The 121896-nt window shown below is 37.1% G+C and overlaps 2 protein-coding genes across 9 annotated transcripts; one reads left to right on the forward strand and one right to left on the reverse strand.

The window, feature by feature from the left end:
• The first annotated feature begins 42040 nt into the window (after window positions 1-42040).
• LOC114646433 (coiled-coil domain-containing protein 39-like) lies at window positions 42041-79800 on the forward strand. Its single transcript, XM_028794615.2, has 20 exons — window positions 42041-42308; window positions 49924-50043; window positions 50351-50497; window positions 52239-52397; window positions 52487-52579; window positions 56391-56519; window positions 56964-57155; window positions 60032-60135; window positions 60310-60442; window positions 60586-60780; window positions 66494-66658; window positions 66760-66897; window positions 69246-69454; window positions 69654-69777; window positions 72681-72840; window positions 73168-73274; window positions 74335-74475; window positions 76822-77001; window positions 77329-77420; window positions 79452-79800. The coding sequence occupies exons 1-20, from the start codon at window positions 42219-42221 to the stop codon at window positions 79618-79620; spliced, it is 2847 nt and encodes a 948-aa protein (XP_028650448.2). The 5' UTR covers window positions 42041-42218; the 3' UTR covers window positions 79621-79800.
• A 361-nt stretch (window positions 79801-80161) lies between these two features.
• Window positions 80162-120160, reverse strand: ttc14 (tetratricopeptide repeat domain 14). Of its 8 annotated transcripts, none has more exons than XM_028794617.2 (13): window positions 120021-120160; window positions 116625-116806; window positions 116010-116128; window positions 112842-113041; window positions 112625-112709; window positions 100153-100282; window positions 94592-94747; window positions 94420-94491; window positions 94132-94251; window positions 90631-90753; window positions 84908-85025; window positions 81724-81833; window positions 80162-81118 (listed from the first exon to the last, which is right to left on the reverse strand). In XM_028794617.2, the coding sequence occupies exons 2-13, from the start codon at window positions 116756-116758 to the stop codon at window positions 80179-80181; spliced, it is 2307 nt and encodes a 768-aa protein (XP_028650450.2). In that variant the 5' UTR covers window positions 116759-116806; window positions 120021-120160; the 3' UTR covers window positions 80162-80178. The 8 variants fall into 8 exon arrangements, with proteins under 8 accessions (XP_028650450.2, XP_028650451.2, XP_051779990.1 ...); XM_028794618.2 differs by having other exon boundaries at window positions 116625-116801; window positions 120021-120159; XM_051924030.1 differs by having other exon boundaries at window positions 120071-120085.
• Window positions 120161-121896: the final 1736 nt, after the last annotated feature.

Raw genomic sequence — 121896 nt, forward strand, 5'->3', positions numbered from 1 at the left:
CACCAGATGGAATAGAGTAATGGGGTGAACAGTTTAAGTGGATTATGGAAAGCAGCATGAATGTTAGCGGAGAATGGTATAAAAGCCAGTAGGAAACTAGAGCACAAAAAAAAATCATATTCCAAAAAATAGTTTCTGGTAAGAAAAAAGGCACACACAAGTAAAGTTGGAAAAAATATTTTATAAATGACAAAACAATTAAATAATTTTATCATATTTGTATGAATGGATGTCACATACTTGATCCGTCTTATAATAATTTCAAGATATGGGGCGCTATACCCTTTGAAGCCTGCTTATTATTAAAATGAATGTTAGCACTTCAAACCAAAGTGATGAGGTCCTAATTCTCTGAATTAATAAATAAATAGGGAAAAAAATGTCACACTTCAAATACCATGCATGAAATGTTGTCACATCATATCATGCTGCTTATGGGCATTTAAAAAATGATAAATTAATATAGTTATTATAATTGGTTAAACAGATATACAGAACCTTCTTAAAGTTGATTTATGACATGTCAATTTTAATATTTAAAAGCTGGATTTATCTAATCAAATTAATGAAAAACTTAGCCTTAACATAAAAAATGTACGAGTAAGTGATTTGGAGTAATGTGTGATCCTGGAAGTAAAAAACTCAAAGACAGGCAACAGATGCAAAGTCCTAGCAAATCTTGGATTGGGAAGGGTGAGCTTTGGTTCAAACATTATAAAAATGTAAATATTCCTTCAGTCATTTTCCGAAACCCAGAGGGCTATCAAGGCAGTGTATAAGTCCATTAGTGAGCACTGTAAATATTATTACCTTAATTATTATTCTTTTGCAATTTCTATAATTGCCAGGGAACTCCTGTCTCCTAGAGGACAGATGTCTGCCTTTATCGTGTTGTCTCTACATTTATTAATTTCTCTGACATCTTTATCCAAAGCGACTTACAGCATTTGAGATACAATTGGTTAAATTTCTTTTCTTTTTCCAATTGGAGTACAGGCAGGTAAAGTGACTTGCTTAGGGTCACACAGTGGCAGTGGCAGGATTTGAACTCCCAACCTTAAAGTTAGAAGTGCAAAGCCTTAATCACTGTGCCACACTGCTTGCAGTGCAAACAGCAGCTGGATATTGAAAAGAACAGATGGATGGAGCATCTGCACTGGGAGCCATTGACAGGACAAACTGTGAAGATTTAATGTCTCCCAGTCTCATTCCACTGAAGAGCTACACTTCCTGTAGCCTGAGGTGACAATGGGGTTTTTCTATTACAAAGCAAACTATAAATTCCTGAGGAAGGATAGAGCTGTTTTAAATTTTGTAAGCATGGTTGGTGAACTTCGGTTTCTAATGCATATATGACTTCTAACCCACTGAAACACGTAGTTCTCAATGGAATGGGCATGATGGGCCAGTAATAGAAATGTGCCTGGGAGAAAAGGTATTCTTAATACTTCTCCAGATACACCCACCTGAGCAACGCTGTAACACAACTGGTCTTGAAATGGCATTTGGGGGTGTGCAAACATTAAAAATACATATAGCCTCCTAAAATAATTACTGTGCCACACTTCTGTACTTGAGGATGCTGTTCACTTAATCAATACAGAATGGTTTAAGGTAGTGGGGATTTACAGCTGCTATATGTTTTATAAAGATACCTTAAATGATTTAGTAGTAAGCACAACAGAGTAGACTTTTATGCCTGTTTGTGAAAACATGCACCACATAAAACTCCATCCATCCATCCATTATCCAACCCGCTATATCCCAACTACAGGGTCACGGGGCTCTGCTGGAACCAATCCCAGCCAACACAGGACACAAGGCAGGAAACAAACCCCGGGCAGGGTGCCAGCCCACCGCAGGGCACACACCCACACACCAAGCACACACTAGAGCCAATTTAGAATCACCAATCCACCTAACCTGCATGTCTTTGGACTGTGGGTGGAAACTGGAGCGCCCAGAGGAAACCCATGCAGACACGGGGAGAACATGCAAACTCCACACAGGGAGGACCCGGGAAGCGAAGCCGGGTCTCCTAACTGCAAGGCAGCAGTGCTACCCACTGCGCCACCGTGCCACCACATTAAACTCACTCTCTCTAAGTGATGATTTATTTTATTAACATGTCATCATGTTTATGATTTTATGAGACATCTTGGATACAAGTACATTGCAGTAATCAATTGAACATAAAGTGTTGACTTTGGTTAGAATAATATAGCAGTTAGTTGTGCTGAATAAATTAGTCACACTTTTCATATAAGTGAACCCAACATTTTCTATGCTTTGGTTTTTACACATGCAACGTAATCAGTAACATGCTATTGACATCTACAGTAAATACGAAATGGAAATTCTAGCACAAGAATGCTTCCTGTTCCACTGTGTGTGTATTCAATAAAGCCCGGAGTTCCAGTGTTTGAGAGTAAATTGAACCAGAGTCAATTTCAGTAAGTGAACCCCTTAGGAACTCCTGGCCAACTCTGTGTGTCAATTAAAGGTCTGTAAACACCAGTTTACTTGTACTTTTAGGATATTTTGTCTAGCATCCTGGGTAGTAAGACCATTCTTGGTCATTGCTTGTGTGGAGTTTGCACATTATTCCCATGTCTGTGTGGATTTTCCTGTGAGTATTCCAGTCTTCCTCCCATAACCCAAAGATACATGCGTTAGGTTAAATAGCAATTCGAAACTGACCCAGTGTGAGTGTGATTTTGTGTGTGAGGGGGCCTTGCACGGTGTTGGTTCAGGCCTTGCGACCAGTTCTACCTGAATAGGCTCCAGCCTCCCATGACAATAAACTGGATTAAGAGATTTCAGGAGTACTGTGTTATGTAAATGTACAAGTGCTGCAATTTATCAAACATCTAAAACTGCAATGGAACCTAATTTTGTTAGCACAGATTATTAATAATTGTTGTTATGTTAATTGAAAAGCATTGTTTTGAGCATAAACATTAAAGTACTTTGAATTTCTCATTGTCTACATTAATACAGATAGTCAGAGTTACATGGGGGCAAAAAAGAAATAAATAACTAATAAAAAAAAACTCCAGTCAAATCATGTCAGCCAACGTGGAGGAGAAATTAATTTACTTTTAATAGTACTTTAATCGTGGGACAGGGAATCTTTAACTGCGTTACATTTTTTCAGGGGATTCACTAATGATATTACTGAATACACCACATCTCATCAAATCTGTTTGAAAAATCCTAATGTCACTTATGTCAGTCTTTAATGCAAACCAAATGAGCCTTTCTAGTAATAAGAAGCTTCCCAGAATTAGTTTCCGTTTGCAGAAAATTGCAATAGGCTGGCACTTTTATCTAAAAATTTCACTCGTGCATAAGCAAAAAACTCATATATTATTTGGTTACATTCCATCAGTACGAGAAATAACATTGTGCAAATTCTATGCATGCTAATGATATATAGAAATCCACCTGCTTTCAGATAAAATGAGTTTAATTTTCTGTTGCCTACTGCCTGGTTGGCCTTTCATAAATTACTTATGCACAGCTATTATTAAAATAGGGGAAAAGCAAATTAGAAAGTCCTCATATCTCTCAACTGGATTTAGCCAAGGCAGGGCTGTAGAGCCAGAGTCAGCGTTTTTAAAAATTCTGCTCTCTTGAATATTTTTTGCATCTTTATATATTTCTATACCTCTGTTGTAAATGTTGTGACCCCTGTTCTTGCAAAATTAACCTAAATATTTCCTATTTTACAGGCTTAACAGAATTTGTCAAGTTCTTTCTGATTTATACTGTATGAACAGATACACAAGCACAAACACACAAGTATATATAAAATGCTTGCACTTCTCCACATATAAATCTTGGTTGAAATGGTTTATCAATGGAAAGTTTCAAAGCCATCATGAAAAATTGTCTGACTTTAGTGTCATATTGAAAATGGAATTTCTGAACAAGCCTAAAATTGCAGTGGCTCACTAAAAACAATGTGCTATTGAAAATAAAAGTAGCCTTTTCCAAATAATTTCATTTACTAATACCCAGATTAAAGTGTTTTATTTAACCACTTTATGAAACAAGTTACGTAAAACATAAAACATAACAGTCTTTAAATTTTCATTTAATAAGACCTTTCACAGCACATGTTATAATCAAACTTATATAAACCAATTGATTATTTCATTTTAGAACAAGACAAGAAAAATGAAAGGAGACCTTTGAGTCCATCAATTCATAGCAGGCTGTTTAGCCCTGCACTTAAAGGACTAGATTTTATACCTCTGGTTCAAGTTCTACCTCTTGCTTGGTTTGGATCCCATGTAAATTGTTTCCCTTGCCTTTTTCTTATTTTAAGAATGCTCCTGTTAAAATGAAATTGTAAAGTATTCTGGTTTTGGTATTTAGCAGATACCTCATTCATTTTTTAAATCCACTTAGCACAGGTCTAAGTCATAGAGACCAAAACCTAGAGTTGCCATGAAATGCACTATGAAGTGAAAATTGATTGATTGAGCTAATCTGATGATCTAGTATTTAAATGATACTCCATATTCAACCACCATCAACTAATACACAAATAATGTTAAGTATGTTTATCAGCATGTGTATGTACACAGTAACAGAACATTCTCAAACCCGCTTAAACCAAAACCTCAGGGTCACTGAGTGCCAGAGTCTATCCCAGCGGCACAGAGTATAAGGCAGGAACTGTCATCTACGTACCAGAGCATTGCAGTGCTCTGAACACAGTATTCATTTTTGCTACCTAATACAACTTGAGCTTCTTCATTTTCTCTTTAAAGATTAGTATAGCCCCAGTGATCAAGTATGTTATGTGAACATTTCTACTTTTTGACTTTTCCAACCATGGAAGAAATCCCCTCTTTATCTCAGATGGATAACACACTGGCAAATTAAGACATCTGCAATGGACTGGTGCTCCGGGGAGGTTAGTTATTGTCTTATCAATGATGTTGAAATAATCTCCAGCCCCAACCTAACTGGACATGGAAAATGATAGAATAAATCTATATTTATAATTATATAACCTATCTAAGGTTAGATATATGAACTATTTATATACTTTTATCTCTTTTAGTTTTTTTGTGCTTGTGAATATAAGTAGTGTATTCAAAACAATGATTAAAATGACAGAATTATTAGAAGACATCTATACTCATCAAAAATAGAAAAATTAGAAAAATGAAAAGCTAATTGAAATAATAACGTAAAATTAGGAATACAAAGGTGTCACGCTTGTGCGCATAGAGGACAATTTAAGGGCTCTCATGATGGTAATCCTCCTGTGCTCCAGGGGTTGGCGCTTCGTGATAACACCTTTGGTTTTCCTTCTTCTGCAAACAAGTAGATTGGCATTTTTTTCCTTCACTGTCATTACTGCCAATGTCTGTCTGCCTGGACCTGCCTATTCCTGAAGGAAACTATTATAAAACAAGAAACCACCACCATTTTGAGTTGTCAGAACTAGACACTTCTCTGAAAAGACATTCTCTTCAGCACTGTTAAGTCTCGTTTTATCAGCAAGACCCATATTTGTTAAGGTTACAAAAAGAATTATCCAAAAAAATAAATAATAAATTAAACTTAAGGCCATAAAGTTTACAAATATATACTTACATATAAGGAGACACATATATATATATGCATATTGAAGCAAAGGGACACAGTAACACACACACACACACACACACGCACACGCATGCACGCACGCACACACACACACACACACACGCACACACACATACATATATATATATATATATACAATATATATATATTCTTGGGCGGCACGGTGGCGCAGTGGGTAGCGCTGCTGCCTCGCAGTTGGGAGATCTGGGGACCTGGGTTCGCTTCCCGGGTCTTCCCTGCGTGGAGTTTGCATGTTCTCCCCGTGTCTGCGTGGGTTTCCTCCGGGCGCTCCGGTTTCCTCCCACAGTCCAAAGACATGCAGGTTAGGTGGATTGGCGATTCTAAATTGGCCCTAGTGTGTGCTTGGTGTGTGGGTGTGTTTGTGTGTGTCCTGCGGTGGGTTGGCACCCTGCCCGGGAGTGGTTCTTGCCTTGTGCCCTGTGTTGGCTAGGATTGGCTCCAGCAGACCCCCGTGACCCTGTGTTTGGATTCAGCGGGTTGGAAAATGGATGGATGGATGGATGGATATATATTCTTATTCTTATAGATACAGTATATGTATTCATATCAAAAAGTTACAAATAATACATAGAAAAGACAAAAATATATATATGCTGTGTCATTACCTACCCCGCTTAACCCTTTCGGCCCTGGATTTTGTGTTTTTATAGGAAAAATTATTTTGTGAGATATTCTACCTTTGGGGTGTCTAGGAAGCTCAAAAATGAAAAAACAAAAACATCACTATTATTATACAATAGCTGCCAAATACTTCAATCTTCTTGAGGAAATAAAATTGAAAGTGGAGCTACTTACTATGTGGTGCGTATAGTCCATAAGCATCCAATTTCACTTCCGTGTTTCACAGACTATATGTCAGTCTCTCCAGTCTATGCTAATAACAGCACGCCCTGTTCCAACGGCTGCAAATGTACCTGTACTTTACAAAAATGGTTGCATATTTATGTACTAGTAATAGAATGTCAGGGCTGAAAGGATTAATCCAGACCAGGGTCGCTGGGGAGCTGGAGCCTCTCCCAGCTAGCATAGCGTACAAGGAAGGTACAAACTCTGGACAGGGTGCCAGTTCACAAATATATATATATATTAACAAATGAAGATTAAGTTCACACTCAGGTGATATTTCTTTTCGGTTCAAGGCTCAATTTCAAAGCAGAAGTATCAACACAAAATTTGCAGGACTGATGGAAACTTTGTATATGTTTGTCTGCAATGGGGATCTAAAATATGGCAATGTTCTAAACACAATGATTCTGTACCAGCGTTGTCTGCCAAAATGTTTCAAGGTATGAAAACCTCTTCAGAACATTACTGTTATGCAAAATAAAAATAAAATAAGGAAGAAGAAGACATTGTATCTATTAGGTACAATTTTTTTAATCTTACAAGAATGAAGAAGTAGTGCTTGATTATTAAAAGTAAGTTACCTTATGCTGAAGATAGATAATTATTCTGAAATAAGTGGTTCTTATAAGATCAGGCTCTGATGAAATAAAGGAGACTACATTATTTTTAGAAAGAAAATACAGTTTAAAAAATATGATATTTAATCCAGTAATATAGAGGTAGATCAGAACATAAATGAGGCTCTTACTCATAAGACAAACATTTAAACATAACTGATTTTTGTCTAGTCCTTACCAAGTCATAACAATAAATAACACTAACCTGTTCTGACACACTGTACTTCAGTTTATTATGTTGCATTGTCCCATCTTCAGCAAGTAACTGTGAAAACAATGCACAGCACGGCAAGTGAAATAAATTGCTGCAATGGAATCTGACAGAGTGCTTGGTTTCTCTTTTCATGGAAAATTAGTATAGCTAAAGCATTCCAGACATGGGGTTTCAACCTGTTGGTTTCACATCCCACTGCCTTTATAGACAGTCTCTTGTGTGCTAGTATGGAAGACCTCTTCCTTCTCACTTGCAACTCATTACTGAAAGTCTCTGGAGAGTCTTCCTGTTGTTGTTGTTCACAAATATTCAATGACTTGTCCTCGACATGATATTCCATAGCTGCACTTCACAATGAGTTTGTTAAAGTTCATCCACTTGTATTGTGGAGTGAATTATGTTGTTGTCTGTTTGTGGTATTATTTTTCTACAAAGTATTTCCATATTGCATTTCTTGGTTTGTGTTTTATTAATTGTTTGTACTGATGAAATGTCATTTATTCATTATTGAACCTGCCTAATCCAGTTTCAGGGTCAAGTGATTAGAGCTTCTCTGCGGCAACAATAGACCCAGAGCAGGAACCAACACAGGATGGAGTGCCAACCCAGACCAGAGTCAATTTATGGCTGCTAATTAACTTAATACACATATTTGTGGCATCAGGGTGGAAAACTGGACTAAAAGAAGAATAACACATGTAGGCAAAGAAAGAATATACAACCCAATGACTTTAGATCTCTAAGGCAGCAGTCTTAACAACTGCATCCCCTTCTAATTTTACTCTGCTGTTATTATTTCTTTTTCACTGATGTTTTTTTCTTCTATAGAAGGAACAAGCATGAATAGAAATTATACCTTTACATTTGCATACATTTACATTTACATATTCAGGGTTTGTGGCGACCTTGGTTCAAATCCCATACCCGGTTGTATTCTGTGTGCGGTTTGCTCAATTTCCCTTTGTCTGCTTCGGTTTCCTCACCAGCTTCACAAAAATGGCAAAGCTAACAAAGCTGTTTGTCAGGTAATTGCTGATTCTAAATTTTCCCTTTTGGCTGTGTGCATGACTGACGAACTGCTATTCTGTCTGAGACGGTTTCCTGCCTTGTGCCCAGTGCTTCCATGATAGTCTTACCCACAACCCTGAATTGGATTACACAGGTGAGAAAATATTATTTGGCTAGCCATTCAAAGGAAATATCTTTGTTCAATTCCTCCATTATATACATTGCTGTTTAATTCTGCACATACTAATCATCAGTTTATCAGTAATTTAGTTGTGCAATATTAGATTAGAATATAGTGCTAATGTAAGTTTAAAGCTAAAATGCTACTGTCAATTACTCCTATGCACAATAATAATTTCAAACATCCTTAACCTACATACAATGCTTAACTCATGGAAGGCCCCTAGTATCCAAAGAGACCTCTATATTGACAATATGTTGGCATCCTTTCAACAATTATGCTTTCCTCCATCCATCCAGTTTCCAACCCACTGAATCCGAACACAGGGTCATGGGGGTCTGCTGGAGCCAATCCCAGCCAACACAGGGCACAAGGCAGGAAACAATCCCGGGCAGGGTGCCAACCCACTGCAGTATGTTTTCCTTCAATAGCAAAATAATTTTACTATATTATTGACAGGCAGTATGGCATGTTTTAAGTGCTGGACTTCAAACCCTGAGGTTGTGGGTATAAATCCCACTACTAACACTGTGTGACCATGAGCAAGTCACTTCACCTGCCTGTGCTCCAACTGGAAAACCAAAAGATATGTAACAACCATTTGTATCATAAATTTTGTAAGTCACCATGGACAAAGGTGTCAGCCAAATAAATAAACTGTAAACTATTTTGAAGTTAGTTTAAAATGAACCTGCCCAACTCTTTCAATCTTTCAGCAATATCCATTCCATTTTCCAACCTGCTGAATCCGAACACAGGGTCGTGGGGGTCTGCTGGAGCCAATCCCAGCCAACACAGGGCGCAAGGCAGGAAATAAACCCCAGACAGGGCTCCAGCCCACCACAGGGCACACCCACCCACACAGCAAGCACACACTAGAGACAATTTAGGATCGTCAATGCACCTAACCTGCTTTGGACTGTGGGAGGAAACCGGAGCACCTGGAGGAAAACCCACGCAGACACGTAGAGAACATGCAAACTCCATGCAAGGAAGACCTGGGAAGTGAACCGGGGTCTCCTTACTGCAAGGCAACAGTGCTGCCACTGCGCCACTGTGCCGCCCTCTTTCAGCAATATCCATTTTTTAAAACCATACCATCTAGTGATGATGAAGATATACAGTATATAGCATTTACAGACTTTAACAATCTCAGGCAATATTGAAAATGACACATTTTTAATTAAAATCTCATAGAAAATAGAAATCAGTCATGGAAAAGATACACCATTTGTTAAGTTTGTGCAAGACATAGAATAATTAATTTACAATGACATTGTAAGCATCTATTTTGACTAATATTATCCAAAATACATCCAGGACAAGATCCAAATTATTAAAGATGTCATCAATCCCCTGTCTCTCTAGGAGATACTGAATATTTTGGGAATGCCCCCAACTAAAACCACATATGGGAAATAATTTTTGTGTATTTGTCAGATAAGCATACATTTACTGTTACTCCAAATCCTTTGATGACAACTTTATTTGGAGTATCTCACTGGATAACACTCACTGCTTATTCAATTAGAAAATTTTATTCCAACCTTCAGTAACTCAGAGGAAAAACAATGTCTTATTTGACATAAAATTAGAAAAGATCAAATACTCTGCGTGACAAATGGTCCAAAGTTTTTTTTTTTTATGACTTGGTACGAATTCATTAATATTGCATTAAAATAAACAATAATTCTGATGTTTTGTCATCATATGGGTGAAATTACTGTGCATTAGGCTTTTTGTTCACTTTGGGCGCCAACATTCATTTGAGCTAATATTTAAATATTGAATAAGGAAATATCATTGACTGAATTTTTGTATTTTTATGCACATCATGAAATTAATTTAAAAAAAACTAGGGGGCTCCTCCCCCTGCTCGCTTTGCTCTCCCACCCCCGTGTTCGGTTTACTGGATATACAATACAATACAATTTATTTTTTGTATAGCCCAAAATCACACAAGAAGTGCCGCAATGGGTTTTAACAGGCCCTGCCTCTTGACAGCCCCCCAGCCTTGACCCTCTAAGAAGACCAGAAAAAACTCCCAAACAAAAAACCCTTGTAGGGAAAAAATGGAAGAAACCTTGGGAAAGGCAGTTCATAGAGAGACCCGTTTCCAGGTAGGTGTGCGTGCAGTGGATGTCAAAAAGAAGGGGGTCAATACAATACAATACAATACAATACACAGAACAGAATAAATCCTCAATACAGTATACAAATAAAAATTCTAGAAGTACGGAGTAGAATTTCACATTAGATGATATTACATAATATGATTTGGTTTTGTTTTAAGTCCTGGAGTCCTCATTCATCAAGCTGCCTCTACCATTTTGCCACTCCACATCAGAAATAGCGCTAATCCGATGAAAGAACCCCTCATTCCCACGTCCCCATTCATCAGGAATGACTTTACCTTAGGCAGGCAATCTACAATTTAAAGAGATTGTTATTTTCTTGGGAACTGTTACATATGCATTATTTTCACTTTTACTTTAAAAACTTTTGTAAAAACAATACTTGTCCTTTATTTTCAGCCAAGTGCGTGATTACATCTCTTTCTTGCCAGTCGTATAATGCTGCTCGTGTTGTGAAGGGGAGGGGGGGTGCGTCTGAACACACGCTAAGGATATGCCTTTGGATCATCTGCTGTTTTTCTGCTGCTTGCGGGCTGTCTCTTCTGTCTGTCGCATGTCGTTGTTTTAAGAGCTGGGAACACATGATACTTGTCTGCCAAAAGCAATCCAACAACTGCTAGCTTAGAGGTCTGTGGACTCCTTTTAAATGATGGCTCACTGCCTGGTCTCGCGTGACGTTGTAAAAACAATACTTGTCTTTTATTTCTGGCCCCGGGCGTGGTTAAATTCTTTCTTGCAGGACGTATAACGCTGCTCGCATTGTCGGGCGGGGGGGGAGGGGGGGGGGGTGCTGTCGCACTGCCCTTCGATCTTTTTAAAGCCTGTACAGCCGCTGTCCTTATTGCTACGGCCCTGGGACAATCTCTTGGCACAATGTCTCATGTTTACGGTCCCCGTGAGACGCACCATGGCAAGTCTCTTTGGTCTCGCGGGTCTTTTAAATGTCTTCGGAGAAAATCACGTATTAGCTTTGCTTTTGCTTTCCAGGACAGGATTTCTTTTTATAATAGAGATAAATATATATGCTTATAAATAAGAAGCATGTGAGCCTAAACAAAAAAAATTGGGATTTTAGTAGACTAGTAGACTATGGCAAGACCAATGGAAATCTTTAACAGTATCAGAAAAAAAGTTGCTAATTAGTTTCGAGGCCTATATTATTATTTGGAAATAACTTTGGGAAAAGTTACAAAGCCATTTCCAAATGTAATTTGTGATTCTGCAGTAAAGTACTGCATAAATGGAGGAAATTCTAGATCACATACAGGAGAGGCCACCTGGACAAATTTTGAAACAACATGAGAAAAAAAAACCCTTCCAAACATCACGGAGAACCTTAAAATCGCATTCAAGGATCTATAGACTTCTATACCAATGGCAAATGCCAAGGTTGATGGATCAGGAAAAAATTAATGGTAATGGATATTCAAACTGCACACAAGTGCGTATAATCATGTTTGCACTTGATCCTGCATGTAAATTCATGTTAGTCAATTTTCACACTCATTACTGGCAAATTAATATACTCTGAGGGAATTCTTTCTAATTAGAATTTTTACCACACATGTCAGTTATTAATAATTTACTACAAAATTTGCTGTGCATTTTCTGTTTCTATGAAGATATTGATCAGGATGCAGTGTTTGCTTTAATTACTGTATTTGTTAAACCAAGGAGAAAAAAATAAAAGCACTTGGCCTTTGAAAAAAATTGCATTTTTTGCTTCTGTGAGTTAAAAACATTCACATTCTTGTTATTCTTTCTATTATTATTTTTACCACAATCCCTCCTCTTAATTGCTATTTTCCTCTGGGAGCAATGGTCTAATGAGAATTTAAACTGCAGTTTTGAGATGTGTGACTCTCAAGTACTCAAGACTTCCTGAAAATCTGGCATTAAGTTCACAAAGCCTTAAAAACAGAAGAATTAATAGGGACATTGGCTGGGGTCAGGTTTGAAGCAGCCAGGCCTTGAAGGTAAAATGGCCATTTTAATAATGAAACCTCTTTGTGATTCTTTGGGCTCAAAGGAGGAAAAACTCAATCAGATTATCCCTGCATAAATACGTCCTCTGCTTGATGCAATCACCAATAGGCTCTGACCTGCTGACCTCCACAGTCGGCCTACTTGAGCCTTTCTTAATGTTACAGGGAATCTGAGAACTAAAGTTTTCACAATGCCGAATGTAGATCCCTTATGTTTGAAACAGAGTATGTACCATTTGGAATCCCATTAACTTATGGGCACCATTCCAGTTAATTAATATAACTGAGCTGCCCCTGTCTCTCAGCAGTATTATGAACGCATTACAGGACCGATCATTCTAATTAGTAAATTTTAATTAAACCTCTTTATAAACTTGTAATTCTCACATTTTTAACTAATCAGTTAAGTGAGCATAAAATGAAAAGGAAATGCAATACATTTATGGCATTAGTTTTGCAAAAAAAAACAACAAAACAAAAAAAAACACAAAAAGCCTTAATGGGTTTTCTCACTCAATTACAATGATTCAATTAGTTAAAAATGTGGGACCAATGTCAAAATGATTGGAATGTGCATACTCCTAGCAGAAGGCAAACCAGATGGGTCAAATCTCAAAGATGTGGGAACATTACTGCATGTACCTTGCATTAGTTGCAACAGAGTTGTAAAGCCATATAAACACACAGAAGGAAAACACTTAGGCTGCACATACTGCAAACAAATCACAATGTCATCATACTGGGCTTACATTCCACTGGCTGAATTACTGAATTATTTACTGTAGCTATCACAAACAAAAGTCTGAGGAAACCATTCAGTTAATCAGCCTGGTTTTGTTAGCTAATTGACACAAGCATATAATATAGCTATTCAGTGAAAAAACATGAGCATCTCTTTTTACTAGCCAGTCTGATTTTTGACTTGTATCTGGGAGGTAAAGAAAAATTTCCTGCTTGTTTTATGCCTGTCTCTATTAAAATGTGTTGAATTTATTTTGTAGCTTTCTCCAATTTGCAGATCTGAATTAAATCCATGGAAAGAAATTCTGTGACTTAAACAAAAAATTAAGCTTTCTGAAATCTGGATAAGACATTGGCATAAAGAAAGTTCCTTGGTGCTCATTTGTTATTACTTCTTGATGTTTCTTCATGTGAATACTTAATTCTGAGTGGAATGAACAATCAATTTTTATTTTATGCATTTTAACTTAATTCCTTTGCCAAATCTGACAAGGTCATGGAAACCAGGAGTTTCTGCCAGGGGCATCGGGTGCAGCCCATATTTGTGCACCCACTCTCACTCATAAGTGGCTAATGCCGAATCTCTCATCAACCTAACCTGCAAGCAACTGAGTACCAAGAAACATGTGGAAAACGTTTCACCTTCAAACAAACAGTGCGCAGGGCTGAGATGTGAAATGCATTCTGTGGATATTATGTTATGGAGGCATTTACAGGAGTTGTTATTGTTCTCTGGGAAGCATAGAATCAGGCTAGCCAAGTTTGCCAACAGTTTTGCAGTAGGCAAAAGGATCTGTTAGTTTGACTAGGGAGGTTAAACAATGCATGCTATATGAAAAAGAAGCCTCTCGACCCTAAGAGCACCATTGCTGACTGGCTGGCAGATGATCCACATTTCAATTACAATTCTGACATCAGGGTTTTGTGCCATCTGGAATGCCACATGATGACAGGCTGTTTTTACAAAGAAATGTTGGGGTGATGCTGATTAAAAATAAGAATTTGGACAAAAGAACTTGCCAGTGTTCGCAGCTGTTTGTGTATTAATAATAGTGGTTTTCCTATCTTGTACAAAGTGAGTGTTTTATCTATACAGCAAACAATTTCTGATCATTTCTGACTTTATAATCACTAAATAAGTGGTGCGTTTAAACACATTGACTGATATTTTAGTGTGAGTGTCCAGTACTTATTTAAAGACTAATGCTTTTTAAAGGTGGTGACAGAGTAGTTTGTCCTGCTACCTCATGAATTCAACATTCTATGTTTGAATACCGTGCTTGGTTGTTGTCTTTGTGAAGACTACAAGTTCTCCTCTTCTCTGTGGAGGTTTTTCCCCCACAACCCCAAAGATGTACAGTATATGTTAGGTTAATTCCAAACTGGCCATGGTGAGAATCTGAGTGTGCATGTGAGTTGGTCCTGTGACAGACTGATTCTCCATTCATTGATTCTATATGGCCCCCATGACTCTGAATGGACTTAAGCAGGTTTAGGAATGGTATGTTTGTTTCTTTAGAAGTCTGTTTTATTTTACATTTTGCTTTGGATCTTAAATTTTTAAATTTTGAAAACATTCCCAAAATGTTAAAATTCATCATGGTATTTTTTAAAAATTGGATAACATAACTCAGACCTGCCTAATCCAGGTGAGGGTTTGTGAGCTGCTGGAGCCTTTGCCAGCAGTATCAAGTGCACACCAGGAAAATACCACATTATGTAAATTAATTCAACTTGAGGAACAACTCAAAAGTATGGTGGGTTGTTATTACCGAGCCAGTCATAAACTAGCACTCCTTTAAGTAATAATATTCCACATATAAATTACTACAAACGTTTGTGCATGTCAAACATATAGTTGAATGCTCAGCATAACCACACAACATGTCCTTCATGATAATAATAATAATAATTCTTTACATTTATATAGCGCTTTTCTCACTACTCATGATACAAAAGCTGAATCACATAGGCGGCAGTGAGAGCAAAAGTCCTTTGTATTTCAGTTCTGATGTTCGTGTGCAAAACAAAATATTTTTTCTTAAGCTGTAAGCTAAAAAAAATGATCACTAAATAAACAGTGCACTATGCTAAAGCAGAATGCAAAGAGCAGGCAAAGATTAAAAACACTAGAAACACTTAACTGTAAGGACCTTCATAGAGGCTGCTACAAGCACAATGGTGGAGTAATGAGTAAAAACTTAGAATTTCTTTTGATTTTCCTTGCCCCTCCCATCATGTGATCAATGTAGTTAGGCCACTGTTTCTGATGACAGCAGCTAAAGGCAAATTACAGGCAAAAGGAGGGGCCTGGGATGCAGCCATTTCCAGAATTTTTGACTACCCACTTTGTTTTATGTACTGTATATTATACTTTCTGGGCGGCATGGTGGCATAGTGGTAGCGCTGCTGCCTCGCAGTAAGGAGACCCGGGTTCACTTTCCAGGTCCTACCTGCGTGGAGTTTGCATGTTCTCCCCGTGTCTGCCTGGGTTTCCTCCCATGGTCCAAAGACATGCAGGTTAGGTGGATTGGCGATTCTAAATTGGCCCTGGTGTGTGTGTGTGTCCTGCGGTGGGCAGGATTGGTTCCTGCCTTTCACCCTGTGTTGGCTGGGATTGGCTCCAGAAGTCCCCCGTGACCCTGTGTTCGGATTCAGCGGGTTGGAAAATGGATGGATATTATATTTTCTTTTGTCTTTTCCTTTTTTCTGCTTTATACTTTTCCCCCCACCCCCCCCACCCCTCTGTTTTGATGGCATAGTTTTCAGTGCTGCCACCTGACAGATCCAGCATCCTAGGCTTGAATCCCATGCTTACTCTTCCCCTGTGTTTAGTTTTGTATATTTTTTCATGAGTCAGTGTAGGTCTTTTTCTGGGTATTGTAATTTTTCACCCACGTCCCATGACATGTGTTAACTAGATGGGTCCTGCAATGACCTGGCCTCGACAAGTTCCTGCTGAAACAGACCTCATTTTCCTGGTAAACAACATCTACATTAAGCGGTCATGAGAGTGTCATGTTATTTATTTTTTTCCTCATTTCTTTTGGTGAACAAGTCTGACTTTATTTAGAATATACAGTGGTACCTACTTGGAGTACCCACAATGCATTGTAACAAACTGCACTCATTGCTTTGGCTACAGTTATTACATAATAATGATGCATCATTTCAAGTAATAAAGGCCTTCATAAAAAAGCAGCAAGAAAGAAGCACTAGACTTAAAAAAAACAGATCATTGTCTGCAAACTGCAAAATGTCAGGTAGGTGGCAAATGACTGAAAAGACAAAACACTATGGCCTAAATGCTAAATGGTGTATGGGGCGCTGTATACTGGTCAGGTCACACCATTCACACTTTAAAGTATAGTGGTGAAAGCATCAGTTAAGAAAGATGCTTTCTAGCTTGAAAATCTTGTCCAAACAGATATGAGGATAAATGTGGCACAGTACTAACAGTATTGGAAGAAAAAGCATAAGTCACTCTGCCAGGTCATAGAAACTGGAGAAACTGTTTGTGTTCCAGTAATGACACAACACACAATTCCAGAAAAATGAGACCTCCTTGTGTGGTCCTTAATGTCATCAAAAATCTGTGGAAAGGCCTCGAAATCTTTTCATTTCAGGTAACCCAACACAGCTACAGCAATTTAGAGAGCATAATTAGCACATACTACCTCATCACAATGATGGCAAAGTTTTAAGACCCTGAAAAAGGTGGCTAATATTGCACGATTCTAAATGAGATTGCTTATCTTGTTTCAGTATGTTTTTTATTAATATTTCACATGCTAAAGGCAGAGTTGTTTATTTTGCATTATATAATATGCTGCTTTTATAACTATTCAGACAGTACACTGTATTTTGGTTCAGCTACCTTTTCGTCAGTAACAGCTTTACATAAGAGCTATGAGCTTTGCACAATGCCAAAAATTCTTTTTTGACAAATTCTATTCTCAAATGTTTCAAAGACAGTAAACGTAGACTGCCATTTTCAAGTTGTGCCACAGATTCAGACATTTGACTTGACCGCTCAATGGCATTCACAATTTTTAACTCTTAGGACACTGGTCATGTGCTTGGAATCATTGTCATACCATGAAGTTAATCTTCTACTAAGCTCTATGTTTCAGCAGACACAACCAAGCTACCTTATAACATTTTTCCAGACGTGCTCACACCATTAATTTTTTTTTCAGTTCTAACAAGTTGGCTACTTCCTAGACTCTTCTCCACAGCATGACGCTGTTGCCACCCTACTTCACTCTAGAGCAGGGTTTCCCAGCTCCGGTCCTGAGGACCACAGTGGCTGCAGGTTTTCATTCTAACACTTTTCTAAATTAGTGACCTGTTTTTGCTGCTAATTAACTTCATTTTGAATTAATTTTATTTGACTCGCTCTTGAAGACTCAGACCCCTTAATTGTTTCTTTTTCCTTAATTAGCTGCCAAACAATAATGAGATACAAAATGAGCCAAAACATGTCCAGCAAACCGTGTCCATCGTACAATATCTGAAAATAAAGAAAGGTGAAAGTCTCAGGAATGTTGATCTGTTTAGGTCCTAAAACATTTTAACAGTACACATAGAAAAGTGATAATCAACAATTTTGGAAATATATACTATTGCACAATGAGAGCAGCAACAAGCCATGGAATTAAAGAACGGGTTTAATTAACAACAGGACTCATCATCTAATTAAGCAACCGGTTGGAGTGAAATTGGTTGAAGTTTGAGGGCCTGACTTAGTTGGTCTTTTGTTGGCTCACTCAGTTCACATTTAATTTCTGTCTGGGTGCCATTTAAGGAAAGAAATGAAGCAGTTCAGAGGAACAATGAAAAAAATCAGGGTCTATTAACATTAATTCAAAAGAAGTTAATTAGCAGCAAAAACAGGTCACTAATTACGAAAAGGGTTAAAATAAAAATCTGCAGCCACTGTTGTCCTCCAGGACCAGAGTTGTGGACCCCTGCTCTACAGCTGATATTTGGACTTCAAATAGACTGTAAGATGAACATGTTTTCTTTCTTGCTTTCCCCTATCAGCCTTGGTTATGCAGGGCTCGCTAGTTATTTCTAAACCTTTGCTAAACCTATTTTGACAATCAGTCTAGATAGGGAAAATCTTTAAAGAATAGCAAGTTGCAAATATGAATTACATTCAGAAGAAGGAAGACAGTATGAATTCTACGAATTATCAATCAATCAGGTTTACTGTTATCCCATGTAAAAGTACAGAAACCATAATAAGAAAAAAATTAGAAAGCTTATTATATGAAAACTAGCCAACCTGCGGCGTAGCATACGCTGCATAATTATGTATTGATGGGTGAACACTTCCTGAACGACACAGTTGTCCAAATGGGGTGGGTTTGTGGATACCACTGTGAGTGAATGAAAAGATAGACCTCTGGAGAGAGCAACATATAATTGTCCGTGACTGAAAGCGGGATCATCTGTGACGAAGAAGGCCACGCTGGTGAAAGTTACTTCATCGGTAGGGATAAGTGTCAGTACTTGTAGATTAAGGTGTAGCGAGTCTTCGTTGTTGACGCTTAATATAGCTTGTGTACTGAGATATTCCGGAGTCACAGTCGAGAAACACTTTGTTAATGTCTTTTAAGCACAGGGGAAAAAATGAACATGTGAAACATCCGTAATGTAATAAGCCACCAAGAAAAGTAACATTGCAACAATGCTATCTACGACCTGATCTCTGTAAACAGAAGTGAAAACAAAATAGAGCCCGGTGTATTCTTTAACTGCCTTGTGGCGCTGTAGTAGTGCTGCTGCTTTGCAGTAAGGAGACTGTGGAAGATTGTGGTTTCGCTTCCCGGTTCCTCCCTGTGTGGATAGCGCTTTGAATACTGAGAACACCGCTATATCAATGTAACGAAGTATTAACAGGAAATTGTCTTCGTGTAATCGTAAAAGGCAAATTATCCGCGACAAACAAACTGTTTTACATGCTGCATACCAACCCGCGGCATAATATACGCTGCATAATTTTTAAATGTTTTTTAAGCAGAGGGAAAAAAATGAACATTTGCAAAATCCGTAACGCTGCTTTCAGTATGTACAATGCACACGCATTTAATTTGTCGGCCACTTTTTGCCAGCCATCTTTTCTGGTTTGGGCTGCTTTTGCAGTGTTACCGCTTGTGCATATTAAATCTTGAAATCCTTCAAGTAACTAATTAACTAACTAACACCAACCCACCCACACACACAGCTTCTGTGAAAAAAATGCGCCCATACTTTCATAATTTTGTTGCAGCCTATAGTGGAGTCAGGCACAGAGAAGGTCAGCTGCTGAGAGAGCGTCTCGACTGTTGCAGGGCCTGCATCGGTGAAGCAGGTGAGATGCTAATGAAACAGAGGCACAGGGCTTATTGGTTTTTAAAGACTGCTTCCTTCATTGTGTTTTAAACTCAGTTTTAAAGGATTGTTTTAAGGATTCCATGGGATACCCCTCGCAAACTGTTTTAGACGCTGCATTCAGCAATTCACATCCGCGACAAACATGCCTCTTCTTACATGGTCCTGCTGCGTCCACCCTCGTTCTCAAAGCATACACACCACCTGGTCATGTGCCCGCTCGCAAGAGCAACTCACGGAGACCCACCCACCAACTCTAAGACCATGGCGTGTAAAACAGTTTGCGATGGTGGTGCGTGCGTCATAACCGAAAAGAATAATGAAAAGTTAACGTGGCTCAGAGGTGCATGTGGACTCCTAGCACAGACGAAAGCGACTTCCGGAGTGTTGGTGGGCAGGGAAACGTTTTCTGTGTTCCTGCCGGACCATCTATGAAGACGCATGTTTGTCGCGGATGTGGTGGACGCGGGCAGGGGAATAAAGAGTGTTGGTGGGCGGGGAAACGTTTTCCGTGTTCCTGCAGGACCATCTAAGATGATGCATGTTTGTCGCAGATGCGAATTGCTGTATGAAGCGTGTAAAACAGTTTGCGATGTTGCACGTGGTCGTGCGTCGTAACCGAAAAGTCAACGTGGCTCAGAGCTGCATGTGGACTGTAGCACAGACAAACAGAAATGACGGCGTGTTTTCCGAGGCGTTGCGTCCGAGTTGGTGGGCGTGGCTCTGCAAGTTTTTGTCGTTTCCAATGGTCTTAGAGTTGGTGGGCGTGGCTCCTTCCTGCGTGCTTTCATGGGTGTCTTGCCTGCTCTGGCGGCGGCTTAGAGAATTATATATATATAGAAAGTATAGTAAATAATCAATAGCACAAGTTTATGAGAGGCAGATTCCAATACAGTATTAAACCTATTTCAACACACACTGTATGTACTAAACAGCATCCAACAGAACTTATGTAAGAATCTAAAAAACCTTTCACATAGTTCCTCTCCAATGATGATCTAACGATGGAAGTCAAGGGCATCACACATAATTTACCAAACTGGATTTCAGCCTTGTTAACAGAGATGAGATTAATATTACAGATAAAAAGAAAACAAAAAAATGCTCCATGTGCAGTAAGATCATCAGAGGTCCCTCAGGAATCCATGTTTCAACTGTTACTCTTTCTAATGTTTATCAAAATCATCGATTTTAATATGCATACTACACATATTGTAAACTATGGAATACCAGATACTGAGTGGGCAGTAAAAAAATAAAAAACAAAAAAAGATCTGGACGAACTGAACATTACAATTTAACATACAAAGTGCTACATGCTGGCAAAAGAACTGTAAATCAATGATGGGTGACAATGATCTATAAAAGCAATGTCTAAATTGAATTTAGAGGTTTATGTTAGCAGAACATATTCATTACCCAGGCAATATACAGAAATAATTATAAAAAAAAAATTAAGTTATGTTATAAAAAACTGCAGAATATAAGAAGCATTACTGTCATACATTAAAATGCACTTGTAAGACTGCATCTGCACCACTGTATGAATTTTTGTTCTCAAGTCTGTATAAGGGACATATATTGTACAAAAATAGCATAGAATAATGGATACGTCTTACTCTAATAAGGTGACGGAAAAGGCTTTTTTATTCATATTTGTGTGGGTCTTCAATACATACTGTTGACAGGATTTATATGATTTATACTTTATGCATAGGTGAACACTGATTTGTCTGTGTGCACAAGTGGACTTGACAGTGAAAATGGAGATGCTTATTCTTCATTCAACTGGTCATGTTTGTTACATCTAATAAATAAGCAAGAAAGTATGTCTGTTTGTCACAACATAACCACCATGTAATAAGAGTAAATATCCAAAAGCTACAGTTTCAGTGATTAATAAAAAAATTAAATACATGAACATGATTTGAAAAATTAAGGAAAACCCTTAAACAGTAAATTCTAATTTAATTCAGAAAAAAGGTTGTGAGAAATGTGGCAACAATGTCACATCATCCACATGTAATCGAGGCTACTATTCTAACTGGAAGCAGAAAGGGAGAGGAAATTTTCATTCCGTGTATAGCTATAATTTCAATTAACTCCCTTATGAATTCATACAATTCATACAACCTAAATTTCCTGTATGTTTGCATTTGCAATGTCCATAAATAAAGTGCCCTTAAAGTTACATCAAACAACCATGCTTTTACATGGCTATATGTCACCAGTTCCAGAGTAGGATTAGGGAAGAATTTATACGTTCTTACTCCTAATGGAATGAACAAAAAAGTCATGTATCATAAGGCACTCTAAATGATTTCTAGAAACTATAATCCGTTATTCGTTAATAATGGCAGTTTGACTTTTGAACAATATTCATATAATAAATTAATTGCCAAGTAATAAATGGAAACTGTTTCACTTTTTTCCAACCTGAGTGACAGCCGGGCATCCCTGCTAGTATAATTTATACACCCTTGGTGCTGCCAGAACAATTTCAACACCAATACGTCCATTTGTTATCTGGGGGCTGCTCTCTCTGTTTTACACAAAATGGAGCATTTTGAGTCTTTCTGTTTTAAATAAAAAATACATCAATATACTGTTGTAGTATGATTAATGAGTAGTTCAAGATTATTATTTAGACCATGTGTTTATCCAAAGACACTTACTAAATCAGTAGATATTTGAGAAATTAGTAGAAAGATACAACGCTAACAAATTCAGTAGAAAAAAAATTTAAGGTTGATGTCAAGAAGTCTTGTACGACATGTACTTCACAAGTCAGATGAAAACTAGCACTGTAACAAAAAAACAAATGACTGCTAATGATGTCAGTATAACTGTATACTGTATATCCCAGATGGGGGTAGACAGCAATGTTGCCACTTGGCACTTTTATTTAGAGAACTGCAGAACTCACATGCCTCATGCCACAGCAGAGAAGGCTGTGTGGGACTTTCCATTACAAGGTGAATCACGTACGTGGGGACATGATTACAAATTGAAGGGATGTAATTTCAAGATGGAAACAGGAAGCACTTCTTTATGCAGTGGATCAGAGATATCAGGAAAAATCTATCTGAGACATACAGATGAAACGGAGACTTTGGCAAATATTAGAAGGACATAACCTCTACCTAACCAAAAAGTCTTGATGAACTATGCTTCTATACTTAGACTTCTTATGTCATTATAATTTATTGCTGATGCTCTTTTACTCCCTAGTTCACCACTAAAAACTCTGTAGGTTTATAAAAATTGTTGTTATCCTGCCATTTTGTCTTCCCTCTCAAGTCAACTTGATATTCAAATATCGTTTTTAGGCAGTGTCTGCATATGATGCCTGTTCCATTTCTAATAATTTAGTCTAGGGTTCCCAAGACTCCAAACATTTTTATATAGTTAAATATGCTTTTCTTAGAGAATATTCTAAAAACATCAACAGGGACTTCAGTGGTGCATAGTCACAGATCAAATGGAAGGCAATACTGTTCTTACTAGGACATTTCCCAGGCTTTATTAGATCCATTTCAGTTTGCTTATGAGTCCAGCAGATAGACAGAGGGCACCATTGTCACTTTGCTTCATCTGTTGTAGCTTTTCATGTCCATCCTTGAGGCAGGCACCTCTATATTGTTTAAACTTAAAAATTTGAATACATCCCAAATATTTAGCCCTTTTAAGAGTTGCAACTTTAATTTTAGTCATACATTAGTTTCTCCTCTTATTAATATTTTAGTCTTCTATTATTATACATTTTTGAACTTACTGATTCAGGTTGGAGTAGGCAGTATGCACTATATTTATAAAAAGTTTCATTCATACCTGTAACCAAGATTGGTTATTATCCAGCATACAGACTGAAAGACACCTCCTAATATTACTCCATATACTATCTCTAGTCACTGCATGGTCATGCTTCAAAAATCCAATATATTACTTTATTTTAAGCAGTAAGATATGTTATTCTCTACCTGCTGTCTAAATTATATATCTTTTTCACGTCTTATTCTTTAATATATCCAATCAAAATGACTTTATGAATCAAAATCATTCACTTCAAATGGAATAATTTTAATGCATCGCATTTAAATATAATATAACAAAAGACACAATTTGGCTTTCCAAAAATCGGCTATTTTATCAAATATAGTCAGATTTACTTAGGACTGTTGCCTAAGCATAATCTAAATGGTTGTTTAAAAAGCAGTTTTTTCAGAGAAAATTGTACAGTCACCTTGCCAAGTGAGTGTGTTTTAAGGGATCTTACTGCAATGACAATAGACTAATAAATATCGATAATATGGCAGACATCTGCAGAAAATTTTGCTGGGGATACAATTTTTTTTTTGCAATCCACAAAATGAAAGAATGTTCATAGAGACCAATATAACAAGACAGAGAAGTAAACAATATATTTGCTTGATATTAAACTGGAATATTATAGAAAATAACTCCAAATCACTTCTAATTTCTTGATTTTAAAGGCAGTTATACATTAAGCATTTCTGTTAGTGATATTATATTCCAATAAACAGGTAAAGTCTAAGATTGTGAGGTTGAAAAGAGAAGGCAATAATATGCATGGCTTGATCTACCATCAGGTTGACTTGACTGTGCACCCTATGGCCCTGTTCGCAAAGGAGAATTAACTTATGTTAGAGAAAATAAAAAGCCTCGTATTAAGAAAAGTCCACATTTTCGTGTACAGTACAAGTGCTCACAGCAATCGCACACCTCTGACCTACTGCGATCCTCACAATTATAAACCTGTCCATCAGAATTCTACAACCAACAATGTGGCAGACAATGAGGCAACTGCATTAGATGGAAGTGTATTATACGCTTCTGTAAAAGTCCTCTTTCTGATCTTTTACTTTATTTTGCCCTAAAACACTCAGTTACATTTCACCTTTTTACAAAAAAGTGGAATACATCTTTAAAAATGTGTGTAATTGATGTTTGTTAATTGCGACATCAAAACAAAACATGAATTCAAGCAAAGGTGACGTTGCACTCAACATTGTAATTCGTAAACAAAATAGAATGTAGTGTGTCGTTGACCTGGTATATTATTTTTTCTGAACTTAATTAAAACTTTACAAGTTCATTCTTATGCTCCAGAATATTATTTAGGTTAACACATAGTGCATGTTCAAATAACCAACCATTTAACATGCTTGACTTTTTCACTTTGTATGTAATGATAGAGCAATAAGAATGGCTCATCATAATCCAAGAAAAATCAATGCACTTTTGCAAGTCTAAAGTCTGATATTTACAGTGCATCCGGAAAGTATTCACAGCGCAGCACTTTTTCCACATTTTATTATGTTACACCCTTATTCCAAAATGGATTAAATTCATTTTTTCCCTCAGAATTCCACACACAACACCCCATAATGACAACATGAAAAAAGTTTACTTGAGGTTTTTGCAAATTTATTAAAAATAAAAAAACTGAGAAATCCCATGTACATAAGTATTCACAGCCTTTGCTCAATACTTTGTCGATGCACCTTTGGCAGCAATTACAGCCTCAAGTCTTTTTGAATATGATGCCACAAGCTTGGCACACCTATCCTTGGCCAGTTTCACCCTTTCCTCTTTGCAGCACCTCTCAAGCTCCATAAGGTTGGGCGGGAAGCATCGGTGCACAGCCATTTTAAGATCTCTCCAGAGATGTTCAATCGGATTCAAGTCTGGGCTCTGGCTGGGCCACTCAAGGACATTCACAGAGTTGTCCTGAAGCCACTCCTTTGATTTCTTGGCTGTGTGCTTAGGGTTGTTGTCCTGCTGAAAGATGAACCGTCGCCCCAGTCTGAGGTCAAGAGCGCTCTGGAGCAGGTTTTCATCCAGGATGTCTCTGTACATTGCTGCAGTCATCTTTCCCTTTATCCTGACTAGTCTCCCAGTTCCTGCCGCTGAAAAGCATCCCCACAGCATGATGCTGCCACCACCATGCTTCACTGTAGGGATGGTATTGGCCTGGTGATGAGCGGTGCCTGGTGTCCTCCAAACGTGACGCCTGGCATTCACACCAAAGAGTTCAATCTCTGTCTCATCAGACCAGAGAATTTTCTTTCTCATGGTCTGAGAGTCTTTCAGGTGCCTTTTGGCAAACTCCAGGCGGGCTGCCATGTGCCTTTTACTAAGGAGTGGCTTCTGTCTGGCCACTCTACCATACAGGCCTGATTGGTGGATTGCTGCAGAGATGGTTGTCTTTCTTGAAGGGTCTCCTGTCTCCACAGAGGACTTCTGGAGCTCTGACAAAGTGACTATCGGGTTCTTGGTCACCTCCTTGACTAAGGCCCTTCTCCCCCGATCGCTCAGTTTAGATGGCCGGCCAGCACTAGGAAAAGTCCTGGTGGTTTCGAACTTCTTCCACTTACGAATGATGGAGGCCACTGTGCTCATTGGGATCTTCAAAGCAGCAGAAATTTTTCTGTAACCTTCCTCAGATTTGTGCCTCGAGACAATCCTGTCTCGGAGGTCTACAGACAATTCCTTTGACTTCATGCTTGGTTTGTGCTCTGACATGAACTGTCAACTGTGGGACCTTATATAGACAGGTGTGTGCCTTTCCAAATCATGTCCAGTCAACTGAATTTACCACAGGTGGACTCCAATTAAGTTGCAGAAACATCTCAAGGATGATCAGAGGAAACAGGATGCACCTGAGCTCAATTTTGAGCTTCATGGCAAAGGCTGTGAATACTTATGTACATGTGCTTTCTCAATTTTTTTTATTTTTAATAAATTTGCAAAAATCTCAAGTAAACTTTTTTCACGTTGTCATTATGGGGTGTTGTGTGTATAATTCTGAGGAAAAAAATGGAATAAGGCTGTAATATAACAAAATGTGAAAAAAGTGATGCTCTGTGAATACTTTCCTGATGCACTGTACATGCAGTAAGTAAATAAACTAGGTTATTTTGCGCCCTTGGCCAAGCTTATTAGTGCTCCAACCAACTGTTCGGCAGCTAACCCGTGCGACTGGGTCCAAGCTTATGATTTGCGCCCTAGTCGAATACCCAATTCACCTTAATGGTGGTGCCGGCCCTGTTTACATGTCGAAATGTGGTTGAAACCAATTGAAGGCTGTTGTCGTGCTTTCATTTTGCCTGCATTAACTTCAGGAAAGTTCACTGCTCTCGAAAGCCAGTTATTGACAAGGTTAATAAAATCTGCAAACAGAAACACATGTATTGAAGCCCACCAAGGATTTCTTCATTACATAAGCCATTCAAAACATTTCTGACCTATTTGTTTAACAATTCATAGACTCAATAATGTGTCTGTTTAGTTGAAGTACAAACATAATGATTTTAATAACTTTCAGAAACAAGGTACGTTCTCCTCTATACTGGAATGGAAATGTATTGCGATAATAATGAACATTTTCAGATACATAATGAATGAATATAATGCTTAGAAAACAAATTTTAAAAGAGTGGCTACTTACCAACTGAGAAACTGAAGTGCATTTGGGTGGAGGGGATGGAGGAGGTGTAGTTATACTCTTCTAGTCCACTTTCTTAGTAAATGTTTTTCATTTAATAATGGATCAAAAATAATGGAAAAAATCAAAAACTTTTAAATGGTGACAGCATCAAATGCAGACCTGTGGCCAGACATTGGTGTACTCTTCATCTTTTCTGGATTTAAACTTCTCGCCAGCAGTGTTACCATTACAAGGATTAAGTGACCTGTACTCACATTTTCCCCTTGATTGTCTCTCTTCATTGGCAGTTATCTACATACAAGCACCAACATTCACATATTTATCTTACACTGGAATGGAGGTCATAAATTCTTTACCAAGGTTGTAATATACACTTACAGGAGGCATATTACCACTCACTTTGTCCTTTTGTTCAGTGTTTTCTCTCCTGTGCCTGGTTTCTTTCCATCCCAAAATTCAAAATTTCAGGTTACAGTAACTATCTATAGGCTTTCTGGTCTGTCCTTTCTATCTGTTCTCAGTTATCATACCACAGACCCCATTAAATTTTCCCTGTTGTTTTGTGTTATCTGGAAGCCTCTTTCTGATTTCTCTGACCAACATCAGCATGTATTTCCTACAATGGCCTTTCACATCCAGCAGCATTTCGTCATTTATACTCCTTGATGCATGTAAAGCAAGATGGAATTGCACCACCAAAATCTACAGCATCAACAGGTAGAAGATGCTTATCAGTAATTTCCATGATGTCATGTCAGCTTTGAGATGGCTGTGGCAGTGCTATGCGCTCAAGAAGAGACTGATGATAGAATGTTATGATTTCTTCAAGAAGTTTGGCAGGGTTGGGCATCTCAAGCTGCAAAAATGTTTTAATCCTGTTTAACTCTGACACAATGGGTTGGAGAAAATTGAGGTAGATTAGATTTATGTTGTCACTGTATGTTAGATAGAGCAATTCAGCTGCATGGTTTCTTTCACTGTCTTTTCTCACCTGGAAATGCAGCTTTAACTCCTCATACCGTGCAAGGATATGGTTTATGCATTCACTGACTGCAAGCCACCTAGTGGTAGGCAACTGCAGTATCTTCGGGGGGATTTTCACCTATATTTATGGTCTTGTATAACTCTGCATATTTTTGAAGATACTGAGTAGCATTTGAAAACCAACTGTAGGTCTGAGAAGCCATATACTCCACATTTCGGGGTAGTGCATTCACTGCTTTAGATGCACATAGCTGAAGAGAATGGCATACACACTTGATATACATAACATGAAGATTCTATTTGTGAAATTTCTGTAGCACTGAATTATGTGGCTAACAGCCCTCATTGTGTTACAGCCCTCAGCACTGGTCTTGCAATGTGTATCACTCCAGCAAAACTGCTGATGATTTGTGAGAGTTTCTTACTGTAATATCTGATGACTACACAAAGCTGCTTTTTGGTGGTCAATATCAGTGGTTTCGTCTATGATATAGGAATATGATCCATTCCCTATGCCCTATGTATAAGATCTTTATGTGCCAGATGCCATAATACTGTATTCATTAATTCTGTGCATTTCATTCTGTGTAAACATATCCCTTTCCTGGAAATTTTTTCCACTACACCTCCCAAATGATCAACACTTAAGATGGCTGAATGACAAACAATATTAGCAGCCAGCTGCAACTCTGTCTCCTTCATGGGAACATTCATTTTAATAAATGAGCAGCTTGTTTCAAATAGTGTTCTGGCATTTGAAAATGGTGCAGCATTCTTTTTATGCTTCTATGTTGCAGCATGGGAAACCAGATCACTGTGATGTACCCGTATTCCTGAATTGCAGTACTTGCAGTATGCTTTGCTGTCATCATGTGGAATACTTCTAATCCACTCCATGAAACCCCTTTCTTTTTCCCAGTCCTTGCAGTAGTTTTCCCATATTTTCCCAATTTACCTGGCATTGTTAGGCTAGCCTACTGTCAATTAACATTAAATAGCAAACCAATCTCACTCTAGCAATACTAAAAAAAATATATTGTGACAACTCCAGGGGGTGTAGCTGCCACCCAACCCGACACAGACAGATGCAGGAGGCACACTTATAAAAGCACAAGCATTTTATTTTCTTCCCTGTTCCCAAAAGTACACAACACAGTCCAAGAACAATCACAACCGCAATTCCTTAACTTTTTCTTTCTTTTTCTTTCTCCTCCACTCCTCTCCGGCAAGCTTTGTCTCCCTCCTTCCAATTCTGGCTCCTTTTATAACACACCCGGAAGAACTCCAGGTGCTCGTTGACCTAATTCTGGTAGCACTTCCGAGTGTGGCAAAAGAGCTGCTCTCCAAGGCTCAGCAGCAGCTGCAGCACCCCCTGGCTGTGCCCCCGGATCCCAATAGGGCTGTATCCACCTCCATCTCCAATGAAGCTCTGGAGGAGTCCAAGGCACTACTGCAACCCATGGGGGCTGCCATCTGGCGTCCTGGGGGAGGAACTGTTCTGGCCACGCTTGCTCCCCCGGTCTACTCAGTGAAGAGGCGTCCCAGCCGGACAAGAACCCCGGCCCTCTGCAACAATTTATATGTATATTTTTTTCATATATTTTTACATATATTTCACATATATATATATATAGCGTCTACACCCAAAACTCTGAATCATACCACACAGACAGCCATTGTGGCAGAATCTCTGCTTTTAAAAAAATATAATACAAATTTCATTCACTGTCTGTTATAGGTCAGTTCAGTTCACATCCTGGATGCATAACTGTATTCTTTCTAGTCCACTCATTAAACGGAAAGACAAGCAGGTTGGAGAGTCTGCTGCGAAACAGCAGCATTTCATTTCTGTAGATGGCTAAGTTGCAGTCATTCTTACTCAGTGCCTGGATAGCAAAGTTACTGCCCCGCTTTTATAACAAGTTTCTTTTGGAATGTTATTGAATAAACTGCTTAAAATGTTCATACATGTCAAAAGGGTGCCATACTTCGGACATCATTGGGACAGGAGTGCAATTTGCTCATTCCATGTGGTCCCCTCCAAGACTGTGATTTATGACCTTTTCCTTCCTCAGTCCTGTCACCATGCAAATTTGTAACAGTGAAAATGGGTTATAAAAAATGGGCTAATATATCAATATCAATATATTTGTTCTTGTTGAATTATCTTTTTATAGTTCTTATTTTCTTCTTTTAGCATCCTAGTGTTAAATAGTTTTCTAGACTTACAATTGTAATATTTGTGAAAACAAGTAAGAGAATTATTCTTAAAAAGAATGGTTATTAATTTAAATGAACATGTTGAAATTATTATGAAGTGATATACTGTGAATTAATAGGTTTCAGTATTATCATGTTTTCTTACGTTTGCAAATACTAAAAAGTTAGCAAGCATCAAATGTATTCAACACATAACCCAAGTACTGGCTCTAAAGCACTGCCTTACCTACATTCCATTTTGGAATCCTCTATGTGCCTCTGATACACAAACTCCTGAGTATTTCTGTACATGATTACACCACGTGGATCTATACATTAACTGTATAAACTGTTTCTCTAATATTTGTAGAGGTTCACTGGACTCATCTTGGAGTACTTGTTAAACTCTTGTTGAAAGGCCAACAGAAAGGCAAAACCAGACAGAGGCACAGTTACAAAACCCTCACATTCTTCTTTGTTATTATTCACAAATCAGAGGCTTGATTAGTTAAAAAGCCCTTGAATGTTTTTGTCCTTCCAAGGACACAGTCATGTGAAATTCTAACATTTTATCAAGTCCCTCCTCAAAGAAGAATTAGTAAATTCTACAACAGTGTATGTTAGTCACAAACTTAATGTTCTTTGCCTGTTTGTTAATACATTTCACATCAAATGATCAATTATATTATTAGGTTGGGTCTGTAAAGTGTTAACATTTTGACCAATGTACATTATATTAAGAGACTGTATTTTTCACTTGGTATCTACTAATAACATAAGTGAAATGAATGACCTACTGTCCTACAGGAAAGAACACCTCCTTCCCTAAAAGTAGGGTGGTCAATTGCGTCTCCTTCTCAAACGATAAAGCAGTTGGGTTCATAGGTCTTGAGCATAGTTTCTGAATGTAAAATTAAACCAGCATTAGTCGTGATCCCCAGTTTGCTGGCCTGCAAAGAGGAGTGTGAAAAAGCAGTGTTTCATGTTTTAAGTCAAGATTAATTTGTCCTAGCATGGTGGACAAATGAGGACAAAGTGCTGGGAATAACTGTACCAGGCAGTATATAATGATGAAGGATAGTGAGGATTGTGGGCAAAGGGACCACATAGTCCTCATTCATATTACTTGGGGGCAGAAGGAGATTGTTGCCTGTATTAAGACTCTTTCAGGATTATCTGTCCCTTTTATTATGAATCGTACAAGGGGTTAAACACTGTGGTCTCCCTTAGCGGTTCTCTAGAGAGGTAGCCCAAGGAGTTTTATATAGTGAGCCATGACACAGAGATTTTTTAAGTGGGACCAGGACAAAGTACTGTGTGGACTAGACTTAAAAAACAATCAAGAGGCCAGGTAAAATTAGGAGTTAGGGAGATAAATGAACAAGGGATTACTTGCTGGGCATACAGGGAGCAATTAGGGAAAGATTAAGTATTGGAAATGAAAAGTTAGTGCAGGCTTGGAGGGCCAGAAGATGTATTTGTTTTTTATCTTTTGTTAATATGTGTTCTCTTTTAACTTCACTTCTTGTACATATTATTTCCATCCCTCTATCCATTATCCAACCCGCTATATCCTAACCACAGGGTCATGGGGGTCTGCTGGAGCCAATCCCAGCCAACATAGGGCGCAAGGCAGGAAACAAACCCTGGGCAGGGCTCCAGCCCACTGCAGGGCGCGCACACACACACACACACCCACACCCACCCACTAAGCACACACCAGGGACAATTTAGAATTACCAATGCATCTAACTTGCATGTCTTTGAACTGTGGGAGGAAACCGGAGCACCCGGCACAGACACAGGGAGAACATGCCAACTCCACGCAGGGAGGACCCGGGAAGCGAACCCAGGTCTCCTTACTGCAAGGCAGCAGAGCTACCACTGTTCCACTGTGCTGCCCCACATATTATTTCTTTATTAAAATATCTTTGTCTTGACATATCTAGATTTCTTCTCAGTCAGTTTAGCAATGTTCTTTTGGTTCACATAGATAGATAGATAGATAGATAGATAGATAGATAGATAGATAGATAGATAGATAGATAGATAGATAGATAGATAGATAGATAGATAGATAGATAGATAGATAGATAGATAGATAGATAGATAGATAGATAGATAGATAGATAGATAGATACCTGCGGTTGTCTCTAACAAATGTTCATAGTGTAAGAGTAGGGGTCCTGAATGGTATGCCTCTACATGCAGAAATAAGCCAAGGTCCAAAAATATTTCATCATCATTAAAACTTTTGCATCAGCATTTTAACAACAATACTATTAGGAAGGATGCAAAAGAGAGAGAGTTTAAAGTGGACCTGCCAAATGGGCCTTTTATCTGGTGGGGTGACTTAACCACTTCTTTTTACAAGAGGGATCATCTCTCTACCTAGACTCAGGTCTCTTCTCCTTCTTCTTATCCTGCCAAGTCAAAGTTCATCCCAGTTTACTCTCAAACCTGCACTCATATTCTACAGACATTGATCATGAGGAAGTTTTGAGCTATCTCCTGAGTTCACATCCTACAAAACACAGAAACATACATTTGCTCCAAGGCTAGAAATCACTCTAGTGGCCCTGGTATCTCTGTACCTCAAAGAATCTAGTTACCCTTAAAGAAACCAGATCTCCCATGCATCCCCTCTGTTGTCTGCCTCTGGAAAACATGTGGTCGCCAGCAGACAGGAGAAGCTGTCACCTCTGATATCTCTTAATTTGGCTTACTATTTCAGAACCAATGATCAATAATCCTTGTCCATATTTGGGTCTCTTCTCTCCTAGAGCCTTGGGAGAGAATTTCATACTTCTTTGCAATCCCTCTCTCTCTCTCTCACAATCATTCTGGTGGCTCTGCCTGATGTTAGTCCATGTCATGCAACATACATACAGGGCACAATGCTCCCTTGTGGCATTTGTGTTCCCACAAGACTGTTCTTGCTATCAGTATGGCTCATTCTTTTCCTCCTTTCCTATGACATCTTAGTGGTACCATTTGGACACCCCCTCACAAGACATAGATAGATAGATAGATAGATAGATAGATAGATAGATAGATAGATAGATAGATAGATAGATAGATAGATAGATAGATAGATAGATAGATAGATAGATAGATAGATAGATAGATAGCATTAATACAGTATACAGTAATACATTCATGCATACTACTATATTTGACCAAATACCTAATTTTTAAATCATAAGAAAATAGGTTTTAAGGCCCTAAATAAAACACTGCCTGTTTATGAAAGCTGAATGCTTTCTTAAAAACAGATTTGGTTTTATTGCCATGGACTCAGGCATTCTACAGCTGAAGTACTTTACCTTTCAGAGACAGCTTTCCCCCACTGCCATGAAGAAGTCGGCATAAAAATAGTGGGTGAAATGCCATTTGTGTTTGTGAAAATAATGCTGCCTGGCACCATGCCAGCACACAGCACGCTGCGAGTCCTTTTCAAGGCAGACTTGTCATTGTGAGCCAAGGTAAACCAGATGTAAGTCGGCCTGTAAATTCAAGGATGCCAGCCTCAGAAAGCTCATTGAATTAGATTAAATCCCAGGTCGCACTCTGCTTTTTTAATTACAGGAAAACACTTCATGCTATTCATTTTTGGTAAATGTTAAAATTCCAGATAAGTTAAGAAAAAAGTATTGCTTGCCACTTGGCATTTTACATTTTCATAAGGCTAATCCCCAAGCTGTTTTATGTCTGGGATCAGTAACCAGAGTGTTGCTTTAGAATGCTACCAGAATTTTGCATTCAGAACACAACGTCTCCCTGCTCCATAATCTTCAGGGTGGTTCAACCAATTCCTTGAAAATGCTCTACCGGCATAAAAAAAAAGTGTTTCTTTGCCACACACCAGTGAATTTCAACACTTGCTTTTTCTTTTCAGAGAGTCATAAAGCATTACTGATCTGTATTTTTTTTTCTAATTCATAGTAAGAAATGAAGACATTAAAAAATAAGAGATAGCAAAAAGTAATAATCTCTGTGTATTTATTCTTAGTGACATACAGTAAATAAACATGAATCCTATGTAAATCCAAGATGAATTTACAAACTTGAACTTATTTGAATGCAGTGCATTTTATTATGTATTATATAAAATTAAAACTAAGCAAGCCTTTGCTTAAGTCACGGGTGATGGAACTGCATTCATTTAAAAGTGCATGTGCCACAGTAGAAATATGAAATCTTTTCTACATCTGGATGGCACCTTGGTTAGTGTGGAGTCTTATGTACAAATTCCGGCCTGGGCATAATGCCCCTTTGTGGCATTTGTGTTCCCACAAGTCCTTTCCTGGTCATTGTCTCTGTGAAGTTTACATGTTCTCCCCCTGGCTAAAATAGACTTTTTTTTCCCAGGTACCTATTTCAATCCGCATCTCAAGCTGGTTCATGTTGCTTAATAGTCTAAACCGGTTTGATGTGTCTGTAGGTGTGCCCTGTAAACATAATTGGCACTCCATCTCAAGCTGCTCTACTAGAATAATCTCCAGCCCCCTAAATGACCCTGCTTTGGAACAGGTAGCTTCAGGTCTGCTTTTTTTGAGTTTTGTGCTTTAAAAACAAAGCAACAGTTAACAGGTGAACATACTGCACATGAACAGCTTGATTAGCACCATATGGTATTGCTATGAAATATAAATAATTAAATGAAAATAAATAAATAATTAGTCACATGGCTCAGTTTGTGAAAGATATGTTATTATACGAAATAGATATATGAACAGCACTATATGAAAAAGATAGATAGATAGATAGATAGATAGATAGATAGATAGATAGATAGATAGATAGATAGATAGATAGATAGATAGATAGATCTGGCACCTTATGACCCTGAACAGTCTACTGAAATGAATGGATGGATAAACAGAAACTGCTTGCCGTCTCGGATAATAATTGTCTGGTATGCATTCTGAATAATATAGCTTTTCCCCTCCATGCAACATATAATTTACAATAAGTGAAAACTCTTTCTCAAGATAGATATAAAATTTCATATTTATCATAAAAATTTCAATACACGTTAGTAATTTTACATTTTTACTAAGATCCACTTCAAAAAGACGTACGTGTTTTCTCGAACCTAGACTTCGTTCTACATAAAATTCATGTAACAACTTAAGACAACAATCAAGGGCTTTTACTCGTTATGTCAAGAAACTCAATCTGCTGACAACCTGGGTCCGACGGTGCGGCGAATTATTACCAAACAAAGTTCACAACTCTCTAGTAAATTAACAATTCCGTTCAGTTTTACTTTCTTTAGACGGATTAGAGTAAATAGAAATGTAGATATCCCCAAGATTTTTTACGCGATAGTCAAAAAAAAAAGTTGTATTTGCAGTATAAAAATGTAGATGCCCCCGACATTTTCATTTGATAGTGAAATAACGTCACGTGTTGAGTTTGTAGTATGAAGAAAAATGTAGATATCCCCGACATTTTTCATGTGATTGTGAATAACGTTACATGTTGTATTTGTTTTCTTTTAAAGGGCTTATTGCACTGATTCTATAATAATCTGTTTAATGCGGTGGTTTGCACAATATTTTACCCACACTTCATTGTGTTTACTTCAACATAAGGAAAAGAAAAATATTTCCGTTTCTTTCATAATGTATTTTTAAAAATCGCTTTTTTATCTTTAATTTTTCGATTGCTGTTTTTTTTTCCAATGCTTTTGTAAATGGACCCCTAAGACTTGCATATGTAATAATGCAGCGCCACCTAGTGTTCAACGCAACTTCCTACCTGAATTCTTAGCGTTAGCTAATTTAACTGAGAATCGTATTTTATTTCCTTTACAATAAAAGATAAACAGTCCAATAGGTAACTGTTCTTTTGTAGTACTATACTCTCGATTTAATTGCCACGTTTATTTCTGTGTTCAAATTATTCGAGCCCACTAGACAGTGTGACCTAAAGGATAAGAGCTCGTTGAAAAACACAAGAACGTTAATTTAAATCATAAGCAGCACCGAGGGGGTCAATTAACTATCTTTGACATGTTTACATTCTGTTATCTCATCAATACTACGATTTATTAATACGTCATTTCACAAGGTGTTATATAAAAACAGAAGGTGATTTAAAATTCTAAAACGCCTCACCTTATATGTGAAGTTTCTCCTATGTATATTATGGTTCGTATGGAAATCTGGTTGACTTTAAATGAGTAATTCATGAATTGGTCTTTTGAACTCTTTCAGCCCAGTCCATCGGAAGACCAGTCCAGTACAGAATGACCTATCAATCTGACGGCATGAAGGTTTAAATTGAATGGAATTGAAGAACGGGGATATTAATTTCTCAAGATATAGAATTGCCCTTTTGAGTGCCTCTTAAGTAAAGTTGTGGCCATTCCATTGGAAGGCTGTTACCGTGCTGACCCAAAAGGTAGAGGATGATCGGAGGCTCAGGAAGACGCGGTCGTGACGTCATTACACGTTTCTTTAAATGTGGGCGCTTCAGTGACACAGGAGGACTGCGGAAACCTGACATTAACCATACCGACCTCCCTTTGCTAATCAACAAAAATTCAAATATTTGTTTTTAACACATGTATATACATTTTGTATCTGTTTTACATAATAACAATAATACAGTAACTTTGGCAAAAAAATGTCAGGAATGCACTGTCATTGTAGGTGTAAGGAGCAGGACAAAAGAGTCTCGACAAATGTACTCACATTCAAGGTACCAGCTTGTTTTTTCTGCCAGGTATTTCCAGTTAATTCACATCTGCCAGATTGTCCCAATGGCGCAGCTAGTGGTCTGCTTTCCGCATCTTGTACAGTCACTTCGAAGGAAAAAGAGTACGAATCTTACTTATGCCACAGCGGATCATCGTTTTCCATATGATAGACACTTACCAAAATGATGAAAAGCCTGGCCTGCGTTTTGTGCCTTGTGACGACAAAGCCAAACCAAGATATGTCCAGCTGAATGGCCGCCTTCGGCAGTTAGCAATGAATGCCGCTTCCAGACTTTTTCGCAACAAATTGTTTATAATGTGGTACTATATTTGCATAGGACAGTTAACCATTAATTCACATAGTTTTGTGTTTTTCTCCAGTTGTTCATATTTGTTTGGTCTATGTTGTATTTTCTTTTTCACATTTTATTTTAAAACATATTTTCAGGCAATAATCTAGTGGTAAACTCACAATTCATGAGAGGCTAATATAACTAACATTATTTTGACATGAACTATGTATACCATTGAAGATTATTACCTTTAGTTACATTTTATGTGATTACTGAGCACCTTGGCACTGCACGTGTGTTTTGTGTCCTGTACACTTTTCTTGGAGTGACACCATTTCAATTACATACAGTAACTTCTGCCCAGATTCAGTTTTCAGACATGTCAAGTTCTCTTCTAATGGTGAGTTCAGTGGGCTAATATCTGTCTTTTGTTTATGTGTGTGTTAATGTAGCAATATTACCCAGCTGTATTAGTGAAGGTTAACTTTATCTACGATGAAGTGTTTTGATAACTTAATACTATGTTAACAGTGTATTATTTTGGTAGCCTTGTTAGCTGCATACATTGAGCTAAGTATCATTAGATGGGCCATTCATTAATTTATAGGTCTACATTTAATTTTTCATCATGTTTATGACATTCCATTGCATTAAACAGTATATTTAGTGCTCTATGTTTTCTGTATGCGTGAGTCTGTGCTCATAGTGGTGCCATCTTATTTGGAGTTTGAGAGATAGAGGAAAGGACTTAGCACTTTGACAACACTTGCAGTAATTGGCCCTTAAAATGATCCTTGGTGACTTCAAAGTGAAACCCACTGTTACCTTCTTCGGCCGCTCAGATGTTTTGCAGCTTTTACACACACAATGGCTGCCTTGCTCCATACCTGCAACTTCACCCCGCCAGGCTCTGAGACGATGCACACCAGTCATATTGCAATGTGTTGGATGAAGTTCTCCTTGTTCTCCAGTCATGTACTCACACACAGGCATATCTGTTGTAAATTGAAAATACTGTAGGTTTTATTTGTATTGTAATTATGCATCAACCCACACCATGAAAACACATTACCCGCTGCTAAATTTGTTCAACTGCCAACGGGCCTGCATTGGAGAAATACATTTGGACATCGTTGATTCTGTAGCACATACGGTTCAGGCAAATCATGTGCCTGGATTCTTGGGTCATGTTTTATGCAAACTTCTCAAAAAGATAATTCACCAAAATTTGCAACTCTATTGCAAAGTTACATATAAAGAAATATCCAATTTTTTAAAAAATTGGAGTCTGGTTATTTTTTTTCCATATCAGTTCAGTTTGTTTCCTGGAGAACAGATTGACAACATTAACATACTGCTTTATAGATGTGGGCATTGGATATGACTTTAAGAGCACTGGATTGTGAAACATAAACAAAAAAAAGAACTGTACAGTTTTGATATATTCATGGGAAATTGTATAAGATAGGTAATAAATAAATAAAACCCAAACTGCCTTAGCATCCCGCCCTTTCACCTAAACTACATGCCATGCTGTTAATTCATTTCTGCCCACTAGCTGTTTGTGCAGGTCCAGTACCTAATGCAGCTGCTCCACTTTCCTGTTCTGCTACTTATTGAATACAAGGATTGGCAGCCATTCTGACACCCAGGTAAACCTATTCAGGGTCTGGGTAATGGACACCATGTGGGGTAGCAGGGTGGTAATCGACACAATGAAGGTATTGACCCTGGATGGGTACCATCACTCACACAGGGATAATTTAGTAATGAATTGAACTTGAATTGAATTCAAGTATTATTTTTTTTAATAGGACTGAACTTTATTTGTATGCAACATAAGTTCCATGAATTTATCTTGCTGTAACCACAGTAAAATAAAATTGATGAAATAATATCTCTCTGTTATAAAAAAAAACTTGGGATGAGACTTTTTTCCTGCAACAAGACGTGATCTTTTGAAGAGAGACAGAGAGACACTTTCATGTCCCATGAGACGGGCAAGTCCCTTCATACTTACAACCTTTGGAAGCAAGTTCTGTGATATACATGCAGAGCAGGTTAGAGATATTGGAAGTAGGAAAATTGGAAAGTCTCAAGAAAATGTGAGTAAAGTTCAAACAACATTAGTGCAAACAAATGGAAAATATGACTGTGAAATAACAGAACAGTGAAACAAGATTGAATAGTGTTTGAGGATGTTTGGGGGAGAAGAGAGACAAGGCAGTGACTTTAAAATGTTTGAAGGACAGCACAAAATGCAGATCACGCGGCATGGGAGCAGCAGCAAGCCAGCAGCTGATCAAGCAAAGAGGAGGTAAAAAAAAAAACAACTGATAATTGTTTCCCATTGTATCACTGTTTAAGAAGGGTTTTGGAGGAGCGAGCGCATCTCCTTGGGGTGCGTTCACCCCCCCTATTCACAATGGCGTGCAGCGGTTGGGGGCTGGGGGGAGGGGTTTGTGAGCAAAGCAAGCAGGGAGTGAAGACCCCTAGTACAGTATAATACAAAATTATATGAAACAGAATAATAACTTAACAAATACACAAAGTAACATGACAATAGACAGACCTGCAATCATGCTGTGGTCAATGTTAAGTTTTTGACAGTAAAAATAATTTAGGTGAGGTGGATGTGTTTGGAGGTTGTGGGAATGCAGAGGTAGATTAAATGCAATTGTATTTGTTGCACTGCCCAACCGGACCACTACAGAGGAAATGAGGATACTTTCAATGACTACTCTGTAAAACTGGACCAGCACTGATGGTGCCAGTTAAATGTTATATGTTGTTGGCCAAAAAAAAAACATATAGCAGTAAATTTTTGATAAGTTACATTTTCACTCCAACTCAGAATAATAGTGATAGTAAGAAATGTAAATGATTTGACAGTGACAGTATTTATAGCCACAAGTGTAGGATGCAAGGATTGTCTTTTAAAATCCACAGCCATTCCCACCATTTTTAATACATCCAGATTGCCAAGGTCAGCTGAATCACCTCTTATAAATATGGCAACTCATCCCTATCTACGATCAGGTTGATCTTATGCAGATGCAGCTGCCCATCTTCAGATTGCTGGTGGAGAAGAGAGAGAATAAATATGAGGGGTAGTAGTATTTAGGTTCACAGCATCAGGGCATTTAACTAACCTTCACCCAGCTTCACCATCTTTAATGTTTATGATTCCACAAATAAAATCCTCACATAAGCACCTGGGGGTGTAAATGCCCCAAAGTTTAGTGGGTAGCCATGTTCACTGCATATTTGACTGAGATGTTGACAGGCTAAGGATCTGCGCTGGTATCCAAAAGGTTGCCGGTTCGAATCCCTGCCACTGCCAAAAGAGATCCTACTCTGCTGGGCCCTTGAGCAAGGCCCTTAACCTGTAATTGCTCCAGGGGCGCTGTACAATGGCTGACCCTGCGCTCTGACCCCAAGGGGTATGTGAAAACTAACAAATTCCTAATACAAGAAATTGTATAAGGTGAAATAAAGAACAAAAACAAAAAAAACAAAAAAAACTGAAGGGGGTCAAAAAGGAAGTTAGTGCTGGACTTGAGTTAGCAATCAATTAGCCATTCAAATGTTTTCATTATCACTAAGGTCAGTGCTACTGTGTTTTTAAACGTTAAGAAAAAATGTTTTGCTTGTTGGGAAGGGGATAATTGTGGATACTTTGAAACTTAGACAAAGACTTTTTAAAAATGTCTGCAAACACTTATGCTAACTCATCAGCCTGGTGTTTGGTTGTGGAGTGCGAGACTTGTTCAGACTGTCTTCAGAAGACCACAGTGATATAGATGGGAATGAAATTAATAGAAAATAACTTGCAAAACAATGATGACGCAGAGAAAATAAGCAAAATCCACACAACTACCAAAGCAGTACTTGAACCTAGGATGCTAGATCCAACATATCTTATAGGTTGAAAAGGAGCATTAAGTGTTAATTTAGTAGTAATACTGATGATTGTGCTCTGTGCTACTCCTAATACATGAGGCTGCAGCATTAAACTTAACGTGTCAGGTGCTACAAGTATGAGGGTGTTGTTGCACTCTCAGAAAACCCTGTTCCCAAATCTATTAGGACAATTGGCAGGGTTGAAGTGTAGAGCATACAAATATAGATTGTTGGTACTGACATTGGGCTACACAGTTGAGAGCTACCTCGTAGCTCCATGGATTTTGGCTCAGTTTTGTTTGTGTGTTTTTGGAATATTCTGCATGTATGGGGTTCTCCAAGTACTCATATTTCATGTCCAGTATCAAGTCTGTATGAATTATGTAGATTATGAACTCTAAATTGACCCTCTGTGCATGTGGCATCCCTTCCAGGTTTGCTTTCTGCCTGACAAGTGATTGATTTTGGTTCCCTGGCAAACTATAATAGTTATATTTGTTTCAGGAAATCGACATCTGGATTTGTTTTTTTGTTTTTTGCATCTTAAAAGCTTCTCACCACTAGAGCTTTTGGAGACATAATATTAACCGTTAAACCAAGACTTTCAACAGAAGGAAAGCAAGATGCTCTGAAGAATTCGCGGCGTGACAAGGCTCCCCTCTAGTGGCTGACTGGAGAATCGTTGTTCGCTCTCCTTCCGTAAACTTGCCGGTAGTTTTGGTTACCAAGGCGATCACGAGCAGCAGACAACACAACAGTGCATGGGGAAGGCTGTATGCACACAAAGCGGTGTCAGCTATAATGTGTTTTCTGTTTTGATTTCCTTTAAAGCAAAATCAAAGGCATCCATCAACTGGAGGCAAATATAGAAAAAGAAGCACCACTTTTTAAAATATATAATAAAAATGGCCAGCACGATTCTCTCACAGCTGGGCTGGGACGAAGGTTTCGCCATTCCGGTCGCAAACACAGAGAATAAAACTCTGGAAGAAGAGGTTAGTAAACAAAGCCACTGGAAATTGGTCATTTAGTTTGGTTGCTATTGAGTTGTTTAATAATACCGGGTATGGTTGAACAGAGTATCCTATCTCATATAAATGTCTCTTTTTGCATACATTTGCTTTTTAGAACAAACTTGAATTATACAATCTAAGAATCACTCATATGACCGAAGCTCCAATATGCCGTTTGGGGTGAATCATAGGTCAATTATCTTCTAAGTAAAAAAAGTCACAATGGTACAATATACGTTCTGTGTTCGTGTCTTTAGTCCAATAGTACACAGGGAAGTTCACCCTTACGTGATTTGGCTGGCGCCCTGTTCACGGATTGTTCCTGCTTTGTACCCGATGCTAGCTGGACTTGGCTCCAGCTTCCAGTGACCCTGCTCTGGATAAGCGGGTTTGGAAAATCGATGGATAGATATTTAATGGCCGACGGCCCGTTCAGCGCTGTTTCGATGTCTTGCTCCCGTCACTGATACTATACATTCAAACTGGCAAGTGTAGAAATTAATGAATGAAACACTAAGGGTGAATGACAGTGGAGTCGGGGTAGTTACAAATGAATAAGAAGCGATTTTATTTACCGTTATGTGCGAAGGTCAAGGTTCAGTCTGCTCCAAGATTTGTAGCAGTTATAACTTTAATCACGCGGGTGCGGAATAAGTGAATCTTCTGGATTCACTGATTACAGTGGTAACGTCGTGTAACGTTAATTCTTGTCCTCAGGAGTTACAGCTGCTTGTATATTTTCCACTATAAAAGCATATTTAACCACCCAAGGTGCTAGACACATTTTTCTCTTAAGTATTTAATGGGACTAAAATAGGCTTCAAAAATCTTCAGCCTTACAGTTTCTGTGAAATGTTGTGGATAAATCTTAAATGTATAAAACAAGGATGTATTATTATTATTAGTTATAGTAGTAATTGTAGTAGTAGTATTCTTATTAGTATGCATTCAACAAACAAGTACACAAAACACCAGAAAAGAAAAAGGGAATGAAAGGTACTTAAAAGTTCATATTAGAATTTAAGAGTTCAATAAACCCGGCTTAGAACATTACTGACAAATACTGTACTAATACAGATATAAAAACCCAGCACTAATAAAATGTACCAAAGATAGAGACTTTCGTGCATTACCAGCAGACAATGGCAGTGCCTTGGAAATCAAGAGTGAAGAGCACACATGGAAACAGAAAAATTAGTTTCAACCATAAAGCACACATTCGAAACCGACTATGTAAATGTTTGTGAAAGTAAGAATGAGGAAGGGCATTAGCCTTGGCTTCAGTGTTGACATGGATGGAGCCTCATGAACTTATTTTGGCCAGGGATACATTAAAACCATCATAGACCTCTAGGCTATAATTCCATTAAGGCTCCAACACCCACATTTTGCTTGTTACACACTCCTAAATACATCAGTGTACAGTACCGGCATTCCTTTACCAAGAATATGTTAGATACAGCTAATCTTTCAGCACATGCCTGCTTAGAATTGTCCTTATGGCTTTTGCTCTGCGGCAATGTGCCATCAGCATATGCTCCCAATCTCCCTCTTGCACTGAGGAAAGCTCTTTCTTTCTTTCTTTCTTTCTTTCTTTCTTTCTTTCTTTCTTTCTTTCTTTCTTTCTTTCTTTCTTTCTTTCTTTCTTTCTTTCTTTCTTTCTTTCTTTCTTTCTTTCTTTCTTTCTTTCTTTGTCTAGGGACCTCAGGATGTCACCTTATGTAGATGAACAAGTAAAGTGATAAATGCTGCCAGGACAGAGTGAGGGTGACACTCTGGCACAGGCATTTTTTATATTAGTTCTTTTAGCTGCTTTCTACTTCACTTAGTTGACATTTTTGACACTATGATTATTTTGGTTTGTTTTATTGAAGAAACATCAAAAATAAAATTTTAGCCTGTTTGGTATTTACTTGCTTTTGGCTACATATTCAAATGCACACCCCAAGTTGATATCCTATGCACACCACTTTTATTATAGTACAAAAAAACAAACAACAAAAGAAAACATAACATGGCAAGCAGAAGTTCAAGATTAAGCTTTTTATTTGCTTGATGGCACAAGCTGAATCCAGTGACTGTGTCATTGCTATGTGTTTGTTGTGTGCAGGTTGGCACAGGGTCCATATCCAGAGCAGGAAAAAACTGAACTGTTAAATACTAGTTAACTCAAAAGAGAACATCTGAAGAGAACATGAACTAGGGTTAATGTGGTTCCTATAGTATGTGTAAAAATGACATACTGTAGTAGTTTCTCTAGTTTTTACATAGTTTTTCAAGTAAATATATACAGTAGACTGCCAATTAACCAGACCCTGATTTGCTGAGGTTCTGCATTATCTGAGGCAAACATGTAAGTGTAATACACTACTGTTCTTCTAATTCATTAAAGTTTTGTCATGAATAGTGCTGGGAGGTATACCGTTTCATACCAAAAAACGTTTATTATTTTTGTTATGATATGGATTTTTCTTATACCGCAATACCGGTTTAAATAGCCTAAACAACGTTCGGAACATGGCGCAGCGGGAAACTGTTTAAGGGGGGGACCTTTTTCACTGCTACAACGCTAAACACGTATGCAATGGAGAACATGCCTTAGTAGAGGTATTGCGTGGTGAAAATGGACAGAGAACATTCTGAAACTGAAGCTGTAGCAGATAATAAAGTTGAACATGATGACACAGAAGAACTTTTGCCGAAAAAAGGAACTGTGTCTGTTGTCTGGACATACTTTGGCTTTAAAAGGTCGGACGTGAACCAAACAACTATTTACTGCAAATGCTGTCGAGCTAAAGTTGTCACCAGAGGCAGTATCACGAGCAATTTGCTGCACCACCTTAGCCGCAAACATGCTTTGGAGTACCATGAATGTATGGAACTAAGATTGGCACCCTCCACGTCCTCTGTAAAACTGAAACAGGTAGAGGACACTTGAGTCAGACATCACTTGTAGATGTGTTTGCTAGTTGACTGCCTACGACAAAAAAAGCAAGCGGTGGATTGACATAACCAATGCCATTACAATCCATATAGCTAACGTGTCAGTGGACAGAGATTGTTAACATTAACAGAAAGTGTAGTTGGTTTACAAAAAACATTTACTCTTTATTCCTTTTCTAAGATATGTTCAGTGCAATACAACTTTTGACAATCACCTCTGAATATTTTACTAAGTCTAAATGCCTCTTTAGATGGTTGAAAATATGTTGTCAAAATTATAGTTTAAGTTGTTTGCAAAATTTGTTCAATAAAAAAGGGTATATAATTTGACTGCAACTGTCATGCAATGTGATTCCTTCTCTTCATTAGTGCCACCCCTTTGAAAACTATCACTTTATGGGGTCATGCAAATCTGTATTAATACTTGTGTGAACATTAAAATGTTTTTTTTGTACAATTCTCATGACAGTGGAATAGGTTATTCTTAGCCAGTCTACTGCAGTAATTGAAGTGGAAAATGTGGTTAACATCCACTCATGGATGGGAAAAAAATACCGTTGAATACCGTGAGACTGGTATAATTTTGAAAAATACCGTGATATAGAATTTTAGTCATGAATAGGTCAAACTGCGTAAATACCATGCTTTGAACCTCAGCTGTATTGAGCGAGTGGTCAAGGAACTGGTTAACTGTGGGAATATGGGGGGGCCTTAATCATCTTCTTCCAAACTGCACCACTCGGCTGCTGTCAGTGTGTCACATGCTCTACTGTTTCATTCACCTGGTATCATTTTATTTTTAACTTCAATGTGACACAATCCATTAATATTAAAATGTAACTACAATATATTTTTATTTTTAAAACTATTGTACATATTAGCTGTATAATAAATGTAACATACAAATAAGAGTGAATGCATATTTTTCTTTGTTTTTATATAAAATTAAATTCACTAAGGTATGAAAAGATGTTTAAAAGTAATACTGTACCGTATAGATTGGCAAAATCTTTTATATCCATAATTTTTATTCTGAAATGGCCACAGCCATCTACTTTATCTGAGATTTCAGTTATTTGAGGTAGCATCAGTCCACGGCTAATCAGAATTCTACTGTACATACATTTTCTCGCCTGCCTATCCAGGTCAGAGGTGCTGGTGCCTGTCCGGGCAACATTTGGCACAAGTGGGGGGAGCCAACCCTGAATTGGGTGCCTGTACATACTTATATATACATTCTGACTCACCCATGGCATGCCAACTTATAGTTGCCAGTTAAAACTCTGAAGAATTTAAACAGCAAAGTCCTTTCCAAGTAACTGTTTTATTTCGTTGTTGGAAGACAGCTGAGCAGCGGTGTATTTCAAGAACGAGTTCATCAGTCTTATTTAGAAATTGAAGCTGCAATTTAAATCCATGTCTTAATCATATATCTTCCTGATCTACGACAATCAGTAATAACTGTTAAAATAGAAACTTCAATATCAAATGTCGGGCAGCATGGTGGCGCAGTGGGTAGCGCTGCTGCCATGCAGTAAGGAGACCTGGGTTTGCTTCCTGCGTGGAGTTTTCATGTTCTCCCTGTGTCTGCGTGGGCTTCCTCTGGGTGCTCCGGTTTCCTCCCACAGTCCAAAGACATGCACGTTAGGTGGATTGGCGATTCTAAATTGGCCCTAGTGTGTGCTTGGTGTGTGTGTGTGTGTATGTGTGTCCTGTGGTGGGTTGGCGCCCTGCCCAGGATTGGTTCCTGTCTTGTGCCCTGTGTTGGCTGGGATTGGCTCCAGCAGACCCCCTTGACCCTGTATTAGGATATAGTGGGTTGGATAATGGATGGATGGATGACAAATGTCTGTCCAAAGTATCCAATCGGATTTGGAACTTGTTTTAACATATATGAGTCTGAAATCTCTATATGTACTGAGGCTGAAGTAACATCAGCCTGTTTGAAAATCAGCACTTGTAGTCACAACCTCAAATGTCATTGCAGTGAACAGCAATTTTTGCCTCGGGTGGCTATGAAATCTACTTTCATGCTGTGAGCAGACGGCAGAACCCGATATGATGATGCTGTGAGAATGATATATGAAATGAACCATTTGTCTTTACATTTTTTTTAGATTTATTTCCGTATTTCTCTGACACTTTATTTCTGAAAAGATCTGAAACTTCTGCATGTTTGAAAATAGACATTTTGAAGTATAATGTAACTCAAAGCCCAGTCTTCGGCCAGTTTTTCAGTGTATTTTAAAAGATGGTAATACTAAATTTGTTTTATTAGATAATACAAAAATGTTACAGGTCATAGCTTTACCGATTCTCCTTTTTGGTGCACAAATAAATTTAGCTCTAATTGAGTTCTTGAGGTAAAAAAACAAATCTGAACAAAAGCTTCAGTGAGTAACCTCTGTCCATTAGAAGGGATGAGGCTGGTCCCTTAGGTGAAACTTTAGGGGCCCTCCCCCCTTAGGTTTCAGATACACAGTGGAAGGAACATGTAAAAAATGATAAATTAATAATTAACCTAATAAATAAATAATAAATAATAAAATCTAAACAAAAAGAAAAAATGTATGCAATAGCAGTAGTTATGAAATAATATTCAAAGAGCTCAAAAACAATAAAAAAAAAAACATATGCCATAACAGCATGTGCTCCGCTTGAAGATCTGCAGGTGAGTAAACCATTAAATTTCACAAGAGATTCCAGGAAAATTTAGTTGTTTCAGTTGCTAATGGAGGAGTGGTACAGGAATTATGCATTAGAGCTTTAAACAGCAAAAACACCAGTGCACGAAGATGTTATGGGCAAGATTTTGGTTTTAATTTTTATATTTTCTGATGTTTTAAGTTTTGTTTATAATGTGTTTTTTTTATTTATTGTTTGTTCGGTTTCCTTGAGTGCTTAGAAAGGCACCTTGTATAAATAAAATGTATTATTATTATTATTATTATTATTATTAATAGTAACTGCTATTAACATGAAAAAAGGTAATTCCATGTTTAAAGGTAATTCCAAGTTAGTATAATTTATTTTAAATGCCAGTTAACAGAAAATCTGAGCTAACATTTACAGATGTTTTCATCTTTCAGTGTGGCTGATTTTTCATCTTTAGTTGTAAGTATTTGTGCAGTATATTAAATTTATTTTTAATAATCTGATGACTCCAAAAGAAAAAACAAAACAACTTTCTAACACATTTTACAATGAGAGTTACATTTACAGAAGTAACATTTACAGAAGTAAGCACAACATTGGACACCCCTGCAGTGTTTGTTTAGGGCAGGAATCTCCAACCTTTTTTCCACTGAGAGCTACTTTTACAAAATGAAAATGGCTGAGAGCTACTCATGTTTTCTAACGTTTATTCTCATAACTTATTTCAACACAAACAAATTGAATAAGCTTGTTTTGCCTGAACATTTACAAAATGTTGGTGTCCACAACTCACATTTTGCATGAAAACATCACAAAAAATATTTTGTTCACCTGCAAGTGCATTTTGTATGTCTGTATGTATCTCATACTATTGAATTAAACATGAATGCTGTCAGAACAAAACAATGCAATTACAAATACACAGATATTACTTATTCATTTGTCATTTTGTGACATCTCACTGTTTCACTTCACAAGAGTATTCACACGTCCAGTTGCATGTATGATGTGTTTTTTAGTTAGTCAGATGACTGTCAGTGCATGGAGTCAACAAGAGAGGTGTCTGGTGGAGTGGAGCCACTTAGGTTCACTTTTATGGAGTCATTTAAATGTTCATCTGTCAGTCTTGTTCTGAACTTTGATTTCATGACATTCATGTCAGAAAAGGCAGACTCACAGACGTATGTAGACCCAAACAAAGCAGACATTTTCAGAGCTGCTTGGTGAAGATTCTTATAGTTATCTGGCTCTACTAAGCTCCAGAAATGCTGAGAATGCTGTTGAGACTTTAACTGCACATAATTTTGAAGGTTTACTAATATATAACATAAAAAAATCCAATGTCTGTCTGTCTGTCTGCTTTTCACGAGAGAACTACTAAACAGATTTAGATCGTTTTTTTTTCTATAATTTGCTTGAACATTCCGGTTGGTTTTTTGACTTCTCTCATTTTGCTATGTATCATAGTTTGCTTGTGGTACTGATTTATTTGCACAAATCCGAGATCCACGCAATGGGCCGAGGGGAGGGGCCTTCCTCACTGACTCGCCAGCTTCGGGGCATGTACCTTAACAAATGAGCAAACAAGAGAACAATTGAATTCAACTTTGTTTTATATTTAAAATACAGTAAAGTGTTACTTAGGTCTTGATGAGTTTGAGTCCGTGTATGCCACATTGAAAAGATAGATTGCAATTCAGATTGTGGATCATGATTTTGTGCGAAAAGGATCATGATATGATTTTTTGGAAAGATCGCCCACCCCTAATTTGACTAATCAAGTTTTCAAATTTATGTAGGATTCATTAACCCTTTGGCGAGCTACTTAGAAACGGGTTGCGAGGTACCGATAGCTCGCGAGCGACGTGTTGGAGACCCCTGGTCTAGAGCTTTATTCACTTGTTTGTTCTTTCAGTGGGTCCTTGTTTCAGACTTTAGTTTGTAGCTATCTCCTTTAATATTTTTTTAATTCTTTTTGTGTTGCTTTTTTCATTTACAGCTAAAAAAGAAACAAGCTGAGAATGCTCAATTGGAGAATAAAATTAGTGAATTTGAAGACCGTATCAGTGCAATGTCTGAACACTTGAAAAATGTTAGACAAGAGCTGAATCACACACAGGTATATATTTATTTTCTTTTAAATAGGTTTGTCTATAAGATCATCATGGTGCCTTATTATTATTATTATTATTATTAAGAAAGTTATTTTAGCTGAATAGAACCAATGTCTTGACTGATTAACAGAGGAGGGTCTAGGACTATCCTAGGTCAAACTCTAGTGTAATCCTGATTGCATTATCCAAACCTGTACTGATGTTAATATTGAAGCGAACTTATCAGCTTTTCCCATCTCCATTCATAATTTTTAATTAGCCTTGCTGTTAATACTATCAGTTTATTTAAAGAGTGTTTTTGTTTCTGTGTAGGCTGTTTGCAGAGCTAGAGAGAAAGAGGTGGAGTCTGAGATGCACTTCAAGGCCCTAGCTGAAAGAGAGATGGGACGTCTTCGGCAGGAGATTCAGAGACTTGAAAATGAGCTGATAGCCATGAGAGAAAAGAGGAACGTGCAGGAGGTAGTGCTTTGCCGTTTTCAAATTCTGGGTGTTTGTAACACTGTCAAGTATTTAGTTTTACTGTTTAAAGCTTTCTTGATAGCATTCCAAGTCTTGATCATTTATATGGCCAAATGAACGTCACAAAGTGTCTTTTTTCACAATGAATCAAGTATTTTTTGTCTAAAAGGTTCATTCATTTAATACATTACTTTCAGCTTTTACACTTGCCTTTTAATGTATTTACTTTCAAGTGATTACAGTCTCACTCAATCCATATTTATGTACAAACAACGCATTTTACATTTTTTCTGGTACTCTTATAATGTGCCTGGGATTGTTCCCAAATTAAAACATTGTGAAAAGGTTAACATACTGTAAAATAAAACAATGCTCTCTATGTTGCTTTGTCCAATTTAGGATATTAGGGAGCCTTTCCTGGCAGCATGAGGTGCACGGCAGTAAAAAACTCAGGAAGGGGAAGCCAATCTATCACACTTCCCCCCAGATGTACAGTCGATTTTAAATTGTACAGTATATTTAGGATGTGGAAGGAAAACCAGTGTACCTCGAGGGAAAACTAAGTGACTGCATTGTTAAATAAAAATGAAAAATGGTACACTTTTATTATACCTGTACACTATGTGTGGCAAATGGAGGTTAATTTGTAACATTTTAAATTATTTTCATCATATTTTCTTCATAAATATCATCATGTTAATTTACAATTATTAAGTGCAAATTGTAGTAATACTAGAGGAGTATAACAGATAACTCCATGATAAATAGAAGACAAATATTAAGTACTTTTGGATAATAATATCTGTTTAACTGAAGTACTATAAAGCACTGTAAATGTTCTCAGCCTGGAGGACTGTTATCATATTAAAAACGACCTGATCAATTACTGATCACATAACTATTTTCTGTATCTTTTTTGTCCATTAGAGGACAGTGGGAGAGCCCAAGCCCATTCTACATCAGGTGTAAGGTAAACTAGCCCAGACTCACGTTCACATCCATACCCACACTTACTCTTAGTGGGCTAATTTAGAGTGACCAGTCAGCCTATCTTGCATATTTTGGGCTCTATGAGGAGACCTGATCTTGTGGAGAAAATCCAGCTGAAATTGGGGAAAACTTGATGGAGACAATAACTGGCCAGGACAAGTTCCTGGAGTTGTGACACAGTATCGCTGTACCTTCATACACCCTATCTGATTAGTCATGATTCCTTCTTAACTCAAATGATTGCATTTCAGGGATAAGAGTTTGTACCAATTGCACTAGAGAATCCCTTGTGATGTCTCCATGTATTTTTTTAATTAATCAGAAAAAAGCTTAAGTAATAATAACTCTGATCAAAAGCATGCTATAAGGTTTAATGTTCAGTCAGTACTGAGTGAGTGTGTGATGGACTCCCCTCTTGTCTCATGCTGGTCTTTAGTGTGCATAATTTACTACCAGGATAGGCTCTTGGAAGAAGCAGGTCTCTTACATGTATGACTGGGTGAACATATTGTTGGCTCACAGTCTTTGTGTCATTTATATGCCATAGATCATGCAATCAGTGAAAAAGTGTTGTAATTCTGTGGTCATATGGAAATAAACAAATGCTTTTGCCCATTAAGCACATTCAGGACACGTTGTACAGAATATGCTGACTTTGCACATGAAACCATTTTCTTAAAAATTGCTGCTGTATTTCATTATTCAAAACTAAGATTTCTTCTTGATCTTACCTTAATATTTTACTTTTAAGAACAATATTTTCAAAGTAAACCAAAAACTGGAAAAGCTGAAAAACCAGCTGAACTGGGATCACCAAGCCCTGGAGGCCTGGCTAGAGGAGTCTGCCCGAAAAGATGAAGATGCAATGACAATCATCAAGTATGCTAAGCAGGATGAAGGAAAAATAAGAGTGAGTGCACCAGGATACTTTTTGTGACCAGACATTCTCTTCATGTAGGAATAATCTTGAATACACATTTGCTCTCATTTAATTTCTAGGAGCTGACACTGCAGATAGAGAAAATGACAAGTGATGCAAACCAGAAACGAAAACTTCTTGATAATGAGCTCACTGAGACAATTACAGCTCAGGTAAGCATCATTTTATTTTTACAGAAGTCAAAATGTGCACATTTTTATGTTTTGTTGGATTATTTAATTATTCTTTGAATGATTACCTTGATTCTTTTATATATTTTTCACGTATGTGTAATCGGTTGTATTACAAGCGATGCTGAAAGCGGTTTCCTTTTTCTGTCAAAACACATTTCAACACGACGCTCCATGTTCCTAAGCATATTGGAAAGAGTCTCGGGGGGAATAGCAGCAATTTCACGTTGGATGTTTTCCTTCAACTCTTCCACAGTGCAAGGCTTGCTCCGTGTTGGCCATAGCCCCTTTGAAATTACCCTGTTGCTGAAGAAGGACTCAGTTTCTGCCATGCTCCTTGCCGATGTGTGACACGTTGCTCCATCTTGCTGGAAATAACCTTCCGTTAACTCATGATCATCCAGTTGATTCTGACGCTGCTTAAACGAATTGGTGACCCAATAGGTTAGCACCATGAAGATGCCCTGCTCAATACTGTACACGACCATCATGATGAGAAGTCGAGTGACTAAATGAAGGGGTACGGGTGATATGCATCCAGAAGTTGCAAACGGAGATTAAACGTTGCGATGGCTGTCTGGTGCCTACCTTATCACTCTGACGTAGGGATGGCATGTTGTTTTGCTCAGATTGCTTTGTCCTAGCGAGAGTTATTACAGAATTTTTGGGACCTCTTTTGAGTGAATCTCCCTGTACATAAGTACATGTTTTTCCAAAAGATTTCTAGATTTTTTTCTTGCTACTGTACACTCATTATTACCAATTAAGTAAGAATTTGATATTGTAAGGGGAACAAAATTGAAATATTTAAAGGAAAAATCACACAAACACAGATGTAGCATGAAAATTTCACACACACAACAATGGATATGTGATTCAAGCTCAAAAACCTGTATCTGTGAGGTAGCAACACCCAATGCCGTGCTGCTTTACTGCCAACTCAGGAATATTTATGATAAAAATAAATTTTGAGCTGCTTTTCAACAACATCAAACACAACAATTAATTTAACAAGCGATTATTGCTCTTGAAAGGAAAGTGGCATTGCTCCTTTCACTTCATTATTGTTTGTAAAAACTGTTATGATGACCCTGGCTTAGTTAAACTGTTTACTCTGGGCACATACAAAAAGACCTGTAGTGAATCCCAATTTATTTTGTAAATACTGACACAACCAGTACACTTAGTGATTACAGATCTGCCAACATGACGCCATTTTTCCAAAGTGCTTTCTTGGAGTGGAGTAGCAGTGTTACTGTATGTACTAGTGTAATGTAATTTGAAATCTGAACACAGATGGTTGGTCAGAAGTACCAGAATTGTCAAATTTTTAAAGAAAATGAGAGATTCTTATAGTTTTACATAGTGAGATTTCGCTATACTGATGACACATTATCTTGGCAGTTAGCTCTGTTGCTTCAAATGTCCAGAAGATGGAGTTTGAATCCTGGCCTAGTCACTGTGCCTGTGTAGTTTGGATATTTTCTTTCTGTGTCTCTGCAGATTCATAATAAATATTCATAATACAGATGTGGCTCTGTATTAGCATGTTTGTCCTGTGACAAACTGATCCCTCATTCAGGGTTAGTTCCTTATCATGTGCCCAAGGCTTATACAATATACCTAGTGACCATGAATTTGGAATAAATAGGTTGATGAATGGATGGAAGGATGACGTCATTATTTATTGATAAGCTGTCATATATGGGGTTGTGGTAGGCACAAGAATTTCTAGATCATTTTAAAATATGAGCCCAAATATGAGCCCTTTTGACATCTGCTTTTTAAGCAGAAATACAAATGCAGTGAAGTCATGAATCACAAAGCCCATCTTTTAAAGTGACTGGAGGCAAAGATGAATAAAGAACAAAATAAATATTGCAGTGGTCCAGCTATAATGAAACCAAATGAACTGGGTATACATCAAAGAAGAAAAAGTATGAAACAAGAGAAGAAAAGAAAACTTTATAGTTAAAAGACTACAGCGTAGTATGCAAGTTAGCAAATACATTTTTCATAACTACAGTACAAGGTCGTAGCGAGCAAGCCTTTCTTTGGTAAAACAGCTAACTCTCATAAGAAACATTTAGGTTCCTATTTGGTAAGGATTTTGATATAGAGGTGCTGAACTTTAAACCACAAAGTCGCTGGTGCAGCTCCAGCCTGTGCCTTCAAATGTACCCATTAACCAATTTTGTATATCCTGTCTTGTACATGACTTTGGATAACAGGGCATTCTTAACTTAATACCTTATGTAATTATTTGAAGTTTTTAAAAATTTGTGTTAATGAAATTTCTTATGCTGGCTTCCACAAGCCACTTAATATTTTCATTTGGATATGCTGAAATGAACTGTTAAGTGTTTTGCGAAAGATCCTTGCTTCTTTTGCAAAGTTAAATTACTGTACTATTCGCATGATGACTATATATTTACTTGTACTTGCAAGTAATGAATAATCATGTATATTCCTCCATTTTTACCTATTTGACTGATTTATGTAATTTAAAATATCAGGAAAGACAAGTTCATTTTTTCTTATTATTTAGTAATAATAGTTATGGGTGGAGTTGATTGTATTATTTATTTAAACTTACCAAATTGATAAGAAAGCTACTGGTGTTTTTAAATTATCACTTCATGTAAGACCTCTAAAACATGTTCACACACATCAACATAAATGTATACAAAAAACATACATACAAACACTGGAGCTCAACTGGCAAACTGTTGATAGTGGCAGCAGTCTGTATTTTACCATCACAATAGGCCCTGTTCCTACTCCTTGAGGACAGAGCTGATAGGTGATTGCTGTCTCTCTATTATAAAAGGAAATCCTGGGACGAGACCTTCTCTGAGATCATTTCAATTCCTGCGAGTGATAATTTCTGGTCCCGCAAGACGAGACTTTTTGCCATGAGATTTTGACAAGTCCAAACATTTACAACCACGCCCACGGTCCAATCACTTCTCATTCATGTGAATTCTATTGTCAGACACAGTTCCTGCGCTCTCAGCTCCAAGCCGGGTTGGAAATAAAATGTCATAAAGAGGTTCAACAACATTGGTGCAATACACTTGCAGAGCAGGTTAGAGATTATGAAAGTACTAAAATTCGAAAGTCTCAAAAAACTGATCGTAAAGATTGCATTGGTGCTAACAAACGGAAATTATTACTTGGTGAAATAACGGAATAGCAAAAAGAGATGAAATATATGGACATTGGTGATATGACAGAAGTATGTAGATATTGTTTGGCTTTAAACTTTAAGTCAGAGACTTGTAGATTATCTAATTTGTGTTGCTATCAGGGAAAGGTAGTGTTTCTTCCCAATGAAAAGGCGTATCCACAAGAATGAAAAGATTTGTTTGGTGTAAGTGAAATCCACATACGCGAGCGGCAGAGACATGAAGTGGCTGGCGTGTACTGCAGACCGGGGGGTTGGCGAGCGAAGCGAGCAGGGGGCAAAGCCCCCTAGTTCATTATAAATTTAATTAATACACTGAACAGAATGCAGACTGCTCCATTTCGAAATCCATGTGTGTTGATGTATTGTTATGAAATGCATAAGGATATTTTTGGTGAAAAGTGCAACAATTAACTTAACCAGCATATTTGGGGGATGTGTGAAGAAGCCCATAGTTATGTGACAAAATGTAAAAATATTACACAAGCAGCAACTAGGAGGGGAACTGAACTCTAGGTCTATAGCAGTTACTGAAATATGCTCTAGTACAATTATTCAAAAGACATTTTTAATTACATTGTACTGACTCTTGCCTTTTGGACCCAGATTGAGCTGGATAAAACCGCCGAAGATTTTCGTCGAGCCCATACAGAAAGAGAGAATCTTATTCAGCAGTGGGAGAGCACTATTGAACAGATGAGGAAGAGAGATCAGCAGATGGATCAGTGCTCACTGGTGAGAACCATTGTTCTGTGACAGACAGGAACTGACCTTATTCATAATATATACTTATTTAATTTGTAAAACATGAATTGTTGCATTTATGTTTTCATCATCATCATTAACAAACTCTATAGACAAATATAATCCAAGATATCCTGTAACTTTAAATATCAAGGGACTCCTTTTATAAACTGTAAGGGAACAACTGGAAAATAATGAGGGAGACATTTATTTAAAAGAAGCAGAACAGCATTGAAGTTAAGTCTGGGATGACCTGTGACTAGAATTCTGCTTGTGCTTAGATCCATGTTGAATGACTTGTCATGTCACACTGGGCCAGTGCAAGAGTGTAATTGTGGCATCCTGTTCTTTCATGCTATCACAAGGCTTTGGCTACCCTGCCTCCCTAAAATGTTTATTGAGACCATACCTTTTTTTTTTAATTTCCATATTCAGTGGCTTGCTGAAGTGAAGCAAGAAATCAGACAGAAAGAGGTGGTGATAAATGAAAAGCTTCAGTTCCTTGAAAATGAGGTGCAAAACAATAAGGAGTACGAAAAGAAAATTTCTACAGCAGAGAGACAGGCTGCTAAGCTGAGACTTGACTTCAAAGATCAGGAGAGAAACCGTTCACAGCTCCAGAGTGAGGTGGGTGTCGATAGCCAAATCAGACGTTTTCTTTCTTTTTAATTTTCTTGCTTTTTAGTCATTCTGGTGTGTGTTCAGACCCTAGTGTGTGTATTCTTAAAATAAGTACATAAATAGATAGATAAATAAATATATATATTATTCTACCTTTTTAAGTATTTATTTAAAGAATTTAAAGATCGATCGATCGATCTATCTATCTATCTATCTATCTATCTATCTATCTATCTATCTATCTATCTATCTATCTATCTATCTATCTATCTATCTATCTATCTATCTATCTATCTATCTATCTATCTATCTATCTATCTATGTGAAGAAGGATCAATGTTTTGAATTAAAATAAATATAATTATTTTACAAACAAAAAGAATCTTAATGGCATTGCAAGAATTACACGTCCTTCTCTATAAAATAGAAAAAAATTTATTGACAAAGAAAAAGGCAACAGTAATGAGGTTATAATGGAAAAGTGTGACAAAAATGCATTCAAAATAGATAAAAAGTTCATTTTTTTCAACATTTTCAAAGTGAATCTTGTTTTTAGAATGTTATTATAGAAATTGGAGTGAATATTTTTTATAAAAAATAATTATTTAATGAAAACAGTTTTACATTATCATTCTGTTGTTTTTATTCATCCATCCATATACTGAAATTTCTTGTCCAGTTCATAGTCTTAGGAAAGATACCAAAATGGACAAAACATCCATTCTCTACATGGCAGATTTTCATTACGTGTTGCTGTTAGCAATATAGAAAGTAATCTCTCTATTATAATAAAAAACATCTTGGGAAACGAGACGCAACTTTCAGAGAGACTTTCTGGAATAAAGTCCTGTGAGATGGAGACTTTTAACATGAGATTCTTTCAAGTCACACCATACTTACAACCTTTGGAAGCAAGACCACGGTCATCTAACCTTAGTCGTGTGAATGCTTTTGGCAGACACACTTCCTATGCTCTCAGCTCTTAGAACTTTTATCAGGACAATAATTGTATGCATTCTAGATGACACGTCAATGATTAAGCGAAGAAGAAAGAGCATGGACAAACATTCAAAAAAGTCGGTTTATTTATTAGAGAGGAAGAAACGATATTCAGTCACGGGCAGTTATATGTTGCGTTATCACGATGTAAGTCCAAACATGGAATCAAAATTCAATGCGATCTTGAAGAAATGTTACTTCCAAATATTATTTTTACTGAAGTTTTAAAGTAAAAGTGAAAATAATGCATATGTAACAATTCCCATGCAAATAACAATCTCTATAAATTGTATATCCGGTTAACCAAACCCAGGGGTGTACGAGCAAAGCGAGCAGGGGGCAGAGCCCCCTAGTACTTTGTAATTTTAAAAATAACTCAAAATTAGAAAATAGAAAACATAAAAAAAATCTAGACATTTGTATAATATGTTTTCTTTAACAAAAAAAGATTTTAAGCTAACAAAGTGGTGATATTGTGAAAGAGCAAAACAAGAGATGCTATAATTGCATGAACACACATAACAGGTGAGTGTTCTAGTTCCACATACATGGTTTAAATTTTAATAAATAATTCTGAAGCCCGGATATATATACATTTATATAGCTATGGTTTGGCTTATCACCTATAATCACAGAATTTCAAAATGGTAATCTCAGAGTGCATACTATATGCATGAAACTGCATTCCATGCAACTACAAGAGTGTTTTCATAATTCTTATATTATTTATTTAGATATCACACAGTCTTTATTTTATATGATGCTTAAGTAATCTACTATTAATCAAATTAATCTTTATCTTTTAATATAGGTCCATAAGTGTACTAAGCTGTAAATATTATGCACTGTATTATTGGAAGTGTGCCTGTCAGACTTTATTATATAGCCCATTTCATTACAGTTGCTTGCTTCAGTAATCATCTCGGTAATCATGGCGCAGCGATTATTACAGCAGCCCCACAATTTCAGGAGACTGGGATCAAATACCAGCCCAGTGACTGGCTACGTGGAATTTGTACAATCTTCCCAAGCTTGACTGGGCTTTCTCCGAGTTCTCAAATTTCATTACAAAGATGTACAGGTCAGGTTAAATGACATTTCAAAATTGAGCCAGTATGAATGCGCCCAGTGATAATTTTGACTTCTTCCCAGTCTTTCTAGAATATGTGGTATACAACCCAGATATTCAAAAAGTGGGTTTACAATTGAGACTTAAATAGAATAAATTTGAGCTCAATTTAACCAAAGTATTCCTATATTCTAATCAACATTCTTATAGTACCTTAAAAAATAAAGTATTGTGTTGCTTGACGTGAATTTTTAGATGCCAATCAGTTCTTCTTCAACTGCACTACAGCATCATTAATAAATGATTATCCATCCATCCATCCATTTTCCAACCCGCTGAATCCGAACACAGGGTCGGGGGTCTGCTGGAGCCAATCCCAGCCAACACAGGGCACAAGGCAGGAAACAATCCTGGGCAGGGTGCCAACCCACCGCAGGACACACACAAACACACCCACACACCAAACACACACTAGGGCCAATTTAGAATCGCCAATCCACCTAACCTGCATGTCTTTGGAATGTGGGAGGAAACCGGAGCGCCCGGAGGAAACCCACGCAGACACGGGGAGAACATGCAAACTCCACGCAGGGAGGACCCGGGAATCGAACCCAGGTCCCCAGATCTCCCAACTGCGAGGCAGCAGCGCTACCCACTGCGCCACCGTGCCGCCCATAAATGATTATTTATACTGTAAATCTTTTTTTTACTTTATTTACATTACTGAATTTCATTTACTTTTCTTTAAATAAAAAGGCAATTTAAAAGGAATTGATGTCACTTAATGTAAAACTTTAGTATCTTGTTTTTTCAGTTAGAAAGCTTAAAAGGAACTGTGGATAGGACTGCTACTGATCTAGAAACCATGAGAGCCCAAGTGACAAATCTGAAAAAGGACATTGTGGACAAAAACAAACAGTAAGCATTTAGTAAATCATATGAATGTATTTACTGTGTTAATTTATTTGTTTATCCATCCATCTGTCTATTTTAAATTACTGAAATTTAAAAAAGTAGGTTTAGGGCAATTACTGATGACATCATTTACACTTTGGGATAGTCATGTTACTAACACATTTATATTCTTAAAAGTCTGGAAACAGCTAAAGAAAATAACTCTGCTCTCCTTCACAAACTGAAAACTGTGAATGAGTCAACATTAAGTGCTGAGGAGAGATCAATCAGAATGGAAGAAGCGCTGAAAGAAATGGAGCAAAGTATCAAGGTGCCTGTTTTCATCTACAATCATCAACCCTTAATTTTGTTTTTAAAACCTTTTACTTCACAGTTTATGTGTATTCAGATTTGTACGCTTACATGAATGAAATTACATTAGGTCTGACTGATTTCTTTTATGCATTATCATAGGACATTGAAAACCAGTTCAAACATCTGAAGGAACTGCAGTTCAAGAGAGCACAAGAGCTACAAAGCCAAAAAGTCAAAGAGAAAAACATTTTGTCAGAAATAGCTGGCGGCAGAGCTGCTCTGCAAAATCTCAACAGCCGCCTGAATAAACTGGATCGAGATTCTATCCAACAGCAGCAACTTATTTATAGTCAGGTAGTGCATTTTCTGTAGTCATTATTTACTTTGTTAATTTCTAGCAAAACTTTAAATTGCATGCATTTAAAAGATATTCACTCATCCATTGGTGAATCCAGTTAATCCCATTTATTGGTTGTGGGCGCCTGGTCTTATCACATCATCGGCAGCCACAAGGCAGAATTCAGTCCATGACAGGGTGTCAGTCCATTTCCAGTACATGCTTAGATACACAGTCAGTTTATAGTTGACTGTATCCAATTATTAATCATTATTTCAATATAAATATGGGGGGGGGGGGGGCAACATATGGTAAACATGACAATGTTATATTGTTTAAGATGCAATATATATTTAAACTTTCAATAATTTTAATAAATTCTGTTTCAAAATGTATGGGCACCAAGGTAGCGTGGAGATTGGTGCTTTTTCCAGCTCCAGCATTCATGTGCATTGTCATTATCCACGTCAAGTTTGCAGTTCTCCTCCTATTTGTATGGATTTCCCTCAGTGTTTGGTCCCACGTCCCTAGAGACATGCAAATTGGGTTGATCAGTGACTGTACACCAGGGGTGTCAAAATGTGTGGCTGCAGGTTTTCGTGTCTAGGACTTTCTTAATTTGTAGCAATAACTGCTGGTACCTCAGCAGACTTTATTTTAATTGACTTTAATTGGGCTCATCATTGCTTCTTTTTTCCTTAACCAGTGGCCAACAGATTACCATTTTATTCAGGAGCTTCAAGCTTTGTTCCTATAAGTCCACTGCTTTGACTCTAGCCAGTTGTTTATTAGAAGTTAATTCTTGCTGATAATAAAATGTATTTATTTTTGTGACATCTTCATGCTCTATAGCGTTGATCCACGAAATTTGCCAAGGCATTTGCTTCTGCTGTTTTTCCACTGAAATTTTTACTTAAAAATTCACTATGCGGAATGCTTACAGAAAATATTTTTTTCCCCCTATGATTTTTTTGAGAGGCTAGTGTGATATCACAAACTGTGATACCTTCCTGATTTGTGTTGTGTATACACAGATATTTCATGCATGCATACTGTAAGCATACTCCACCTCATCCTTTATGGAGTATAGTAATTTTTAATTTACAGAGTACACATGCATGTGTGTCTTATTGGTACTCCAGCCAGATTTGCACCTTGCATGCATTTTATTAATAAAAAAAAACTTGCACTGTTTTCATTTGAGGGGTACAATAGCTGCCCATAATGAGAATATTACGAAAATACTTAATTGTTCTGTATAGATTCATTGTATATTGTGTTCTAACTACTGTATTAAGCATGCTATGTTCCAGGCTATGTAGTGCAGTAGTGACAGGAACAGCCCTCTATATATATATATATATATATATATATATATATATATATATATATATAATGCTGACCCCTTGCATCACATGCTCTATAGGTGTTAACTAGTTGTAGTCATAGGTGCTCAGGAGACACAGAGATAGCAAGAGATAAAAGATTCAAAGTATAATTTTATCTCAGGGAGGCACAGTGGTTAGCATTGCTGCCTTTCAGCTCAGATCACATTTTAGGCCACAATAATCATTCCAGTATAGATAGGGGACACTTGAAAGACCATTGTACCATTATAGTTGTCTTTATAGTTCAGTCCCTCCTACCCTATTGACTTCAATGCATGTCACAGAATTCTGCAAATTTCCCAAACATTTCCATGATTTCACTCCACTCTGGAGAAAGAGAATTCGACAGAGTTTGTTCACCACTAGTGTCCCCATCCAGATTTTTTTATGAACCATGGCAGTCAATATTTCTCATGTCTTCACTTTCTTTTTCATTCAAAAGCCAAACAATTAAGGATTCTTAATCTAAAAAGCAAGCCTTCAAAATGAAGGTAAAGTATGTTCCATTATAGCAGTAATTCAGTACATATTAAAAAAGTAATTGAAACAAAAACCTACAACTACTGTGGCCCAACAGGACTTGTGCTTGACACCTCAGCTCCAAATTGTCCTTTTTAAGTATGTATTTGTGCGAGTAGGCCCTGTGGTTGACTGCCACTCCACCTAAGGCTGGTTGCTGCCTTGTGTCCGATATGGATGGGATGTACTTCAGGCCCCATGGAATAAGCAGATTTAAAAATGTTCAGATTCGTACATGTATTATATTTTAAATGTGCTTGTTAGGTTAGTTGGCCTTGTTTTTTGATGGATGGGTGTCTTTCTCAGTGTTTGTTTTTTTTTAACCTTATGCCCACTGATGCAGAGCCACTTTGCAATGCAATCCAGGTATCAAAAAATGTATAGATGGATTATTTATCATGGGTAGCATAATGGCACATTGGTTAACACTGAGGACTCACAGCTCCAGGGACCAAGGTTATTATAGTTTTGCCTTTTTATATTAGTTGTTTTTGTATAGTTTTTCTGACCTTACTTGGAAATTCAGTTTAGATTTAGTTTTCCTTCATCGTGTATTTTTAGTTTTAGTTTAGTTTTTATTTCACAAAGACATTTCTATTTTATTTTTATATCTATTAGTTTCAGTTTTAGTAATTATAGCATGGAGTTTAGTTTTGTGTCACAATCAGACAGAATTGTACACTTAATGGATTTGGATATAATAGGAATTTAATGTTAGTAAACCAAGTAGTGTAGTAAGCTTCCACTACCTGGTTTTTATTTTTGTCTGATAAAAACAAGCAGAATCAAAACCAGATACTGAATATGAAAAATTTCACACAATTTTATAATTTTTAAAATATTTTCTATGTCATTTGTGCAGAACAAATCTGTGCTGACTGTTGGCACTTTTTATCTTTTTCTTTTATTGCACAACATGGGCCAATTTGTAATGAAATGTAGGTGAATTTTAAGGTTTGAGGGTTTTTTACTCTAAATGTCTACAGCACACAACATTTCCTGCTCCAAGACAATGTGCTTACAATTAATGCCTTCAATATTGTTTTTAAAAATCTGTCACACTGGGCTTTGTTATTTTCTACCAGCCATACTGATCTCTGATTCCATCTCAGGCACATACAATTTATAGACAGAATTTTGCCACCTGCAGGCCTGAAAAGATATCAAAAATCAGAAAACAGAATCTACTATGTTCTGACAGGTGTGATCATGAAAATCATGGGGGCTTAGGAAGAACAGGGCTCTTAGACTTGAATCAGTGTGTAGACCCCACCTAGCTGTATTGTGGGAAACAAAGAAAAACAAGCATGTAGTGTGATGGTCAGAGGTGGTAAGATTTGAATAGCCCACCATAAGAACAGTAAACCCTTAATGAGCAGGGCAAGAGTAGGTAATAAGAGTATGGACAGGCACAAAATGACGGAGACAGCATCTGCGATTAAGAACATATACATTATCTAAACGAGGGCGGCACGGTGGCGCAGTGGGTAGCGCTGCTGCCTCGCAGTTGGGAGATCTGGGGACCTGGGTTCGATTCCCGGGTCCTCCCTGCGTGGAGTTTGCATGTTCTCCCCGTGTCTGCGTGGGTTTCCTCCGGGCACTCCGGTTTCCTCCCACATTCCAAAGACATGCAGGTTAGGTGGATTGCCGATTCTAAATTGGCCCTAGTGTGTGCTTGGTGTGTGGGTGTGTTTGTGTGTGTCCTGCGGTGGGTTGGCACCCTGCCCAGGATTGTTTCCTGCCTTGTGCCCTGTGTTGGCTGGGATTGGCTCCAGCAGACCCCCGTGACCCTGTGTTCGGATTCAGCGGGTTGGACAATGGATGGATGGATGGACATTATCTAAACCTTTCACAATATCAGGTATTTTGAGTTATGAATATGAACTAAAAATGATAAATTAATAAGTATAGAATAAATACAAAAACCCATTAGTATGTTTTTTATCATTTGGCAGACTCTCTTCGCCTTCCTACCTTTGTTTGTATCGCCTCATTATTAAATGAAGTTTTTAAAGCAAAAGTGATTGGTCAGTAACAATATGCTGATCTTGTATGATGACCTTGTCAGTATCTCGATCAGTGTCGTTTTACTTTCAAAAATCGGGAGTGGTTTCCCATAGACTTTCTCATATACTTAGATATGCGGATGGATATTTGAGGAGTAAACTGCAAGACAATGATTATATTTTTATCTTATGTACATTAAAGAACCATGAACAAAAAATCAAATCAAATTAATATATTGAACAATTATAAAAGTAAAATTGAATAAATTGGACTCTGCAGCTGCATGAATAAAAAAAAAACAAAAAAAACTGAGTACGTGTTCAGGTAAAGTACTACTTCCGGGTGATGGATTTTTAAAGTTTTTTTTAACAATAGTTTCAGTTTTGATTTTAGTTTTCATTAACTATAATAACCTTGCCAGGGACTCTATGGAGTTTATGTGCTACACTGGTTTTCTTCAGATACTCAGCTTTCCTCTATTATTCCAGACGAATGCAGGTTCGCTTACTTAGTAACACTGAACGGGTCCCATATGGGTTTGTGCAGGAAAGTGTGCTACAATAAACTGGTGGTCTCTACTTACACCAGATGCAGCTCAGCTACAGTCCTTTTCCCTAAAAAAAAAAATCATAAAACCTTTGAATAATTAAATTAGTGTACATTTTTTTATAGTTATGTGAAAGCATTTATACACCTACATTAATAACCTCTCTCTCTCTCTCTCTCTCTCTCTCTCTCTCTATATATATATATATATATATATATATATATATATTATATATATATATATATATTAGGGGGCTCTGCCCCCTGCTCGCCAAACCCCGAGTTTGGTCCAGTGGAAATAAAAATTATTTATGTTGTTTTCATGGGAATTGTTACATATGCATTATGTTCACTTTGTATTTTAAAACTTCCGTAAAATTTCTTTAAACACTTGTGTTCTTTTGCGTTTCAACATACTTAATCTTTTAAATGTGGTCTGTGAGACATGTGTTTAATGACTTTGTACCATAATTCAGGACAGGTTTCTGTTTGGAATCTCAGCACAGACAAAACGATCTACATCATCAGCAGTTAATAATTTATTTTGCAAAGTAACCAATAAATGCATGTGAAGCAAACCTCGTTTTTGAAATTCGATGGTGTAAATGTATGCTCTGATTTGCTCGAACACCGTTTCTAGTTCATTCAATAAAAATAACACTTTCTGATAAAACAATCTACTTACGAAAGTGGGAATATCCAGAGCCAATGTAGCCGGTGGCATTGTTCTCAAGAATCTACGCATTTCTGGCCATTGTGGATTGCACATCATTGTAATAAATAAATCTGGCCGACCGATAGTTCAGGATATTGCCATTGCATTATGATATAACTGTTGCCATGCTCTTGGACTGCCTTGATATGATGATGGGTATATTACTGCTTTACCTTTTTTGAATTTTCTGAACTATTGATATTTGAATTTTGAATGTGATCAATGAGACCTTGCATATGTTCCATCCATCCATTATCCAACCCACTATATCCTAACTACAGGGTCACGGGGGTCTGCTGGAGCCAATCCCTGCCAACACAGGGCGCAAGACAGGAAACAAACCCCGGGCAGGGCGCCAGCCCACTGTAGTGCATATGTTCCGTTCTAAGTTTATATATATAATATATAATGATATATATATGTACTGTATATAAATGAAACTCAGGACGTTTATGCCATCAGAGCATAGTCCCATACAATTAGAAGGTTGTACAACTTGCCACTAATATAAAAAGATGAGATTTTACAAGGGGGAATCCCCACTTCTGTTAACAGGATTTCAAGATTCAACAACTGGAGAGAAAGTTGGGCAGGCTGAAAGGTGATGTGAACACTGAGGAGAGACAGGCCATAGAAGCCAAGGTGACTGAGCTCACCAACACACTGGAAGAGAAGAAAGCAACTAGTAACTTGCTGACAACACAACTTAAGAAGCTGCAGGTTTGAAGCATTTTGTAACTTTATTATTATTCTAATGACAAATGAAGCTAAAAATAAAGTGCATTTATTTAATATCTTAATAGCTATCTTTCCTATTCTAGGATGATGTCCGTTTTGTTAAAAAAGAACTGGAAAAAACAGGATCTGAGAAGAATGATCTTGACACAAAAAACCAGGAGCTGAACCTTTTCATTGAAATCTCAGGGAAAGAACTGAAGAAGATTAAGCAAAATAAACAGGTAATGGCAGAGGTTTTGGATTTTTGGATTCATCCATATGTTTAAATTATGTGTTATGGAAAGCCTGACTTTATTTTTGCAGTTTTGGAAAGATTCACTGGTAGGTCATTCCCACAATGTACTGGTTTCTGTTTCAACTCATTTTCATCGTACTTTATTAAAATATACTATTAATGAACTCTTTTTTCTGACCCTGCTTATGCTGACTTAGGATCTTGGAGAGGCAGTGCACAGCAGCATCAAGAACAAGGCAACTACCAGCTCTGGACAGAACATAAGTCATTCTTAGGGCACACTCACCCACACATCCTTAAATTGTGCATTTAATGGAATACTAAAGCAATGGAAATTTAAGCAACATATGTGACTTAATGGAGGAATGTGGTGATCACATCCTGTAATATGTATCTTTGTACAATACTGGTTTGAATGGTAACGCAATGTGAGGTCTGCTGCTTCACAGCTGTGTTCTGGGCTCAAGTGGCAAACCTAGTCATTGTGACTGTGGTGTTTGCACATTCTCCTTGTGTCTGCATTGATCTTCTTCCTACATCCTCAAAGATGGGCAGCTTACTCAAAGCTGGCCACATGCTGTTAATGGGCCCTATAATGGACTGGTCCCTAGTCCTGGGCTGTTTCCTGCTGTGTGCCAAGTGTTGCTGGGATAGACTCTGGCTCCCCTCAACCCAGAATTAAGCAGGTTTGAGAATGATACAGTATAGCCCTAAACTAAATTCATTTGATTCATTACACTATTTTAGGCACGTCTCCCGTGTATGGTGAAATCTGATTGGAGTAAATATCCTGGACCAAGACTAGGAAGTCATATTTTAGATTTTGCCTTTCTGAAAACAGGAAGCATATAATGGCACTGAATACTGCAACCATGCTCTGTCCACTGTCCACATGTAATAAAAAAATAAGTTTGTTTTTTAAAGATAATCAAGTTAGTGGGTCTCAAGGGTTTTACATAAACACAATTCCCTGGCTGCCCTGCAGGTTTCCACTCCCTACTGACTGTGTATGTGTAGTTAAGTCTTCATGCTGGGGTCCTCAGTCACACAATTTCAGATTTCTGTTCAGCCAATTCAGTGGTGCAGTATACTTCATTTTAATTTTATTTCATTTGCTTTTTAATATTCAGAACCATTAAATGCTTCATATTTTCAGAAAAGCAAAATCTACCATAGAAGTTTCTAATCTTGCTCCAACAGATTTACTCCAACCAATTTATTAATTAAAAGCCAAAGAAATTTTAATAAAACTGCTAATGCTGACATTCTTCCATGTTCTAATATTTTAGATTTACACTTTTCTTGGGATGGAATTCAAATGCTTTCAGGGTTAAACCAGATGCATACTTCTCAACCTCCTATTTTTTTTCTCTAACTTCTTTCAAACTCATTTATTGAAAAAGATAGTTTATGATAATAAGCACAGATGTAAACAGGACCAACACAGCTGGCAAACTGTTAGTTCACCGGCTAGCTGCTTCCTTGTTGTTAACTTGGAACTGAAAAACATAAGTTATAACTGAATACAGCCATGTAAGAGTTAAAGAGGCAATTCAACATTTCTAATCTGAAGAAATAAGAGAATGAGAATTGTGCCCAAAAAAGTATGCAACATTAGCAGGAATAACTGGCATCTAATTAAGAAACTGGAATAAAAAAATGCAGACACTAACACTGAGAACTCTTATCAGATAACCAAAAAAAAAAACAACTGAGTGACTAGTAGTATAAAGGCATTGTTTAATTTTTTAATATGTTTTATTTCCTATAAAGATTTTAACATGATGCCTAAACTGCTAATCAGACATATGGTATATCTCCACTACTGAGAGTAAAGAAAGAAAAAAAAATAACCTGAAATATCCAAAAGGTTCAGTGTTTAATCAAAATATATTACAAAATATATTACTAAAAACAATCTTTCACTAAAGTCTAAAAAAGCAAGAAACAAGTGGGTACCATGCTCTGTCCACAGGAGGGCAAGTAGTAGTTACCTTCCGATTTCTTAAGTCGGAGTTCTGACAAATTTAGTGCCATGCTCATGGTCACAGAATATCGGTGGTTGTATAAGCAGTCCCATGAGTCATTTTCTTTTATCAGTTTGTGTAAACTGTGCTGTTAAACAATACATACAGAGGCAAATGGAAAAAACATATCAAAGCATGCAAAATCCACAAGGTTGGGCATGTCTCACCTAGAATCCAAAGGCAAACCCTTTCCCTGAAGCATGGTATCCCATCAGCCACCTCCTCCACCAGTGCCATCTGAACACAGAAGAAAGATGATTGCATTAATCATCTGTAATAATCCTGTCATTTTGGAATTTTGTTTTAGGACTCAATGGTTGACATCAACATTGTGAAACTGCACATTAAGCGTCTACGGGACCTACTGTATAGTAAGGCAGACCATGTTCTTTCCTTGGAAAAAAGAAAACTTCAGTTACAGAATGCTATGAAAGAACGAGCAGAAGATATAAAGGTGCATCAGGAAATGCTGCAAACTCAGCTCAGGCTAGTAGACCAGGAGCGCCAAGGGCTCAGGTGAGATTCACAAGTAACAAAAGTCAATTTTTCAGTTGTCCAAAGAAGAATCTTTAAATAGATTATATCAGGCCTGTGTGTGATCCATGTTTACTTGTGCTAAGTAAATAATCAGCCATAAACATAATTAACATCAAAAGATCAAGTGAACAGTAGGATTCCCTTAAACAAAATTAATTCCTCATTTACTTTTTTTTAGTGCAGAACTGCACGACAGACTTTCCAAAATTGATAAATTAAGGAAAAGATATGAGATTATTATGGTTTCCATGGCACCCCCTGAGGGAGAAGAGGATAAATCGCAAGCTTTTTATGTTATTAAGGTATAGAATCATCTCATCATACTATGTTTACCTGTATCTGTGTGTATACTAAATATACAATATATATCAGTTATATGTGATATATGGATGCATGAAAAAATATTCCGGTGCATGGGGAGGACTACTGCTCTGGTTTTAGCAACAACAGCAAATGTAGTCAGGAGAAGCTAATGAGAAGTCTCAATTCACAATTGTTTTTGTGTAAGTGGTTCTATAACATGTGTGCTTGATGTAAAGAAGATATGGTCTTCATTGAAGCTGTATGCCCATACATTCTCCCTCAAGTTGACCTGTGAGGGATTCATGGAACAATATCCCTTTGCAAGTACTCATCCAAAACATTCAATCCAGTAGTTCATGAAAAAGTAGAGTACAGTACTATTTGTGTGAGTAATGCACTGGAACCAAGAAACCCTTCCATCTGTAAACCAGTAGTTGTCCCCGACATCATGGATGATAAATGGAAAGATGCTCTTAAAAGTCAATGTGGTAGATATTTGCACGTATTCTGATGATTTGTAGGCTTCTTTTTCATATGTCACCTGTTAAGTGTATGTGTAAATATGTATATATATCACAGTATATATACACACACACACAAGTGCATCTCAATAAACTAGAATATCATCAAAAAGTTAATTTATTTCAGTAATTCAATTGAATAAGTGAAACTCATATATTATATAGATTCATTACACAGAGTGATATATTTCATTGCTTTATTTCTTTTCATTTTGCTGATTACGGCCTACAGGTAGTGAAAACTCAAAATTCAGTATCTCAGAAAATTAGAATATTACATAAGACCAAAAAAAAAATGATTTTAAATATAGAAATATTGGCTTACTGGAAATATGTCCACGAATGCACTCAATACTTGGTCGAGCTCTTTTTGCATGAATTACTGCATCATGGAAGCGATCAGCCTGTGGCACTGCTGAGGTGTTGTGGAAGCCCAGGGTGCTTCGATAGCGGCTTTCAGCTCGTCTGCATTGTTGGGTCTGATGTCTCTCTCTCTCTCATTACACTATATATTACTAAATTAATATATACACATTATGTATGTGTATCTATATACAGTATATTACATAACTATATATATATATCTATATATATACAAATTCAGCATATGTTTGTATGTATGTATGTATCTCCTTTAGAATTTTAATGTACGCTATTCCATTAAAAGTGGCCTGTTGAATAAATTAGAGAATTTATTATGCGATAGGTTTTGTGGACACTTTTTTTTTTTTTTTTTAATTCGTTCTAGTTTTGTTTTCTTTCACAAAAGAGATATAATGACCAACAAGATACTTCCAGGACTGTGGAGTATGAGAGGTGACTGAAGAGAAGATACATATTTTTTAATTTAAACAAATAGAAATTAAGAGAGGACATGATAGAACTGGTATGACAGATGCCAGATGTTACTTTAAAAGTTCAACAAGGAAATGGGGTACAGGTGGATGCTGGTAAAGGGTACATTTCACACAAAAATGGGAAAGATCACAGAATGCATGGAATAAGTTAACAAGCAGTATGGCAATGAGTAGTATTTAGGGCCATTCAAATTTTGTGTTGGTGACATTTTTGAAGCAGTTAAATAAATGGCCTGTTCAGGTCTAAACATTTTTAAAATGTTATTAATTTTATACGTTGTTTTATAACAAATGAGACAAAAATCAATCAAGGATGCAATCAATACTTCTTCCCATAAACCTCTATCACCCAATGAACTGAGCATTTCTATTTCATGAAAAAAATCTGTTGTTGTTTGTTAACACTCTTGACGTGTTTACATTCTTAGTCTAGTCCTTAAATATGTTAGTTTTTTGTTTGTGTTTACTAATCTTAGACCCAACTGTACTACTCATTTTGTAATTTCATATTGAACTTCCTTCTAAAGTATTTGCTGATCTAAAATCTGAATATCCTTTTCTTTTGGTCTTTGCGAGAACAGCATGACTTTCAAGCTGAAGTTATTTCTTTACAATCATGGTATATATTAGTTTGCCACATTAAAAAGCATTCTAAAGTGAAGCATATTTTATAAATTTTAAAAAACTCACCTGCTTTTGTGTCATAACTCCAACTATAACAGCCACTGCAAGCAAATAACCAAGCAAGATGCAGTATGTAGCCTTACCTTGGAAGAACCACAGCAAGAATGTGTGATAAAATGTATTATTGCCAGTTTACTGTTGTTGTCCCAAGCATGCCTCAGAAATACAGAAGGCACATTTTCTTAAGTCGAAACCTTTGTTCCTTCAAAGTGGAAATATTCAGTAAGTTTTAAGGCTACTTTTCACACGGTGACCTCGGTACCCTTTAGCTCCATTATAAAATGGAAGAGTAGCCCAGGGAATTTTTAAAACATTTATAAAATATGATTTCACTGTAGAACAGTTTTATGTAGCAAATTAGTATAAATCAAGATACTGAATAACTTGGAAAAATACCAAACTTATCTTTTAAGAACAATTTGTTGTTTCCCATGTGGTCAAGTATCACAGAATGGCCTTTCACATTCACAATCAATTTTAGGGATCAGTTATTAATTCTAATGTTCTTTTACTTTGCCATTTATTTTTATGTGAAACAAATTATTTGTCCCCTCAAAACATTCTGTATTTCTGAGGTTATTTCTGCAGTTATTTTTTCAGACAGACAGACAGAAAGAACTTTTATTCATTCCATGGGGTGAATTTGGCTGAGCCAATTTTAGATATGTCAAGTGTCTATATAAGTGTGATCAAAATTTTTTTCTTACATTTGTAATGCAATAATTCCTATACCCTTATTTTTTGTTTACTGTAAACAGCAATGTTTGCACATTTTTCCATAAACAGTTTGATAAATGTAATGTTTATTAAGGCCTTAGTTCTATAACCTGTATATTGTAGGCTGCACAAGAGAAAGAGGAGCTTCAGCGTGAAGGGGATGAACTGGATGCTAAAATCCGCAAGGCAGAAAAAGAAATAAGAGCCTTAGAAAATACACTGCATGTCATCAATAGCCGGAATTCGACCTACAGAAAATCTTTTAATAAAGTCACAGAAACAAGTGGGTATGATGTAGCATTTCTACAGTAAGTGCTCGCCGTTGGTCACACTGCAGAATTCCACCACCTCTCATGCTGAGAGTTTATATTCGTATTAACATATCAGTCTGCACTATACTGGTCTTCACTATATTGTTGAGAAGACAAATACTGCTGAAAAACACATCTATAAGCCAGCCTTAACCTTCATCCATTATTTTTATAACTAGTCTTACTTGCTTGTAAACAGTCACTAGTCAAGGAAAATCCAAAATGTATTGAAACAGCAACTTTCATTCCTAATAAACACATACACATTTTTTTTGATATTTTTTTTGGTTAAATAATAGGTGAAGAATATGAAGAAAAACTGAAACTCGAGGAACAAAAGAGAGCAGTGGAAGAGAAATACAAATACAAAAAAAGACAAATCCGTGAGCTACAAGAAGATACAAAGGTAGTTTTTTTTTTTAACAATGCGTAACATATTATATATACATTACCCATACTGTAAGTGCACTGGTGTGAAAAAAGGGAATACATATAGGTGGCATGACAATGGAATCCATTGTGTAATAGAATTATCTTTAAATCATTTTATATTCTTCTTTTTCCTCTTGCATCAATTTTTATTTTACAGATGCATGTCATTGCAGGATGCTTTCCATAGCAAACAAGAGTACTTTCAAAAATAAAGAATAAATACAACAGCTTTCAAAAATATTACATGTAAAGTATACATAATTGCTTCAGGATTAGTACAGTTGTTACTGAAGAATTGAATAGGAAGACGCAATTTGGAAAACTTTGAGATTTACAAACAAGTTCAGGGAGCACCTTCTGGAGAACAAGGGCTGCAAAGCATTTGGAATTTTGAAAAGGCCACCATTGAATGATTTTAGGGGACTTTCAGGTTGATACGATAAGAGTAACACTGAACAGCAATCTGCACAGTTTAGTAAATCAGGAGAATGGTTTTGAATATAACAGAATGGGTGAATGTGTGCTTGGCGAGTGAGCACATTGACAGCAGTGATTCATACTTGTTACAGGTCATTGATATTTCAAACAGGGAGACCAATAAAAGAAAGAAATGGAATAATCCAGGTGAGATTTCATGAAGGCATAGTAGAATGATTCTGTATCAGATAAGGAGAACAACATTTATGTATATAATTTTTGATTTTCATACAAAAGTGTAGCTTAGAGCATTTTACATCAAGTAAAATAAGAATTACAATTACACAAAAAAACCCAGATAGGACAGTATAAATGAATAAACTACAAATGGAAGAGTTCCTAATGGAATTGAGCATAACTTAAGTTACACAAAAGCAGACAGCAGTCTAAATTTTAAGAGGAAAGGAGAGGTTGGGAGCATGCGCTGATGGCACATTGATCGACCCACCTGGATTGGAACCCAAGTGAAGTGGGTGACACCTTTAAAAGGAAAATACCTAAATTCTGCCTGTATATTCCAGAAACTGTCAACTTGTACAATGTTACTTTTATTACAGGCAATGACCACCACACTCGAATCTCTAATCAGTGATGAAAGGACACAGCTTGAAGGAAATAAGGAGATGGAAAGTAAGATTCTGAACTTGACTAAGGAGCTGGAGTCTCAAAAGGAAAAGCTAGAGAGAGTAAAGAAACAGGTAGGTGAGAAGACAGACTTCTAATACAAAATTTACTATCATTTTAAATTTCCTGATACTCTGCTGTGATGCTGAGCAAAGTTCACTACTTGACCTTTTTTCCAGTTTATTTTTTGTTATCAAATTTATATTCAGTATCCAAATACAAATTAGAGTAAAACACACACAACAAAGAAAATGTCAGCATACTGTACAGTATGTAACAACATACAACACCACAGTTTGTTAGTGGGTAAAGTGGCGAGAAATATGTTGGTGATCCCTGGAGAAGTTTGTGTAGCATAACTTGCCTTGGTTATGGAGGATCTTTTAGTGAAAGGCATGAAGAAGTAGCAGCAAGTATGTACCAAGACTGAAGGTCTATAAGTTGGAGGATGAGTGCAAGAAGTAAATTTGTTTAAAAATATTGGTAGCAAGTGTGAAATAAATTTCAGAATCATCTGGTTTAAATGGCAAAAGGGAAGTGATGAAAAATGTCTAATTCAAAACAGCAAAAGAAATCTCCAGTTGGATAAAGGGACCACCACCCAGACAAAAAGGAAACGTGGTGGTAATAAGTTGAGGTAGAAATGGCTATAGGGTGAATGATTAGAAGCTATAAGGAGTGACAGGGTAAAAAACAGGCAAAAAGTAACAAGGCAACCTATTAGGAAAGCCAAACAAAATGGTAGAAGGGCAGTTGCAACAATGCATTCCAGAATACAAAGGAAAGGGTGATCTACTGAAATGAGAGTCTTAACAAGTGTTCAGGATGTGATACAAAAGATGATGTGGGCATTGAGGAGGTTAATTATGGATTAATGGTGTTTGTGGTTGATGTCAATGCACCAAGTAGTAAGGACAGTATATGGTGATAGCGCGAGTTCTGAGACAAAAGTGAGACTGCACCTCAGATCTGTTCGGAGTCTGTTCCTTTTTGTTATAGTGATAGAGGTGGTGACCAGACAAGTGTATGAAGGATTGTTGTGGAAGATTTGGTATGGTGATGACAAAAAATGTTGTGGATTAAAAAAAATACTGAAATGATAAGATGGTTTGAATAGGAAAGACCAAGGTGATTATTGCAGACATTTGGGCAAGAGGTGTGGAAGAGATGGGCATATGGCTATGGCTTGTTCAGTATATGGTGAGTGCATAATGGACGCAGTGGTGTAAAGGGTAGTCTACAGGCAGGAAAAGTGACCTTTGTTGGTATAAAGTGTGTGAGAGGGGTGCAGAATGCTGATGTAGTTAGTGTAAATTTAGATATCGGTAATGGAGCTGTATTGAAAATTGCTCATTTTGGTAGCTGATATTTTGAATGCAGAAATAAAAATGCAGGCAAAGTAGTGATAGCCAGGTGTGAGAGGTGCATGTAAGAAAATCTGGAAATTGTCTTTCATTCTGACTCCTAAAGGTGTCTTGCTCTAAGGGAAATGTTTATGAAATCTGAGAGATAAGTAGTATCCTCTATGGGAGTGAGACATGGGACAGATGTGTGGAGTGTCAGAGTTGACAGGAAGGTGAATGCTGAGTTATGATAAAAACTTTGTGTGGAGTTGGAAGGTGTTGCACTGGATAGAAACAGATTAAGATGGTTTAAAAATGTGAAGCAAAAGGTGGTTGTTGGCTGAAGAGGTGCATCAAGATAGAGAGGGGATATAACACCCTAGACTGGAGGGCAAAGAGGACATGGTTCAAAATGGTATTACATGATATGAAAAGATTGGGTGTCACTCCAAAAGATGCCAAGGAGTGAGGAGAAAAAAATATGTGCAGGGCAAGTAACCAATTTGGGTAAACCTTTGAAATGGCTGTTACAGAATAACCATTTACATAAACCCTGTTCCTGTAATAATTATACATATCCATATGTTATCAGACACTGCACACTGTGTGATAATAATTTTTATACTGGATTATTTTTCATGTGCTATCAATGCTTGTTTTGAATATTTATTTCTAATTATTTTTATTATCATGTTATTTAATAGATGCATTTTCTTGTATGGAGCAATAATGAATACATGAATGTTCAGTGCTGCTTTAAAAGCGGACTTAAGTTTCTTCTCTATATGTAGCATTAAACCATTCCTATTTCTATTACAAGTTTTGACTCTTTTCCTGTTTTACTTATTATCCACTGTAAACTGATTTCTAATTTTTTTTTTAAATAAGAAATTTTTAAACACAGATAAAGCTGTATGCATATAATACAAGAGTGTGTATGCCAAAAAGCACACATCAGTTATAAAAAATCTATAGACATTCTGCTTTAATGTGAAAACTATGGGTCTACATACAGTAAAAGCAAAATGTTTAAAATGTATCAAAAGACTTTTAACACCACTGTCCTTCTGCAATCAGTGTGCAAAACTGGCCAGAGAAATTCAATCTGCAAAACACAGTGGAACTGAAATTCCAGCAGAACAAGATATACGCCTGCGTGAATTAAGAGATTTTAACAAGTCCATTAACAAGTTATTGGTTGAAGCGATGACTGACCACTCTGACCTGTCGTCTATACTTCAGATATATTTTCAACAGGTTTGTCAATTATTTTTTCTTTGGAGAGTTATAACAGGCCAATTCTATTTGATTTAAAATCAATGTATTAAACATTTTCAATTGTGTTTTTCCTAAAGGTTTAGTCCTATATAATTAGTACTGTAATCAGCCAAAATAAAATTAAGAACATTTATATGGAAAAAAAAAACTTTAGAAAAAACAAAACAGATAAATAATTATCCTGAACTTAGACCAAGATATCTCAAGAGCTTCTGTTAGTATTGGGTGTATTCATGGGCAATATTTAAAGATACGCACCTAGATCTTTTGTTCACTATTTATTCCTACATTTTCTTCACATCTAAGGCTCAGCTACCACTACCAACATCAATTTCAACCCCTGGTAGTAGGCAGAGTTCACGGCTTTCATCATCCAGGAGCTCCATATCCTCCGGCAGGTTAGTACAGGACCCTCAAATTGCATTAACTAGATAAGTAGAAATCTAGGTTACCAGATGTACTTGTAAAATTTGGACATGGGAAATTCAATATTCTGATTTGTAAATTGTAAATTGACAACGTGACTACATGACTTGGATGAACCCCAATATGGTTTCTGTAGGAGGGTACATCAGTGTGATGCTGGCACAATCTCAGTATGTACAGGTGCTGGTCATAAAATTAGAATATCATGACAAAGTTGATTTATTTCAGTAATTCCATTCAAAAAGTGAAACTTGTATATTAGATTCATTCATTACACACAGACTGATGTATTTCAAATGTTTATTTCTTTTAATGTTGATGATTATAACTGACAACTAATGAAAGTCACAAATTCAGAATCTCGGAAAATTAGAATATCAATTAAGACCAATGCAAAAAAAGGATTTTTAGAAATGTTGGCCAACTGAAAGGTATGAACATGCAAGGTATGAGCATGTACAGCACTCAATATTTAGTTGGGGCTCCTTTGGCCTGGATTACTGCAGCAATGCGGCGTGGCATGGAGTCAATCAGTCTGTGGCACTGCTCAAGTGTTATGAGAGCCCATGTTGCTCTGATAGTGGCCTTCAGCTTTTCTGAATTGTTAGGTCTGGTGTATTGCATCTTCCTCTTCACAATACCCCATAGATTTTCTATGGGGTTAAGGTCAGGCGAGTTTGCTGGCCAATCAAGAACAGGGATACCATGGTCCTTAAACCAGGTACTGGTAGCTTTGGCACTGTGTGCAGGTGCCAGGTCCTGTTGGAAAATGAAATCTGCATCTCCATAAAGTTCGTCAGCAGCAAGAAGCATGAAGTGCTCTAAAACTTCCTGGTAGATGGCTGCGTTGACCTTGGACCTCAGAAAACACAATGGACCAACACCAGCAGATGACATAGCACCCCAAACCATCACTGACTGTGGAAACTTTACACTGGACCTCATGCAACGTGGATTCTGTGCCTCTCCTCTCTTCCTCCAGACTCTGGGGCCTTGATTTCCAAAGCAAATGCAAAATTTACTTTCATCAGAGAACATAACTTTGGACCACTCAGCAGCAGTCCAAAGGCGAGACGCTTCTGACGCTGTCTCTTGTTCAAGAGTGGCTTGACACAAGGAATGCGACAGCTGAAACCCGTGTCTTGCATACGTCTGTGCGTGGTGGTTCTTGAAGCACTGACTCCAGCTGCAGTCCACTCTTTGTGAATCTCCCCCACATTTTTGAAAGGGTTTTGTTTCACAATCCTCTCCAGGGTGCGGTTATCCCTATTGATTGTACACTTTTTTCTACCACATCTTGTCCTTCCCTTCGCCTCTCTATTAATGTGCTTGGACACACAGCTCTGTGAACAGCCAGCCTCTTTAGCAATGACCTTTTGTGTCTTGCCCTCCTTGTGCAAGGTGTCAATGGTCGTCTTTTGGACAACTGTCAAGTCAGCAGTCTTCCCCATGATTGTGTAGCCTACAGAACTAGACCGCTTTTGAAGGTGTTTTGAGTTAATTAGCTGATTAGAGTGTGGCACCAGGTGTCTTCAATATTGAACCTTTTCACAATATTCTAATTTTCCGAGATACTGAATTTGGGACTTTCATTAGTTGTCAGTTATAATCATCAACATTAAAAGAAATAAACATTTGAAATACATCAGTCTGTGTGTAATGAATGAATATAATATACAAGTTTCACTTTTTGAATGGAATTACTGAAATAAATCAACTTTGTCATGATATTCTAATTTTATGACCAGCACCTGTATACAGAGAGTTTCTGCTATTGGAGTCCTTAGACATGCAGATGCTCAACCCCCACCTGAATTTTCTGCCAAGATAAGCTCTGACTCCACATTATCACAAGAACAGAGCTATGGGATAAACCCCATTCAGAACGTTTTGCAAGTTAAAAATAAGTATAATAGTTCTATACTGATTTGTTTCAGATAAAATTGGAACTGCTATGTTCTGAACAATATATTAAAATTGTTTAAACTGTTTGTTTTTTTTAGTGGATCCGTCTCTTTAAGAAGCAGCCCCAGGACGGCAGCAGCGAAGTCACCCATGAAGACTGTTAATTTAGGACTAGGGCTGTCTGTGTCATCCCCACCTCTTATGACTACCACACCTCGAGAATCTCGTCCTGGCAGTGCAGCTAGTAGCAACAGCAGTTTAAAGTAGTACTAACATAATTATACATTGTGGTTTTTAAAAATGCAGAATACTGTACACAGTACATGAACTGGACTAGTTTTTAATTGTATTACATTATAGATGTAAATTTTACATGAAATTACACAGAAAAAAAAATGTGATTTTGAATTTTGATACCAAACTGAATTCATTAAAATACCGAACACAGCTTGCAATACCTGTTTTCACCTGTATTTCTGTAAACATAAATAAAACCAGCACTCACCGAGTTTTTAGAAATACCCCTGTATTTCACTTTTACATTTCTGACTGTTTAAAGCACAATATATGGAAAATAACAGAATCCTTGTCATATTCTTTTATGTCATCTTAAGAAAGTCTGTATTTTAAGGAACAGAAAGGGTTTATGTATTTATAAATTAAAAAAGGCACATCCTGATTAAATGAAATAACTGGCTACAACTGATTTAGCCAAAGTTGCACAAGACAGTGAATTTTACAAAAGTAATAAAAATAAATTTCAAAAACAACAGTATGAGCAATAAAAAAAGTGACAAAAGAAAATCAATGACATTTAAAGAAGTTTTATTTTTTTATACATTTCTCTTTTTCAAACTGTGCAATCTGGCTAAATATATCTAACAAATTTGATGGAAGGCTCCTTTTTGAACTTGTTTCTGGAACACTGGTACTATTCTTTTTTCTGTCCACTGGCAGCATACTTTCTTCATTATGCAATTTCGCCCCACTGACAGAATTTCTTTTATTGCCTTGGTTTGAATTATCTTTGTCTTCAAGGTTATGCTTTCCAGTATAGGATTTACTACTGTTATTGTCCTGAGAATAAGAATCTCGTTGTTTGTTTCCATATCTATCAGATGTGTGAGAGTATTCAGAACCTACTGAAGAGGAAGAATACTTCCGAGATCGGCTTTTATCAAAATTTCTGGACAAATCATAATTAGTGCTCAAATCTTGGGAATGATGCTTCGAAATGATGCTCAGCTCCTCTTTGTCCTTTTCTCTTCTTTTATCATGCAAGGGGTTTGGTGGATTATACTTATAATCTGGGTATTTTCCATCTAAACTATATCTTGTTTTTCCTTTACTGGTAAAAGCATATACTTTGCTACTATGAAAAGAATCTATAGAGTCATCTGACCTACCTCGTCCATCCTCAAGGATCTCTACAGATGACGACGACATTGAGCGAGAATAGCCTTTTCCCTTGAATACATCCATCTGCAAGACAGATTTTTCTTGCCACTTTATTTCATCAGTTATTTCCCGATTCATGAAAGATGCAGATGTGTTTGTTGGAAGTGGATACAATTCCTCTTTACCATCAACAGATCTTCCTTCTAGTGAATCTGCCTTGCAAATGTGCTTTTTATCACGGACTGATGAATCAGAATGCTTTCTCTTTCTTTTTTTGCCCTTTTTGTGAGAAGAGGAAGAGGAGTCAGCTGAACTACTAGTTGAAGAAGATGTTGATGAAGAAGATCTTTTTCTTTTTTTCTTTAATCTAGCATAAAATGTAAATCATAAAACATATGAGACATAAAAACTGAAATAAGGGTTGTATTAAAATATTATTGCTTGTACTCACTGTGTAACTAAACTGAAAAATCAATCATTTTAAGGCAATTTAATTTCTCCAGAAAGCAATACTGAAATTAAATTATTTACTCTCCCTCTTGCCTAAAGGTAATTTCTGACCTTTCTTATCACTTTACTTAATGCTTCCAAACCTTCGATGCATATACTACAAACCAACACAGCGCTAAAATGAGAAAACGATCTAAAAATTATGCTGAGATACTCCGTCTCCAATGTTTGATACACAACATACATGAAAAAAGTCAATACTTAACTGATATTTTCACTTTAGTAACATTATATAAATAAGATGGTGATTAAATATAATTTAATGTTATTACGGCTTTTAATCCTATTACGGTAATTTTCTTGCTGTATAATACAATATACACAAAACTCTCCATATGCTTCAAAAATAATTTCACTGCAAGGCACAAAAATCTAAAGATTTGAATTCAAAACATGGCTAAAATGATTACTGCAGGAGGCCAATGTATTACCTGAATTGAATAAAAAATTGTTTTCTTTTACCTTTTTTCTTCTTTTAATAGCTTACGCAATTTTTCTGCAGCACTTGTTTTCACAGTTTTATGCTTTTCTTTTTCTTTTGCTGCCTCCTCTTCTTTTAACTGCAGGGATTTCTTTATTGGAGTCCATTAGCACAGTAAGACAGCAAATATACATAGCAGCATTGAAAATTTCAAATCAACAGAGATGAAGAACAGCATGTTTTTTTAAGGTATTGAAATTCATTGCCATTTTCAATTTGTAAATTAAATGTAAACAAAACATAGTATATAATCATCATTTTGTCATGCACAAATGAAAAAATTGAGCCAAAAAACAAAACCACAATATTTAAAATTCCACCACAATTATAGGCAACAATTTATAAATATAGATAAAAAATGAAGAAATACAGAAATTAATTTTGCACATATTAAATGCAATTGCATTATATGTAGTTTCAGAAATGTAAAATATAAAGGAGTTTTTATTACCCACAGTGGAAGACATCCAAATATACAAACCAGGATGTAATCCAGAGTTCCAGTTTGTTTCAATCAGATGTAGCGACATTAACCGCAGCAATCCAGTAAAGTCATGAAGCAAAGTCCCGGACCAGAGACATGTACATGAGAAAACACTCCATCAGTAATTCATGAAATATAGGAGATAAAGACATTGTACTCTGGCTTTGTTAAATTTCTTTTTTGAGTTCTTCACAACATTCATCTTAAAATATCTCTATTCAAAGTAAAATAAAAGATGCATGATAAAGTTCACACAAATATACACCAAATGGATAGATGGACAAATTGCACAAACAATACCATTAAATACCAAAATTCATGGCATAATTCCATACAGACTAAACATTGTTTTTTTCCAATAGTAAGGTAGAAAGTTAGAATACAATAGAAATGAATTGTCATACTGATAAAATGAAACATTTCATAATAGGACATTACATTCACTTTATAAAGTAATTACTGAGAAGTCAAGCCTTATAAAAGTAACAATGCTATGGATACTGTGTTAAGTTCCTAATCCTAAATGAGAACCATTTTAAAACGAAAAATGTCAGTGACCAATGATAGCAGAGTTCTGTTTTTATTTGTGTAATTCTTTCTTCAAGAACCTGAATCATGGGATGCATTCAAGATACAAACAGAACTATGAAGGAAAACTTGAAAATAGCAAAGGAAAATTGAAACAGTAAGGATTCGCATACTTTTGCTGCTACATTTCTAAATTTATTAAAGGCTACACAAAACTCAGATACACTGCTGTATCTGTTAGTAACCAGGCTCAACAATGTTTCCTCCTTGATTTACATGAAAATTAGTTAACTTATTTTGGATTTTGTTCAATTTCCACACATTTTTTTTAAATGGTTAGCATTAGAAAACAAACTGCTGCAAAACAGGGGCTAGGCCAGGGGTGGGCAATGTCGGTCCTGGAGAGCCGCAGTGGATGCAGGTTTTTGTTCCAGCCAAGTTTCTTAATGAGAAGTCAATTATTGCTGATGAAGACGCACTTACTGCTCAAGTGACATTTTGATGCTTCATTTTAGTGGTCTCGCTTGTTAAGGTTCCCCACTCTTAATTGCTTATTTCAATCTTAAACCGCTGCATTCATTGTTTTAATGGCTCTTTATTAGCAATAAGATGTAAATGACAAAGCAGCCAGCAGTTTTCCTTTCTTTTTGTCCCATTTACATCCATGTGTGTTCATCATGAACTGTTTGATTTAATAAAACACTTAAAAGAAAAATGTAACAGACTGAAGATTATATGTTTTAGGCTTCAAATCATTTGGAGGATATCATTGGAAAGGAATAAAATCTATGACAGAAGAATTTAACATTGCAGACTAACATGCCATAAAATTAAATAAGGTCTGAGATTTGCAAGGATTGGTTTCTAATTAAGCAATTGGGTTGGAATGAAAACCTGTAGCCACTGCGGCTCTCCAGGACCGACATTGCCCACCCCTGGGCTAGGCTAAACACCCTCATTTGTCTTAACCAGTATCTCTTTGGGATTGTTTCACTGGACTCAACTCCTATGCACATTATATATGGCCATAGTGAAATGTTGCAAGGTTACAAAATTGTATTTATTTGCAAATACATTGACCTTGGAAATTCCCAAAATTATGCTAAATTGTGATTTCTGGGATGTGTTTCCTGGATTTCTTGACTCAGCTTTGTTGATTAGTAAATCCCTAGCTCAAGGTTAATTAATTCCCGGGATAATCTGCAAGTGTGAAAAAGGCTAATATCTCATAACACAGCGAAATCATGGAACATATTCTATTGAAGTTATCAGAAATTCACATTAAATTTATGTAACAGCATAAATTACATTATACAAAATAATAGGCTGGTGTAGAAATTAGGCAGTTAAAAAGGAAATTTCTATATGTACATTTTTCACCATTTCAAGATCACACCACAAAAAAAGTCTGAATGCCTTGCCTTGTATTGTAATGTCAAACTCTTTAAGAAAAAACAGTCTACATTGAGTTCCAGTGAAGACATTTAACCATTTTTCTTGCAACACATATTGCTTCTATCATGTGAACATATCATATGAAATAATGTTAATCCATTCTTTATGAATATGATAGAATAAGTGCCTGAATGCAGAGAATATTAAAAACATAAATGGATCATTGTCATCATAATGCATAAATAACCTGCAACCACTGGACATTAGTAGTAATGGAACCAAACAATATTGTGTTGTAGGACATATCTTAATGCTTAATTTCAACATTAACATACCACAGATATATACAGAATTTATAATAAATTAAAATGTTTATGCAGTAATTGCAGAAAACTTTTTTTTTTTAATATATTGACCGATTTTAAATATGCTACTTGTCAGCTATGTTGTATACTTTCTATCAAAAATAAAGTGATCCATTCTACTATTCTAAACAGAAGACTAGGCATTTTACATAATAAGCTAACCATAAAAATTCTCACCTATAAATTACAGCAATTTTATGTACCAGTGTTACTTCAAATATAACACTCTATCAATGTTAATTATATTTACCAATATCTTCTTGAAATTTGTGATGGCCCTTGTAAATAAATAATCAAACACAGTTATAAAATACATTCCTAAGTGAATAACTTCATATTAAAAAAATTGCTTTGTAAAAATATATGTGAATACAGAAATGTAAACAGTCTCACCTGGATATGTTTCTGTAATTTCCTTAATGCTTCTTCTGCTTCCTGAAAGGTCTCATCCAAAGCCAGTGCCTTCCTGTATAGTCCCTCTGCAGTTACAAGCTTTTCTTCATCTTCTAGCCTATTATAAACAATCCATTAATTCTTTTAGCTGCATAACTAGAAGCAATTCACTACTTTTACTGCTAATGTACTCTGCATTTTAAAAATGATAAAACACACAATATATATATATATATATATCATCACATTCTAGTACTAGATATATTACTGCAGTGCATAAATATTTGAATAGTGAGATGATTGTTAGCAGCGTATCCATGTATCCTGGCAGAATGGCAGCTCGCTGGGTAAAGGATCTGTGCTGGTAACTAGAATGTTGCCAATATGAATCCCAGCAGTGCCAGAACGAATACTATTCTGTTAGGCCTGTGAGCAAGGTCCTTAACCTGCAAGTGCTCCTGGGGTGCAGCATTGATAGCTCTCCCTGTGCTCTGACACCAAACTTCTCTCTCCCTCTCTTTGAGTCTCTGGAGAGTAAGTGGGGGTATGGAAAAAATGACAAATTCTTCATGTAAAAAATTGTATATGGCAAATAAATTGAATAATTATTATTATAAGAATACTGTTATACAAATGACACAAATTATCCCAGCTTTTAGTGTTGAGTACTACTTATTTAAATAAACAAACACACTTGGATGAATTAATTTTCAGGAACCAAAACTAACTGGATATTATTTAGAGAAAAGCCAAGCAAAATACAACTGTAATATGACATCACAAGGCACTGGATTTTCTTCCCTGGTGTTGCTCTGTCCAGGACTGCACTGTAGTTCCAACTTATATCAGGGGCTTGTTGTCTTTTGCCTTGTCTTTGGCAAAAGAAATGTATTGGTGACTGTCTAGACCATTCAAGAACATTCCATTTGTTGGCCCTAATAGCAGTATGCTTTGATGCATTGTCCAGCTGCAGTATAAAGCACCATCCAATGAGTTCTGACATATTCTACTGAATGTAAGCAAATACATCTATACACCTTAGAATTAATCTTGTTGCTTTTATCAGCAGTCACATCATTAATAAGTGCAAATGAACCAATTCCAGTTGAAGGCTCTCTTTCATAAGAAAGGTGACATTCTTAGTATCATGAGCTGTTCCTCCTTTCTCCACAACTTTCCCTTTCCTTAACCCTAATACAGGTGAGTGTTCATCTCTTCAGTCCATAAAATGTTAAAAAAATGTACAGATTTTTTGATACACTTCCTAGCAAACTATAATCTGCCATTTCTGTTTTTAAGTTTTACCAGTGGTAAACGCTCTGAATGTATCCTTGTGCAATCTTAACTGTATGGTTGTCTTGGACACGGCTATACCTATATCCTGTAGAGTATTTTTAATCTGGTCAACAACCGTTAAGTATTCTTCTGACATTCTCTGCATTATGTACTCTTCCTTGGTTTACCAGGCCATTTGGTGCTCCAGAGCACACCAGTACAATCTTTCTTACCAAACAGTTTACTATGGCAAACCTAAAGTTTTGATTGTTTCAGGTAGTTTCTTTTCAGTCTCCTGATTCTCTTCTTATCTGGCACTGACACCTTTTTGATCCTCATGTTGAGTTAAAACAGTAATAGATTCCAAAAGAAAATATCAGACCTGTAGGCCTTTTATAAGATTAACTGTGCATGACTTTACAATGTAATAACACACACATGGCCAGGGAACAGCCAACTGTCCAATTACTTTTCGTTCAAAAGTAACTGAAGGGACTACATATGAAAAGTGATGCAATTCCCATTCACGCATTTTTACTGTAGATACCATCAATTTAATTTTGAACATCTATGCTAAAAGGTCATTTTTTTTGTTACATTTTACTATCAGTATGGTTGGTAGAAAGCTACACTAACAGCAATCGTGCAACTGTCCAAATACTTATGAAATGCACTGTATACATACCCTGTATGTACAGTGGGTACGGAAAGTATTCAGACCCCCTTCAATTTTTCACTCTTTGTCATATTGCAGCCATTTGCTAAAATCATTTAAATTAATTTTTTAACAACCAGGCACTGCTCATCACTTGTCCAATACAGTCCCCACAGTGAAGCATGGCGGTGGTAGCATCATGCTGTGGGGGTTTTTTTCAGCTGCAGGGACAGGACGACTGGTTGCAATCGAAGGAAAGATGAATGCGGCCAAGTACAGGGATATCCTGGACAAAAACCTTCTCCAGAGTGCTAAGGACCTCAGACTGGGCTGAAGGTTTACCTTCCAACAAGACAATGACCCTAAGCACAGAGCTAAAATAGCGAAGGAGTGGCTTCACAACAACTCTGTGACTGCTCTTGAATGGCCCAGCCAGAGCCCTGACTTAAACCCAATTGAGCATCTCTGGAGAGACCTAAAAATGGCTGTCCACCAACGTTTACCATCCAACCTGACAGAACTGGAGAGGATCTGCAAGGAGGAATGGCAGAGGATCCCCAAATCCAGGTGTGAAAAACTTGTTGCATCTTTCCCAAGAAGACTCATGGCTGTATTAGCTCAAAAGGGTGCTTCTACTAAATACTGAGCAAAGGGTCTGAATACTTAGGACCATGTGATATTTCAGTTTTTCTTTTTTAATAAATCTGCAACAATTTCAAAAATTCTTTTTTTTGTCTGTCAATATGGGGTGCTGTGTGTACATTAATGAGGGAAAAAATTAATTTAAATGATTTCAGCAAATGGCTGCAATATGACAAAGAGTGAAAAATTGAAGGGGGTCTGAATACTTTCCGTACCCACTGTATATATTAGTACTGTGCAAAAGTTTTAGGCAGGTGTGAAAAAATGCTGTAAACAAAGAATGCTTTCAAAAACTGAAGTGTTAATCATTTATTTTCATCAATCAACAAAATGCAGTGAATGAACAAAAGAGAAATCTAAAAATCAATATTTGGTGTGACCACCCTTTGCCTTCAAAACAGCATCAGTTCTTCTAGGTACACTTGCACACAGTTTTTGAAGGAACTCGGCTGGTAGGTTGTTCCAAACATCTTGGAGAACTAACCACAGATCTTCTGTGGATGTAATCCCGGACACACTCGACGATGTTGAGATCAGGGCTCTGTGGGGGCCATACCATCACTTCCAGGACTTCTTGTTCTTCTTTACGCTGAAGATAGTTCTTAATGACTTTGGCTGTATGTTTGGGGTCATTCTCCTGCCGCATAATAAATTTGGGGCCAATCATACGCCTCCCTGATGGTATTGCATGATGGATAAGTATCTGCCGGTATTTCTCAGTATTGTGAACACCACTAATCCTGACCAAATCTCCAACTCCATTTGCAGAAATGCAGCCCCAAACGCTCAAGGAACCTCCACCATGCTTCACTGTTGCTTGCAGACACTCATTATTGTACCACTCTCCAGCCCTTCGACGAACAAACTGCCTTCTGCTACAGCCAAATATTTCAAATTTTGACTCATCAGTCCAGAGCTCCTGCTGCCATTTTTCTGCACACCAGTTCCTATGTTTTCGTGCATACTTGAGTCGCTTGGCCTTGTTTCCACGTCGGAGGTATGGCTTTTTGGCTGCAACTCTTCCATGACGACCACTTCTGGCCAGACTTCTCCGGACAGTAGATGGGTGTACCTGGGTCTCACTGGTTTCTGCCAGTTCTGAGCTGATGGCACTGCTGGACATCTTCCAATTTTGAAGGGTAATAAGCTTGATGTGTCTTTCATCTGCTGCACTAAGTTTCCTTGGCCTACCACTGTGTCTACGATCCTCAACGTTGCCCGTTTCTTTGTGCTTCTTCAAAAAAGTTTGAACAGCACATCTTGAAACCCCAGTCTGCTTTGAAATCTTTGTCTGGGAGAGACCTTGCTGATGCAGTATAACTACCTTGTGTCTTGTTGCTGTGCTCAATCTTGCCATGACATGAAACTGTCTTCCACAACCTCACCTTGGTAGCAGAGTTTGGCTGTTCCTCACCAAGTTTTAAGCCTCCTACACAGCTGTTTCTGTTTCAGTTAATGACTGTGTTTCAACCTACATGCGACACTGATGATCATTAGCACCTGTTTGGTATAATTGGTTGATCATACACCTGTGACTATAATCCTACAAAATCCCTGACTTTGTGCAAGTGTACCTATAAGAATTGATGCTGGTTTGAAGGCAAAAGGTAGTAACACCAAATATTGATTTCATTTAGATTTTTCTTTTGTTCGCTCACTTTGCATTTTGTAAATTGATAACAATAAACAATCATTATTTATATTTCTGAAAGCATTCTTTGTTTACAGCATTTTTTCACACCTGCCTAAAACTTTTGCATAGTACTGTATATATATAAAATATATAAAATAAACTCACAAGGTGGACTTTTCTTGCATTGCTTAACTGGACTACTTAGCCTGAATCCCTAAGAAGAAGACTCTTCGTTATGAAGCAACACTACTATGTCTGCTGTGCTGATATAAAATTAAGTTTTCTCCACTTCTCCCTTCCCTGCTTTAAGTTCAAACATCGATGGAAGTGTATCAAAATGTGTCCCATTATTTATTTATATTTACACTAGCTGTGCTATCTGTCTAAGACAGGTTGATATCCAAGTAGCTAATGGAGATCTTAGCATTAACATTTGTAGTGCATCATGCAATGTCTCTGCATATGTCTTTGTTATAGGATGTGTAAAAGAAGTGCTTGTGTAGCACCATCTATTGGAATAATAAATGCCATACATTTTATTACTACAAAGGTTTGTGACATGCCATCTTTTGGAATAACAGGGACATAGCAACCAGATGGACATACAGACACTTATCCTTTTTATTAAGTTGGATACATATTATACATATTACATGAATAAAAACACCTCTCTCTCTCTCATAGGCAGGCGCTCAGATTGTATTTGATTACTGTCTATTATGCAATTTTGGAACTTTGATAGGAAAAGGAAGCTCCAGCTTTCAAATTCAGTTAATGAATTAATATACACAAATATATATACATATATTTAGATTCAGAAAGGGTATCAAAGAATGTTTATTTTTAAAGCTTTACAAGCACAAGTCAAAATATTTTAATCTAAGAAAAGCTACATTCAAACTAACAATTTTTTTCTAACCTCAACCTAAAAAAATAAAGTTACAAACTACTGCACAAATATACATTTGTAAAATCATACAATAGTGTAAAAAGAAACAAAAAGCATGGTTCACAATTATTAGTATTAATAATGCCTTTCCTTTGGAAATGTTTTGAAAGAAAAACAGAAAAAAAAAATTAAAACTCACAAACTCCTCATGGTTTTTATAGTGACGCCTGAAGTCTACTGTTTGTCAGTGATTAATCAAATTGATCATTGTTAACCTTAACTAGGTATAACAAAACCTCTGTTGCAGGTTAAAATATAATCCTGTAAATTTTACAATGAATCTCCTTGTCTAGTGCTGTTTAGCTGTGCTTCTAAAAGATTAAAATTGGTATCTGAAAAAAACAAACTGATCTTTGCACAAGTTTTCAGATATTAATAAAGGGATATGTATTGAATTAAACCCTAGCCTACACTCTTACGCAACGGTATAAACTAAATATTCAACTTAAAACATAGTAGTCAGCTCACTTGACATGTGTGTTTAACCAAAATTGTTTTCACTTATACCTGAAATGTATTTACTGGAAAAAAAGACATCAAAATTAAAATGAGAAAATGGAAACACTTACTGTCTTCCTCTTTCCACTAATGTCTGGCAGAGGTATTTTTTTGCATTTCTATGTGTTGAACAGTTCTCTAATGCAAGCTCAAAGTCTTCAATAGCTTTACTTAAGCTGCCCTTTGTAGCATACCTGCTCAACAATATTAAATTACAAAGACAATATCAATCTACAAAATACAAAAAGTGTCAATTAATTTGTTCTGAAATACACACAGTTGAACATGAAAGTCTTATTTACATGATACTGAAGTCAAATTAAAAATCATCCTAACATAAGCATTCACTAGACCATCTGTAAAAACCTTTAAAATACATGCTTAAAAACATACACACCTTAAATCGTTTTCTTTACTAGATACAAGGTAAATATAAAATGAGTGGGGCAACAAAATTCATCCATCTGTATCCTGAATCTGCTTATACCAGAGGAAATGCCAACACATACTTACAAATGTACCTTATTTTCCCGGCTGTTAGTTGGATATACCAACAGCTGTCAACTCAAAATCTATGTCCACTTATGTTAGAAATTCCATTCAAGATTTTGGAGAGATAAAGTTGTTCGAATTTAACACAATTTTTTTTCTACTACATGAAAGTTTTAAAATTGCTGCATTCTTATCATTCTCAAGGGAACCTTACAAAATATATTAAGCACAGGCTATTCTTAAATCATATGCAAACATGAATGAAAGATTTGGTCAGAGATTATGAGTCATTAACCAGTGCAGCATAGAGTCATTAGGGGAATGAACCTACCCTGGGAGTAAGCATAATTGAACATGCCTACAATAGCAACTAAAAAAATAAGTGGAGAAACAAAACCAAGGTCTTCATATGAAACCCATGTAAATCAAGGAGAGAACATACAGCTCCACACAAAGGGTCTGGGATAAATAACACAGGTCTACAAAAAAAAAAAAATTTTCAGGTGCCAAGGTTTTTTGAATGGATTTAGGGTATTTGGAGGGTGCTGAATTAAAAAATCCCGTTACTTTGGCTGAATTGGTTTTAGTTTTTGAGATAATAGACATCCATGAAAATTCCACATGGCAATGACGTTCCCATACCAGGGTTTACCAGACTACCAAACCAGCCACTGTCAGACTCTGAAGAGAGGCAGGGATTGGAGTGTATGGCAGATAGTAGCAGTGGAAGTGAATTTGAGGGAAGCTCTTTGACGCCTCAACCATTAAGCCAAAAAGAACTCAATGACCTGATTCGAGACTTACATCTGTCCAAGCAAGCATCTTAACTTTTAGCGTCCAGACTTAATGAACAAAATCTTATAAAGGCAGAAGTTAAAATTACAGCCTATCGGACAAGAGAAGAGAGGCTTCTCCCATATTTCAACCAAGAGGAAGAACTTGTATACTGCAATGATATCCCAGGAATTGAACTTCAAATGGGACTAACAGAATATCAACCAGAAGACTGGAGGCTTTTTATAGACAGCTCCATTAGTAGCTTGGAATGTGTTCTCTTGCACAATGGTAACCGTTATGCGTCTCTTCCCATTACTCACTCAACAAAATTAAAGAAGAATATGAAAATGTAAAAATCGTATTACAGAAAATCCATTATCGTGAACATCAGTGGTTGATCTGAAGATGGTGAACTTCTTGCTTGGACAGCAATCTGGATACACAAAATACCCATGCTTTATCTGCTTCTGGGATAGCAGGGCAAAGCAAGATCATTGGACAAAAGTGTCATGGCCTACAAGGGAAGAAATGATTGTTGGCGCTGCAAATATCATCAACAAGCCGCTGGTGGACAAGAACAAAATCATTCTCCCACTGCTTCATATTAAGCTAAGATTGATGAAGCAATTTGTTAGGGCTTTGGACAAAACGGGTAATTGCTTCAAGTACATTTGTAGATTATTCCCTGGACTGAGCATGGAAAAACTAAAAGCTGGAATCTTTGACGGTCCTCAGATTCGTAAACTCATGAACGATTCCAATTTTACCAAATGCATGAAAGACACTGAGACTTCGGCCTGGAAGAGTTTTGTCTCTGTTGTGAAGAACTACTTGGGTAACCATAGAGCAGACAATTATGAAGAATTGGTGCAAGATATGCTTGCTAACTTCAGAAATTTGGGAGTTAATATGAGCATAAAGATGCACTATCTCCATAGCCATTTAAACAGATTTCCAGATAACCTTGGAGACTTCAGCGAGGAACAAGGCGAGAGGTTCCACCAGGTTATGACGGTGATGGAGGAGAAATATCAAGGCAGATGGGACATACACATGATGGCAGACTACTGTTGAAGACTCCAACGTGATTGTCCTGATGACACACATAAAAGGAAATCGCATAAACAGTGTTTTTTGAAGCATTGACATTAATAACTAATTAATACTGTATTAATTAATGAAATCATACATAACTTTGTTCCTGTCACTGTTAGATATTTTTAATTTCTTTTTTGTATGATGTTAGACTGTTTACTTACTAGTTGTAACTAAAATAAAAATATTCTTGCAATTCTGAATGTTTTTCAAACGTGTTGCATTAATTAATTAATTAATTAATTAACTATTACATATCTCAGAAACTAGAGCCAATCTGGCAAAACCAAAGTCATATTCTTAATCAGCACCATAAACTTAATATAAAACCGCTCAGACATTGTTGGCATCAAAATCACTGTATACCAGTGAATCATATTCAACCGCTGAAAGGTGGCAACGTTACCCACATTACCATGGTCTTACCCAGCATAACAAAATGTGCTGTGTCTATCTCTATCATGAGCTACAGCTTAATTTCAAATTACAATATATAATTTTTTTTTATACTTTAATTGGAATTCATAGTAAACAGAATAATATCTGCAGATGCAGCACTGGCAAGTTATTTTCTGCTACGTTTCATTTGGTCTTATTAATTCTAAATGCTACCCCTATATTACCTATGTTAGGGTATTTCAGTTTATATATGCACATAGACAATTACACAACTACATACAAAATTATGTAAAGATTTAAAAACAAAAATTACTATATGTACACACACTATTTTAATTTGATTTTTAAACACTTTTTAATTAGATTGTATGTACTGCAAGTGTAAAGGCATGTCATTTTACCACATTCTGCTTACTATCAACGGTACAGAAAGTGAATATAAATGTCTTTTCATTCACTAGGTAGTAATTGTTAACATTACTCATAAAATGATCATATTGGTGTAAAGAAAAAAAATACAATTCATAAAAGATATGGGGAAGTAGGGTGGTGTTATTTTTGTTACCTGACAACTATTGAGACATAGGTGAAATCACTAGGTCAAGTTGTAACTTGTGAGGAGTTTCCACATTCACTCTGTTAATGTGGGTTCTTTCTGGGTACACTGACTATTTAAATGGCCCAGTATAACAGAGTGTGGGAACTCTGATTAGGGCCCAATCCTGCTGGAATATGTTCTGGTTTCCGCTGACCTTACAATGGGAAAAGCATGTTCAGAATATTGATAAATGAAACTAAAAAGTACTTACAAAGCACCACGTGCCACCAGTGCTTCTACATTGCATGTATCTATCTCCAAAGCTTTGTTATATTCATTCATTGCTTCCACATGCCGACCGGATTTAAAATGATCCACTCCAATTTTCACACTAAAATTTTTAAGAACACTGAGTTAGGAAAATATATTTATGTGACCATCTTGTATAATTAGGCAATTTTACTATTGATTTATTTGATGAACATTAAGACAGATAAATACAAATAATTCTAAACTCATTCACTTCATTTTAACTATATATAATAAGCATATACTGTACCATTTTAGTGCCCAAGATGCAGATTGCTTCTTTCTGATTGACTTCCAATAATCATCTTCTAAAAAATTTTTGCTGGGAATGAAAATTCTAACAGTTAATTAATATTTATGCAAAACAGGTTGCTTCTAAAATTAATGATTTGAAACAAACAAAAAAAATATTCTGTACATACCTTTGCAACCCTCTCATAAGAGAAGGAGGCTCTGTTTCACTAAGGCCTAGTTTTCCCAATAAAAATTCAACAACTGATGGATTTGCAAAGCCTGTTGTATTCTGTAAAACATTTTCATAAGTCTCTGTGGTACTGCTGGAAACATCAACACTTAGTCTAAAGAGCAAGAGGGGAAAAAAAAGTTAATGTACATTATGATAACAGTAAACACATAAAGAATAAGTCTAAACCAGGATTTACATATACCATGCCTTCAAATTATTTATACTGTGGAAACCAGGGGTGAGTACAGCTGCCCTAACCCGACACAGAGAGGCAGAGATACAAGTGCAGCAAACAACACCCTTTATTTCAGAGCTGGGGAAGTGCTTTTTCCACACTCCCCTGAGCAGAGCACAGTACAGCACCAAAATATACAAACGCAGGGGTGTGGTGCAACAGGGTTCAACCATTCCTGCAGCACCTCCTGTCAGTGCCCACGGAACCCAGTAGGGCTGCTCCAAACTCCAATTCCCAATTATCCCTGTGGGAGTCTGAGGCACTGCTGGCACCCAGCACTAGAGGGGAGGTAATGCCTTGAAGCTCTCTCCTGTGGTCCTTCCAGTGTTGAGGTGTCTCTGCCAGGTAAAAGCCCTGGCCGTCCACCACAATACAGTACATAGTAACTTGTTTCAATTTTAAGAGTCGTTACAGTTAGAGAGTTTGATAGATTAAATTGGGCAAATCTTAAGTGGCCACAAATTGCTTGCTCTTAGCAGCTGATCCCAAATAGGGCAGTTCAAGTATAATGTTTATGATGTCCAGACCATGTTGCAACCAGGATGCTCACCAAGGAAAATGGACTGAAATTGAATTTTAAGTGTTCAAATGTTTTATACAGTATCACAGTATTTCCCTCGTATTATTCAAAATATATCCATGACAGCACTAAATAAACATTTTCTTTCATAAAAATTCACTATGAGCTCTGTTCACAAACTTAATTCAAGGTTACTCCCTTTTGGGCATACATTACTGGTAAAAAGTTTTAGAACACCTTAGTTTTTCCAGTTTATCATCAAATTTAATCAGATGAAATGAAACAAATAACCTACAATGGTGAAAAGGTAAGCAGTAAACTGCCAGAGATTTAAATGTAAAGTTTAGGTTAGCAAATACTGAAAAAAGGGAAACATCAAAATATTACAAATCGCTATTCTTTAGGGAACAACTAATAGGTTAACACTTACAAATGTCCTCAGGCAATTAAAGTAAATTAAGCTTTGATGTTGAAACAAACAATTTGCAGAGGTGTCTCAATTTCTGCTGATTACTTAAAAACTCTCCATCTATCTTAACCTCCTCAGCACTAGACTTGAGTGTCACTTGGGCTGTGAAAACAGTGTTAAAAAGGTTAGTCCTGAGTATCACTCGGGCAACTGTATAGACATGTCTCGTGTAAGTGTTAGACCTAAGGATTATTCAGGCTGTAAAAGCGCTAACAGCATTAGTCCCGCATGTTACTCAGGCATATGTATAGCCATGTCTTACGCAAGCGCCAGACCTGAGCTTTACCCGGGCAATGGTGTTGACGCATCTTCTCCTAGCCTCATAATGGTGTGTCATAAACGTTTTTCAGCAGCCTAGGTGTTGCACACTCTTGACAGTTATATGAGAAGGGATGTTGAGGAACCTCTCATCAGCCATAATTGACAAAGTGAACCTGTCTTCAGGCAGTGAAAACCGAAAGTGATTCAGATGAATCTGAAAGTGACACTCGAGTTTGGATTTCTGTTCACCTTGCTTCAAATAAACCAGCACCACCTCATTTTGATTTTGTGGGGCAGCCAGAAATAAAAGTGAATGTTGACAGTCAAGACAAACTTACTTACTTGAATTATTTAATAATAATAATAATAATAATAATAATAATTCATTACATTTATATAGCGCTTTTCTCAGTACTCAAAGCACTATCCACACAGGGAGGAACCGGGAAGCAAACCCACAATCTTCCACAGTCTCCTTACTGCAAAGCAGAAGCACTACCACTGCGCCACCTGTGATGGCATGATTGAAAGAATAGTTGTTGAAACAAATTGTTATGCCGAACATTGTCAGGTATATTATCATTCACCAAAGCAGTTTTCCCATTCAAAAATATATCACAGTATATACAGTATTAGCATCACTATTATTAATTTCACATCATTATTATTATTCATTATTATACTTTTTACACTTCTGACTTAAAAATGTCATTTTTCAATTCATGCTAAAATTGAGACCCGCTGGGGTGGCTACTTTGAGTAGCTGTTTAAAGCTGATCCTCCGGCTAGGACACTGGACATCTCTGGGCCCATGGTTCTTGACGCTGATCCTCCAATTAGCTGTGAACCACCAAGTCTCACTGAGATTGCAAACGTGGCTGCCGGGATCTGTGGTATCCAGGGTGAACTTCTCCAGGCTGGTGGTAAGGCTGTCCTCCTTGCATTGCAAATAATCGTTGCTTCCATTTGGAGACGGGCTGAGTGGAAAATGGGACTTGTCATCCCTATCTGGAAAGGGAATGGTGATCGCCTGGATTGAGGCAAATACAGGGAGATAACACTGCTCTTGGTGCTAGATAAGGTCCTTGCTAGGGTCATCATCAATAGAATCTGTGATCACTTGTTCATATACACAGACAGCAGCAGTCTGGTTTTATGCCTAAGAAGTCTACCATTGACCGCTTCCTGGCACTGAGGGTTCTCATGGAGCAGCCTTTGTTAATTTTTGTAAAACATTCAACTCAAGTGATTGAGCTGCCCTGTGGGACATCCTGAGACTCCGCGGGACCCTCCCAAAGTTGCTGGATATCATGGCTGGCCTGTACACTGGTACTATAAATGCTGCACAGAGAGGAGGCAGAACCTCTGTGTTTTCCCCAGATGAATCTGGGATTCATCAAGGGCGTGTTCTTGCTCCTACTGTCTTCAATGATTGCATGGAATGGGTTTTGGTCAGGGTTGTGGGGTCCAGTGGGCATCTGAAAGATTCACTGATCTTGACTTTGCCGATGATCTTCGTGGAGTCAATGCAGGCTGTCGAGAGACTGCTCAAGAAATCTGAGCGTCTGGGCTTGCAAATGCTCTGGATAAAAACTGAAATCCAGCCCTTTAATGACATCTTTGGCACAACAAATTACACGAGAGAGCATCATTACCCTTAGAAGTGTAGGGCTTTAATTTAAAGAAATTGCAAAAAAATCAAAGTGTCAGTGAGTACGGTATCCTACACAACCCAAAGGTTGATACTCCCTATACCTAACGTGAGAACAAAGCTAAGCAGCAGCCCTACAAGTTAAATAAAACGAAACATGTCTGAATGTCTCAAGACCGTTATCAGAGGATGGACACAAGCCAAAGGTTTTAAAAAGCATGGATACTTTTTCTTTCTTTATGTCCATTATGATGTTAGATGCTATCTAAAGGAAATAAGTAAAAGTATGCATTTTTTATATTACTAAGTAACCTTGTTTTGTTGCAGCTTGGTTAGCACTAATTAATAAAAAACTAAAAAGTTAAGAATCAAACTAAAAAATAAGTTAAAATTAAAATAAACATTTATTAAGAAAACCACACCAAAGTATTAATCACAAAAATACTACAGTCATTTTCCCAGTCACTTTCTGAACAGTTTATCGTACTGTACTTTTATATTAAAAGGATAAATTTGCCATATACAGTATGCCAATCAACCTGCATCAAAATTAAAGTTTGCAGAAAGAATAAGGGTCTGAATACTTTAGGAATCTATTGTGTGTGTATGTACACTGCTCAAAAAAATTTAAGGGCACACATAAATCACACATCGGATCTCGAACAAAATATTCAAGTGAAAAATCTTTACTGAGTAATACTGTGCAATTTTTTGAGAACAAAATGATGTAACAATGGTCAATGGAAACCAAAATCACCAACCCACTGAGGGCTGCATTCAACAACACACCCAATATCAAAGTCAAAAAATTGAAATTACAGAGTGATCCAACTTGTGTGAATTTAATAACAGCAACTCATAATGTAACTCGGTAGTGTGTATGACCACCGCATGCCTGTATGCACTCCCGACAACATTTGGGTATGCTCACAATGAGATGGAGGATGGTGTCATGTCCTTCCTGACTTTGATCAGTGCATCATTGAGCTCCTGGACAGTCTGTGGTACTACTTGGCAACATCAGATGCACCAATACATAATGTCTCAACTGAGCTTGCGAGATTATCAGCTGGATTCAGGTCTGGGGAACATATAGGCCAGTCAATAGTATCAATGCCTTTGTCAACCAGGAACTGCCTACACACTCTAGCCACATAAGGCTGGGCATTGTCCTGCACCAGGAGGAACCCAGGGCCTATTGCACCAGAGTAAGGTCTGACAATGGCTCGGAGGATTTCATCCCTGTACCTAACAGCAGTTAGGGCACCACTGCCTAACACGTAGAGGTGTGTGCGACCCTCCAAGGATATGCTGACTGACCCAGTCAAACTGGTCATGCTGGACGATGTTGCAGGCTACATAACATTCACCACAGCACCCCCAGACTCTTTCATGTCTGTCACAATTCCTCAGTGTGAATTCGCTCTCATCTGTGAAGAGAACAAGGCTGCCAATGGGGAAGCTATCAACTGCGATATTCTCTGGCTTATGCCAATCGAGATGAATGGTGATGGTCTGTGAGCACAGATCCCACTAGAGGATTTGGGCCCTCATGGAGTCTGTTTCTGACAGTTTGGTCATAAACATGCACACCAGTAGCCAGCTGGAGGTCATTTTGTAGTGCTCTGGCAGTTCTCCTCCTGTTTGTTCTCGCACAAAGGAGCAGATACCGGTCCTGCTGTTGGGTTAATGCCCTTCCAGCTCTCCTTGTGTAATGGCCCGTCTCCAGGTTATTTCTTCAATGCTCTTGACACTGTGCTGGGGAGGCATAGCAAATTCTTGCAATGGCACATATGGCTGTGGCATCCTAGAGGAGTTGGACTACCTGTGAAACCTGAATCGGCTGCAGGTACAATTAGTGGTAAGAGGTCTCACGTATAATGCCATGTGTAGAATTCACAATAGCGTAGAAATGGACAAACACAACATTTTTGTGTGCAAACACCATTTATACATGAGGCCCAAAGACACTAGCAAAACACAAAACTAGAGAAGAATCAGTCAGGATGGATGAGGAGAGAGCAATTGTCTGTGGCCACCACCTACAAATCATTCCCTTTTTGGGGGTTGTCTTGCTGTTGCCTTTCCAGACCACCCATTGTTACCCTCATTTGCATCAAAGGAGGTGAAGTCGATTCACACTTGTTTATGCTTCCCAAATAGAGTGATTAATATCCCTGAAACTTAATTGACTTGCTGTTAGACTGTGATGATTAAGTGTTCCCTTAATTTTTTTTGAGCAGTGCATATTTTAAACATCTAACATTTTAGCCTGTGTAATCAATTCACCTTGATTAAATAATTCTTAACATTTAATTTTAAATTAACTAAAAACTGATTGTTTTCACACAATCATTTAGTAAGTGCTTTAACTACATTACCTGTAATGGGCAGGCATGTCATCTACACTTATAACCCCAAGTTTAAGATGCGACAGGTCAGGTGGAAGAGAAGAACTCTGCAGTGAAACAGTCAGCTTTGCATGATATCGATCAATGTCTTTAACTCCCGCTGAAATAAAATAAAGTCTGAATAACAAAGAAAGTTGGCACAAAAACAACAGGATTCCCATAAAAGTAAACTTTGGCATAAATTGAAGCAATAATGAATAATATAAGAACAACAATACTTTGGCCCAAAACAAGTACTACAAACAGTAGATTTTGCTAGTATACAAATGAACAACCAACATGAAATCATATAGCTGTTTTAATCACAGAATGACTTTTTATATAATATATATTTTGTCACAGACAATGGGAGGCAGTCTAAGGGCTTAATTGGGAGTGTAACACAGAGACGGGGGTTGTTAAGTGATGCTAATGCCTTTCTTTCCTATTCCCTAGAACAAAAAAAAGAAAGCCCGCTTAAAACCTCACCTACTTCCAGTCCTTCGCGATGCCCACCTACAAGAACTGACATCCCTCCGTGATCCAACCTCTTCCTGTCTTCTTTATATATGCAGAAGTCTTGCTCCTCTTCTTTAATCTATATTTGGACTTGGACTTGACTGACCACTTATTTTGTTGTTTTGACTTACAGTATATGAGGTGGAATCCCCAAATCTTTATCCTGTTTGTTGTGCTTCTATAGATAGATACATATATAGATACATACATATACGGTGGCGCAGTGGGTAGCGCTGCTGCCTTGCAGTTAGGAGACCCGGGTTCGCTTCCTAGGTCCACCCACCATGGAATTTGCATGTTCTCCCCGTGTCTGCGTGGGTTTCCTCCGGGTACTCTGGTTTCCTCCCACCTCCCCATGTAGACAGATACATATATACACACACATATATATATATATATACATACACATACAGTTTGGCATCTGTGGCAGAGCGACGGGCACTGAGCAGGCTTCTGTTAATCATGGAGAATCCACTGCATCCACTAAACAGTATCATCTCCAGACAGAGGAGCAGCTTCAGCGACAGACTGCTGTCACTGTCCAGCTCCACTGACAGACTGAGGAGATCGTTCCTCCCACACACTATGCGACTCTTCAATTCCATCCGGGGGGTAAACGTTAACATTATACAAAGATATTGTCTGTATGTATACCTGCATTGTTATCACTCTTTAATTTAATACTAGACATTAAGCCCGTTACAATAATGGGCGCTAGAACAGTAGTACATAAACATTAGTAGGAAGTCTATATTAAATGACAAAGGACCTTGACCTCATTCTGTTTCTTGTCTTAATTTTTTTTTGTCAAAAATATTTTTGCAAGAAGCCTAAAGTAAAATAATAATAAAAATAAAATGGAAACGTATATGACAAAACAGTAAGTATAATTAATATTACATTTATCCTCTCCTCTGTGGCTGTTGATTGATGTGTTGTGTCTGTTTGAAGATCTCTTATCCTGCCTCTCTTTATTTTAGCTTGCTGTTGCGTCTCTCCAGCAAGTACTGTGCAGTTCCCCAGCATGTATTTTAATCTGTGCTGGCGTATAGCTGATTATTGTATGTGTGGCGTCTCCCCAGCAATCATCCTACTGTAATATCATGAAAATTCGTATATTTAGGAAAACTCCTTTAACGACTGACACTTTACACTTTACCGGGCCAAGCTTCTTAATCGCAAATCTGACATCCTCAGAGTGAACACTTGCACAACAACAAACACTAATCCCACCTCTTTGGGGAAGCTGGTTTCCACGTCTCAGTACCCGATTGGATATTTAGTGCCTTATGTTTTAGGTCTTACCTCATTTACCAAAATCCGACTGGATCGGCCACGCGCATAAATATATACTATATATATATATATATATATCTATCTATATCTATATCTATATATCTATATCTATATCATATATATATATATATATATACATATACAATCCCTATGTGCGTCCAGGTGTCCGTGTGTGGGTGTCTTCTGATGAAGTGCGCGTGCGCAGGGCATGGTGCGACGCGCTATATTACTGTCAGAGAAAGTTAGAGGCATTTTACGGAAATACAAACCAGCATTACTGCGAGAGGAAATTAAAGGTACACAATACAGTGACGCATATTACAGCCACATACAAGCCAGTATTACTGTCAGAGGAGATTAAAGGCATATTACCGACGCGCACTCCTGTATTACCACCAGAGAAAATTAAAGGTATATTACGGACGTACAAGCCTGCGGACGTACAAGACAGTATCCTTCAATAAGGGCGCGCACAAAAAAGGCAACAACAACAACAACAACATTTATTTATATAGCACATTTTCATACAAAAAGTAGCTCAAAGTGCTTTACATAATGGAGAGAAGAAAAATAAAAGACAAAATAAGAAATTAAAAAAGGCGAGCCCTTACTCGCCGCGTTCAATTGAGGTCGCCCTTTTGAAGTTCGCCTTTTTGTGCGCGCCCTTATTGAATAGAGCCGTACAAGACAGTATTACTGTCACAGAAAATTAAAGACACACAATACACGGCGGCAGCCCACGAAGAACGGTCAGCTCAGCAAGTATACATCAACAAAAGAAAGGCTGAAAGAAAGAAAAATACGACCAACAAAAAGAATGAGGTCAAAGTCCCTTGCCATTTAATATAGACTGTTCCTACTAATGTTTTTGCGTTATTGTAACGGGCTAAATGACTAGTATATATATATCTATCTATCTATCTATATCTATATCTATATATATATATATATATATATATCTATATATATATATATATATATATATCGCTATATATATATATATATATATATATGCTATATATATATATTATCTATATATATATATATATATATATATATATATATATATATATATATCCAAATCCCCGTGCTTCGCAGCGGTGAAGTACTGCTTTTAAATTTTTATTAAGAAGAAAAGAAAACCTTTTTAAATTGAGGGAAAATATACCAATAACAATTTGTTAAGGATCTGTTTTTTTGTTAAGCTGCCTTTACACAGCCTCTCCGCTGTTTTATAAACGAACGCCATATAAGGCCGTCCTTTCTCCTAGCTTAGCGGTTCTGTATTCTTTTATTGTTCGTTTATAACGATTGTTATAGTTATTGTGTAGCTATTTGAGACTCACTGTTCTGTTCAGGTACCCATTTGCTTTATGTAGTCCGCGGATTCTCCGCTATTTTTTGTTCGTTTATTAAGATTATAGTTATTTATTGATTCCCTTCTTTAGCTGACTGCCTGCTCATATAAGGTGCTGTGCTGTTTTTTTGTGAAGCAGCCTCAACACTGCTTTTCCGCTGTTTTATAAACGAACGCCATATAAGGTCTTCCTTTTTCCTTGCTTCGCCAAGGAAGCCGCCTTTTTATTTAATCCACGGGTTCACCGCTGTTTTTTTTTTCTTCTTTTTTTACGATTGTTATAGTTCTGTTTGTATACCACGTTGTCAGTTCAGCACTCCGGTTGTAATATGACCAAGCCGTGCAAGCTTACTGTTAAGAATGCAACATATAGTTGTACAGGAGAAAACCAATCTTGCCTCAAATCAATGGCAACCTTACATACATATACATATATATATACATACATATACACATATATATACATATACACACATATATACACATATATATATATATATATATATATATATATATATATATATATATATATATATATATATATATATATATATATACATACATACATATACATATACACATATACACATATATATACAGTAATCCCTCGCTATATCGCGCTTCGCCTTTCGCGGCTTCACTCTATCGTGGATTTTATATGTAAGCATATTTAAATATATATCGCGGATTTTTTGCTGGTTCACGGATTTCTGAGAACAATGGGTCTTTTAATTTCTGGTACATGCTTCCTCAGTTGGTTTGCCCCGTTGATTTCATACAAGGGACGCTATTGGCAGATGGCTGAGAAGCTACCCAACTTACTTCTCTCTCTCTCGCGCTGACTTTCTCTGATCCTGATGTAGGGGGATTGAGCAGGGGGGCTGTTCGCAAACCTAGACGATACGGACGCTCGTCTAAAAATGCTGAAAGATTATCTTCACGTTGCTACCTTCTGTGCAGCTGCTTCCTGAAGCGACATGCTGCACGGTGCTTCGCATACTTAAAAGCTCGAAGGGCACGTATTGATTTTTGACTGCTTGTTTTTCTCTGTCTCTCTTCTCTCTCTCTTTGTCTGCTCCTGACGGAGGGGGTGTGAGCTGCCTCCTTCAACTGCTTTGTGCCGCGGTGCTTCGCATACTTAAAAGCCAAACAGCCCTATTGATTTGTTTGCTTTCCTCTCTCTCTCTCTGACGTGCACTCCTTTGAAGAGGAAGATATGTATGCATTCTTTTAATTGTGAGATGGAACTGTCATCTCTGTCTTGTCATGGAGCACAGTTTAAACTTTTGAAAAAGAGACAAATGTTTGTTTGCAGTGTTTGAATAAAGCTCCTGTCTCTCTACAACCTCCTGTGTTTCTGCACAAATCTGTGACCCAAGCATGACAATATAAAAATAACCATATAAACATATGGTTTCTACTTCGCGGATTTTCTTATTTTGCGGGTGCCTCTGGAACGCAACCCCCGCGATGGAGGAGGGATTACTGTATACACACACACACACACACGCAGAGCAGATTACAGATTATGGAAGTACTAAAATTCAAAAATTTAAAAAAACTGATGGTAAAGATCACATTAGCGCTAGCAAACATAAATTATTCCTTGGTGAAACAACGGAACAGCGAAAAGAGATTGAATATATGGACATACGTGATATAACAATGGTATGTAGATATTGTTGGGTTTTAAACTTTAAGTCTAATTCATATTTCCATCAGGGAAAAGTAGTGTTTCTTCCTAATGAAGAGGCGTATCCGCGAGAAATAAAAGTCCTGCAAGATGAGACTTTGGCCATTAGATTTTTTCAAGTCACGCCCTCCTCTCAACCATATTCAACCATGCACACGGTACTCTCACCTCTCATTCGTGTGAATGCTTTTGTCAGACACACTTTCTGCGCTCTCAGCTCTTATACACTTTAAGTTCCCAATTAAAGAAGATGTATTATGTCCAAATCTTATTGGGTTATCAACAGAAAAAATGAGTACATGGGCAATCCTAGCACCGAGAAACGAAGTCAAACGAATTAATGCCAAAATTGTTAATAGGTGACATGGCAAATTTGTTAAATGCGTATCAATAGACTATGCTGAAACAGTTGGTGGCAACTGTGCAGAAGATGAAAACATCAACTTACAATATCCCGAAGAATATCTATAACCGTTAACACCGTCCGGTCTTCCACCTCAAAAATTACTGTGGAAAGAAGGATGAATCCAAGAAAGTTAATGTAGTACATCTTCCGTGGATAACATTACACAACAAAGGAGATCTTGATATACCATTTGTATTAAAACGTTGAGTTTCCTGCTAGAATAGCTTTTGCAAAGACATTTAACAAATCACAGGTACAAACAATTGAAAAAGTAATTTTATTTAATAGAGAGAAAGAAACGAAATTCAATCACGGGCAGTTATACGTTGCGTTGTCACTGCAATTGCTTTGGGAGGCTCTTCCGTGTGTCGTCCCGTTGGGTGGAATCCCACAAGAGTTTAGAAACTCACTCACACCAGCCATGATTCTTTTCAAAGGTAAAGTGCAGCTTAATTTGTTTTATGTATTTTTACTTTATATTTGGTATTAATCGTTTTTTTATGAAAAGTTTTGGGTTGTGGAACAAATCATCTGAGTTTCCATTATATCTTGTGGGGAAATTCACTTTGTTATACAAGTGCTCTGGACTGCGAGCCCGTTTCCGGAACGAATTATGCTTGCAAACCGAGGTTCCACGCCACTGTGCCCCCACATGATTAATACATGCTTTAATTCATTTCATCATGAAAATGATATCAAGTATTTATCTTAGCATTCTAAATGTTCAGGGAGCAGGAACATCATGAACTTAATGTATTCTGTGTGGTGATCGCTGCCTGCACCTCCTCTTAGTGCAAGAGGAAGTCAGTTTAAGAAGCACATAGCGATTAACAAGGCTCGGGGAACACTTAACACAAAGCATTTAATGTGCTACATAACTTATGACGGGGTTTGAGAAAATCTAGTAAATTAAATATTCATTTTAAGATGAAGTTTAGTTTACGATGTTCTACTTTAATGACAAATTATGAGAATAAAGAGTAATAAAGAGTGAAGATTTGCAAAACAACAATAAAGTTTATCAGTTTGAACATTCGATATCTTGTCTTCGTAGTGTATTCAATTGAATATAGGTTGAAAAGGATTTGCAAATCATTGTATTCTGTTTTTATTTACGTTTTACACAACGTCCCAACTTCATTGGAATTGGGGTTGTATATTATATACACACACACACTCATCTATGTGTATATGTATGAATATGAGAGAGAGAGAGATTTCTGCTGATATTGTAATGTTGTGTCATTCTGAGTATTTCTTTGTTATATGCTCAATTTTCTTTTTTCTTTGAACAACTTTGACGATGCATGCTAGCTTCACTTCAGATTGCTTGCTTATATACAAGGCCAATTACTCATTTTATACTGCCCCTGTCGCCTTGAAATTTTGTTTTGGTTTCAGATTCATCCAAAATATTGTCACAACTTTAAGCACATTTTTTTGTCTACGTTTTGTTTTTTTACTAAATGTGGGGCTATGGCTTATGTCATAGACCAGTAAACCCCCGAATCTCTAAAGAATCGCAAATCCAAGAATGGCAATTACTTTCTGTTCCCTCTAATCTTTGTAGGGATGAAAAATCATGGAGGGTGGGAGCGTCCTGGGAAAGTTTTCATTTAATGAAATAAATCTATTTGTAGTAAAGCCGTTTCTTTTTGGAGCCGTGACTCCTTTGGTTCTGGTGTTTCAGAAGCACGTTGTAGGCGCCTTCGGTCATTGTTTTTATCCATGCAGTCTCGTTTTTGTTTTTCTACGGGTGTGTTGTTAGCTAGAAGTAATTTGCTGTTAGGAATCATAATTGAACTTACTTTTAACACTGAATTACCTTAATGTGATTCAAATAAGCCACACTGACAGCTGCCACACTGAGTGCTGGCACAGTGGATTAGAGCACACTGACTGGTGGCACTGTGTAGTGGAGTAGCTGCTGGTACTGTGGAGTGGAGAACACTGATCACAGGCACTGTCAGTAGTCACCACTACCTCAAGTTTAAATACATAGACATATATAGATAGACGGCGCATTCACTGTGTTTCCCAGTAGACACGATACGTCAGCGCCTCAGCCTTATTGCAAGTGGCAAAAGTGCCATTTAAACTAATACAGGTAGACATGGAAACCGGGTTTTTTGATGAAAAAACAATGTTTAAAACAGTATCGTTGACATACAACAGATTTTGGCGAATCGTTTAAATGCAATTATTTATATCCATTTATACACTAATAATGGCAATTATTAAATAATAATAATTATAATTATTATTATTAATCATTCCTCCCATATAAGTAACATTTCGGGGACTGCCTTCTTCTATCTTCGAAACATTTCCAGACTTTGTCCTGTTCTTACGCAACACAGTACTGAAATATTGCTTAATGCCCAAGTCACCTCACGTATAGATTACTGTAATGCTATTCTATCTGGCATCCAACAAAAACTTATCCATCACTTACAACTTCTTCAAAATTCTGCTGCCAGGAAAATATCCAGCTGTTGTAAATCCACTGAACTTATTACACCTATTCTCTCTCAACTTCACTGGCTCCCTGTTAACTACAGAATACAATACTAAATACTGCTCTTAACATTTAAAACTCTCCACAACCTCATTGATCTCCTTCAGACTTACACTCCTCTCACTCACTCAGATCCTGTAATTTGAGAGTATTCAGTCTGGCAATATGGTGCAGCCTTAGATTGTGGAAGACAGACACAACTAAAGACATGAGCATAAAATGATGGTTGTCAATTTCAAACTGTGTTTCCTCAATGTGCTCCTTGAGAAAAAACATCATCAAGTTTAAGAAATGTTAACAGCTAACAACAATCTACATAGTGACTAAATACGTTTAGCCAAAACGTTGTTTGGAGGCTCACTTGAGCACATAAATGCATAGCTTTGCTAGCATAGCCTGGCTTAGCTAAAGATTATAAAACAGGATTTTCTAACGGCCAAATATAACCAAAAGAATTGTTCAGCCTTACCTATGAAATGTAATCCCCTGGGATCTGGTTTGGAGCATACAGCGGTTTGTACAATCCCAAGCAGCATATTATTCATGACTTCACTCCACAGCAGTGTCACTCACAATATGGCGGCGACGTTGACGTACGATTCTGCTAGTCATGAGACGTCTAGTTATTCTATGTCTATGTTTAAATATGTCACCATGGCAACTTGTTGGCGTGCACGCTTTACCTCAAGCTTAGTTTACAGGTTGTGTTGTGTTGTTTGGGCGCCACATACTGACTTTGGGAAGCCGTTGGGTTTGACTCTTGGGCGCTGTGCGAGTGCGCTTTTAGCAGGGGTTGCGTCTGGCATCCGTGCATATATACAACCTTCGTAAACATTACTAAACTGTGTGAGTTTCCCCTTGGGATTAATAAAGTATCTATCTATCTAAACAAAGGTTTTAAATGTGGTGGTGTGCACGTCTGGGTGGCGGTTGTATTGTGACCTGAAGTTTAGTTTACAGGTTGTGTTGTGTTGTTTGGGCGCTACCTACTGAGTCTGGGAAGCCGCTGGGTTTGACTCTGGGGCACTGAGTTGCAGCACGCATGCGCTTTGGTGCGTCTGGCGTCCGTGCATATATACAACCTTCGTTTAGTAATATAGATGGGTAAAGCTGGGTTGGGGGTCAATTCATGATTAAGCTCATGAATTCCAATTTAAACAAACAACTTGAACTAAAAAAAAAAAAAAAAACAACCACACCTACAGTCATCTAAATTGGACTTTAATTGACAGTTTAGATGAAAAATGAATTGTTTTTCCTTACCAAATATCTGACATCAATTGTAGTGACACAAATTTCCATCATCATAAAATGTTTAGGGATACCTTAATTAGTATGACAAATGTAAAATGTAAGCTACCACATACCGCTAAAAAAAAATGTGTACTGCTTTACTACTATACTGTATTACTCTCCACAATACATAAGATATTTAATATATCAATGCCTTATTACAAAGAGACAGCTAGGTATTGGGATGCAAGTTGAGCTAAGTGATGGATCTCCACACAATTTCAAATGACTGCATTCAATTCTGGATAATGTGGTTTTAATTACATTCCCACCAGAATTGTGCTAAATGCAACATTAAAATAAAACAGTCACACTTTCTTTATAACAAAATTTAAATAAAATACATACTTGATGATGAATGTATCAACTGTCTTTTATGTGACTCATTATGTTACAGTAGACCCCCGTGAAGACGCGGTTCAGGATTTGCGGCCTCAGTCGCGGATTTTTCCTTAGAACCTAACTAATAATTGTTAGTAGAGACCGCAAATATCCACCACAATTTTTTATGGCTTTTTTCGTGGCAATACTGCACTGTAGAGAGAACAGGAAGCAAACGTAGAGGAAAACGCGTCTTGGGATGGTGAAAGTAGCCAATCCGAGAGCGTTGTACTCTACTAGAATTTGAAACTAACTCCCAGCAGCCCCTGCAGTGGCTATGATTGATCGTCTGCTGAGGGTGCAGGGGCTGTTGGGGTCAAAGGATGTCAGCGTGGCTTTTAAAAAGGGGGCTAGTGACCAAAAGAAAATAAAAAGTTTTTGTAATTTGTGTTTCAAGTTTCAGTCTCTCTGCCTGCCTTCTGTTGGGTTACCTGTACTTATTTGTTTTGTCCTGGATCACTTCGTGGTTGGGGTCTGGATTGTCTGCCGTCTGCCTGTGTACATGAGAACTGTAAGTGGATTCATTGCCATCCTGCAAAGAAAAGAGCGCTCCTGCGCCCATCCACCCGTCTTCACCATTTCAGGAACTACCAGTAGGGCTATCTTTACATTCCCATTCAACATGCGGATCTCTGAACTATTTTAATCATTACATTTCATGGACTTTACTGTGTGTGTTTTGTTGGTGCTTTGTTGTATTTAATGTATAATTGTCGTAAGGGGAACAGGGGTGCTATCATTGTTTTCATTACATTCTTTATTTGCTGTTTAATTACCGGTTTGCTTTGTTTTTGTCTCTGATTGTGAGTGTGTGCGGGTCGGGTCAAGGCTGGGTGCGTCCATGGATTTTCCACCATAAAAATAATTAAATCACAGTCTTTTTGACGGTGTGAATGTTAGCGGCACTGGACCGCTACAGCGTTATTCATTTCTCCTTGCTGCTGATTGACAGCTGCCCTGTGACACATCTCCAGCTGAGTGTTCTCGTGTTTTCCATTTTGTTCTTCTTAACCCTTAAACCGCCGCAACCGGTTATAGTCATTTCTCAGTGCCATTTTCCAGCACGTAGGAGCAGAGTATATTCGGCGATGTACATTCGTTGAGTGCCGCAACCCGCTAATGTCAGTTCCCAGTGCAATTTACCAGCACACCAGAGCTGATCAATCAGTATCGTACATTCGTTGAGCAGCCAGCTCATGACCACTGCGGCCTCACTGTCTCTGGGATTGAGCTGCTGCACTAGACTAGCCTGCAAGCATCAGCGTTTGCCTCTGTGTGCTTGCGTGCAGCCAGTTCAAGCGCAGTTGGCTCGGCGATTTACTGAATTTCATCAATGGCATCAGTTGCACCTTGTACATATTGTTCCAGTAGTTTTTTTAAACAGTTTTTACAGTTCATTGGCAGTGTGTAAAATGATCAGTGTTGCAGTAATTGTGATGCTCTTTGCATGAAAAAAAATGTGTTCCATTAAAATTTCACTTTTTCTTTGTGAATTGTGACGTTTACTTAAAAAGTGCAGCAAAAAATTATTTGGCGTCCAGGGATGCAGTAACCCCCAAGTATGTGGCAGTTTAAGGGTTAAAGCTCCAAGATGCTGTCGAAACACCCTGCACCTTCTAAGACTTCTGGCAATGAAAATGTGCTTGCATGAATTACACTACATATAGTGGTAACATTGGTATTTTACATTCTAGCACTGCGGGTGACATATTAGTACAGTACTGTACAGTATACGGGTTTACCTTTACATTTTTTTTTTAGGTAATGTATTAAGCTGAGGTTGAAATGAAATTAAAGTGTTTTGGGAGCATATTTAGGGTTTAAACTATAAAAACAGACATTTTTTTTAACCACATCCATAATTTGCGTTTTTTCACAATTCGTGGGTGCTCTAGGAACGTAACCCCTGTGAATTTTGGGGTTGTACTGCATTATTTTGTAATGTTTATCAAGTCAATACAACCTCTCTTCATAGAGGAATTTAACAGATTTCACTTATATTTCCTGCCATTCCAATTTAATTCCTATCGTATTTCCTTAGCCCTAGGTGCAATTTCAATCCCAATAACATAATTAGAATTTATTATGTGTTCTCAATTAATTTAATTAATGATATGGAATGGTGGCTCTGAGGCTAAGGATCTGTGCTGGTATCCAAAAAGTTGCCGGTTCGAATCCCCATCACTGCCAAAAGAGATCCTACTCTGCTGGGACCTTGAGCAAGACCCTTAACCTGTAATTGCTCCAGGGGTGCTGTACAATGGCTGACCCTGCGCTCTGACCCCAAGGGGTATGCGAAAGTTAACAAAATTCCTAATAGAAGAAATTGTATAAGGCGAAATAAAGAACAAAAAAAAATCATAGAGAAAATATATTCTAAGATGACCCTAACACTTCTTAAAAAAAGATTTATTGCCAGTTTCATTCATCTTGCTTTTTCAGTCCAGCATCTATCCAGCTTCAAAGCGGATACACAAAAATTCTAATAAAAACTGTACATATGGTGTTGCAGAACACAAATGTTAAACTTGCATATACAACCAGGTATTTTGTCAAATAACTCTTATTGGCAGCAAAAGCAATTCCAAAATTACAGTAACATCAGAAATTATTTAGTTAAAATCCTGTCTTATGTTAATTTTGCAATGGCATACTCAAAGCTATTCAATAACTAGCAGACTAGATTTTTATCACTTCAGTAAAATGAACAAACCTACATCCCCAAATTGTCCGGCAAAACAAATTATCAACCTAGGATATATAGCTGTGCTGAAAAATAAGGTAAACTACAGCCTAGGGTGAAAATGTGGAGTGTTTAATGTATTTGAATAAAACAGAACTTATTACATAAAATATATCAAAATATTTATCTTAAAGTGATGATTATTATTAAAAAATAGGCTGGAATAAAAATTAATAGTAGTATCATATGTACAGAATTCAATTAAATGTCCAATTAGCATGCAATATGTTGATAATGCGTACTATTTCTGATAATACCTTGAATAAGATCTCCAATGTGGTAGTATGACAGAGGATCTTCATGGGTACCAAGTGAAGGCACATCTCTCAATGGACAAAGAGCCTAATTTAAATTTAATACACAACATTTGAATTATTTCTTAAAGTACTGTTTTCCAGAAATATCAGTGTTTATAATCAGTAAAGTATTTAACAGCTACATCACAGTAAAAGTTATGTTCATTTTTAAACTTACTGTTATTTCAAGATCCTCAATGTCTCTTATCAAACCAGTCTTTAAACAAATCAAAGTAAGGAAGAATCCAAACTCTCTTATGGAATTAATACGGCCAATGACAACATCCCCACGTTCAAGATCTCGAAAGAAAATGTCTCTTCGGTCACAACTGGCCACCTCCATGAACTGCTCAAGGGGGGGCATAACAGCATAGGTCTCTGTAAAAGAAGACAATTTAAGTGTTCTGAATGCAGAAAACAGAAAAATAATAGATGATAATAAAAAAAAAATAGACAGAATGGATAATAATTAGGGATGGGAATCGATTAAAAAACTAATTGCATAAATGTATGAAATGAATCGCGATTAATCACATCTAACCTTAAAACACGTAATTATAAAATTAATACATAAATCATGAAGTAAATGCACACTGAATTATAAATGTAATGTAGAATGAACACAAAGGAATTTAAAAAACAATTAATGGCAAAGTTTAATCTTAAACAATGACCTTAAACCAAATGACCATTGACTTTGAATACACTGCAGAAAATTCATTTAATTGCCCTGCCCCTTTAGACAGGTTAGCACATGTATAGATTAAATGCATTTGTGGTTGCTAGAATCATGGTGTGCCTTGGGAATATTTTGGGTTATGAAAAGTGTGCCACCACAGAAAAACGGCTGGAACATACTGCTCTGCCTACACCTTTGCTCCTAGCACACTAAAAAAAAAGATCTCCATTGCTTTTATCTCACTTAAAAACTGACACTGTACAATACTTGGATGGTTATGTTGCATTCTTTGCATAAATTAGGGAAGATACTGCAAACCTGAATCATGGGTAGGGATCATCATTACACTTCTATTTCATAGAATTTTGTCATTATATTAGGGCAGCCAACACTGTAAGCTGGCTGGCAGACTCACAAGTTAAATACAGTGGTACTAAAGACATATTTTGGTTTTAGTGCCACTCAAAGATAACTTATTTAGCACTTATGTGATATGACATTGATTTGATCTTCTTAGAGAAACAGCGTAATTTTTACCTTCGCAACGTTTCTCTAACATCGCACCAGGACTATTATAAACAACCCCTCTGCACCTAGGTCAGGATGTATAAATCAAGAAAATGAACACCAGTGCTACGTTGTGACATGTGGCATATCATTATGAAACTGCGTAATACAAAATGTCAAACCTTTAAATGAATATTATATTTAAAAAAATATTCAAAAGTAGTATATACGGTACTGGAGGTTTATGTAATTCTTTAGGTACACACTTAACTCATTTGTACTATTGTTTCGTTAAAAAAAAAAAAAAAAATTGCCACCTTGACCAAAGCACTGCCAGAGACATTTGTTTTGTTGTCAACCCTGGATGTAACAATATTTTTCAGTGCATTAAACGGACCACGTTAAATGAAAAAATTAGCACGTTAACTTTCCCAGGCCTAATACTAATAAAAAAAATGTATTCGTGATTAATTGCATAAATACATTTTTTAAATCAAAATTAACCACATATTACTCAAAATTTAATTTGTATTTCTTCTACCATATTAATATTTTTCTACAAAGCAGAAATACCTCTAATTACTTTCTAATAGTTTTAATAAATACTTTCCCAGGAATACTAAATTATTCTAGTTTACTGAGTAGTTTTATGTAACAGAAACAACTGAAAAAATAGTTTATTTATAATTTTTAAGGGAGAGGGGTTGGGAGCATGCACCGATATAGCACATTGACGAACCCACCAGAGGATCCCAAATTAGGACTGACGCACAGCCGTGCAATAGGTGACACCTCAGCACCACACTAGTTCGAATGGAATGGAACAGTGAAAGTTTTTTTTTTTTTTTTTAAACAGTGGATGGCGTGCCAATCCTGCCACCAACCTCAAAGTTTGCCAAACTAGTTGGAGGACCTGATTGCTGGGCTGGATGCAGGCTAACATCATACCCAGGACAGAGAAATTGCAGGTTAAGGGCTTTGCTCAAAAGCCCAACGTAGTGAAATTATTTCTGGCATTTACAGGTTTTGAACCAGCAATTTTCCAATTGCCAGCGAGATCCCTAACCTCAGAGACATTACTCCACTCAAATATCTTTTATTCAGCTCTTTTCATTTAAAGGCATGTTATACATGTGCTTAATGTCTTCATGACTAGCTGTCACAAGACGGTTGGAGCATGTGTGTACAATGTTACTGAATACAGCAGCCAATATCTTTGTGAATAAGGGCATCTTCTATATAAGGGGTGCAAGACGCTGTCAGCAGCAGGAGGACTGGGGAGTTCTTGGAAAGGGGATGGACGGTGCTGAGGCTTCTCTTCTCAAAGGGCTCTCAAGGTGATGGGTCATCCATCACCTGACCACATCTTTTAGAACTGTTTGCTTGCTGGCGCTAGACTGAAAGCAGCAAGAAAGGAGAAGCCTACAAAAGGTTTGAAAAGTGTACTTTTGCGGCTTTATTGAATTGAGCCGGCAGGGGGGTAACAAAGGAGGCTTTGAAAAGCATGTGAAGGAAGACACCGGAGTCAGGAGTAGTATGTGTACCACCAAAGTCTCATAAGCAAGTGTCAATGTGCACAAGAGGTTAGCTCACTTCCATAAATACATGCATCCAAACATGACAGGGAAATGGGCGACTAGGTCCCTTATCATTTGATAGCAGGGCAAGGTTATAAAAGCATTTCTAGATTTCAGTACAGGATCAGTCAAAAGTGAATAAAGCTTCAGGTAGTCAGTGAGTGCATGCTCTGTTGGACTGGATGGGTTGGATTTCCTTTGTAGCATTGATTAAAATGTAGGGATGTATTAAAAAATGTAATTACAGAAATTGTTTAATTAGCAACTCTTGCAGATAAACATTTAAAATATTTTAACTATATACCTAAAACAATTTTCATTAATTTGGAATTAAAAAAATAAAACAGGTAGCACTGTAGTGTTGTGCTATAGTGCTGTTGCCTCATGGATCCAGTGTCCAAGATTCAAATCCCACACCTATTCCTGTGTCTATTTATAAACATTAGATGAATAAATAAAAATTGTTTTTTGGCAAGAAACTATTAATATCTGAATTTTATATTCCACAAAATGGACCAATTAATAAGTAGGTTTGGTTAATCTTCTCTAGCAAATTGCAGATTAAAATACAACATTTATTTACCTGCCATTTCATCTTCATTTATTAATGATCCATCAGGCTTCCAAGAGGGAGCAAACAGCAAATCAGCCTTCCTTGCAATAAACTGCTCCACAACACCATTTCCAGATTTTTTCTCCTTTCTGATGATTCAAAACAGAAGACAGGTTTATAAGTGTATTTCTCACCTAACTGAACCTACTTAAAATAAATCCATGAAAGTAAGCACCTCATTTGAATGTTTATGACCCAGCAAGGAGACAGCTGCATGGAACAGACTTGTAAAAATTAAATGACAATTTAGTTTAGTGTGCTTAATATAAATACTCATTATAAACACAATTTTCATCAGTGCAGTAAGTAAATGGCATTAACTGTTAATATACATTTTTTGCCAGTAGCACTAAGTTTTGGCCCATGATATTATAAATAATATAACAATTTAAAAAGTACTATAAACAAAGCCATTAAACAATGTATCACAAAAAATTATTAATGTACAAAATAATTTAAATATGAAAACTAATTTCAGACAGTAAGTTACATTACTGTTTATTGCCTTGGAAAATATTGAATAAAAATAAATTCTGAGAGGATACAAAACAGAAAAAAAGTTTATCAACTAAAATACCACATTACCTGTAATGCACAGTTTTTGACAGGTCTCCCAAAACGCACTGAAAGTCAGGGTTCTCACACTGCTCACTTTTTAAAAGGGAAAAAAGGGGGTGCCCATGGCACGCAACCGACTGGCGTAGAAGATCTCTATCCATGTTAGACCATTACTTATCCGACTATCTTCAGTTCTTGAACCTGCTGCACTAGAAAGAATAACATGACAACAATTTTTGTACAGTATGCAACATAGTACAAATCATAAAAGACTTATTTGCTTCATTCTGCTAATTTCATTCTTCTAATTTGTGCTAAATTTATACAAATATAGAAGAAATAAAGACACTTGTCATTTTTCCTCATACTAGTAAAAGTGTAAAATGCAGGTGCTGGTCATAAAATTAGAATATCATTACAAAGTTGATTTATTTCAGTAATTCCATTCAAAAAGTGAAACTTGTATATTAGATTCATTCATTACACACAGACCGATGTTTAATCAAATGTTTATTTCTTTTAATTTTGATGATTATAACTGAAAACTAATTAAAGTCCCAAATTCAGTATCTCGGAAAATTAGAATATTGTGAAAAGGTTCAATATTGAAGACACCTGGTGCCACACTCTAATCAGCTAATTAACTCAAAACACCTGCAAAAGCCTTTAAATGGTCTCTCAGTCTAGTTCTGTAGGCTACACAATCATGGGGAAGACTGCTGACTTGACAGTTGTCCAAAAGACAACCATTGACACCTTGCACAAGGAGGGCAAGACACAAAAGGTCATTGCTAAAGAGGCTGGCTGTTCACAGAGCTCTGTGTCCAAGCACATTAATAGAGAGGCGAAGGGAAGGACAAGATGTGGTAGAAAAAAGAGTACAAGCAATAGGGATAACCGCACCCTGGAGAGGATTGTGAAACAAAACCCATTCAAAAATGTGGGGGAGATTCACAAAGAGTGGACTGCAGCTGGAGTCAGTGCTTCAAGAACCACCACGCACAGACGTATGCAAGACATGGGTTTCAGCTGTCGCATTCCTTGTGTCAAGCCACTCTTGAACAAGAGACAGCATCAGAAGCGTCTCGCCTTTGGACTGCTGCTGAGTGGTCCAAAGTTATGTTCTCTGATGAAAGTAAATTTTGCATTTCCTTTGGAAATCAAGGCCCCAGAGTCTGGAGGAAGAGAGGAGAGGCACAGAATCCACGTTGCTTGAGGTCCAGTGTAAAGTTTCCACAGTCAGTGATGGTTTGGGGTGCCATGTCATCTGCTGGTGTTGGTCCATTGTGTTTTCTGAGGTCCAAGGTCAACGCAGCCGTCTACCAGGAAGTTTTAGAGCACTTCATGCTTCTTGCTGCTGACGAACTTTATGGAGATGCAGATTTAATTTTCCAACAGGACCTGGCACCTGCATACAGTGCCAAAGCTACCAGTACCTGGTTTAAGGACCATGGTATCCCTGTTCTTGATTGGCCAGCAAACTCGCCTGACCTTAACCCAATAGAAAATCTATGGGGTATTGTGAAGAGGAAGATGCAATAAGCCAGACCCAACAATTCAGAAGAGCTGAAGGCCACTATCAGAGCAACATGGGCTCTCATAACACCTGAGCAGTGCCACAGACTGATTGACTCCATGCCACGCCGCATTGCTGCAGTAATCCAGGCCAAAGGAGTCCCAACTAAATATTGAGTGCTGTACATGCTCATACTTTTCAGTTGGCCAACATTTCTAAAAATCCTTTTTTGCATTGGTCTTAATTGATATGCTAATTTTCCGAGATACTGAATTTGGGACTTTCATTAGTTGTCAGTTATAATCATCAACATTAAAAGAAATAAACATTTGAAATACATCAGTATGTGTGTAATGAATGAATCTAATATACAAGTTTCACTTTTTGAATGGAATTACTGAAATAAATCAACTTTGTCATGATATTCTAATTTTATGACCAGCACCTGTACTAGGCAACTGCATATTTAGTAAATGTGTTATGTGAAAGCCAAACTGACACCCTAGAAGATCTATTGGTTTTCTTTACAACATTCCTCTTTGTGGCAAGGAAGTACAACTTGAAATAAAAGTTTTCTAAGAAAACTTGTTGGGTAACACTGTACAACAGGAGCTTTTAAGGATGTCAGATAAGGCTACAGCCCATATATTAGTCACCTATTGATGTGTTACCATAACAAAGTATTTTGCCACAGCAAGTGACTACTTTAAAGAGTTATTGGTGTCTTGTCTTATTAAGACCAAAGTATTCCTTTTTTTTTTTTTTGCTACACTGGAGTAACTAATAAATGCACCCTGAAAGCCCTATTTTTAAAGCATTACCATTAAATAAAGGTTTGATTCTTTCTAGTACCTCACATTATAGCCCTATCTTGCCAAAATACCAGACAGAAAGGAGTATATGTTGGATACTTCTGATGAACTTTCAAATGTACATGAGTACTGTTTACGTCAAAATCCACATTTATTCGGAGAGTAATTTTTTTAAAAGCTTTAAACCAAAAAGAAAAAACGCAACGTTACGGTGTAATTTACCATAAGTAATAGAAAACCAAGAAACATGGATATTTTTACATGTTTAACAGACCAAAAAACAAAAAAAAAAGTTCGCAACTCTGTCTGATGGTTTGGGTGATAGACCTGAAACTAAAGAGAGGACAAAGCTTCATCCTCCTGATAGCTTATTATATGCTTCTGGGAAAAACCTGCAAAATACTCAATCATCAGAATTTTCCATAAAAGATAATGACTCTGAAAGCAATACATTTTAAACATTTAACACACCCTAAGTATCAGGTAAGAATGAGATTTCTCCTTGTACATACTTATCGCGCGGACTTCATCGAGACAGCAAATCTGTTGGTGTCAACTACAGTAGATGGTCATTTTTAATATCATAGGTAACTACAATAAGTTGCTAATTATATTTAGCAACCTGTCTGGGTATTTTGACAGATGATACCGAAGGCATTAAATGCTCAAAGTAAGCCTACAATGATGATCAATAATGCACTCCGTCTTTTCTGAAACCTTTCTCACAAGACAATGTATTTATTGTGATCAACGACACTGACCATATTCACTGCACCTTAACAAAGGTAAAAACTTCCGATACATTACCATGCTTTCAAACTCATATATATATTATTTTAGACTACAGGCGAGTGTCTAATTCGTGAACCAAGGAAACGTTTGCACCGCTTCTATGACCGCTGATAATGTACAAACACTACATACTGCAAATACATTTACTGTCCTCAAAGTACATCTATAAAAAATGCATTACTGTTCGGAATGGTGCAAAATTACCTCTGCCTTACAGTAGTTCGGAACCACACTGAATATTTAACACTAAGTACTCGGTTAAATTAATTGCACAAAGGACGCACATGCGAAACACACACAAACCTTTACGAACAACCTTTCATGGTAAAGCTTATCGGGAGAAGTATTAATACCAAATGGAAATTATGCAATCGAACAAGACTAGCAGCTACATCTCATCGCTATGTGTTCCAAGGCCTTGCGAGAAAGGCAATTCGCGGTGGCACATATTTCCTTTCCACCTGGAAACAAGAACGCGGACATTGGTTCCGCCTGGAGAAACTTTAATAAATCATTAGAAAATTCAGTGATGCATGGAGCGTTTTTTGGTTGTTTCGGAGTGGAATTCCATTAATACAATATCTGCGTATACACCATATTGAACTGTAATCTGTGGCGTCCGTGATATTATTATTATTGTTAGTCGCACAGTAAAATTACACCCCTTTGCGAAGAAGTGTTATGCAGGTAGGTTGGTCCTCTTTCTCAATTTTTAAATAAGTATCTATGTTAATACACTGTTACAGTATCACTTAACATGAAGCCTTCTTAAACTTACTTCACGAATACTACTATAGCATCACGGTCGGGAAGAAGCTTAGAGGCTAAAGGACTGTTAGCTCTAATGGGGAGGGAGGGCGAACTGCACGGAGAACTACATTGGGGATTAACGAGAAAAGGGGTGGTGCCCTGGAGAGAGGCGCTGGAAATGTAGGCGGGGACTTCTTAACGTGTCGTTGCGGGGGAAGTGTGGGGGTACGGCAACGTGTAGGATAGGAAAGATGAGGTACGAATGCGGACAGAGAAGGCAGTGGGTTCTGTATAGGGAAACGGAGTTTTATTTTATGGCGTCTCTCAGGGCCATAACAACGACACATTTATAAACGGCTGAGAGTAGAAATTACCTCACATAGCACTTATTGAAGCAACAACCTTGTATTGGTCTGTTACTGAATGTGCTCCTCTGTTTAGCCAAAACTTTATATGGGGGTGAGCGTCCTTGTCCAGGATAGTAAGCAGCTTCCTGAGTGACCTTTGTTCTACCACTTCTTCCAGTGAGTCCAGCCTTCCTCCTGAGAATGAACCAGCATTTATAATCAGTTTATTTAGTCTGTTGGCACCTGCACTAATGCCATTTCCTTGGCACACTTCTTCTTTCGGCTGCTCCCGTTAGGGGTTGGCACACTAATGCATAGAAAAATACACTGTTCACTACAGATCAGTACAAAACATGTAAGAGTGGTCTGCGTACACCAAACAAACTAAACTACCTCAGGAAATGGTGACAACTCTGACCCTTCTTATATACGGCGTCTGTTTCATCTGAAATTTTCAGAAGAGGATATGATTCAGTGTTGTATCTAAGGTTGGAGGTGTACAGGATAAACAGGAAGGGAGCCAGTACAGTTCGCTGTGGAAGCCCTATGCTTTTCATGACCATATCCAATGCACAGTTCTTAAGCCACAGTAATTTCATCTACCAGTTAGTATTCACCCTCAATGACTGGATCTTCTCCCCCAGCAGTTTCGGCTGTATGGTGTTGATTGAAGTAGAAAAGTAAAAAAACACAGTATTCTCACCCATCTCCAGATGGGAGTAAGTACTATTCAGCAGAAATATCTTATACAATCCCACTGAACAATAAATATAAGAATTAGTGTCATGTTTACAGTTTTTATACTGCATCAAGGCTTGAATAAATTGCCCTAAGTGAAAGAACCGCAAAAGCTAAAGCTGAAGTGCAGCTGGGTCATGTAGCAAGCAAAACAACAGAACTATCAAAGAAATCAAAATTTAGGGCTTTGGATTGGCTTCTTTAATGTCCAAAAACCAACCAAGATGTTTCTGAGGTGAAGCAGTTTTGCAAGGATATGTAGACTTGCATTCTTCCAAAGAATCATTAAAGACTGATTGACAAGTATAGGAAACATCTGGTTATACTTATTGCTTATAAATATG

This window comes from Erpetoichthys calabaricus, chromosome 2 (genome assembly GCF_900747795.2).
Source record: "Erpetoichthys calabaricus chromosome 2, fErpCal1.3, whole genome shotgun sequence".
Lineage (NCBI taxonomy): Eukaryota > Metazoa > Chordata > Cladistia > Polypteriformes > Polypteridae > Erpetoichthys > Erpetoichthys calabaricus.

What these genes read in the sequence shown, in the direction of transcription:
- LOC114646433 (XM_028794615.2), top strand. Translation starts at nt 42,219, where the DNA reads ATGGCCAGCACGATTCTCTCACAGCTGGGCTGGGACGAAGGTTTCGCC. An exon ending in AGATTAAGCAAAATAAACAG is followed by an intron (nt 66,898 to 69,245) that starts GTAATGGCAGAG and finishes ATTTTGTTTTAG; the next exon opens with GACTCAATGGTTGACATCAA. An exon ending in TTCAGATATATTTTCAACAG is followed by an intron (nt 77,002 to 77,328) that starts GTTTGTCAATTA and finishes TTCACATCTAAG; the next exon opens with GCTCAGCTACCACTACCAAC.
- ttc14 (XM_028794617.2), bottom strand. Translation starts at nt 116,758, where the DNA reads ATGGATAGAGATCTTCTACGCCAGTCGGTTGCGTGCCATGGGCACCCC. An exon ending in CATTGGAGATCTTATTCAAG is followed by an intron (nt 100,283 to 112,624) that starts GTATTATCAGAA and finishes ATTTTATTTCAG; the next exon opens with CGGGAGTTAAAGACATTGAT. An exon ending in TTAGTGGAAAGAGGAAGACA is followed by an intron (nt 85,026 to 90,630) that starts GTAAGTGTTTCC and finishes TGTTTATAATAG; the next exon opens with GCTAGAAGATGAAGAAAAGC.